At 40.4% G+C, this 140,576-nt stretch overlaps 1 protein-coding gene and 1 non-coding gene across 2 annotated transcripts; both read right to left on the bottom strand.

Annotated features, from left to right (window-relative positions):
* Window positions 1-19,171: 19,171 nt before the first annotated feature.
* Window positions 19,172-122,067, bottom strand: LOC124775337 (sodium-independent sulfate anion transporter-like). Its single transcript, XM_047250169.1, has 11 exons — window positions 121,882-122,067; window positions 116,620-116,815; window positions 112,347-112,567; window positions 110,874-111,051; window positions 110,572-110,748; window positions 95,005-95,166; window positions 82,118-82,258; window positions 77,423-77,568; window positions 75,801-75,965; window positions 71,539-71,692; window positions 19,172-19,299 (listed from the first exon to the last, which is right to left on the bottom strand). The coding sequence occupies exons 1-11, from the start codon at window positions 122,065-122,067 to the stop codon at window positions 19,172-19,174; spliced, it is 1,854 nt and encodes a 617-aa protein (XP_047106125.1).
* Window positions 97,705-97,779, bottom strand: Trnas-cga. The gene has a single exon. It is a non-coding gene; the product is annotated as a tRNA-Ser (tRNA).
* Window positions 122,068-140,576: the final 18,509 nt, after the last annotated feature.

Raw genomic sequence — 140,576 nt, 5'->3', positions numbered from 1 at the left:
CCTGGCGAAACGTTGTTGTGATGCCTCGTGTAAGGAGGAGAGACTTTGATAAAGGTCGGATTGTAGCCTATCACGATTGCGGTTTATCTTATCGCGACATTGCTGCTCGTGTTGGTCGAGATCCAATGACTGTTAGCAGAATATGGGATCGGTGGGTTCAGGAGGGTAATACGGAACGCCGTGCTGGATCCCAACGGCCTAGTACCACTAGCAGTCGAGGTGGCAGGCATCTTATCCGTATGGCTGTAACGAATCGTGCAGCCACGTCTCGACCCCAGAGTCAACAGATGTGGACGTTTGCAAGACAACAACCATCTGCACGAACAGTTCGACGACGTTTGCAGCAGCATGGACTATCAGCTCGGAGACCATGGCTGCGGTTACCATTGACGCTGCATCACAGACAGGAGCGCCTGCGATAGTGTACTCAACAACGAACCTGGGGTCACGAATGGCAACACGTCATTTTTTCGGATGAATCCAGGTTCTGTTTAGATCATCATGATGGTCGCATCCGTGTTTGGCGACATCGCAGTGAACGCACATTGGAAGCGTGTGTTCGTCATCGCCATACTGGCGTATCACCCGGCGTGATGGTATGGGGTGACACGTCTCGGTCACCTCTTGTTCGCATTAATGGGACTTTAAAAAGTGGACGTTACATTTCAGATATGTTACGACCAATGGCTCTACCCTTCATTCGATCCCTGCGAAACCCTACATTTCAGCAGAATAATGCACGACCGCATGTTGCAGGTCCTCTACGGGCCTTTCTGGATACAGAAAATGTTCGACTGCTGCCCTGGCCAGCACATTCTCCAGATCTCTCACCAATTGGAAACGTCTGGTCAATGGTGGCCGAGCAACTGTCCCGTCACAATACGCCAGTCACTACTCCTGATGAACTGTGGTATCGTGTTGAAGCTGCAGGGGCAGCTGTACCTGTACATGCCATCCAAGCTCTGTTTGACTCAATGCCCAGGCGTATCAAGGCCGTTATTATGGCTAGAGTTGGTTGTTCTGGGTACTGATTTCTCAGAATCTGTGCACCCAAATTGCGTGAAAATGTAATGACATGTCAGTTCTAGTATAATATATTTGTCCAATGAATACCCGTTTATCATCTGCATTTCCTCTTGGTGTAACAATTTTAATGGCCGGTAGTGTATTTCCGGAGGTATGTAGCATCAGATGTCTAAGCGCAGGTCACGCAATTTCTGTAAATTACGGACTGGTGGTTTGGTGATTTGTGGGCGTGGCGCTGGCTCCCGCTAGTGACCGAGAACTGTCCCATGCGGTTCAGATTAGGCCAACCAACCTGGTGGTCAACATTTCAATGTGAATTCATTATCGTGTCCTAAAACGACTGTATCACTATTCTGGGTTGTTAGACGCGCATGCATTCTGCTGGAAAATACCATCGGCATCGGGGAGGACATCAAGCATGATGGGGTGAGTGGTTCGCATTAATGTAAACGTACTTCACATCTCTCATGGTGCCTTCAGGTACTACCACAGGTCCCATGGAAGCACTGGTCAGTGTCCTCCATAGCATACTACTACCTCCATTGGCCTGCGGCTGATGTATGGTGCTTGTTTTGACAGTGCGTTCGCCTCGATAACGGCGTATCCGGACATGATCATCAACCTGGTGTAACAAGAAACGAGATTCATCCAAACAGACGACACGTTTCCAATGATTCTCGGTCCATTCTAGGTAATCCCGTAGCCAATGCAATCTTAATCGACGATATAGTTGGGTCAAGAAGGAAGTATGTAGAGGTTGTCTGCTGCGGAGTCCAGTGTTCAACAATGTGCACTATACAGTATGCTAAAAGTCACTTGTACCTGCACCATCATTGTGCTCTGTCGTTCAGTCGGAGCGTGGTGTGTTAGAAATTTGAATGTGGTAGTTCTAATGGAACTGCTCAACGGAAAACATTTTCCGCAAAGTATTGTAGATTACGTTACTATACAGGTTCTGAGGCATCAAGTGATCACTAATTTGGTATTGGAGGGCAGCGTGGAGGGTAAAAATCGTAAAGGGAGACCAAGAGATGAATACACTAAGCGGATTCAGAAGGATTTAGGTTGCAGTAGGTACTGGGAGATGTACCAGCTTGCACAGGATAGAGTAACATGGAGAGCTGCATCAAACCAGTCTCTGGACTGAAGACCACAACAACAACAACAGGTTAAAGTAATGACCCTTTACTAATATAACATTTATTGTACATTAATTGTTTCCTATAATCGTTGCTTTTATGAAATGTTAAACATATTTGTATCTTTTTGGAAATTATTTCGGTCATATTGATACTAAACAAATTTCTTTGGATATAAATAGCGATGTATTTAAATATATGTGACATGCGAGCTATGGTATCTATGTCGTGAATCGGTTGTAGTTGTGTGATGGTGTAGTCGTTTAGACTCTAGAATCTAGTGTTGTACAGCTGTGATGGAATGAGGTACAAACAGTCATGATGAGCTATATTTTTTTGCAAATGTTTTCTTCGAATTGTGCAAAGTGCTTTGACTGATGTCACGAAATGAAAGAATCGATATTAATTAAAGAACTGAAGTGAAATCTTGGTCTATGCTTCATTATTACACTTCACTGCACATATATGAAAGTAACAACCCAGCCTTCTTCTAGGCAGCGAGATCATCGAATTAGACAACCCGCCAAAGAAGAATACTACGTCAACGAAACCAGAGTTAAATAAGTTTTAATGTTTTTAACAGCCGCTCGCTCATATGATATTATTACGCAAGTAGTTGTGTTGTTATTAAATGCTCATATTTGCGATGTTCGTTGATTTTGCGATTATTCACGCCAACAGAGCGAGGTGGTCTGTTAAGCAAGGAAGGTAGAAAATCTGAAAAGGCAAATGTAAAGGCTCAGTCTAGATATAGTCAGCATAAGATAATGATTTCTGGTCAAGCAAATACGGATTAATGCCAAAGATAGCAGTAAAATATGTAACGAGAATAAGATACGTTATGAATAGGACATAGAGCAGAGAGTGAGGTGATATGAACAGTCCGGTGATACGGTTGTTCTAATCAGAAAAGGCAGAAACCAATGGCAGCAAAAATACTTCCGGTATCTGTGCAACAGTCACAAGCATAACATGAAGAGGTAGAGAGGGTATATGAGATATTGGAAGAAAGGTAATTCGCTATGTAAAGCGAGATGATAATCTAATAATCAGGGGGTTAGAACGCGGTAGTACAGAAAAGAGTAGAAGTAAGAGTTACGGAGGAATGTGGGGTTGATAGTGGAAATCAGAGAGAAGTAAGACTAACTGCGTTCTGCGATAAATTTCAGGCGGTATTAGCGAATACTCTGTTCGAGAATTGAAAGAGGAGGAGGTATACTCGGAAACAGTCCGTACACACGGAAAGATTACAGTTAGATTACATCATGGTGAGGCATAGATTACGAAATCAGATAGTGGATTTTAAGGATATCCAAGAGCAGATGCAGGCTCGTATCACAATTTAGTAATGATGAAGTGTAGACTGAATTTTAAGAGAATTTTTCAGAACAGTCGATGTGGAAAGAAGTAGGATTCTGGAGTACTGAGGAATACTGAGATGCGATAAGGAATACCACAGTAAAAAGTTCACTTGAAGTAGAATGGCCACTGCGAAAAAAGCAATACTAGAAGTACAAGAAACGCAACTCTGAAGAAACCTTGAGGAAACAGAAGAAATACTTCAACTGATGTTCAAACTAAGAAAGCATAGAAACGTTAAAAAAAGTTTTTAATGAAATAAATGGGAAGTGTAGAGAAGCCAAGGCAAAATGGCTACAGGGAAAATGTCAAGAAATCGATAAAGAAATGGTCGTCGAAAGAACTGCTTCGACACATAGAAAAGTGAAAACAACCTTCCGTGAAATTAAAATCAAGGACGGCAATGTTAAGAGTACACTAGGAATTTCACTGTTAACGCAGAGGAGGGAGTGGAAAAGTCTGTATACTTTGACAGGAGCTTGATAACAGAAGTGAGACTTAAGAAAAATCGAGACAAGTTCATTGGATTTGGAGGCGTGTACGTACCTGAAGTTATAGGTAAAGAAATGGAAGTCGGTATGTAAGACTTAAGGGATCCAGTATTAGAGTCAAAATATAATAAAGCTTTGGAGGACTTGATATCAAATAAGAAATGATGGATAAATATTCATTTCGAATTTCAAATATCTTTGAGCAAAATCGTAAGCAATCGTCTGCATGTACAATCTACAAGACTGGAGACATATCATTGGCCTTCCGTAAGAATATCTTTCATGCATCCAAGCTATTGACAGTAAAAATATAGAGAAAATGGAAAATAGAACTGAGGATCTGTTTTGGGCAATTCTGACGTTGGGCTCGATAACAGAACTAAGACTTAAGAAAAATCGAGACACGTTCATTGTATTTATTTGATAGTGTAAAAGTATGCAAAAAGTTCAGATTTCTGAGTAAAACACGGCTGCTATAGAGAGAGACGTGTAATATACAATGTGTAATAAGAACAACAGAAATAGTAAGACTGGAAGACCAAGCATTAAATAAAGTGTATGGCAGCGATGCAGTAATTCGCCCCTACTGTTCAATGTGTACATCGATGTGGCAAAGATGCAATTAAAATAATGATTCAGGAATGGTATTACAATTTTGAGTGAAAGGATATAAATGATAAAATTAGCAGATGAAATTGCTATCCTCAGAGAAAATGAAGAAGAGTTACAGTCCTGTTATGGAATGACAGTCTAATGAGAACAGAATATTGGCTGAGAATAGACATTAAAGAGGAGTAGCAGAAATGAGAATGGTGAGAAACTTGGTGATCACGGGTAGGCGATGTTAAGGAATTCTGCTACCTGGGCAACGAAATAATAGTAGTGAATCAAGGCCCATCGAAAAAACGGAAAAGAGTAGAATCGAAGTGTTTGATATGTGGTGCTGTAGTAGGAGGTTGAAAATTAGGTGGACTGATTAAATAAAGTATGGGGTTCTCCGCGGAATCGGTGAAGGAAGGAACAGACGGAAAGCACTGACAATAATAAGGGACAGAATGATAGGACGTCTGTTAAGATATGAAGTATTTCCACGTTTCCAGAGGGAGCAGTAGAGGGTAAAAACTGAAGGGGAAGAAGAGAGTGGAACAAATCGAATGAACAACTGAAGATGTAGACACGAAGTGCTACTCTGATATGAAGAGTTCGGCACAAGAACCTGTGACGGGCCACATGGAGTACGTCTGAAGACTGATGACTAAAAAAAATTCATCGAACAGAATGATGTCCCATTCGCCTCTGCTCCGTTTATATAGTTTCCTTACTGCGTCACATGCCCTCAACGGCACCAGACGGCATTCATTTGTCAAATATTTTGACTCCCCAGTGTCAGTCGGTTATGGGCTGTGGTGCAGTTCTGTGATAATCGTACGTTGTTAATTTACTTTATTCAGTCATTGTATTCGTTTGTTTGTGTTCATAGCATTTTAGATGTAGAAAAAGCTTTTGACAGTGCCGAGTGAGTAAACGTTTTGATATTCTGGAAACTTAATGTAGTTGTAGTAGTCGAAGGATATGAAAGGGAGGCAGTAGTTAGGAAAGAATCGAGACAGGACTGCAGTCTGTCCCACATGCTATTCAATATTTACGCAGATTAAAAAGCAGTGGATACTAAGAAGAAATCTGGAAAAGCAATTAAAAATCGGGGAGATGAAATAAGAGCTTGAAGATTTGCTGAAGACATAGATTTCAGCCAGATACTGAAAAGGACTTAAAAGATCAGTTCAACGGAATAGATAAGATCTTATTTAGCCAGAAGATACTGGAGGAATTAGAAAACAAAATGAGGAACTGAAAGAAGTAGAAGAGTTTTGTTATGTCGAAGTGACGACGATACACTCAAAAAGGATATGAAATGGAAAGTGGAATAAAAAGCGCACTATGGGACTTAACAGCAGAGGTCATCAGTCCCCTAGATCTTAGAACTACTTAAACCTAACTAACCTAAGGACATCACATTCATCCATGCCCGAGGCAGGATTCGAACCTGCGACCGTAGCGGTCGCGCGGTTCCAGACTGAAGGGCCTAGAACCGCTCGGCCACATCGGCCGGCGTAAGTGGAATAACGAGAAAAGTTTTTCTACAGAATTTTATATATTAAAATCTGATATAAATGGATATGTGAGAAAGTTGTTTTGCAAAATATTTACTTTAAACCAGTTCTTGTATGGAAGTGGACGTAGAAGATGAACCGTGCAGACAAGAAGTAAATGGGAAATTTTCAAGCATGGTGTTAAATAACAACGTCGAAGATTAGGTGGGTAGATCGGATAACTAGTGAAAGATACTGAGTCGAATAGGGGAGAAGTGTTTGGTTTATGGTACAACTTGACTAAAAAAAAAAAAGAGGACCATTTGATAGGGCAGCCCCTTGGACATCAAGGAATAACTAATTTGGTAATGGCGGGACCAGTTGGAGGTAAAAATTTTGATGAGAGACCAAGGTTTGAACACAGTAAATAGGTATAAATGGGTGTAGATTGTAGAAGTTATACAGAAAAGAAGAGAGTCGCAAGTGATAAACTAGCGTAGACACTTCCATCAAATCAGTCTTTTGGCTGAAGACTACAGCACCAACAAGAACGACGTATTTAGTATCCTACGTCTGCCTCCTTGGTTTCGTATCTCTTACGTTACATCTGGTGGTCTCCATCCAAGATTCATAAAGCAGAACTTCAAGTGATGATCTGGTTTTATGAATCTTGGATCATAGTCTGCTTTATCTGCTTTTATGAATCTTGGATCTGCTTCGTACGGGTCTGATAAATGGTTGATCTCGAGCGTACCGTCATTTCATGACGAGAAGGTCACATATTAATCATATGACAAAAAGGTTTAATTTGCGACGCTAGAGAAAAGTAATACAAGTACATGAGTTGCTTGGGTATCTCTAATACAAACTGGAACTCGTTGATCGTACGCCACCATACTAAAACAACAGTATTTGCATGCTTGTGAAATGTGCTTTTATAAACAAAGTCAGAATTTTCTTTTACGCACCTGTCGCTTCTATATAGCACAAACTCGAGACTGTTTAGAAACTGAAAACTCTGAAAGCAATTGAAGGAAGGAGGTTCAAATGGCTCTGAGCACTATGGGACTTAACTTCTGAGGTCATCAGTCCCCTAGAACTTAGAGCTACTTAAACGTAACTAACCTAAGGACATCACACACATCCATACCCGAGGCAGGATTCGAACCTGCGACCGTGGCGGTCGCGCGGTGAAGGAAGGAGGATTAGCGTTTAATGTCCCGTCGACATCGAGGTCATTATAGACGGAGCCCGAGCTTGTATGGTTTCAAGGACGGAAAAGGAAATATGCCGTGGCCTTTCAAAGGATCATCCCAGCATACGCCTGGAGCGATTGAAAGGAATTACGGAAAACCTAAAACGATATGGCAGGACGCGAATTTGAACCGTCATCCTCCCGAAACGCAATTCCAATGTGATAGCAAAAGCCCCACCTCGCTCGATAGATTCGTGTTGTTCCAGAACGAATATGAGAAGATGCTGTCGTAGGATTTTTCGGTTAGCTCTGACGAATAGACGGATGGCAACAGCTGCGTTTACAGGCAGAGATGTGCCGTGAAGCACCAGGAAGATAATAGATTAGTGGAGACCACCATACTACAGACAAGAGCCGCGCGGGGTAGCCGCGTGGTCTAGGGCACTTGTCATGGTTCGCACGGCTCTCCCCGTCGGAGGTTCGAGTCCTCCCTCGGGCATGGGTGGTGCACGTGTTTTCCTTAGTGTAAGTTAGTTTATGCTAGATTAAGTAGTGTTTAAGCATTGGGACCGATGATCTCAGAAATTTGGTCCCATAGGAACTTATCGCCGCTAGAGGCAAGAGAGACTTGTGGGTGTAGAACAAGAGTCATGTGGGACACTGAGTTTAGTTGCATTGTTGGTGTAAGATGTTTCCTCCAAGCAGAGTAGAAAACATCTGAAGGTCGGTTATTATGTGAGAAGTCATTCGGGATCACAGCGATTGCGCAGCACCGCACTGTTTCTGTTGAGTAATATTGCTCTGTTGTGTAACACGGACGTCCAGTCGATCTCACGGTGCGCGCTCTGCCTCACGTAGATTATGCGGCCCCGATCGTGCAGGCACGATTAATATGAGGAAAACACGCGGATGTGAGAAACAGAGCCATGTGTGCCCTCGTCGCGTGCTGCTAACTTGTTAGCCTTCATGTGGATTCAAGTGTGCTTCTGCCTCGATAATGTAAACAGTAAGACAAGGCACGAAAGCTGTGAAAAACTGTAGTTGCTTCTAACAGGATGGTCGTGTGAGCAAGGGTTCTAGGTTAATTCAAACAGTCTAAGAAAATACAATATGCCAAATGCAGTGATGGCGAAAGATTGACACGACAGACATTCCTTAGTAATGCACTTTTGCTGTCCAGTATGCCGGCTAACTAAAGACCCTGCTTAGCCATGTATGATCATAAAAGCGAGGAAAATAATGAGATAAGTGTGGAGGTGCAGTGTGTAACATACCATCGACGTTGATGTCTTCAGAAACAGTGCACTAGCTCTTTTGGAGAGTATAAGAATGGTTTGATGATGTCTGGTTGGAAGAATTATGTCAACACTCGCTGAGTGTGCCAGCCCGGGCGTCCACTCTGTCCCAATGCCAGTATCCGGGATATCAAGGACCAGTTACAAAATTTGTGGGCCAATTTGCCTTAGGAGAGAATACAACAAATTTATGACACCCTTCCCAAGCTTCCCATCCAGATCAGTTGGGATGTAACATCATACTGATAAATGGGCTCATACTGCCTAGGTAGTTCTTTGTAGACGTGACTCGCAATTTCATTCACTGGAACGTCATCGAATACTCTCCCAACTCATAAAGTTTTATTTCCACCCTCTTCCTCTTCTGCCTGTTTCATTTTTTTAAATCATGCAGTATTTATCAATAAACGGTTAAAACGGTGGGCGCTTTCAGTTGCAGGTTGCATTTTTAATGGCTTCCAGGGACAACAAAATTTTCATATGCGGTATTTCATACAATTATTGACAAAATTCAGAAATTTAAAATGACGTCATAATCCACTCGTTAAGAGACAAACGAGCTGGGGTTCAAGGTTTAACTCAATAATTCAAGTATTATAGTAAGAAGCCATAAATATGTCTTGATGGGTGTAACTCGCCGCGTGTAAATCATCCACATTATATTCATCCAGTACTTGAGAATAAAAGCACTCAGCGACTTCCAACAAGTTTTATGTGTAATTTTAAACCATTTTAGAAACTTTTTTTTCTGACAACTCCCACAGGACAATGAAAGGAAACAAGTTTATCTTTTACTGTATTTTTACTGCACGTGCAGTAAAACTTCAGCATCAGGCACGACGTTTTAATTTACTACTTCTTTAATACTAAAGCCATGAGCAAAACATTTTGCAGACAGTATACAAGTATAGTACTGAATGAATCTGGGGAATTACGTCATTATATGGGACATAGTTTAGGAGATACGTCGTCATAAACAGTGAGATGTGCGAAAAACTAGATTTCAATTTTACGACTCTGTTTTTACAACTTTTCCTGTGATCAAGGGTAATGTAAAAGGTTCGGCACTATACCCTATTTACCAAATATGTGTTACAAGAACATGTACATGGGTTACCACTTTTTTGTTTACCGGTTTCCGTTTTAACTTTTTCATTGTCTGCACGTGAGTAACTCGAAACTACTGTAAACAGACTAATTGTGGTTTTACATCTCCAAACATAAAGGTTTCACATGAATAACGTCAAATATTTGATATATTTACTCATTTGTAAAGTATTCAAACGTTTCAAGCTATTTTATATATGAGAGTTCGATTCCTTAATCATTCATCGGTGGGTGCTTTACTGGTACATGACTAAAGGTGCAACTCTTAAATTACAAAGTGCGTGACCGCACTCTGCTATGAACGTGCATGATGCCAGAGTCTCTGTACAGTCAGTGCAGCTAAAGACTAAGGTATGTAGGCATGTAAGCTAATACAGTCAAAGCGCGTGAGGTAGCATACAAGACAGTGTATTCCTTATATTATACAAAGACACCTCGACCACTCCAGAGCAGACCGCTGAGGTAATATCACGAGTGTCTCTTATTTGTCTAAGACTTCGTCAGAGACTATAACTGGGAATCGAACAAACAATAGACACGACCGCTCTGAAAAGTGATGTAACCCATGTATCGATAGAATGACTCATCCGATTCTGCTAAATGCTAGGAAAAGCCGGAAGGTAAGGAATACTTTGGCATTTCTTGACAGGCACAGAATAGATTGTGATGTGCAGTGATTTTAAGTAAATAGATTTTATAACAGAGACATAACGTATAACTAGACCCATCAACATTCTCTCTTGTGCGGCGCGGGTGGACGCTTACTCCAGGCTCGGCTAGTGAAGAGTCGACGAACAAAACAGAAACATGACGGCAAATGCCAGTGTCTAGTCGATGTATTAAGGCCCAATCTAAACATTTCAGGGAGTCGGAACAGGATAGATTGACTGGTCTCCAGAAAGTTGATTTGTAGACCATTCTGGACCAAGCAAAGTGACCGCAGCACAGGATGACAGCCATCTTGTCTAGGCGAACGTAACTGACCATGTAGTATTATCTTCAGCGTTAACCTGACGCTTTAGAACTACGGTGGGGGTCGATATGTCTGTGTAGACCGTTCGACGTGTCTGCTGCGGGCTGGACTGGTGTCACGCATGCCAATGAGTCGAATTTCATTGGTCTTAGGCCAAAGACGCCTCAGACCGTCAATAGTTGTTTCCTTGGCGAGCTGGACGGCAATTTTTAGGGTTCCCGGAGAGCACTGTTTCAACAAGATCCATTGTTTAACCAATTAAGTGTTCGCTGTTGCTGCTGCGACAGAAATTTGGCAACCTAATTTGTCGACCGACATAGCTGACGACCGCGATGGGTGATAGTTTTGATAGTCTGGATCAAACATACGACTGCGATTTCCACATCATTTCAGTAGGACGTGCTTGGCCACATGTGTGGAGGAGTGCTCGAGCCATCAGTTGGGCCCGGCTTAGGAATGATTCAGACAGCCTACCAGCATGCGAAAAAACTTTTTGTGCAAGTGGTGCTACTGAGGGATATGTGACCTCGAAAGAAGCCTCGGGACCCGGTCCGCATGCAGCGCCACCACTACAGCTCACTTCCGTCCCACACTATGTTGACCTCTGCTGTTTTCGTCTACAGAGTGCTTTACGATACTGGAAAGGCTCTTACACTAGACGACTTTATTAACGGAAACTTATTTTGGATGAAATTATTTGACAATGTTACAAAGCTATTTACTTTTGATAATCAGGCATTACATGGTCGCGTCCTACGTGGTGTTTTAGTATCACGCCGACTTGCTTCAATAATCAATAGCTCACACACGAGGTTTGTCTTATTTCAAGGAGCATATAATATTTAATGTGTCACTTTTAAAGCTCTAGAGATATTAGTAATCTTGTGTTGTTGTTGTGGTTTACAGTCCGATGACCAGTTTGATGTAGGTCTCCATATCTGCCTATTCTCCGCAATCTTCTTCATCTCTGCATAACTACCGCAGATTATAAATATTTGATCCGACTAAATGTACTGAAGTCTTGTCTCTCTTTTTCAGAAACGTTTTTCTTGCCATTGCCAATCTACATCTTATAACGTCCCTACTTTGGCCATCATCAGTTATTATGCTGCCCAAATAACAAAACTCATCTATTACTTCTAGTGTTCCTTTTCCTAATATCATTCCCTCGGCATCATATGATTTAATTCAACTACATTCCATTACCCTTGTTTTACTTTAGTTGATGTTCATCTTATAGTCCCGTTTCAAGACAATATCCATTCCGGTCAACTTCTCTTCCAGGTCCTCTGCCATCTCAGTCATAATTACAATGGATCAAAAAATATTGAAGTTTTTATTTCTTTTCCCTGAAATTTCTTCTTTCTTTCTTTCACTGCTTACTTAATATAGAGACTGAATAACTTCTGGGATAAGTCACAAACCGGTCTCACTCCCTTCTCCCTCCCCTGCCTCCCTTCAGGCCCGTCGGCTCTTGAAACTCTTGTCTGAAAATTCCTGGCAGATTAAAACTGTGTGCCGGACCGAGACTCGAACTCGGGACCTTTGCCTTTCGCAGGCAAGTGCTCTACCAACTAAGCTACCCAAGCACGACTCACGCCCCATCCTCACAGCTTTACTTCTGCCAGTACCTCGTCTCCTACCTTCCAAACTTAACAGAAGCTTTCCTGCGAACCTTGCAGAACTAGCACTCCTGAAAGAAAGGATATTGCGGAGACATGGCTTAGCCACAGCCTTTCATTCTTTTCCTTCCAGTCCATCTTGTCCTACTACTTTTCCTTCTCTTCCTTTTTCTGCTATCGAATTCCAGTCACCTATCACAAATCTGCGTCTCCCTTAACTATGTGAATTATTTTCTTTATCTCATTATACTTTCTTAGGATCTCTTTATCATCTCCAGAGATAGTTGTCAAATAGACTTCTATTACTGTGGACAGTAAATGCTTCATGTTTATCTTGGCTACAGAAATGCGTTCACTATGCTGTTCAGAGTAGCTTACTGGTACTCCTGTTTTGTTATTCATTATTAGGCCTACTCCTGCATGACCCCTAGCTGATTTTATGTGATAAACTTGTACTTATCCGATCAGAACTCCTGTTCTTCCTGGAACGGCAATCCAATGATTCTTACTACATCTAACTTAACTCTATCCATTTCCATTTTTAAATGTTCTGACCTACCCGATTAAGAGATCTAGTATTGCATGCTCCGACCCATAGAATACCATTTTTATTTTCTCTAGTTGCGACAGCCTCCTGTGTAATCCCCGCCCAGAGATCCGAATGAGGGTCTATTTTACTTGCGGAATATTTTACCCAAGAGGATGCCATCATCATTAAACCGTACAGCTTATCTCCATGCTCTCGAGAAAAAATGAGAGCTGTAGTTTCCCCTTTCGTTCCGTCGGTCGCAGTACCAGCAGAGCAAGGCCATGTTCGCTAGTGTAACAAGGCCAGGTCAGTCAACCATCCAAACTGTTGTCCCTGCAACTCATGAAAAGGCTGCTGGCCCTCTTCAGAAACCACTGGTTAGTCTGGCCGCTCCATGGATACTCCTCCGTTGTGGTTGCACCAACAGTAGGGCTATATCTTTGACACACGTAATCCACCTCACCATGGCAAGGTCCATGGCTCATGGGAGACTGAATACAACTGAAATTGTATAACAGTTGTACACAAACTGTAGTTGTTGTGGTCTTCAGTCCTGAGACTGGTTTGATGCAGATCTCCATGCTACTCTATCCGGTACAAGTTTCTTCATCTCCCAGTACCTACTGCAACCTACATCCTTCTGGATCTGCTTAGTGTATTCATCTCTTGGTCTCCCTCTACGATTTTTACCCTCCACCTGCCCACCAATGCTAAATTTGTGATCCCTTGATGCCTCAGAACATGTCCTACCAACCGATCCCTTCTTCTAGTCAAGTTGTGCCACAAACTCCTCTTCTCCCCAATTCTATTCAATACCTCCTCATTAGTTATGTGATCTACCCATCTAATCTTCAGCATTCTTCTGTAGCACCACATTTCGAAAGCTTCTATTCTCTTCTTGTCTAAACTATTTATCGTCCATGTTTCACTTCCATACATGGCTACACTCCATACAAATACTTTCAGAAACGACTTCCTGACACTTAAATCAATACTCGATGTTAACAAATTTCTCTTCTTCAGAAACGCTTTCCATTGCCAATCTACATTTTATATCCTCTCTACTTCGACCATCATCGGTTATTTTGCTCCCCAAATAGCAAAACTCTTTTACTACTGCAACTGTCTCATTTCCTAATCCAATTCCCCAAGCATCACCTGACTTAATTCGACAACATTCCATTATCCTCGTTTTGCTTTTGTTGATGTTCATCTTATACCCTCCTTTCAAGACACTGTCCATTCCGTTCAACTGCTCTTGCAAGTCCTTTGCTGTCTCTGACAGAATTACAATGTCATCGGCGAACCTCAAAGTTTTTATTTCTTGTCTATGGATTTTAATGCCTACTCCGAACTTTTCTTTTGTTTCCTTTACTGCTTCCTCAATATACAGATTGAATAGCATCGGGGATAGGCTACAACCCTGTCTCACTCCCTTCTCAACCACTGCCTCCCTTTCATGTGCCTCGACTCTTATAACTGCCATCTGGTTTCTGTACAAATTGTAAATAGCCTTTCGCTCCCTGTATTTTACCCCTGCCAACTTCAGAATTTGAAAGAGAGTATTCCAGTCAACATTGTCAAAAGCTTTCTCTAAGTCTACAAATGCTAGAAACGTAGGTTTGCCTTTCCTTAATCTTTCTTCTAAGATAAGTCGTAGGGTCAGTATTGCCTCACGTGTTCCAACATTTCTACGGAATCCAAACTGATCTTCCCCGAGGTCGGCTTCTACCAGTTTTTCCATTCGCCTGTAAAGAATTCGCGTTAGTATTTTGCAGCTGTGGAAACAAATTACATTCCATTAAACACGTGATCGAATAATTTTAAAACTGGTGTTCAGAGTGGCCCGAGCCTATCACATGCACCATATTTTCAGTGATAGTCCACCGCTATAGAGCTTGACAGATTATGTTTCATGTAATAAAACATATGATTGATTCTTGGCTCTGGTCGCAAACCAAGTAATGTAGACGACACTTTCGACACACCAACAGAGACAAAATCCATGGGGCATTCAGTCAGGCTAACAGGTTAGCCACGAAATGTGGGTTCTGCTTTACCTATCCAATATTGCCCAAACCCTACAGTTGGCTGCTTTGCGACATGAACACGGTTACTGACTGTTGGTTCGCCATTTTGGACCATAGGTCGCTGCACTCAACAACTGGTATGTAGTTGCTCCGTTTGTGCAATATGAAGAAACTGATTGGGAATTGATTCTGTTAAGCATCTCAGCAGAATTACGAACCCTAGAAGAAGTGTGCCGGCTATTACAGCTCAACTGTTTGCGGAAGACCTTCGCTGGTGAAATCCGATAGCAACGACATATGGGTTGCCATAGTACAGAACTGATTATGCCGACCGATGAAATTAGCAGCATAGAAGAAGTAGCATTGAAATGTGCGTGAGGCTGGCAGCATCATAATCATTTTTGTGAAGAAACCACTGCACTACTTTATACGAGTAGGAAAATCGGTTTCTCGTAGTGCTTATATCGCCTGGGGGTAGACTGTATTCCTGCAGTAAGCTACAAACGGTTAGATTTCATGTGTCCTTAACACATGCCAAGCCACGCGTACTGGTTCTAAGTGGATTATTAACCCGAGTATCACGGCATCCCCAAAACTTCAGTGCTCTTATTTCATACCTCCCACCGCCTACAGTCTCACGAAGATGACTTTCTCTCTCTGGAAACATTTATCAAGTGCAACTAAGTAGTGACCATGAACGACTCTTATTAGAAAAACCAATGCTTGTAGACACGAACATCGTTTCTATTGCCCCTTGCCTCACCATAACGCTTAGTCACATCAGCTAGCTTTAACAAATCGCAGTTGTCAGAGGACTTACTACTCCTACTGTATTTAGGGATACACAGTGTGCATGTATGTAACTCAACCGATGACGATTTGTATTTGTTTCACTGACGCCGTATGATGTACAACCACTTGAAAACTGGATAGAACTCGGAATCGGTTTTGGTGTTAGAAATAAACATGTGGTGCCGCTGGGATAACGGTGATTCTTTTGCAATTATACGCAGTAGTTGCACATGGACGCCGAAGTTGAAATTGCTTCAGCAACTAGAGGCGTGCACTCAGCCGCAACTGACACTGTTACCACTTCAACACTTGTATCAGATAAAGCTTTGAGAGGACAGTACACAGCTGTTAACCAAGCACCGCCTCTGACTTTCCCTCCGTTCAACGAAGTGAAAGAATAAAGACACGTTACTGCAACGGCTACTACACTACTTGGAAGGTCTCCCAGGTATTGAACAATGACTGTCTTAGATACTCCGTGAACATTTGTTCTGCTACCAAACTTATTATCTGACCCAGTAGTTTCATATTTTAAGAAGAAATGTGAACTTGGTTTGTCTAACTCGTTTCGTGACAGCCCTCATCATAAATACCATCAAAATTAGTGGTAGAATTTCTTCTGATCAGCACTTCCAGTATGGTGCACGCGGATAACCGTCATGTATATAATGTTTCCAAAAGTATTACTGGCGATTTGGGTTGTTGGAAATTTTTTCGTTATTTGAATCTTGGTGAGATTAAGACTTAGTTGTGAAGTAGTTGTGGACCGGTTCACCTACCGTATGTCCTGTGTGGTATAGTTTGGTTTCGGCCCTTGATTAGGGTGCTAAGGCCATTGGAAAATTTATTAGTGTCTCATCTGTCCTTGACAGATGATTTATGTGTGTAAGTAATGTAGGAATCAACAAAAACATTGTGAAACTTCATATTTTATTTCCCCAATTCTGAGCCTGATTTTATCCCTATGGAGTAATTTGACAACGTGACTACCTGCTTCCTGTTATAAATATATAACTCTATTGGCGCAAGGCGGTATCATTAATGCCAAAATATTTTGGTTTTTAAAGTAGAAATTGCGGTATATCCAATCGAAAGCCTTATAAAAGTCATAGAATATATAAATAGTATAGGGTTTGTTGATTAGCACCACCAGAACTTCGTCTGTGAGATCACATATGGTTCTCCCTACACAGAATCCCTTAGAAAAGCCGAACTGATAGGTTGTTTTTTGTACTGTAAAACTGAATCATCAGTCTGTTATAAAACACTGTCTATAGTAAAAGCGGGAGACGTATGGATGTAATGAAATATGTCTGCAATAAGAGATGATTTCTTGATGTCTGTACGTATATGTGGGGTCACTATCGCATATTCAATTTAGTGATAAAGTACCCCTTGACTCACTATTTACGTAGATCAATGGTACTTAAATCCAAGCAGCATCTTTATTTGGTGTTTATTTTCATTTATTACCAGGCGCATTTTGTCTGTCATTATGAGAAGATAATCATTGAAACTGGTGGCTAATCATTACAACGTGTTATCGCTTCCGCCAGGTTACCTCTGGAAACCCACTCTCTTTCGCCAGAGTTTTTCACTTACTTGTTGTCCAGTAGTGCTCGAGATGGTTCTTGCTTTATTCTTAAGAGTTTAACTTTTTTGATTGTGATACATATGTTTTGAATTTCTTGATAACAGATCGGAGAATTTTACGTTAATGTACCAATGGAGCCACCCCCACCGCAGATGAGAGTGTGGTACTCGCTGTTATCACAACTTCCGTTAATGTACAATTTGCAACACAATAAGAAGAGACAACTACCTGCAACTGAAGCACAGAATAAAAACATAAGATATAGTGAAGTTATGCGCTGGCTTAAGTTGGGACACCTGGGCCTGGCACAAAATGGTGCAAATGGCTCTGAGCACTATGGGACTCAACTTCTGAGGTCATCAGTCCCCTAGAACTTACAACTACTTAAACCTAACTAACCTAAGGACACCACTCACATGCATGCCCAACGCAGGATTCGAACCTGCGACCTAGCGGTCGCGTGGTTCCAGACTGTAGCGCCTAGAACCTCTCGGCCACCCCGGCCGGCGGGCCTGGCACACTCTTGACATTGCCATGTTCCTCAGCACCAATTAACTATCCATGTGAAAACACGAATCATTAACTTGGGCTTTCCTAGACTAACATTCGCATTGAACTGGAATTGACCGTGAAATATGAAGTGGCATTTTGATTCAATTCTGGTCACCCACACACATCCTGATGGGGTCGGAACCACATCCCACCTAAAACCGTCACTTAACTACCAGTATGTAAGAGGATACACGATACCTCATCATTAATTTCACAACACACAAACGGGGTCAGATTTCGCTGTTGAACTAACGTAGCTTTGCCTCCGCCTAGGGCAGCGATTGAGCTAATCCCCCGAGTTGCCCCCTTTTGACACCGTCACCTGAATTTATTAGTATCACGGGCACTCGTGCCTCAAGTTCCAGGAGCACCACAGCGAAAGAAACTACCTCGGCTCAAATCTTGAGACCTCTGCGATCCGTTTATCATCAGCCACTTCACTCGTTGCCACGAACCGTGATCGACATACTGTATCTACTGCCCTCGATCTTATAGACAAATTCGCTTAAGCCTTGAAAATTTTGTGGCGAATGGGCAAACGTGATGTATCCATTGGGCTAATATCTTCGACAATGTTTGATAACACTTCTAGCCCAGAGTACGAAACACATAAAGGCCTGGCAGTAGTTTTTAACATATTCACATATTCTTCAAAGGATTCCCTTACACCATGTTCTCGTCCATAGTAGGTGTGCATCAGACATCTCATAGCCGTATCTGGAATCACTTTTATGCACTACTGTCGACGGAAGCTCCATACAGTTGGTCAAGAAATTATTTCTCTGACCGTATGGTGAACCAAACTTCCTCTAGGCTGCGGACACAATTTCTGCAAGATTTCGATGTCCTCTAATCAAATTCTTCCTTCTACTCATCGAGAAATACTAAGTAATAAAAATTGTACCGTATTTGGGATGGAATCCACGGAGAACACTTTCTCCTTCATAATTCCTTGAAGAGGGTGAGGTAACGTTCAGAACTGTTTACTCCATTGTACCACCGGTACACCAGCATCCACTAACTCCTGAATTCGTCAACCATCCTCTTCCCGCACCATGTTTGAATTAGACCTACTACCTGGTACTGAAGTTGTTGATGACATATTTTTTTATGTCAACTTCATTTGTGCAGTCAGTGCCTGAAGCTCTTCCAGCTTGTCATTGCTTACCCTGTCATCAGTTAGGAACGTTGAATCAGGAAATAGATTTAAATAATGCGCTACCCTTACCCGTAACCTCTTCAGCTGAGACCTGGAGAGCACGTCGCCTTCCAATAACTTAATAAATGATTAAGTTTCGATTAAATACTAACGTATTGTAGCAGTTGCGCAATTTATGTCCTGCTGTTGCCCTGATGCTAATTACACCGACTCTCCCATTACTGGAGAAGATGCTGGGTCATCTTAGGCACTGTACCTGCAGGGCCTTGTCCACCAGCAGCAACTACATTCGTTAACTCGTCCTTCTGCAGCCACTTCACACCTGTCACATCTTTAAAAGCCATTCCTGCAACAGCAGAGGGCACAAGGACGCACATATCACACACCTATCTTTCGCACCGCTAATAAGCCCTCGCAACACACAACCATACTCTGCTACCAATTGTGGCACAATGAACAAAGGAAGTGGAAAGTGGCTGGAGGTTACGCGGGTGAAAAATTGAAGGTTTTAAACACATTTATCAACAACAGAATTCAACAAATATGAGTACAGCAATAAACGTAAAACAAAAAGAAATTCATCAGCCCCAAAACCAAAATAAACATTAACGTAATATCAGGATAATAAGTCAAATGGTAAAATTCCTGCTCTTTAGAATAATTTTAGCTCTACCGTAACAAGCAGAATATAAACCAATAGTTAACCAAACCTCTAATAACTGGACCAGCTAGAGTAAATAACAAGAAAAATAAGATAGCCAAGGTTCTAGTTCAAGACACAACATCTCAAAATTAAATAAAACAGAGCTGACACACAATGCCCCAAAACTAATACAAATAAAACTAATGAACAAGAGAAATAGAAAATAGATAATTAAGGCATACTGAATCAGGCTACATAGTGCTGGCCACAGTACAAAATAAATTACACCAGTAACTCAACCAAGTCCAAAGATCTTGATGGTAAAACAGTTAAGCACAATTGACAATAACAGAACGTGCACCCTTGGGATTTAATGCACACAGGAGCTTCTCCCGCCAAAACATACTTCGGATAGCAACATTAGGCCTTGCAGAGTTCCTGCTGTTACGTAAGGGGAAAAAATAACGCAGCCTAAGCCGAAACACGGTCAGGCATCTGCACAATTGAAACTTTCCACTGAGCACAATCGCCACAGTACTCTCCTTGTGGATTGCTGTCCAAGAGCACATAGCACAGCTAATATCTGTTTTAGGTCTCGTCAGAACGAACTACCTTGGAGCCAAGACACAAGGCACCGTCCGCTCACCTTGAACAAGAGCTGATACCCAATGTTGATAATAAGTCGCTGCTAGGCCAGGCCTAGACACCATCAAGCTGCTCCAACTTCTAGCAACGCGAACTTGCTGCACCTTCTTGTCCAGCTGACTCTCGTATTAGTTGCTCCTTGTTGTTGTGCTTCCTCGCTGGCTCTTCCAGCCCCCATACACACAGGGCCTCTATCACCAGCTGCCAGCAGAACTGCGCCAGCCAGTTCCCTGAACTAGCTGCTCCAGGACGTAAACAAGACAGCCTCGTGCGTCATCCCTGGCACGGGACACAAAGTCTCATCCTGCCCACAGCCCCGGTGCTGGGTCCGAGTTATTGCTGTTTTCTTATCCTTCACCAGGCTGCTCTCTGCTGTCACTCAAGTCCATTTATCGCCTTTCCATAGCCCTGCAGTCGGCAGTTTTGTAGTTTTGCGTGCAATCCATTACAGTAAAAATACATCGACAGCAGTGGCGCCAACTGACCGAGTGGGCCAGGACTTAAATTGTCCTGTGGGTCATTGACTCACGATACAGCTCTTGGTAATGACTTGTCAAGGTTTCTACTCCAGGAACAAAATAACTTAGTACCATTTATTATTCATCACTTGCCTCTATACTTTCCTCCTTAGTAAGCTATGCTGCTAATTTTGTAGTCGATATTAAACAAAGACAAAATGCAATCCTATGTTTCTGCAGGTTGCGGCTCATTTATTTTTACATGTATGGTTTCTGTTCTTACCGACGTGTCCAAACTAACATATCATTTTTCATCCTGCAGTCACTATGAATCAAGAAACAAAGTGCCGGCCGAAGTGGCCGTGCGGTTCTAGGCGATGCAGTCTGGAACCGCGAGACCGCTACGGTCGCAGGTTAGAATCCTGCCTCGGGCATGGATCTGTGTGATGTCCTTAGGTTAGTTAGGTTTAACTAGTTCTAAGTTCTAGTGGACTAATGACCTCAGAAGTTGAGTCCCATAGTGCTCAGAGCCATTTTTGAAGAAACAAAGGAACTGAAGACGTTAGCTGCCAGTGGACATTGATTTATACGAGACAAGTTGAAAATTTGTGCCAGACTATGATTAGAACCTGAGTCTCGTTCAAATGGCTCTGAGCACTATGCGACTCAACTTCTGAGGTCATCAGTCGCCTAGAACTTAGAACTAATTAAACCTAACTAACCTAAGGACATCACACACATCCATGCCCGAGGCAGGATTCGAACCTGCGACCGTAGCGGTCACGCGGTTCCAGACTGAAGCGCCTTTAACCGCACGGCCACACCGGCCGGCCCTGAGTCTCGTGCTCACTAGGCAGACGTGCTGACCACTACACCATCCGGACACAGTGGTCACCACATCAGCACGGCCTACTCTAGCACGACGCCCTTCAGAGCCAAATTCTCAACTTATACCACACACTACTGATGTAGTGCCCCTTATCTTTAGCCTCATTACGGGTGGCTACTTTCCGATTCCCGTCCGAAAGAACAAACACCACATCTATAGGTTAGGGCAAATAAAAGTGGCTCGGAGAACAGAGTTCCAGGCTACGAAGAAACAAAGCAGAAGAAAGGGACTACAGTACAAGCTGACTATAGTAGATGTTGAAAGTGACCAACATTTATCTCTTGGAACTTTTGGGCAATGATCAGCAAGTTGCTGAAGGCGGAATTGCTCCAATCTCATCCGAAATGTTCAGCCACAGTTCTTGAAGACTGTGATGGTTGTTGTGACACACTTTAGATTAGAGAGCTCTCCACATAAAGTAATCACACACTGACAGATCAGATGGCCAGCTAGGGCTGCGACCAGATAGACCTCCGCTAACAACTCTGTCAGGTGTTAACACTGGGTAAATGTGCTCCAAGATTCAGCCGGCAGTATGGGCAGTTGCCCTATCCTGTTATAAGTAACTGTAGGTCCTTTGCTCCTCGGTTAATGCTGCCAGTCGTATCCATGTGGCCGATCCTCTTTCATTTGCCCACCTGTATAATTAAAGCGATGACAGCCAATGAGCACTTGACTGCAGATGCACACAAAGCTCCAACTCTTACGGGAATCAGCGAGTGCTGCGAGTACTGTGGCTAAGGAACAGGGACACTAGGGACACTACAACAGTACTGTGCAGTGTAAGTTGAGAATTTGGGTCTGACAGGAGGCATTCTAGGTTAGCCCGGCGGCGGTGGTGACCATTGTGTCTCGATGGTGTAGTGGTTAGCGCCTCTGCCTAGTAAGCAGGAGACCTGGATTCAATTCCCAGTCCAGCACAAATTTTCAGCCTGCCCCATTGACATAAATAAGTGTTCACTGGCAGCTAATATCTTTAATTTTTTTGTCTCCATTTATTATTGATGATAAGCAGCCGTTTAATAGCAGTGAGCCTTAATAAACATGATATATCAGAAATAACAAACAATAAGAATGGTTGAATAGAGGGCTGTTTGACCGTAAATTGGAGAGCTCTGTTAGAGATAAAACAAAAATCTGGGGGTACCTGAGGTAACTGCCATAGGACCGTTAGTCTGTGGGTGTATGTCTGACGCCCGAGGACGACGGATGTATGCAGATCCTACAGGAAGGTCGGTGTATCAGGGAACTGTTCTGAAAAGCAGGAAGACCTGAATGTGATAACAGCTTGATACAGTTGCCCTCTAACCTAAGCATATCGTAACGGTTCTCTGTATTTTAACAGAACACTTTTTTCTCTCGGAAGTTGTCAAGTATAGTGCAATACTGTTGACAGATACAAGGATGGACAGTTTCGAGTCTTTTACGCAACAGGCAAAGGGATAGTGTAGTAAGTGTCAATAAGATCCTACAAGAGAGCTGCCACTGGCGGAAAATCTGAGAGGAAAATTCAGACAGAGACCTTTTCTTATATTTATCCATGAAATTCGTTAATAGTGGTGTAACTGAGATGTTATTATAATTTATTTTGACTACAAGTTTCGGCATTCCACTATGCTATCTTCAGGCCCCTGCATAATAAAAGAGTATAATTGTAGCGTATATCAGGATGTACTAAGCAAGCTGTACAGAAAGTGACGGGTAGTCATAAAAGCACTTAAAGCTACAAGATGAGAGTAGTGGCGTTAAAAGAAATGTCTGTGTACATCCAACACAGTAGAATAAAACATATGTACAGCCATATATGGTGGAAAAATTCACCATATACATATGATCTAAATTCTTAACATAGCAAAGTAGGATGAACGACAACTAATGATAGTATTTCTTTGTGAGGGCGGTCAAAGTGATGGAAGAGACACAAGAGTGGTGTTTAATGACAGAAACAGTGATAAGGTTGCCAGAGCTGGAAGCTCCCCACTGTAAGTGGCCAAGATAACCTATGTGATCAAAAGTATCCGGAAACCACCAAAAACATACGTTTTTCACATTCGGTGCATTGTGGTGCCACCTACTTCCAGGTACTCCATATCAGCGACCTCAGTAGTCATTAGACATCATGAGAGAGCAGAATGGGCCGCTCTGCGAAACTCACGGACTTCGAACGTGGTCAGTTGATTGGATGTCACTTCTGTCATACTTTTGTACGTGAGATTTCCACACTCCTAAACATCCCTAGGTCCACTGCTTCCGATGTGATAATGAAGTGGAAACGTGAAGGGACATGTACAGCACAAAATCGTACAGGCCGACCTCATCTGTTGACTGACAGACGCCGCCGACAGTTGAAGAGGGTCGTAATGTGTAATACACAGACATCTATCCAGACCATCACACAGGAATTCCAAACTGCATCAGGATCCACTGCAAGTACTATGACAGATGGGCAGCTGCTCATAAGCCACACATCACGCAGGTAAATGCCAAACGACGCCTCGCTTGGTGAAACATTGGACGACTGAATAGTGGAAAAACGTTGTGTGTAGTGACGAATCACGGTACACAATGTGGCGATCCGATGACAGGGTGTACGTATGGTGAATTCCCCGTGAACGTCATCTGCCAGCATGTGTAGTGCCAACAGTAAAATTCGGAGGCGGTGGTGTTATGGTGTAGTAGTGTTTTTCATGGAGGGGGTGGCACTCCTTGATGTTTTTCGTGGCACTATCACAGCACAGGCCTCCATTGATGTTTTAAGCACCTTTTTGCTTCCCACTGTTGAAGATCAATTGGGGGATGGCGATTGCATCTTTCAACGCAATTGGGCACCTGTTCATAAAGCACGGCATGTGGCGGAGAGGTTACACGGCAATAACATCCCTGTAATGGACTGACCTGCACAGAGTCCTGACCTGAATCCTATAGAACACCTTAGGCATGTTTTGGAACGCCAACTTCATGTTAGGCCTCACCGAACGACATCGATACCTCTCCTCAGTGTAGCACTCCATGAAGAATGGGCTGCCACTCCCCAAGAAACCTTCCAGCACCTGACTGAACGTACGCCTGCGAGAGTGGAAGCTGTCTTCAAGGCTAAGGGTGGGCCAAGACCATATTGAATTCCAGCATTACCGATGGAGGGCGCCACGAACTTGTAAGTCATTTTCAGCAAGGTGTGCGGATACTTTTGATCACATAGTGTAGCTGTCCTCGCAGCTCGCAGTAGTAGCCAGCAAAAGTTTTTGCCGTGATCCTGTGAGGAAGCGGTTTCATTTGGTCCCATCCGGCGCTACCATCGCGGACGAACATCCTTTGTAGTTTTGAGGTTGCATTCAAAAATACGGACTAATTCAGCTCGAACTCTTAATCTGGAAGGATTAGATGCGTACTAGTCTCGACAGTAAAGATGGCTGCCATTTACTGCACCACGCAACGGAAGGGACTGCCACCATCTTGTAGCTTCAAAAACGTGCTGGTAGGACTTTTAATTAATTGACCTTAACGCTGTAGCGATGGCACAGAATTGCATTTATATAAGCTACCTTGTCTGCTGAAAAAAACATTATTCGGAACAGATATTCGATCTTGGGAGTTATTATCACTTTAAGTCATTGCAAATTACTGACTCTGCCACCACTGTAGACTTTCTTCTGAAGAAATTGGCGGAGAATAACATCAGAGCAAGTAGGGAGCTGCATGGCATCATATCGCCGAAGTGAGTGCTATTGATATGCTGTTGTAAGTAAGAGAGTTTATCGACTACATAAAACTGTGAACAGATAATTTCAAACAATAGACTCAACTGCCTTAATTACCTTTTGTTAATTAACGCTGAAACAATTGTAACTAGTTTTTGGAACACAGGTACTTATTCACTAATTTTTTCTCATTATTACCTCAGTAGTAAAATTAGTAAGGCACTTTATTTTTCACTCTTTATTCTTCATAATATTCATATATATGTTGGCCTCGGCTCCTTCCCCGAAGCTGAGAGTCGCCTTTCAGCGTTACCGGCCTTCACCTCTCAGGTTAATATGTAGGAGCGGTGTGAATGTAGCAAGTTTTGCTTTATGACGACTCAGTTTTATCCGTTATGGCCAAATTGAAAGGAAGGGTGCGAGGGGCCTTGGAGAATGAGAATTATGTTGATTGTGGCACCGACTACTCCCAGGAGCATAGAGTTCTCTATACGGGCCTTTTATGACCACAAGTGTTTCAGGAACGAGGAGCGTCAGCTGACTACGTAGATGTTCAGTTCCATCGTTAATGCTTTTTTTTTTTTTTATTTTCGTCGCGCAGATGTTACATTAATGAATCTGAGTCAATACCGGAACCAAGATTCCGATAACCTAAAAATTGTTGCGGCCTTAATAAAAAGACAGTTTTTGTAACACTTAGCTCTTGATGCACTAGGGGGGTACACTTTAAATATCTTAACGTTAATAAAAGTAATATGGGCATAAACATATGAAAATATGATGTTGTGTCCCCCCTGGTTTCGTGGACGAGAAATGTTTAAAGTGCAACGTAAGAATTACTCTCTTAAAAAGGCAATTTTTTCTTAAATGGAGAGTGAATGGTGTGAAAAAAATCTCTTCTCAAGTATTGAAATAACAGCAGTATTTATGGGAAGGCCAAACGCCCAGAATGAAACAGTCACTTCCTGTAGGAGAATAAATAAACATTAATATGGTCTAAGGGCGAAGGCCTTTAGGAAGAAAACAAACACTGTGGAAATGTCACTCACTAATAAACGAAAATGCACAATCCTAGCCAAAGTACAAGTCCCGACGCACCGCCCAAATTTGGAGTTTTGTACACTTAGACTCAAAACGAGTTAAGGTCCCAGAAGGACAGTCCAGTTTCAAAGTTTCAGTATGAGAAAACACTGTCAAATGGTTCAAATGGCTCTGAGCACTATGGGACTTAACTTCTAAGGTCATCAGCCCCCTAGAACTTAGAACTACTTAAACCTAACGAACCTAACGACAGCACACACATCCATGCCCGAGGCAGAATTCGAACCTGCGACCGTAGCGGTCGCGCGGTTCCAGACTGTAGCGCCTAGAACCGCTCGGCCACCCAATCCGGCAAAACACTGTCAAGTCCAGTGTAGAAACTAAGACAAGAAATCCTACAAGTTCAATAACTGATCACTGGCACAAAATAGGGCGTCGTCGTTACGGTGGTTCTAAAGTGAGTTCCTGATTGAAGGAATGGAACTGTATTCAGCATCTGGTCCAGGACGCCCAGTCTGAGTGCTCTACTCATAGTGGGTCGAGCGCCGGTTTAAATACAGCCTGGGCGACAGAACACTGTAGGCACTACTTTCAGTCACGTGACCCGTGAAGGAGAATAGGTCTCTGGGGATAGCGACCTCTATCGGCACCTGGGATGCCATCTGGTGGCCGGGCGGATCGTGGCCAAGTTGCTTCTGTTTGTGGGAAGGCTGGCTCCTATACGTCATGTGACCACTTCCCTCTGATGTAATGTTGGTTGCTGGGTCGGTAGGCACACGGCCTACCTACAACACACCCAACGTTGTCTGAATGCACAGTCACCTATCAGTCTTCCTGTTTGGTCACAACTGCCAAATAGTGAGTAGCATACTTCTGTAATAATTTACATGCAATGACCACGAAAACTCCTGTTGTCTGAAAAGTAGGAGTCAAAAAGGATTCACTGACAGAGTCCCAAGGAAGTGCAATTAAGTGTAGTAACTGTTGTTTGGGCATCAAACCTAGGGCAGGTTTCATGCAGTTCCTGTTACTTGCCAGCTATACTCTTCATTCGATACCACATCAGTCGTGTATACTTAATGTTAATGTTGTTAACACTTTCCGTCAGTAGACCATCAACAAACAACATGCGAGGCAGCCGTGTGAACAGAGAGCTACATGAGGTAGGGGCTACCGTGGGTGTACACAATCCTTGCTTTGGTGAGAACTTCGTCATGCAGGCACCGAAACCAGAATGCCAGAGTCAGGAATTGTGCGACACATTAATCAGCCTACGTCGAGTGTGTCTTGTTGGTATGTGGCTGTTTTGTAATACATGTAGATGCTCTTCACATATGCATGTAAAGGAACTATCACTGGGAATAATGCTTATCTGAATAGTTTGAACCTGTCTTCTTGGTTGTATATCTCAAGTAAATGGCGTCACAACAGAACTAACTATCTGATAAGGTTATGTACCCAAAATTTTAAAAAAAAGTTAAGTCGTAAGGGATAAATGGCTGGGAGATCCTGAAGCGCAGGTTCAGCATTCTAATGGAAATGGTTTTCCCTTTGCTTCGCTCTCTCAAGCACCTTCCCTTCACGAAGTATGAGAGTTGTGTGTGTAAGTGTATGTGACTGTAATGGCGTGTGTTGTGTAGTGTCATTTTCGTATGGGAGATGATGAGAAAAGGAAGAGGGTGAAACCTGGTGCCGGCATATAGCCCACTCCTCTCGAAGAGCCGGGGACGGCCCAGCTTAACGTCCCCAGTTGGCTGACGTATCACCATCAACATACCCGCATGCACTCATTTCACGAGGAGAGGTTTGGAATTTAATCCAGTACTTTGACGCAGAGATTCGTTGTCAGGGACTTTATGCTACCAATCCCCGTGTTTCCTCCGCCACAGAGGAAAAGGGTACGACTTTCAACAACAGGTGGGTATCTGGATGCTCGCCCATCCAAGTATTGGCCACGGCCGACGGTGCTTAACTTCGTTGGCCTGATGGGAACCGGTGTATCCACCTCAGCACGGCCACTGACCATGTCTAATATTTACGAAGAAGAAAGATGTGTCAACCGCATACTTAGGCGCAGATGTGGCTCCTTAATGTATAAAACATTCCTATAGCTCAGTAATGAAACTTTTCGACGGTCTGTAATCAATTATTAGAGCAAACGCTGAGTGCATCATCGAGAAGATTGTCTTTCTATGCAAAGCAACCAGCTGTCTCAGTAGTTACAGCACTAGACGTTGATACAGAGGACCGAGTCTTAAGTCCCTACCTAGATATCCAAATGTAAGTTTAACATAGTTTCCTTAAACCGAATAATGCAATGGTATGGCCGATTTACACTCCGATATTTACATAATTTACTTTTCTGTGCATCTCTAAAACCTTAACGCTGAACTGATCTTAAACATGTGAATGATCTTGGATGTAAATCACTTTGCCATGAACCTTGATTGCACTTACTTGTATGTTATTATGTACGTGGCTTTCTCAGACTCTAGTATAACAATGTTTTGAATGTATTATGTACACTGGATTTGGCCTGTTAAAACCATATACTTGGTCGTACACCCGTATCAGCAATCTTGCACTTGATGTCCAGATTGTCAAATCGTGAAAACTACAAATTGTTATAATAAAATACAGCCTTGCAGGAAAAGGACTCCATTTAATAAAAGGGGAAGAATTCATAATGAACAAACCAAGCGTCATTAACCTGAATTAAGTTAATCGGCCTGTGGGAGGAGAACGTTAATATCGGCACACTGAGACTATTTTTTAGAGTCAATATAAAGAAATCGCTACAGTTCCACAGACATTGTCTAAAATCAGGAAGCCCCCCAGGGGGCTCACGGTCCTTTCGTGAGTACGTGAGTGGCGAGCACGGAGCCCCGAGCTTTCTCTTCCCCTCCTTTCCTCTCCTTGCTCCTTCGCCTCCGCCCTCCCCTCTCCCTCGCTTGGTTGTTTATGTTGGCCCTGCTATCCTCTTGATTATGTTGGCTTTGCGATTTGGTTTTGTTGAGTAATTTCCTCTTTCTTTTGGCATCGTCTGGCCCCCTCTAGGGTCTGACCTCCATTAATAAATTTCTATTCCGTAGTGTGAGCCATTTGGGGAAGAGCACCTTACCTGGTGTCTTTGGCGTGTGCCCTCCTAGTTCCTTCCATCTTTTCCTTCATGTCGTTGTCTGATGCTAGGCTACATAGCCAGTAAGGTAGCCAGCCTGTGTGATGGGGTCGCTATGTACCCTTTTGGTTGAGCCCCATGGAAACACAGGGATCACACTTCTGATACCTGAGCTGTGACCTCCTCATGTAAGCCTAGGAGTGGTTGCTTGTCATCCTGGAGCATCAGAACTCCTGGCAATGGCCGCTGTGCCTGACAGCCCTTACTGTGGCTGGGTGGCGCCCGTGGGGAGAGCCCCTGATTGGGGTGGGTGGTATCAGGGCGGACGCTATGCAAATGAAATGCACATGGGTCCAGAACTCTGGCCGTTATTCTACAGCCATCTCTTTGAATGGAACTGATTCTTTTAGTGCTGCTTCTTCTGGCCCGCTGGCCGGAGTGGCCGTGCGGTTCTAGGCGCTACAGTCTGGAACCGCGTGACCGCTACGGCCGCAGGTTCGAATCCTGCCTTGGGCATGGATGTGTGTGATGTGCTTAGTTTAGTTAGGTTTAAGTAGTTCCAAGTTCTAGGGGACTGATGACCTCAGATGTTGAGTCCCATAGTGCTCAGAGCCATTTGAACCATTTTTTTTCTTCTGGCCCTTTGGCCTTCCCTTCCATGGCTACCCCGTGGGAGGAGGGTCTGGCTCGACGGCTAGAGGCAAAACGTTTCCCCCTCTGTCTGGTTTGCACCAGGAGTGATAGGAATGCTTTCACAATACCAGACCTATATTTTTTGTGGAACGCATTGAAGACAAGTTTGGAGAAGTGGACTCTCTGAGTAAGATGCGGTCGGGTTCGCTGTTGATCAAAACTGCTTCAGCTGCCCAGTCTGCTGCTGTTCGTGCCTGTGACCATCTAGGCACAATTTTTTGTGTCCATTACCCCCCACTAGTCTTTGAATATTGTTCAATGTGTAATTTTTCTCAGGGACCTCATCCTTCAAACTGCTGAGGAACTTAAGGACAATCTAGGACGGTGGGGTATTCACTTTGTTCGACCTGTGTGGTGGGGTCGATATGTACCCTTTTGGTTGAGCCCCATGGAAACACAGGGATCACACTTCTGATTCCTGAGCTGTGACCTCCTCATGTAAGCCTAGGAGTGGTTGCTTGTCATCCTGGAGCATCAGAACTCCTGGCAATGGCCTCTGTGCCAGACAGCCATTGCTGTGGCTGGGTGGCGCCCATGGGGAGAGCCCCTGATTGGAGAGGGTGGTATCAGGACGGACGCTATGCAAATGAAATGCACATGGGTCCAGAACTCTGGCCGTTATTCTACAGCCATCTCTTTGAATGGGATTCTTTTAGTGCTGCTTCTTCTGGCCCTTTGGCCTTCCCTTCCATGGCTACCCTGTGGGAGGAGGGTCAGGCTCGACGGCTAGGGGAAAAACCTTTCCCCACTATCTGGTTTGCACCAGGACTGATAGGGATGCTTTCACAATACCAGACCTATATTTTTTGTGGAACACATTGAAGACAAATTTGGAGAAGTGGACTCTCTGAGTAAGATGCGGCCAGGTTTGTTGTTGATCAAAACTGCTTCAGTTGCCCAGTCTGCGGCTGTTCGTGCCTGGGACCATCTAGGCACAATTTTTGTGTCCGTAACCCCCCACCAGTCTTTAAATATTGTTCAATGTGTAATTTTTCACAGGGACCTCATCCTTCAAACTGCTGAGGAACTTAAGGACAATCTAGGACGGTGGGGTCTTCACCTTGTTTGGCATGTTCAGAAGGGCCTGAAGGACAATCACCTTGATACTGGTACCTTTATCCTGGCCTTTGAAATGGATACCCTCCCTGAGAAGGTCAAGATTATGGTTTATCCAACCACATATATTTTAAGTGTTTGCGTTTTGGAAACATGTCTTCCCACTGTTCACAGACCCCTCTTTGTGATGACTGTGGATGTTCACTCCATGAGGGGAGTTCCTGTGTTCTCCCTCCTGTGTGCGCTAATTGTCATGGCAATCATTCTCCACATTCATCGGATTGCCCGGCTTATAAAAACGAAAAGAAGGTACAGGAATATAAGTCCCTTGATCGTCTAAACGACACTGAGGCTCGTAAGAAGTATGTACGTCTTCATCCTGTGTCAATGACTTCTAGCTATGCTTTAGTTACATCTTCACCCCTTCCTCCTCCTTCCTTACCCCAGTCCCGAGCCCCTCTCCCCCCCCCCCCACCCCTGTGGTTACCACACCCTCCCCTCCGGGCGCCGCTCCCCCACCCCAGCCGCAGAAGTGTCCCACTTCTTCGGCATCTGCCGGTCAAGGGCGCCCCTCCCGGGACCCCTTTCCTGGCACCTTCCAGGCCAAAGGTCTGCTGCCACACGACGACTGCGAGAACCATGGTCTGTGGGCCTCCAGGTCGCCCGCTCTCTATCTGCTCCAGATCTTGCTGCAGCTGGCTCCCTTTTGCAGCGCAGCCCTCCTCGATCTCAAACAGAAAAGAAGAAGAAACATAAGTCCCAGGACAAGGAGCATCTGGTGTCGCCAGAGGTCCCGTCTCCACCTTCGCAACCTGACTCTGACCTGCTGATCATGGATGTTACCCCCATCTTATCAGTGACGGATGGTGACGTGGTGGCATGACTGGCTTTAGCCTGTTCATCCCCATTTGAATCATCGTTCTGTGGTTATCCAATGGAATTGAAATGGATATTACTGTCGCCTTCCGGAGTTGTGTAGATTGGGGAAGGAATGTGATCTATATGAGTTTGACCGAGGGCGGGTTTTGATGGCCTGGGGGCTCGGCATGAGATTCTGGAAACTGAACGACTTTTGGGTGTGTTCGAAGAGTGCTGTGGTGAGTGTCTTCAGCACGTGCGAAACCAAGGTGAAACTACTTCTAGACTTCGTGCGGTTGGGCAGACCATGCTTCATTACAGACGTCGGACGTCGTAGGCTGGACAGACTGGTAAAAAAGGTCGGGTGGCGAACTGTGGCGGAACTAACATCACACGTTAACGCTGGGCAGAGATAACAAGTGTGTCTGAACACACAGTGCACCGAACACTCCTAACGATGGGCCTCCACAGCCGACGATCCTTACATGTGCCAATGTTAGATCAACACACCGGCAAATACGACAGAAATGGGCACATGACCAGCAGCACTGGACATTGTCGCAGAGGCAGAGCGTTGTGTGGTCTGATGAATCATCATACCTTCTTCATCATGCCAGTGGGAAGGCGCGAATCAATCGTTTTCCAGGCGTAGGACGCAGATAAGTTGGCGAAGGCTCCATTATGCTCTTGGGAACATTCACGTGGTCATCCATGGGTCCAGTGGAGCTCGTGTAAGCCACTATAGCGGCCAGGAACTATAGTACACTGGTTGCAGACCTTGAACACCCCTTCATGATGATCATGTTTCCCGGCAGTGGCATTTTTCAACAAGATAATGTGCCGTGTCACAAGGCCAGGAGTGTGATGGAGTGGTTCGGGAAACGCAGTGTCGAGTTCCAAGTGATGTGCTGGCCCTTAAACTCACCATATCTGAACCTGGTCGAACACATCTGGGATGTGATTGAGCGTGGGATTCCCTCCCAGGAATTTATGGTGATCAGGTGACTTGTGTTTGCACACGTGGTGCCAGCTCCATCCAGCGACCTACCAAGGCTCCCATACTACGTCGCGTGTCAAAGGTGGACATACTGGTTATTAGGAATTAATAAGTTCGGTGGCATGATGAACAGGACGAGGTGAGTACAGGATTACAAATACAAAATCAAATAGGGATACGGCAGGATTAGGTCTGATAATGAATAAGAAATCGGGAATACAAGTACCTTACAGCGAACAGGATAGTGAACATAATATTTTAGCCAAAGCAGACACAAGGCCAACACCTGCTACAGTAGTGGAAATTTATATGCCAACTAGGTCGGAAGATGATGGAGAAACTTAAAGAATGTAAGATGAAATAAAATAAGTTATTCAAGTAGTTAAGAGAGAGGAAAATTTATAGTGACGACGGACTGGAATTCGAAAGTAGGTAAAAGAAGAGAATGGAAAATAGTAAGTGAATATAGACTAGAGGAAAGCGATGAAAGATGAAGCGGTCTGGTAGAATTTTGCACAGAAGATAATTAAATCATAGCTAACACTTCAGTGAAGAAACATAAAATAAGGGTGTAAACGTGGAAGAGACATGGAGACACTGGAATTTTTCAGATTCACTATAAAATGGTTAATTAGATATTCCGAAACCAGATTTTAAGTTTTAAGACATTTCCAGGGGCTCTCGCCACAATTCATTGGTTGCAAACTGCAGATTAAAACCGTATAAATTGCGAAAAGGTAGGGAATTTAGGAGATGAGACCTGGATACAGAAAAATTAAAGGGGCCTTTGGAGCTCAGACGGAAAACCAGTATTAAGCAAGGAAAAGAGAGGTACAACGTAGAAGTAGCGTATAGAGGGGCTATACGAGGTAAATGAACTTGAAGGTACTATTATAGAAAGGGAAGAGGACATGGAGAAGAGTGTGACAGAGGACTGAAAGACCTAAGCCGAAAAAATGACCCGGCAGTAGACGACATTCCGTCACAACTACTGACCGCCTTCCGACAGCCGGCCATGACCAAACATTCCCATCTGTCACGGAAGATGTACGAGACAGGCAAATTACCCTCATGCCTGAAAAAGACTTTAATATAAGAACGAAGTCTTTCGCGATGGCACTGTTGTATGATACATTCTCGGACTTCTTGCCACGTCAATTCAGGGTAAAACCTCGAGCTTTCGACGATTTCCACCAACGTCATCATCAGGAGCAACTTACTATCAGACTCGTTGCTGTGGTGGTTCTATATAACCCAAAGGCGTCTGATCTAGTTGCGCCACCACTCCCGCCGTACCGTAAACATAGCGACGAATGTCTATGGCTCGTTTCTACATTAAGAGCTCACTTCCATGCACCCCTAAGATCATATCCGCCTTCACGGTTGAAGGTTTTCTCACACATTCTTATCTCTACAGCCTCTTTAATTATAGGGTCTCCCCATGTGAAAGCCTGGGACAAAACTTTTGTTTCGTCAAACAGTATTTCATGTTTGTTTGTGTGGTTCTGCTCAGCAACTGCTGACTTCTTCAACTCATGATTTTCAATATGCCGTGCAGAACATTAAAAATGGTGCTGGAAATAGCTAGGATTGTATCTATTATCTTGTCACCTGCGTTTACTACAAGATGACGAATTTAGTTTTTAAATTTTTCTTGTATCCTTTTATCTTGCTCTACAGCAAGGTTTTGCACTTCTCCAGCAAACTGCTCCTGTTGTTTCCTGTGCAGTTTTAATTTTCACGACATGCCAACACAAAGTATGCACAGTCGCAGGCAAATCTTTGTAAGATTTCTTTAGTTCGGTAAATTCCGTCCTAATATCCTGAAAGTCAAGTGCTAAGTGGTTATAATTCTCCTTCAAATCTGTTCATAGCTGTGCGGTCACCTTGATCTGTAATGCAGATACCGCACATTCAAAGTTTGCTTCCAGTTACTTAATCAGGAAACGATCCGGGTAGCGTGTCAGCGGTGTACCGCGTGAGCAGTCTGCAGCAAGAATCATTCGACCAAATAACATCACTTCTCTTGCTCCAAAGTCCATATTTTATGCTTCGGCACCACATTTTCCCATTACGAACATTTGCTCCCCCTGCAGTTTCCTGATTCTGGAGATCCTTTCGTGTTGTTTTGGTGCTGACACGGTTCATGGCTGCGATATCCAGTTCTGCAGTGACTTTTGCAGCTGTCGTGCTCCTATTTTTCGTTAGAATCCTCTTCAGTGACCGCCTGTCACGATAACTCAACATACGCTTCCGTCTCCTTGTGGTTTAGTAAATTATGTTTTTCTGCTTTCTCTGTATGCGGCATAAATTTTCGATGCGGTGCCTCTTGAAACAGCAAACACATCGAATACCATGTTTACGGAAGCATCCTCCATAAGAGCACCATGAATGTGGCCACGATCGAATTGCACTCACAATTACACAGAACACAGTGCAGGTAAGGAATGACTTCATTGCTCATATGACGTGTTTCGAAATTTATCCATTATTAGATACCCAGGAGCGATTACTGCACGTAGATATGGGGTTTCACATATAATTTGAAAGTGCTCCTAGCTGTCTGATAATGGATAAATTCCGGAACGTGTCATATGAGCAATAAAGTGATTCCTTGCCTGATATTTGACTTTTACGATAGCGATCCAGTCAGCCTGGATGGAAAACTGCTGACTGTTTTAACTTCAAGTTTGACGTCGGATAACAAATGACAAAAGAAACATTTTTTTCATTTGATATAATTATAAATTAATAGTTTTCCGCCAGATTTCATGATTCCAGGCCAACGGGATGTACCTTACACGTTTTCCTGAGTGAGTTTTCGTGTATTAAAATATGTGACATAAATGGCGGTATTTTTTGATTGCACTGACTTAAAAGTATCAATTTTCTACACCGCCAAGGGACTATAGACCTCAGTATGTGACAAAAATTTCAACTTGATACGTCTAATCGTTCTTGAGAAAAAGGGTTTTTAATAACGGGACAGACAGACGGACGACAATGCAATCCATTAAGGGTTCCGTTTTTACCGATTGACGCACTGAACCCTAAAAAAGGAACTGAGGACTAATAAACGAAAAGTTAATTGTGTTATCACACTGCAAAAACGTACAGAACCCTCAACTCGCTCATTTTAAATTTATTTCCTGTAAGCATTCATGGGGATACGGAAATCAACTGCAGCTGCTTCTAAACAACGCGGTCCATTTCCCATAGGAGAACTTCGCGACAGAGTGCCATTCGTAATACTGATTGAAATTTGTTGAGCAAATCGCTCGTGTGTGGAGTGTCGAAGCGAGCGACGGATTACAGGCGATACCACATGCTACGGACCGCTGAAATCCGTCGCTCGTGTGAGGGGCTCTTTAGACAGCAGACAGCCTGACACCAGATACAGCGCTTTTTCTCGAAATGACAATCGGTCGCCGACAGAATTACAACTTCCCTCAGAATTCAGATGAAACTGCTTAGCTAAATTCGCTAAAATATGAAACTGGGACAATAGACTCTTCTACAAATGGACGAATTTTGCTGTATCAAAACTGGAATAGATAAAGTAGGAAAATGCAAAAATAAAAAAATATCATGAGGCAGGACGGTTAGCTTCAAAAAGAAACCGCTCATAACATCGTAAAAAATGAACCACATTGCCAGAAAGAAAGACTCATGAAAAGCTGTGTTTGGAGTATAGCTCTGAATAGTTCTGAAACATGGACAATGTGGACGAGAGAAATGAAACGATTGGAAGCCTTCGAAATATGATATTTCAGGGGACTGTAGATAACACGGATTCATCGAGTGAGGAATGAAAAAGTGTTTCGAAAAGTCAACGAAACAAATTGCCTAATAACGAAGACAATCAAAAGGAGAGGTGGAACGGTTGGTCACGTATCACAACATCCATTTCTGTCATTTCTGAAAACTTTAGTTGAAAGGGCGCTGGAAGGAAACGACAAAAAGGGCAGACTTCGGTATGTGTACTTTGTACATAAAGCAGATCATTGATGATGTAGACGCACCAGTTTTACTGAAATGAGAAGAACAACTAACAAGTGGCAGAATCGAAAACTGCATCACACCAAGCTTAGGTCTGGCGACGGAAACAACGAAATTTATGTCTTTATTACAACTTTAAATTTATTATTTTTTATCAAATATTGCAATAATGTGCGACAGCAATTATATGTTACACTATTTAGCTTCATAAATCGAAATTGTGAGTAATTGCCCTAATCCTTTAGCTTGCTTGGCATGGAAATAATGATACCTGAGATCGAAGTAGATATGTTTTCAATAGTTGATATTAGTTTTACTGAAAACGCATGTTTTCCGAGCTGCAGAACAGTAGCTTAGAGGCGGATGTTTTAGTCGACAGAATGCGCGTTTGCCTAGTATTGATCTCAGTTGTAGTTAAGACAGCGCCGATATAATTGGATGACGTAATTCATTAGCTATGGCTGTAGCAGGTCTTTTGGAATTCCTTTCGCAACTTGTGCAGTTGTTAATTATCGTAGTTTGCAATACACAAGGACCTAGCTAATGGAATGTGATACTCAGCGCCATGTTTATGTTTGCTGCAACTACTACACGCAAGTCTTAGCTAAGACGGTATAATTACAAACTGCATTTATACAACCTGACTAACGAATGACTTGTATTTGATATATTTTTCCTCTAGAATGATCTCCCACAGATCGGTGCTGCCGTTTCGTGACAGAGAGCCGTTTTATGGTTATGCTACAGTTTTCCAGCCGAATAAACGCCCAGAGACTTGCATTCTTTCCGTAAATGAATTACGTAACTTATGGCCATTAAAACCAGAAAGTATATAAAGTGGCGAAATATTGCTTAATGTGCTCATACAGTGTAGCAGGAACCAACATAGCTGATTTGTAGGCATACAATGTGCAATATTTAGTACACAGCGCTGCCACCTCAGGGCAACATTGGCTGTGACCCGGCTGGAAATCGAGCCAACTGATGGTTGGATCACAGGTACGAGTAAGTCGTTCCAAATCTTTTGAACTCGATGCTATAATTCATCAATACCGGTCCGGATACCCGTTCGTGTTAAAGCGCTGCTTCCGGAACGGGGAGAGGTGCCGACCCAGGATCGAGTGCATTTGGTGGATTAACGACGACGATCAGTGTACTTGCCAGCCTGGATGTGGCTTTTAGGGGGTTTTCTACACTACCCGAGGTGAATTCTGGGCTGGTGCCTATGTTCCGCCTCGGTTATACATTTTGCAGACATTTAGATAACCTTCGGTCCCTTTGAAATGAATAACGCTACACGTAGACTCCTGGGGTACATATATTGCGACCCGTGAGGTGCCCGGGGTGGCAATAGGAACGGCATTCGTCTGTTCCTTGAAATTAACCACACCAAATCCGTTAGAACCATGCCAACTCTGCGCTGATGGGGGACAAAGGCACAAGAAAAAGAAGAGAATGTTACAGTTCAGAAATGGTACTGACTGACGTGCAAGTCCCTGGGCAGCCCGCGAGCAAATGTTTTCATTGGGTGAGAGATCTGGAAAACGTCTTGGTCAGGAAAACATGGAGGTTGACTAGGACAGCATGTGCAACATGAGGTCTTGTGATATCTTATTGAAAGGTAACATCACAGAGACCTCAAAGATAGGGCGTATTCCCAGGCTACATCACGTACTGTGCAAATTACCATCCACACGACACACGAACCAGAGGTGACTGTGTTGTCTACCTTATGGCAAGGGAAATCACGGCAGTGGTCATCGTGCTGACACCCTACAGTTGTCCGACCAGTCCATGTGCATAAATGTCTTGCTGTAAGAACCCAATTCCGTATCTCAAGCTTCGTGACATCATTGTATGAGCGTGTATGGCAAAGAGAACAGCACAAAAGTCATGGGATAGCAATATGCTCATATACATATTGTAGAAGTGTCACGTGGACAAGGTATAAAAGGAGCTGTCAAATGTATTCGGGTGATTCGCGTGAAAAGGTTTCCAACGTGATTATGGCCACACGACGGGAATTAAACAGACTTTGAACGCCCAATGATGGTTGGAGCTAGACGTATGGGACATTCCATTTCGGAAATCGTTAGGGAATTCAATGTTCCGAGATTCACAGTGTCAAGAGTATACCGAGAATACCGAATTATAGACATTACCTCTCACCACGGACGACGCAGCGGCTGACGGCCTTCTGCTAACGACCGAGAGCAGCGGCGTCTGCGTAAAGTTGTCAGTGCTAGCAGACAAGCAAATAACAGAAGAAATAAATGTGGGCGTACGACAAACGTATCCATTAGCAAAGAGCTGCGAAATTTGAAGTTAATGGGCCACATCAGCAGACGAGAGATGCGGGTGTCTTTGCTGACGGCACGTCATCGCATGCAGCGCCTCTCCTGGGCTCGTGACGCTAGACAACTGTAAAACCGTGCCCTGGTCTGATGAGCCACGATTTCAGTTGGTAAGAGCTGATGGTACATTTCGAGTACGAAGACCCGACGAAGCCATGGATCCAAGTTATCAGCAAGGTCCTGTTGCAAGCTGGTGGTGGCTCCGTAATGGTGTGGCCTGTTCTCAGGTCCAACTGTAACGATCATTGAGTGGAAGTGATTACGTTCAGCTACTTGGAGACTATTTCCAGCCAATCATGGACTTCGTGTTCCCAGACAACGATGTAAGTTTTTGATTGACAATGCACCACGTCACGGGGCCACAACGTTCTGGACTAGTCGAGCGAATGGGACATGTCCATCGAACGTTTATGAGACGTAATGGACACGTCAGTTCGTGCGCAAAATCCTGCACTGGCAACACTTCCGCTATTATGGACGGCTATAGAGGCAGCATGGCTCAATATTTCTGCGACCTGTTGAGTCCATGCTGCGTTATTGTTAGATTATATTACTGCATTACGTCATGTTACATTCTGAAATCAGAACAGTATTCCTAAATAATAATTTACATTTTTTTCCTCGGTTTCTGTAACAGCTTTCGAAAACGTTCTTCTTATTACTCATTACTTGTGAGGACAAATTACTTGTGACTGGCTTTGAAATTGGTAAATTTTAGGTAAGGGGGGGGGGGTTGTGCATTATACGTAGTTCATTTTTAACTCCTTTTTGTGGTATCCACGCAGCCATGCGCCCAGGAAAGAGTACTCGAAAATAGACACTACGTCATTGTTTACTAAACCTACAACTGTTCCAATAAACGTAGCTCCTTCTTGTGGGTAGTGCACATCTGACCTAAGAAGAAAGGTCCTAGAGTTATCCATCTGATAATGAGCGTCTAGGAATCATCACCCAAGATTTCAAAATTGTCGAAGCCTTCCACTCGGTTTCAGACAAGACAGCCACTATAAGTTCTGGGAACGTAGTTGCAAAACGCTAACTCTGCTTCTACACCAAACGTGTCTTCGCTGACTAAGTCAGTAGGCTGTAAGAATCGAGGATGACCTCTGAACCGAGGCAGCAGGTGTCGTTCGTGGCGACAAGAGTGACGATTTCCATACAGGTGCGCCTACTGCACTCAGTTGCGTGGATCCTGCCCTTCCTTTCCGGCAAGTCAACCCACTTAAAACTGGAGATATCATTGGCCAGCAAATCCATCCTCTACTCTTGTCCGAACTTTTCAGGAAGATCGACCTCACTGACAACAGACGAGGTGCTCTGTGCTGGCTCAGATGTACCTTTAACAATGGGCAGTATAATCTGTCGATAAACAGAAGAGACAACAGAAGAATCCCCTCTTCTACGCACAAGTTGTTTCACAATGGTACATCGACCCTCCTTCAGTATGCCTTTTAAATGAGTGACTACACATTTGCCAGACACACCAGAGTATGTTCCTTCTCCACTACATGTTTTAACAATATGTGGAACACTAATATAATTAACACAAGAAACTCACAAAAAAAGAAAATCTATGTATACCACCGCAGGCTATGTTGCAAGATGACAAACTCAGCCTTAGTTACCCTGTACGGTATGTAGTGTGTTGTTCCTCAACAGGCCACAGTAATGTATACAGAATGATTCCCTGATATTGTTAACAGACTTTCAGGGACGATGAAGAGGGGAAACTATATCAATCTGAGGTAGGGGTTCATGGTCTCAAAATGATCAAGTCGAAAGTTGTAAGCGAAAATCGTTTTTCTACCTCTGACAGAGGAATACATGTGCTTAGGATTATCTACATGCATGGAAAATGACGACAGAATTCAACATGGTGGCACCCACGCCACCTTTTACCCATCACGCGGCAAGCCCGTCCTCCTTATCTATCATGTGACACCCACCCTTCCTTCGCCCCTGCCCTCTCCATTCAATCACAGCTTAGTGTTAAAATGAGGCAGTCAAGCAGGATGTAGTTTAAATAAACAAATTAATTAAATAAAATTACAAAAATCCAACGAGCCCAGTTGTGCTTTATACCCATTCCCAGTCTCCCTCTCCAGCCAGTCTCAGTCAAGTATTAAAATTATGTGTAAGAATGTAGTCAAGTTGAAATTAGGTAGCCTTCACTTTAAAATCGAAGATATGTGTAATTTCGATAAAAGTCAAAGAAATTTTTGTACACATACAGATCTTTGTATTTCATCGGCATCATATTAAAATGAGGCGTAAAAAATTTGCCAACTTTCATTATTTCCTTGGAAGTCAAAGCTCGTATTAGCGTACATGTACATACCTCTCTATTCAACCTGCGTAATTTTGAAATGATGCATAAGAATGGTGGTAAATTACTTTCTTTCCGTGAATGTCAATGAACGTTGTCTCTGAATTGCTTGAGGGCGCGCGCGCTCCCGCACACATGCCCACGCACACACGCACATACGTACCTCTCTATTTCATACGTCAAATCCCTTGTACACGCTGTCTTTCTTACAAAGAAAACGAGTAATTGTGTGTATAAAGCTTTATTTCCTTTCTTTTTCTTCATAAAAGCAGACACGCACGCACGCACACACACAAACACACACACACACACACACACACACACACACACACACACACACATTGCGTAACGTTCGACCTCTGTATTTCATCTCTCTCTTGTTTTCATACTTAATTTTTATGTCAGCGGCTCCACGCTAGGGTATTAACTTTATTTTGCAGTACAAAACGTTTGCTATGCTCTATTGATAATGGTAAACAGGCTGTGACACAGTAAAAACCGCTGTCTTTAAACTGGACTGGCTTATGTGGCCGAGCGGTTCTAGGCGCTTCAGTCTGGAACCGCGCGACCGCTACGGCCGCAGGTTCGAATCCTGCCTCGGACATGGATGTGTGTGCTGTCTTTAGGTTGGTTACGTTTAAGTAGTTCTAAGTTCTAGGGGACTGATGACCTCAGATGATAAGTCCCATAGTGCTCAAAGCCATTTGAACCACTTGAATTTGAACTGGATATTTTCCCGAAATTGTATGCGTCAGAGTCGTTCTGAGAACTGTGTACGATTTACTAGCATTTGCTGAGAGGTCTCAGCTACTACTGGGGGTGTCAGCTACTAGAGGTGTCAGCTATTGGGTCTTAATACGTAAACAGTGAACGGTTAAACGGCTCCGTACTTTGTTAGGTTATATGCTGATATACTATCGACAGGAGCGACATAGTGTTTTTAAGCCATAACTGAAGAAGTAACGAAATCATACGGATGTGGTAGTGTTCCCTAGGAATATCTATCGAACGAGATCAGTGTAATGTGCATGACGGCAACACTGAAATAGAATTTTTACGTGAGCTTTTTATAACGTTGTTTGTTGCGCTAAGAGATAAGCTGTAAAATTACGTTGGTAACAGATAATGATGAAAATCGAAATACGAGGCAAGTTCATAAAATAAGTGTAGTAGACTTTAATACGATTTTAGACAAAGAGTTTTTGTAAAAAACTACACGATGTTTTCGACACACTTGTTGAGCATTTCTATACATAACCGCCATCCTATTCAGAGCGTGTGGTGAGCCTTGGCACGAGCTACTTTGTGTCTCCTCGAAGAACTCTCACGAAAGCTCATTCCCCACTTCAGAACCTCTTTTTCCATCCGCTCATCGGCTGAAAACTTAATTCCACTTATCTGTGTCTTCATGGAGGTGAAAAGATGATAATTTGCAGGCTACAAATCAGGGAAATACGGGGAGGGGTTCAAATATCCCAAGCAAATGGGTCGAAGAGTGCCTTGGTGCCTAAGGCTGCGTGAGGTCGGGCGTTGTCGTACGGCAAGCACACTCTTCTCTTCAGCATTCCCCTCCGCTTGTTTTGAATGCATATTTTGAGTTTTTTTACCATCTCACAATATCGTCGTGCATTGATGGTCTCCCAATGAGGCAGAAATTCGACCAAAATTATGCCTTTTCGGTTCCAAACAATGATCCTATGACCTTTTTTGCCCGAAGTTGTGGTTTTCAAATTTTTGACTATGGGGAATTGGTATGATGCCACTATGACGATTGTCTTTTTGTCTCGGGCGTTTATTGAAACACCCACGTTTCATACACAGTCACAACAGAACTCAGAAAATCGTCACCTTCCAGTTCAAGTAGCTCAAGAAATTCTCGGGAGTCACTGACCCGATTTTTCTTGTGCTGCTCTGCGAGTTACGTTGGACCCAGCTCGCGTACTGTTTCCGGTATCCCAGCGTTTCTGTGAGGGTTTCGCATAAGAGTTCTGGACAGATATAGAAGGATAACAGAAATTTCACCCACTATCAATCGATGGTGTTCACGAGCAGTTTTATCGATTTTTGCACCAACTCACCACTCAAAATGGAAGGTTTACTACCCCCCTGTTCGTCTTGAATATTTGTTCTGCCTGCACTAAACTCCCGACATTAATTAAAGACACTCGTTCTGTTCATAACACTTTCGCCGTATACCGTTTTGATTCGCGAAAAATCTTCTGTAGTTGTTATTCCCTGAGCGAGTAGGAAGCGGATCATAGCGTGTGGCTCACACTTGGCGGGATTTCTTACTGACATCTTTCGTGCAACTGGACACTACAACATGGATGTACGTATTACCGTGTCGCTGCAACGCTCGCTCTGGTCAGGGGATCCCCTCTACCACTCAATGTTGCCAACCCTCAGAAAATAATGCCCACAGCGTGTTATGGTCACAGTACACTTACGTTCTGAAAAAGCCTCATACGTCAAAGATAATTTCCATACATAAATACCACAAAGATATAATTATTGTTATCAAAGTAATAAGAGGAGCTTTATGTGTTAGCGAATATTTGGATAAAGGATACTCTAAGATTTCACGAAATTCCACTATAAATCTACATAAACGGATCCTAAGGTGTTTTGAGGAACTCTGAACAGCTACGTGAAGCTTAAAACGATAAATACCAAGCACATGGGTCAAGAAACATCTCTAGAGTAACTGCCTACTTGTAGAATATTATCATAATCCTCGTACACTGCTTTTGATACAGTACTATACAACATTCTGTTTAGCCCTAACCTGTTGGGTTATATGTCGCTGACAATCTTTATCTGCTCCAAAATTTAACTTCGGGACTTTCCATAAACAATGAGCGAGTTTTTTTAATTAGTATAATGTATTTGATTTAGATGTGAATATTTTAAAAATGTGATAGAGCAGTATTTAGGCACTGATATTTATCTACATACACTACAAATAAAACTTGTTGTCTACAGTTTAACATCACATACAATTAGTAACTTCTCATTTCAAAAATTATCAAGTCAACAACCTATGAGTACCTCTCTCTATTTCTCTCGTCCCCACAGAGTCCAGTATTTTTTGGTACTCTACTGAAAATTATTCTGAAGTTACTCGATGACAAAAATATTCTCAAAATAATCAACATTTGTGTAAAAACAGTTAAGCAACATTCACCTTTCATAATCTGCTGACTGCAGTAGGTACTGGGAGATGAAGAAGCTTGCACAGCATTGAGTAGCTTGGAGCTGCATCTCTGGACTGAAGACCACAACAACAACAACAATTTACTGACTGCCAGTATAAAAGCTGTCGTTCAAAGTAGCTCATAGATCACCCTTTTATAAAAAAATGTGTGTGAAATGTTATGGGACTTAACTGCTAAGGTCATCAGTTCCTAAGCTTACACACTACTTAACCTAAATTATGCTAAGGACAAACACACACATCCATGCCCGAGGGAGGACTTGAGCCTCTGCCGGGACCAGCCTCACCCTTTTATATTTTATCATGTGTCACTTAGATAGCGAATGTGAAAATTAATAATATACTGCATCCTGACACAAAATCCGGACATTTTAAGTCGTTACACGAATGGAGAAGAAGGCAGTATAAGAAAAAATTACCGAAAGAATCTTCATGTAGTTCATTCCACTCTGTCCAGTGCCACTCTCTCTAAGAGTGACTGTGTTCGTCCCACACATAGTGTGCGTCGACATCGCCGGAAATCGCGTCAAGTTGCAAGTGATTTTGTACCAGTGTCAGTTCACGTTGCACGAGACAGTCGCTCTTGTCGTCAGCAGGACAATAAACTTTTTGTAGACTTGGACATTAACGGCAAAGTGATACCATTCCAGCTCGATACCGGAGCTGCAGTTTCACTGAGCAATCAAGACACGTACAAACAGCTTGTAATGTCCCCACAGAAAATACCCTCTACCACGCACCAATTAATCGTTTTCAATGAAACCATCCACATTCATTCACTTTGGAAAAGTTATCTGATCTGATTTTCTCGTAATATGTGCGACGACAACTCGACGACGCCAAAGTATTTTCTAGTGCGTTTATTCTTTGAAATAACAGAGATGCATATTATGCATTCTCCATGGTTGTTAGAGTGGTAACTAGGACAGCTTCTGGAATATCTGTTGAGGGATTGACGTGTTTCTGAGAGATACATATTCTGCTTTTCTTCTCGCTAAAGCGAGCCAATTAACAATTGTGCCGCTAGCGGTTTGTTTGAAGAGAAAGAGACTGTAAAAGGAAAATAATTAAGGCGTGGAATCACCGGAGATCTGGACATGTAATGGAGATGGATTTAATACACGATTTCCTCCATAAATAAGGTTTGTGACTTTTTTGTTCTGGAGTGAATGAACGAATGAGTTTTTTCTGAATCATTTGATGATCACGTTGGCCCTGTAATAAGTGGGGAAGTTTCAGCTGTGTCGAAGAGAGCCTGCAATCACTGAATCTGTGTTAAATCGTCCAAAAAGAAAGAGAGAGAGCGCATGAAAATAGAGATAATACTAATAATCCTCCATTAGTCTAACTTTTCGCCTGTCTTATCACGGATCAGCCAAGAAATGGGAGGCCCTTACTGTACTGTATAGATTTATGTGTGAAGGTGAAAGGATCTTAAAGGCAACAGATACACGTCTTTACAGACAAGACAATACACAGAGATAGCGGCTAGCTGCATTCATCATCTATTCTTAGATAAAGAGACGGCAACTTATTATCCGAACATTTAAAAAATGTTCAAATGGCCAATCCGTGACAGGTCACGTTTTTGGACGTTGCTAAAATAATGTTGTTCTCTGTTTCATGTCAACTACGACGAGCTAACCTGACACTTGGAAAAAGAGAGGAAAGACTCGCAGGTGATATAATTGGATCTACAAATAAAGCCGAAAGACAGCACGGTTCACCTGCCCATGTTAGGCAAAATTCTTCTGCCTGACTCTTGTAGAACTATCACCGTCAGAGGGTGGTACGGGACTACAAGTCCCACCGCCACACCTCCAAAGTGAATTGCAGTGACGGAGTCACTGCCCTGTGGAAATTTACTGCCTCACCAACACAGTTATATCACCCGGGACTACAAGCCCATTAAAAAAATTAAAAAAAGATGGGAGCAGAGAAAATGTCAGATCTATGCTTTTATTATTAAAGCTTGTTAGTACAGTTGAAGTATACGCTTTTCTCCGTAGTGTTATTTGATATTTGAACATTGATTAATTGTGTTCATGTTAGATATAGGAAGTGTTTTGATTGACCTGTCCCAGTTGCATTTATCTGTATATGTACGTTAAGGAAGTAGACACAGAAGTACTCTTGTGTGAAGCCGAAAGACAGCACGTTGGGAGCAGAGAAAAGGTCAGATCTATGTTTTTATTATTAAAGCTTGTTAGTACAGTTGAAGTATACGCTTTTCTCTGTAGTGTTATTTGATATTTGAACATTGATTAATTGTGTTCATGTTAGATATAGGAAGTGTTTTGATTGACCTGTCCCAGTTGCATTTATCTGTATATGTACGTTAAGGAAGTAGACGCAGAAGTACTCTTGTGTGAAGGGAGTTACATATAAAACATTTATATGGTTTTAACTAGGGCAATGTTTATAATGAGTCAAGCAGAGCAAAGCAGCATGCATCAGCCTTCAGCTGTTAGCACTGATAATAATGAAGCAGTATGAAGTGTTGTAGGACCGATAGCTACAGATATCGCAACAGAACGCCCTGTAGACACGGCTGGAGGTGTAGCAGCAGGGATTAGATACATTGGTAATTATCATGAGACAGATGCAGATGATAACCGAGAGCATGAATACTTTGAAAACCGACATTAATGCGAAATTTGCCTTAGTTACTGAAAGGCAAAATGATTTGAACGCGAAATTAGCCTCAGTTACTGAAGGACAGGAAACTCTGAAAACCGACATTAAAGCACAATTAGTGACAGTCACTCAAACTCAAGAAGAGATGAAATTAGTCCAGACTGAGATTAAGCAGCAGTTACAAGACAGTTTTTCCGAATTAGAGCAGCGGATAGAGGCGAAGACCAAGGAACTCAAAGATCAGGCCGAAGAGACGGAACGAAAATTAACTGCACAAATAGAATTGGTGAAAGCACAATGTGAGGAATCTACTCACCACGTACGTGTCGAAATGAAGGAGTGTGTGGCTCTTAAGATAGATACTGTACGGGAACAAGTGGAAATGGTTCCGCAATTAGTACAAAAGCAAGACGCCATGTCATGTACAATTGCGCAACTTCCTGAAGTGCCACGTACACAGACTAACCTAAAGGAAAGCGTTGAACATCTGACAGAGCGTCAAGACGTTATAGACCACCAAATTAACGTATTAACGGGTGAATTATCCGAAATCACATTAGAAAACAAAAGGCTATTGAGTGAAAACGTTGAGCAAAATGTTAAGGCAGCATTCCAGAGTTTATCTGGCAAACAGGAAGAGAATTTGTTTGCGAAAGGACTTGAGGAGGTGCGACAGCAGTTAGGTGCTGATTTGGAGCATTGGAAACAAACGACAGAAGAGTCGATGCGCGCTTCACAACAAAGCTCAGAACAAATGAATACAGGGCAGCAGCAGAAGTTGGCAGCGACCATAGAGCCAGTTACTGCCCATTCGCACACAATACCGACTTTTGCAAGTAATTCAAACATTAAATTGCCAAAAGCTGGTTGTTCGCGTGAATTCGTATCTAACGGAGATTACGAAAGCCTTTGCCATGCCGAAGAAAAAATGATAAAGCATCGGCAATTCCAGATTTTTAATCCTGACAAAAGGGGGGTCCATCCAATTGTTTTTATTCGAAGTTTCAGAGGAGTGCTACCCAGAAATTGGTCGGCGTGGCAGAAGATCAGTTTTGTTACAGGATATATACAAGGTTCGGGGGCGATATGGGCCTCGGACATGACTTCCGTTTGCCCGACATATGACGATTTTGAGAAGGCGTTTTTAGCAAAGTTCTGGTCGGAAGGGGTACAGGAACGCCTAAGGCAGGAGGTGCTCTACCAAGAGCCTTTCTCCTTTTCGAAAGGAAGCCTTAGAAGGTATTTCGAAAAATATATAAATAAAACGAGATACTGGGACAGACCTATGCCCTTGCCAGACATAATAAACATACTTAAGGCAAGACTACCAACTAGCATCCGGAATCAATTGATTTACGGCAACAACAAAGAATTGGAGTCGTTCCTCACGACGTTAGACCATATAGATATTATCAAAGAGAACAACCAGAAAGCCCGTAATAACAGATTTCAATACAGGGAGATAGAACCTCCGCCAAACGGTAGGCAAGGTGGAAGTATGTGTTACACCAATGGCGATCAATCGACACTTAAAAGGAATGAACAGAGATCGTTAAATAATGGAGAAACCCCTCAAAATCTCAATAGTAATCCCGGCAATGGTCTTGCGAGGGGCTATTCAAGGAACAACAGGAACGGGAAAAGATACAACCCCGTATGGGGGAACGAAAGAAATTTCAGACCCCAAGCCTGGAATAATAACAATAATAGAAATTGGAATCAACCGGGAGGAATGAATTCAAATAGCCAACATCAGTGGGGACGGACATCTACGAATCAACCGGTAATTACCGAAGTGATGGATGATGTCAACCAGCAGACAAATCAAAATCCAACAAACTTGTAAGGACCCACTTGTGCCCCGGAGGAGCGGTCAACAATTGGTTGAGGGGCAATAGGATATGTGTACCCATGCTAACGTATAATGATGGACGATTACTGGCAGATGAACTGACCGAGGACTTAAAACCACAAGATGAGGATAAGGAACAGGTGGCAGTAGCCGAAGTGCAAGTCATTGTGGAGATCGTACCTATAGTGGCGGTTTTAGACACAGCTGCAACCACAAATGTTATTTCGGAGGCACTATTCAACAGGGTCAGAAATATAAGACGAGTACCAGTATTTCCAGTTCAAAATTACAGAATAATAGGCGCCGTTGGGGCTCGATCGGCTAATGTAAAGGTGCAGTCACTACTTGGTGTGGAATTCGGAAATGTAGCAATATTAAGGACATTCCTTGTTGTGAAAAATTTGGTGGTAGATTGCATTATCGGAGTCGGCAGCCTACGTCAATACGGATGCAGAATAGATTTTAAAACAGGAAAAATTTGGTTGAATGTTAATAAACAAGAAATTGAGTTGGAGTTGTTGAAAAAAAAAAAAAAAAAAAGCCTTACGAGAAAATATAATTGTGGGATCAGTGTGCAAGTAATCAGGACGGTCCAAAATTCTAAACAGCACGTAATTAGTGAGTTCCAAGTCAAAGAAGATTTCGGTCAATTAATGTTTGAAAAGTTAAATGAATCCGACTGCATTATCGAAGATCAGAAGAAGCAGCTCAATGAATTATTATTAACGTATGAAAACGTTTCTGATGAAAGGCCAGGAGTTATTAAGGGATACATATGCCATCTCTACGTTAAGCCACACGAAACGTATTGTAGAACTTTCTATCCTGTTCCCTGGAGGTTAAAGGCTCAAGTTCAAAAGGAAATAGATCGCATGTTGAAATGGGGTTTGATCGAACCCTCTACAAGCCCATACTGCTCCCCATTGTTAGTCGTGCCAAAAGCAAATGGGACTGTTAGACTGGTACTCGACGCCAGAGAAATAAATAAAATCATTCCAGTGAGAACACATCCGGAAAACATAGACGAACTTATACAACTGTTCCAGGATGTCCAATATTTGACGAGCATTGATTTGCGGAGCTCTTATTGGCAAGTCAAGCTGGATGAGTCATCAAGGAAGTATACGGCTTTCATTTATTACGGAAGAAGTTACCAATTTACCGTAGTTCCTTTCGGACTCAACATTAGTGCTAGAATCTTTATAGCAGCTCTAGATTATGCACGGATTCAAAAGGGAGTAAGCACCCATTATGCTCTATATTAGTCCGAGAACCAAAAGAATTAATTTCGTGCGATCTGTGTGGACCGTTACCTACTTCAAGAGGAGGTGTTAGATACGTGTTGGCATTTCTCGATGTGTGTACGAAATACGTAAAGCAACTTATTATCCGAACATTTAAAAAATGTTAAAAGCTGGGCACACCTCCTTTGCGTGCCTCAAATGTTAAGTTAACTAGTTATTCAGGTCAAGATATCTCTGTGTTAGGACAGTGCAGCCTTCTTGCAACATACAAAGGACAAACAAAACTTGTGTCATTTTACGTCCTTCGTTCTTCTTCTGCAGTGAACTTGTTTGGTTTCGATTTATTTCAGTTGTTTAACTTGTCCATAGTAAATCAGGTCCTATCAGTGAACCAGACTGTGCCTGCCAACAGTGTTTCTCGTCTATGTGAAGAATTTGCAGAAATTTTTGCACCGGGCCTTGGTTGCGCTAAGAACTATAAAGCACATTTGGAACTGAAAGTAAACGAGCAACCGAAATTTTTCAGAGCGCGCAGTGTTCCCCACGCATCGCGTGATGAGGTCGCAAAAACATTACACGATTTGGAATCACAAGGTGTAATTGAACGTGTGCAGGCTTCCCTCTGGGCATCACCCTTAGTAATTTTGCCAAAACCTTCGGGAAAATTGAGACTTTGTGTGGACTTCAAGGCAACAGTGAATCCACAACTAGTGATTGCAACTTTTCCTTTACCCCACCTGGAAGATCTTTTTGACAAACTGTGCCCGGGTAAATATTTTTCGAAGTTGGACCTCGCAGATGCGTACTTGCAAATACCGGTGGACGAAGAATCCCAGCGTGTTTTGGTGGTTAACACGCATCTAGGGTTGTATCAATTCAAACGACTGCCATTCAGGTGTGCATCCGCCCCTGCATTGTTTCAGCAATATCTACAAACTGTTTGTGCGTCGGTCCCTACTGCAGCAAATTATCTGGACAATATTGTGATCTCCGGAAAGACGGAAGAAGAACATTTGGCCAATCTCAGAACATTATTTCAGGTCTTGCGACAAAATGGTCTTCGCTTGCGGAAGGACAAATGTGTGTTTTTTGCTCGTGATTTGCCATACCTGGGACATGTACTCAATGCCCAAGGCATACATCCCAGTCCCACGCACCTTCGTGCCATACAAGACTTGCCTTCGCCGCAGAATTTGAATCAGCTACAGAGTGTGCTGGGAAAAATAAATTACTATAACAGATTTGTGCCACATGCCTCTTCCATTTCAGCTCCGCTTCATCGCTTACGCCGTAAAGGTGTTCCGTTCGCCTGGAAGACGGAATGCGAACGCGCCTTTCGCCAGTTGAAATCGGCGTTGCTTTCCAATACTTGCCTTACGCCGTTCGATCCCCCGAAGCCCCTTTTGTTGATAGTGGATGCATCGGATTTCGGGATCGGTGCTGTGCTTGCGCACAAAGATGGATCGCACGATCGCCCGATTGCCTTTACGTCCAAATTGCTCTCGTCTGCGCAAAGAAATTATTCACAGATCGAGAAAGAAGCATTGGCTCTCGTATTTGGTGTTACAAAGTTTCATGATTTCTTGTATGGTCGTCACTTTACCATAATCACAGACCACAAGCCTTTGACATCGCTTTTTCATCCGACCAAGCCTGTACCTGCACGTACAGCGCAGAAATTCATTCGCTGGTCTATTTTCCTCTCGCAGTACCGCTACGATATCTTGTATCGGTCCACTGCTAAGCACGGAAACGCCGATGCGTTGTCCCGCTTGCCTGTTGCTGAGGATTGGGCATTCGATTCCTCCGAACTTGCTTGCATGTTCATTGATGCGGAAACCGATGACGTGGTCGAATCGTTTCCGATTGATTTTCGTCGTGTAGCTACAGCCACAGCTGCCGACCCTGTCCTTGCTACCGTTCTGCGTTTTGTTGCTATGCAATGGCCCTTGTCAAAGTCACAGATCGGGGACCCATTGGTTCGCCGATTTTTTGCTCACAAGGAGAGACTTTTTGTTCGACGTGGTGTTTTGCTGTTGTGTTCTGATAATGATCAGTCCAGGATCGTGGTCCCACGTTCGTTACAGTCCTCTGTTTTACAGCTTCTCCACCAAGGACATTGCGGTATATTGAGAACGAAACAACTCGGTCGTCATCATTGTACTTGGTTCGGAATCGATGCCGCGATTACGAATATGTGCTCTTCTTGCATGGTGTGTGCCGAACAACAATCAGCACCACCGCGGAAATTCTTTGTATGGCCAAAAGCCACTTCCCCTTGGCAACGCTTACACATCGATTTCGCTGGTCCATTCTGGAATGCTCGATGGTTGGTTGTGGTAGATTCATTCAGTAATTTTCCTTTTATGGTCCAGATGTCTTCCACGACGTCATCTGCCACCATCCAAGCGTTATCTGCTATCTTTTGCATTGAAAGTCTTCCACAGACTATTGTTTCCGACAATAGCCCACAATTCATGTCCGCAGAATTTCAGTCATTCTGCAAGGCCAATGGTATTCAACATCTGACGATCGCGCCGTTTTCGCCACAGTCAAACGGTGCCGCTGAACGATTGGTCAGGACTTTCAAGTCACAGATGTTGAAGTTAAAAGAGTCGCATTCACGGGAGGACGCGTTATTGCTCTTTTTGTCCTCGTATCGCTCTCAGCCCCGAGATGGTCGCTCGCCGGCTGAGTTGCTCCATGGTCGCCCTCATCGAACCTTGATGTCTTTGCTACATCCGCCGCATCAGGTTCCTGTGCAGCGGCAGACACCTGCTTTTGCCCCAGGCGACGTTGTCTACTGCCGCCACTACCGAGGTTCACGGCGTTGGCTCGAAGGGCGCATTCTTCGCTGCCTCGGACGCGCTATGTATCTGGTTTTGAGGGCCTCTGGTGAGGTGCGCAGGCATCTCAACCAGCTGCGCCTCTGTCGTCGCACGGGATCTGCCGCTCGCCGTCTGCTTTCAGCGACGGTGCCGTCCGGTCAGCGCTCTGGGGACCCATCTACTGGCTCGCCTCAGCCCCAGGTGTTACCGACGCTGCCTTCCATTTTGCCCCATGGCGACGCGCCGCCGCCACCGCCGCCGCCGCCTGTTCTCCCGCCGGCGACGCCCGCAGTGGACGCGTCGCTGCAACCGCCGGACGCCTCCCAGGGTCACGCGCCGCCGATCGCTTCCCGTGACCAGTTGTCCTCCGACATGGAACTCTTGCCCGCTCCGGACCATATGTCGTCTTCGCCCGTCGGGTGCCCCGGCCCGATGGAGGTCGACCCTTCGGCCCCTCCCGTCTCTCTGCTGGCGCATCACCGCATGTTGGCGTGCACCCTGGAACAGGTTTTCAGGCGTTTCCTAGCTCCCCGCGGTCCGAATGGCAGGGTGCGGGTGGCACAGCCTCGCCTGTTGTTAGGCTCCCCATCTCGTCGCATACGTCAACATGGGGTCCTCCCCACGGCGGGCGGAAGTCTTATGCCACAACCGTACACCGATTTGCGGGGGAGGAATGTGGTGTCACCGCCAGACACCACACTTGCTGGGTGGTAGCCTTCAAATCGGACGCGGTCCGTTAGTATACGTCGGACCCGCGTGTCGCCACTAACAATGATTCCAGACCGAGCGCCACCACACGGCAGGTCTAGAGAGACTTCCTAGCACTTGCCCCAGTTGTACAGCCGACTTTGCTAGCGATGATTCACTGCCTACTTACGTTCTCAAATGCCGAGACGATAGTTTAGCATAGCCTTCAGCTGTTTCATTTGCTACGACCTAGCAAGGCGCCATTATCAGTTACTATTGATATTGTGAATCATGTACCGTCAAGACCGACGTTCATCATTACTGGATTAAAGTTAAGTATTCCACCAGCTACTTCCGTTTCTGTAAATTCTAATTTCCTTGTCATGTTCCAGACCTCACGCCAGCCTGCGTGAGCTAAAACGCGTGCATTTCGGCCTCCTTTAGTAAAACGGTGTTGGCTCTCTTGCCAACCACAACATCTTACATTTCTAACTACTGACTCTTCTTCTTCTTGAAACGTTTCTGCTTAAACAGTTTGTTCAAAAAGCCTCTTCCAGTCTTCTCTTTACTCCTGCAGGCATGTTTCAGACGTTGCCATATCTATGAGTGCAACTACATTGTCTTTCCTAAAGCCTACTTTTTATTTCGTTCAATGTTGTAGAATCTGCAAGCAAAAATACAGCAGCTCGATCATTGAGCAGAGCAGAACATGCAGCGCCTAGTGCTCGACTGGTGTAGAAGAAGAATGTTGCCGACGGAGAAGTCTCTCTGCAGGCTGAATAACAGCGTTGCCAACTTTGAGACTTTGTTGTACTAGCAATAATGTGCGAAACAGCACCAAAATCATTAAATCAGGTCATCTTGAATAGGCTATTGTTGAATCTGCATTTAGAAGGCGAATATCTACAGATGTGATTGGTAATAGGTTTAGGTTTAAGGAGCCTCGACGTTTCTTGGATTCACTTCACGTTTTCTAGAACAGAGTTCGTCTAATTAACCAAGCACTTAAATCAATTATTCGCTTTTTTGGAAGTTTCTCTTGCCCAAGTCACGCAAAGGAAGACAAATGTATCTCAAGACAAACAATGTGTGTTTAATATCATCTGAACTTATTGATGATTGGTACTAAATTAATGTCATAGATAAGCTGCTAAAGAAAGTTTATACTTTTCAAAAGATAGATCCCCGCTGGGTATTGAAGGAAATAGTTATTTTGTGTACTGATTGCATAGCTGTTTATAATTAACCCTCCACGCACCTGTCTCTGCATGATTAAACGTTATTTATAAATGTAATATTTTTGACAGAGTGTTTTATGTTTATATGTAAGTATTGCTGCTAACAAATATCTGTAAGTATTGCTCGTATTTCTTACCATTATTTTCAAACAACCCTTCCACCTGAAAATTTCTGTATCCATGACGTGCATACATCAGGTGCTGAATAACGGTCTTTGACCGAAACCGGCCGCGCAAAAGGGAATACATTGAACAGCAGCTTAAGGTGTTGCATAACGCCGTTTCTACAGTTTATAAAAGCTGTGGTACAGAATCTACATAACGTATTTCCATGCGTAATGTTCACAGTATCTCGCAGCGATATGCCTTTAATGTAAGAGGTTTCAAAATTTTCTTCATTATTTGTCAGCATAGGATAGACTGCTAAACAATTTTTACTACGCATAAATTGCTCCTTTCTATACCAGAGAAAAGCCAAGCTTTAAATAGTGGAGTCATTTTTATTGTTAGTGTTGTATTTATAACTGTTTTCGTTATTTCTAAGTTGGTACCAGCTACTATCGACGAACTTCTCAAGGAAGTAAATGTCTTGCGAGGATGTTGTGAGAACACCTAGTTGTTCAAATAGTTGTTATAAAATTTAGATGATTAGCACAACGTATTGCATTTACTTGTGTAGTTCTTTCATATGACATTAATCACCAAAAAGAAACGTGAATCTTGCCACAGTTTAGTGGCTTGTGTGTCTCAACGATACAGATAGCCGAACAGTGAGTGCAAACCATAACGGAAGGGGAACCGGTGGAGAGGCAAGACGAACCTCGTATACACGGTCCAGTCTCATTAACGTGACGACCACCTATGTTTGACGTCAGAGTGGAGTAACTACTCATAGATGTCACATGGTAGCACTAGCAGTGGAGGGTAAAAGCGTGACGAGAGAGGGGGAAGGGGACGCGAAAACAGTCCAGTCGTTGTCGTAACGCAGAAACGGAGATATTTATCTGGCGTGCAAAAGGGCATGACCATTGGCTGCGGTCCAGTAGTGGAAGCTTTCCCGAAGTGTCTAAATGTGTACACTGTTCTATCCATCGTGGTTAAAGTATACCGTGAATGGCAAAATGGTGCTATCCAAAACCGACACCAAGGTAACTGTGGTACACCACAGACCATAGATGACAAGGGTGTACGACGGTTGCAGAGATATGTATGGGGAATAGACGTGCAACTCTTGAGTAACTGACCACACAGAAGAACCAAGCGTCTACCAACAGTGACTCCTCAACGACCGTTCAGCGAATGTTGTTGCGTACGGGCCTCCACAGAAAGCGCCTTTCTCGTGCACCGTTGCTGGTTGCTGTCCATTGGCGACGAAACCTCGAATTTGCACGCCAGTACCGCAACAGGTGGCCTTTCCAGATGAATCACCTTTTTTGCTACCTCGGACATAAAACTGTTGGTGTGTGTGGCGTGAAACGGCTGAAAGCAAATCCCTGCAGCAATCATCGGAAGGGTAGGAGGCGGGGCAGGGAGCTTTATTGTTTGTGGATTGTTTTCGTGGCATTCCTCAGTGATGTTCTCATTCCGGAAGGCACAATGGATCAACATAAGTGTGCATCTATCCTTGACAACCTTATGCAGACTTTTGACAGATGGTCACATTAATGTGACTGGACAGTGTATTTCCGGAGCTTAGAACGTTTGATCCTTAATAGGGTAGGTAGGTTAGAAAATCTGAAAGAGAAAGGGGTAGGATGAAGTTAGATGTAGTGGGAATTTATAGCGTAACGTCGTAGGAGGAACAGGACTTCTGTTCAGGTGAGCAAAGGGTTATAAATATAACATCAAATAGTCCAATGCTGGACTAGGTCTAATAATGAATAAGAAAATGGGAATACGAGTACGCTTCTTTGAACCGTGGAGTGACTGCTCCATCGTAGCCAAAATAGACACGAATCCAAAACCTACTACAATAGTGAAAGTTTATATGCCAATTAGCTCCACAGGTGATGAAGAGATTGAAAGGATGTACGATGAGACCAAAGAAATTATTCAGGTAGTTAAGAGATGTGAAAATTTAACTGTGATAGGGACTGGAATTAGAAAGTAAGAAGAGGAAGAGAAGCAACAATAAAAAGAAACATGAACTGGGGGAAAGGGATGCATAGAGCACAGTTTAGTCACTGTTGACTAGTAAAAGAAGGTTACGCACGCGAATGAGACATGGAGGCACTGGAAGGGTTCAAAAAGACCATATAATGGTAACACAGAGATTTAGAAACCAGATATTAAACTGCAAAATGTTTCCGTGCTCTGGTGTGAATTCTCGACATAATTTATGTACTATATGGTATCGCAGCAATATTTATGACATAGGCCTATATTTATTCATCATGTCTGGGTAAAAGCGAGCTGAAGTGCAGTACAAGTTCAAGCCTTTCTGTATGTCCCATTCTTCCGCAATGATAAATGCCGCATCTTAAAACAGATCACGTCTCTCAGTACGATGGAACACCTCCTCCAACCTCCCCGTATACAGACACACATGCATTGGGATATGGAGTTTCCCATGTTTTTAAATCAACATCTACCAACTCGTGTGATAGGTCGCACTGGAAGAGATGACACCACATTTTTGTCTTGGCATCCTATAGATGAACTACACTTTCCTAAAATTCTCCCAAAAAAACTTAAGTTGACCATTCTTCTTCTTCTCCTTCCCTCGTAGGTACCGTCCTTAGATGCTTGTTCCGTTTCGTGTCACTTCGCAACGTTGCGCCCAGATATTTAATCGACGTGACTCTGTAAAGCAGTATATCATAGACATCCGGACCTGTCACTAATGCATTTATGAATGAAAACACACACGACACTGTTTTAACATTCCAAAACGGATTTATATGGATGTGGCTATGTGAAACACCTAGTGTATCAGAGAAATTTCAAAACACCAACTGTTAATTTATAATGCGTTAGCGTCGGCGGCTCCACATATGCCTCAGTATACAGTATATGACGTGAAATGGGTCACTTAATCTGAGATCATTCTTATTGATCCCAGAAATCCTGTTGTTTGTTATTAGCCATGGATATGGGACAAGTCACAATTAAAATTTGAACAAATGTTATGATTAACTCATAACATGAAAAAAAAACAGTGGGTGTGGAGCAAGTTAGAGTATTACGGTATTCGTTCATAGTATGAAAAAATAACAAAAAATCAGCTAAAATCTAAGAGTTTTTAAGGAAACCATTAACTTCGCTATTTTCGACACCCTGTCAGAAAAATATCGACACCTGTAGAAGTAATCAGCCATAAATTTATGGTACAGAAGAAAACATTCACCTTGGCCATTTTAGAGTGGCAATCATCCTTCTTTGCTATCCATCCAAAATTAGCCGTGTGCACGAGTTGCTTCCTGTTGTCCTGTCAGCAGGAGAGACCTTTGCTTTAGAATTTCTTCCTCACATGGAAGTGGACAGACAAAGCCCACTTCCATCAGACAGGATATGTCAATAGACAGAATTGTTGAATATCGGCAATGAAAAATCCATATGCAAATCAACCAGTACCACATTATCCTGAAAATATCACTATGTGGTGCAGATTTATGGCATCATTTATCAAGGGGCTCTATTTTTTCAAAGAGACAGGTGCTTCCAGTCTGTTACCTGTACTATCACAGGTAAGCACAATGAGTGTCTTTTGTGCAACCACGTTATTCCAGCTCTCCAGCAGCATGGAGGTGTGGATGGGATCATTTTTATGTAAGATGGGGCACCTGCGCACATTGAAAATCTGGTTAAACAACTGCTGAATTGCCATTATGGAAATGCTAGAAGTATCAGCCACCATTTTCCTACAGCCTGGCCGTCCTGATGACCTGATCTTAATCTGTGTGACTTCTGGCTGTGGGTCTACCTGAAAGATGCTGTGTTCAGTGTTCCGATTTCAAACTTATCTGCACTGAAGGCATGCATTGTGCAACACATTCTAAACATGACCGCAGAAACACTTTGATCAGTTGTCGAACATGCTGTTTCTCAATTTGAACTTGTTGCAGAAAATGGTGGATAGCATACTGAACATATTTTGTGCCAGTCACATGGAAATTAATAATCCAATTTGATTTTGATTGATTCTTTTTATGTGGTTTTTGGACTCAGTTAAAAACCAATATGATTGATGCTTTTTATGCAGTTTTTGGCCTCGGGACAATTAAAAACTGATTTTTCCCATCTAATGTTATATGACCTTGCCGTGTAAGTGATTAAGTAACTAACAGTATCACGCCCATACACCCATGCACATGGAGCATTACAGTTTGTTTAATGTCAAATGTACACCTTAGGCATTGTTTTATGATTCATAAGTCATTTGTAGTTGACCACTATTAAATTATGATGCTTACAGCACCATCTATTGCTACATTTTGTAACTATTTTTCTTCTGCCATATGTTTCCTCACTTCTCTGATAATATTCCATTGCAATTTGACATCATATAATAAGGGAAACTAATAAGCAGAAGAGGGGATGATCATGCACAAAATGTACCTGAAGAAAGCAATATTTCTTTCCTACATTATAATGTAGATTTATTAGGTAATAAGATTGATGTTTTCAACCACTATCTTACAGATATTACACCCCACATACTAGTTGTCAGTGAACACCAAAAATGTGCAGATAACATACACTTGAAACTTCCTGGCAGATTAAAACTGTGTGCCCGACCGAGACTCGAACTCGGGACCTTTGCCTTCCGCGGGCAAGTGCTCTACCAACTGGGCTACCGAAGCACGACTCACGCCCGGTACTCCCAGCTTCACTTCTGCCAGTACCTCGTCTCCTACCTTCCAAACTTTACAGAAGCTCTCCTGCGAACCTTGCAGAACTAGCACTCCTGAAAGAAAGGATATTGCGGAGACATGGCTCAGCCACAGCCTGGGGGATGTTTCCAGAATGAGATTTTCACTCTGCAGCGGAGTGTGCGCTGATATGAAACTTCCTGGCAGATTAAAACTGTGTGCCCGACCGAGACTCGAACTCGTGTCCGAGTTCGAGTCTCGGTCGGGCACACAGTTTTAATCTGCCAGGAAGTTTCATATCAGCGCACACTCTGCTACAGAGTGAAAATCTCATTCTGGAAACATACACTTGTTTAAAATCCAAAATTATTTATAAACTGATTTTTACTGTCATTCTAACCATAAAGGTGGAGGAGTGGCTATCTACCTGAGAACAAATAACTTAGTAGAATCTTACGAAGTTATTGCTTGGGTAAAAAAGTATTTCTCTGATTTGCACTGTGAAATTCTAGCAGTTAAGTTAAAATTCTTGTCTGTTGTATACTTTATCTTAGGACTGTATAGATCACCAAATGGAAATTTTGAATTATTTCTTAATTCCCTTGATACAGTATTATGTAAATTAATGTCCAAGCTAGAACATATGGGTGTTATATTATTACGGGATATTAATGTCAACATGTTACAAGAGTCCCAAGAAAGCAAACGCTTCAAAGACTGTATCCATTCTTATGGGGCAAAAGATCTGGTGGGAGACATACCCACTAGAATCATTCCAACTAGTATAAGCTCTATAGATCATGTTATTACTAATTGTGAAAATATTGGCACAGCTGCTGTTGTAAATGGTCTCATCTCTGACCATCTAGGTCAACTATTAGTGCTAAAGGGAGATCCTTCTATAAAACCAAAGATAATTTATGAATACAAAAGAAATCTCTCTGTTATCAACATTGCCAGACTGAGTGAGAGCCTTGGTCATGAATCTTGCATCTAGTATTTCAAGCCGAAGGAGTGAACAATAAATGGGATGCTTCCTGGGTGCATTACATTTTCATGTAAATAATACCATTTGCATCAGAAAGATAAATATTAATAAGAATAAGGCAAGACAGTCAAGGCCCATTGAATTAGATAATTCTACCAAAGAACTGAAAGAAAAAATGGAAGAAATGAATTTGATACAAAAATAGATAAAAAACAATGAGCACAGGGATAAATACAAACAATATAAGTACCAGTTTCGCAAACAAGTCAAAAGATTGAAGGCTGAAAAGATTAACTCTACAAAAGTCAGGTTGTATCTTGAAGACCTGTTGGTCAATGGTAAATGAAATAAGAGACAATAAAACAAAACTAAAAGGTAACATCAACATACAGATATCTATTAACAATGTCACCTATCCTCAGGAGATCAGTAACATTTTTAATGACTATTTCATAGATATCATAGAATCTGACTTTTCTACCACAGATAAAGTACCTGTTAGAAGTCTTGCTGAAGACAGATCTGAACCTAATCAACTCCATGAACTTGAAATCAAGGATATTTTGTATCTCATCAGAGAATGTAAAAACAAAAAAAATCCGCTGGCTGGGATGAAATTTCTCCATTTTTACTTAAACAGTGTGAAAATAATCTAGCATATTCTTTGGTGCAGCTAGTAAATAGTGTCTTAAAAGAAGGAGTGTTCCCTGACATACTAAACTAACCATTGTTAAACCTCTTTACAAGAAAAATGACAAACAACTAGTAGAAAATTACAGACCACTCGCTTTAACTTCCATTTTTAGCAAGTTAATTGTAATAGTAATTCTGAAATACATGTTACAGCATTAAAATAGGCACAACATCTTGGGAGATTTTCAGCATGGCTTCAGAAGTGGTCATAGCACCATGACTGCAACACTTCAGTTTATACTGAAAATTCTTGACAAAATTGATGAAAGCATGCAAGTAGCTGGAGTTTTACTAGACTTATCAAAGGCTTTTGATAGGGTTGATCATAAGGTACTTCTGTCAAAACTTGCCAGAGATGGCATAAGTGGAAAACTATTGCACCTGATCACATCACATTTAAAAAATAGAGACAGTATACCTCAATCTGACACAATAATGGAATACATTAAAAAGTTATACATCAAGGGTCAGGAATATTAAATTTGGTGTGCCTCAGGGATTGATAATTGGTCTCTTCCTTTTTTATATGTAATGTTAATGACTTCCCAAAGATAGAAAAATATTATACCTTCATTACAATGTATGCAGATGACACTTCAGGCCTTTGTTGGGGAAATGGTATTCTTAATTTTAATACAGAGGTAAAAAGATTTATAGATATTGGAAAGGAAAAGTTTGAAAATGACAATCTAAAAGTCAACTTACAAAAAATAATCCCCTTCAATGTTGCTGATTTGCAAACTTGTATTGATTTTCAAGACAGTAATATTTTAGGGGAAATCTGCAGTAAGTGTAAATTCCTAGGTATATGCATAGATAGCAAACTACTATGGACACAACAAATTGACAATGTATGTGCAAGGCTATCATCTAGCCTACATGTTTTAAGAAGAATAGCTCCATACATCAATACCCAAATAATGAGGATGATGTATTTTGGTTTAATATATCCCTTTCCAGCATATGGTCTTTCATTGTGGGGCGGGGCTTCCAAAACTCATGTAGATTGAGTATTTAAACTCCAGGAAAGGGCCTTGAGAATATTAGGCAAAAAAGGTGCTAGAACTTCAAGTAAGGGATTGTTTACAGATTTTAAAATTCTGACTAACTATTCTATATATATGACTGAAACAATAGCATTAACAGTAGAAGATAAGAAATATACATGTTGTAATGCAGAAATTCATGATCACAATACTAGACAAGTACAAAATTTCCATACGATAAACTGAAGACTAAAAAAACAGCAAACAGTCCATACAATAATGGAGCAAAATACTTCAATGCACTGCCAAATGAATTGAAGGTAATAACTGGAGAGACATCCAAAAAACATCTAAAACTGTAGCTCACTGAGCAGTGCATCTATAGCCTACTGTAGAAACTAAAATCTAAAGTATTATTATGTCAAATAATTTCGACTACTTTCTTAAGTTCCTATTATATAGTAAATTTAGATTGTATACTGTTGTATTGTACTATCAATTCCTATGCATGTAATAGCATGTTTAACACAAATCAATTACAAAAAATTACTAGTGGTGTTAATTGTACAACAGTTTCAAAGTTTAACTTTTATTATAATCGCCCTGTACATAACTCTTGTAATCATTACAAGTGTACAGAGCATATTAATTCTCTTTCCCTCCTGAAGCGGCAATCTTCCTTTTCTCCAGTCCAAGATGATAAGCCACCTTCTTAAAATGAGAAACATTTTACAGAGAGTTGTTTTTAACACTGTAATATGACATTGCAAGAATAATCAATTTGAAATACATTATACACTGTTAGTTGAGAGACAAGCAACTGAAATAATCAACAATGCAGTGTAGTGAAATCATTAGATTATTTATCCAAAACTTTATAGCCCATTCATTATCATAAATTTGAATACCAGTTAATAATAGGACTACATTTCCAGGAGAAAGGGAAAAAATATTCATTTTATGTTTTCTGTAGTAAACCTGGCTACACGGATAAAAACATTATACTTTTATTCTTCAGGCTTTCCTCTCATGTTGAATAATTGGGTTTCTGCTAGTTATTCAAGTCTTTCCTGCACAATATTTCAACTGCGTGACTCGCAGTCTTCTTCAGGTGCCATCTGCTACTGCTGTGAGTAGCAGACAAAACCTGAAGAAGACTGCAAGCCATAAAGTTGAAATATCATGCCGCAAAGACACAATAACTGGCAGAGACCCAAGTATTCAACATGATACTATACTGTTAATAAAATAAGTCACCAGTTCAAGCTAGTTATAATGGAACTTGGAGAGCACATGCAGTTTTAGCCACAAGTTTTGAGAAACATCTAGCATTTGCTTGTATCATTGAGACTTTTGCTCCGTGTACTTTGAGTATTACATCACTGTTTCATTAATACTGAACCAGTCCCAAATTAGCATAAAGTTAGCATAAGGAGTCATAAAAATCTTCAGTGTTGTTTTGACAAATCAGGTCAAAGCAAATGCGTCACAGCTTTCTTTTTCAGAAAATAAGGTGCATAATAAATTTGATTTATCTACTGATTGTATTACTATTGCAATTAAAGACAGTTTTTGTACTTCAGCTTTTCAGAAGAAAGTAAATTTATTGAAAATTTATTGACTGGTTTTCAGCTTTGTACATACTACCACCTAATAACATCTTTTGTCCTTGCTTCAGCTGTGTTGAAAACCAGTTGTCATGTATTGTACTATCAGTAATATAAATATGTCTTCAGTTACAGCACACATTTTGTCAGTCTCTTTTCTCAAAGCATTATACTGATTCATATTTAATCATTTGCACTTGAGGAACCACCATTTTCAAGTTCATGAGGATTCTCATAAGCTTCTCCATGGTAGTCATCCAGTTACAAAACTGAGATCAGAAATACCATTTTGTGCAGCCATGTACTTTTTGTGAGCTGTAAAACAAAACTTAAATTAATTTGCATATTTGAGATTTTTCATACTTGCTGACACAGGAAATATTTCAAACCTCCAATAAATCAATTATAACAATTAAAAACACACAACATGAAAATATTTTTTAGAAAAAAAAAGAACTGGCTCCTGATCAATAAGTACATTAGCCCAGTTTAGGGAACTGTTACACCCATCTCCCAGTGGGAAACCTTTGAAAGTCAACCTTCCAATTACTGGAAAGAAAACCACAGGTAAAGTACAGCAAACTAGAGTAAACATATGCATGTGCTTTACATCCTGTTCAGATGCATGTGTGAAATGTTGTTAATCAGAGGCAGTTACAGAACTGAAAACATTACAAATAGTAATGGAAGTAGATCTTACCTGTGATAAGACTCTCATCATGATAAACAACAAATTCTGTTTGATGTAGTCCTTAGAACATCTTCACTATGCTTGGCTTTAATTTACAGAAGAAAGGTGGCTGTTGTCTTTCACTGAAGTCATGTGTAAGGAATCGCCTGTAAGTAATTAATAACTCAAGTTTCTTTCCTCCTGAGATTAAATCTTCATATTAGGCTACAACAACATATGAGGTCTGTTCAAAAAATTCCCAAACTTTGTCCACAGAATTTTTCTATGCTTACCTTTTACTTATTGTGCATGGCCTGCCTTGAAAAATTCCCCTCCACGAATGATGCACTGCTCCCAACATTATTCCTACTTCCAAAAGTAGTCCTGGTATGTCTCTTGGTGATCAACTGAAGCACCATTGGTGAAGTTTATTTCCATCTCACCTGTCATTGCAAATCTTCATCCTTTCAATTGGGTTTTCAAATTTGGAACTGAAAAACCATCTTCAGGGGCAAGGTCTGGAGTGTATGGAGGATGAGACAGCACAATGATTTCATTTTTTGTGCAATAATCATACACGAACAGGGATGAATGTGCAGGTGCATCATCGTAATGTAAGAGCCATAAACTGTTTAACCACATTTCAGGTCATTTACTTCTCACATTTTTCACAGGCATTACAGCATATCCTGATAGCACAACCAATTAACAGTTCGTCCCTGTGCCATGAATTCATGATGAACTAATACTTCAAAGTGAAAGAAAACTGTTAGCATGGCTTTGACATTTGACCTCACCTGATTTGCTTTGTTTGGTCTCGGAGAACCTTTACTGACCCATTGCGAAGATTGAACCTTGGTCTTGACATCATAACTGTAGACACACATTGTATCATCAGTTATGATTCTCTTAAGGAACATCTTGTTCCCTTTCACACCATCCAAAAGCTCTTCACAGCCTGCAAGGAGAACGTCTTTCTGGTCTTGACTCATGCGCCATGGGACAACCTTGGTGGCAACATGGACGCACTCCAAGATGCTGTGCAAGGATTTCACAGCATGAAACAACTATAATGTTACATTCTTCTGTATTCCCTAGGACAGACAGTGTTCAATTGTCAGGCACGAGTTCGTTGACATTCATGACATGAGTGTCGGAAGTAGTCGTCGAAGGGTGTTCTGAACAAAGATCATCTTTAACTTCTGTGCAGCTAGTTTTTAAACCATTGAACTAGTCATAACACTGAGTATGGCTTAAGCACTCATAACTATAGACTTCCTGCATCCTTTACTGTGTCTCTGTAAAGGTTTTCTTGAATTTCATGCAAAATTTAATGGAGATGATTGCTCCTCTAACTCTGTGACCTCAAAATTCGCAAACTGTGCAACACAGTGCTCTATTCAATACAGCACAGAATAATAACTAACAGACATACAACACTGAAACTTCTGGCAGTTACACATTAAACAAAAGGCATGTGCAGGGTTGCTAGCCATATTTTGCTCCAGCACACCATTGGTGCCAATTTATAAATGTTCCGGAACTTTTTGAACAGATCTTGTACTTATTGCAATCAGCAAAGCAGGCAGCATATAGCACACAATTTCTTGAAAGCAAAGTCCTAACGAAATATAACAGTGGAAAATCCAAGATGGAATGAAACAATATTATGAAAAGGAAAGTTGCTACTCACCATATAGCAGAGATGCTGAGTCACAGATAGGCACAACAAAGAGACTGTCACAAATGAAGCTTTCAGCCAGTAAGGCCTCCACCCAAAACCAATGACAGACACCCACACATACACACGAAAATGCAACTCACACACACATGACTGCAGTTTCAGGCAACTGATGCCACACTGCAAACAGCAGCAGCAGTGCATGAAGGGAGTTGTGACTGGGTGGGGGTAAGGAGGGGGCTGGGGTGGGTAGGAGAAGGGATATTAGGGTAGGGATGGCAGGGGAGCGCACAGGGTTGAGGTGGAGAGAGGATGTAGGGCAGTTATGGGCAGACAGGAGGTTAGACGGAGAGCAGGTAGAGGTGGGCATGGGTGGGGGGAGGATAGCAGAAATGGAGAGATGTAAAAAGACTGGGTGCAATGGTGGAATGAGGGCTGTGAAGTGCTGGAATGGGAACAGGGAAGGGGCTGGATGGGTGACAACAATGGCTAATGATACCACAGTGACCCCATTTCAGAAATCCAGCAGTATCTCCAGTCACTCCTCAAATCATTAGGCCCATCGCAGAACCTCTCCCAAGACTCTGTCTCTCTGTTCACCCCTACCACTCCCCTCACTCCTACCTTCTACATGTCTCCTAACCACCCAGGATGCCCAATTGTGGGCAATTACTGTCCTCTTGTAGACCAACACCTTGAACCTTTACCCAGAATCTTTCCTCTCGAAAAAAAAAAGAGATACTAACAATTTCCTTCATTGACTCTCCACAGTTTCTTTCTCTTTACCACATAGTGCCCTGCTCCACACTGTTGATGCCGCCTCCCTTTACACTAACATCCCTAATGCCCATGGCCTTACCACTACTGAACACTTCCTTTCCCAATGTCTGATAATTTCCAAACCAACAACCTCCTTCCTAGTCACCATGACCAACTATTTACTCACTCACAATTACTTCTCCTTTGAAGGCATTACCTACAAATAAATCCATGGTACAGCAATGGGCACCCACATGGCACCGTCCTATGCCAATCTATTCATGGGCCATCTAGAGGAATCCTTCCTAAACACCCAGAATCCTAACCCCTCATCTGGTTCAGATTCATTGATGACATCTTTGCAATCTGGATTGAGGGTGAGGACACCCTGTCCACATTCCTCCAGAACCTCAACAACTTCTCCCCCATTTGCTTCATCTGGTCCTAGTCAACCCTACATGCCACCTTCCTAGATGTTGACCTCCATCTCAAAGATGGCTATATCAGTACTTCTGTCCATATCGAACCTACTAACTGCCAGCAACACCTCCACTTAAACAGCTGCCACCCATTCCATACCAAGAAGTCCCAGCTGTGGTCATAGCATCTGCAGTGACAAGTGGCTCGTCTCAAAATGTTACCAACTGTCGCACTGAAGCCTTCACAGACCATAGTTATCCTCACAACCTTGTACTAAAACAAATCTGTTGTGCCTTATCTTTCAGACTTCCACCACCTCCCAAAGTCCCAACATCCGGCCACAGAGGAGCTTTCCCCTCGTAACTCAGTGCCACCCAGGACTGGAGTACCTGAATTACATTCTCCACCAGGGTTTCAACTACCCCTTGTCATGCTGTGAAATGAGAAATGCCCTTCCTAAAATCCTTCCCAACCCTCCCACAGTGGTATTCTGCCGTTCACTGAACATAGACAATATACTCATCCATCCGTGCACCACCCCTGCTCCCAACCCCTTACCTCATGCCTCATCCCCTGTAATAAACCTAGATGCAAGACCTGTCCTATACATCTTCCAACCACCACCTACTCCAGTCCAGCCACAAACATCACCTGTCCCATCAAAGGCAGGGTACCTGTGAAACCAGTTGTGTGATCTACAATCTAAGCTGCAACCACTGAGCTGCATTCTTTGTGGGCATGACAACCAACAAGATGTCTGCCTGCATGAATTGCCACTGACAAACTGTGGCCAAGAAACAAGTGGGCCACCCTGTTACTGAGCATGCTACCAAACATGACATTCTTCATTTGAATGACTGCTTCACAGCCTGTGCCATATGGATCCTTCCCACCAACACCAGCTTTTCCGAATTGCGCAGGTGGGAACTTTCCCTGCAATACATCCTACATTCCTGTAACCCTCCTGGCCTCAACCTTTGTTAGTCATTGTCCTCGCCCATTCAGCCTCTTCCTTGTTTCCCATTCCAGCACTACACAGCCCTCATTCCACCATCACACCCAGTCTTTTTACTTATCTCCTTTTCTGCTACCCCCCTCCCCACCCCAGCGTCCTCCTTACCCCCACCCAGTCACCACTCCCATCATGCACTGGTGCTACTGCTCAAAGTGTGGCATCAGTTGCTTGAGACTGCAGTCATGTGTGTGAGAGTTGCATTTGTATGAGAGTGTGACTCAGCGCCTCTACTATATGGTGAGTAGCAACTTTCCTTTTCATAATATTGTAACAAAATATAAATATTTTACCCTTGGTTTCTATTTTACGTGACACATTGTAGGTGAAATGGGGGGGACATATACACATTTGCAATAAAGTGGCACTTCCTGACAGCTTTCTGAAAAATATATACTACTACTACAATCACTGATGAAAAAGTAAACGTAAGAAATTAATATAATGAGGGAAACATATGTGAGCACAGGTGCGAGCACACACTTGTGTGTGTGCATGTGCATGGGGCACATCCACGTGCCTGCAAGTACACGTTGTGCAACTTGAGACTTGACAGATTATCTATAACAAAAAATTAAAGAAAAAATGTGATTATATACATTGTTTTTCCATGTTCACATAGTAAGGAGAGCATCATTTATGTGGAACATGTCAGAATGCAGATCTTTCTAGATAACTTATCTCCTTTTTATTGTGTGGGCTTTACTCAGTCACATAATGCAACATTATTTTTAGAAACTGATAATTAGAACTCTGGTTTTTGTGACAACTTTTTTGAGTGCACAACCACTTTGTATCATATTCACCAACGTTTATATCTCTTTTCTAAATGGACTTCATTACAGTGGATCAGTACCACATTCAGATCTGAAATTAAATGAAATGTTGTGAGGCTAGGGTCTCCCGTTGGGTAGACGGTCACCTGGCGCAAGTCTTTTGAGTTGACGCCATTAGGCGACTTGCGCGTCAGTGGGGATGATATGATGATGATGAGGACAACACAACACCCAGTCCCTGAGTGGAGAAAATCTCTGACCCAGCCAGGAATTGAAACTGGACCCCTTTGCATGGCATTTTGTTGTGATGATCACTCAGCTATCAGGGCAGACTTATATGTTGATATTTCATTCATTTCATAATACATGAACCAAGCCTTGCAGTTAGTAGAATTATAGACAACTTCCAGCAAGAATGCTTGACAAGGTACTGATAAAAACTTATTGTAACATTTTTATAAACTGTTAATTGTTGCAGTTATGACAGCAACAGTTTGATAGTACAGTATCTGTGTATACTGTTTCATTAACTTCATAACATGCAGTTCATTGCTGCCCTTACTTCTGCAAAATTATGCAGATTGCTCTTATAGGTTACCTAAAATTCTAAAACCAGCATTCATTCATCATTTCCAGCACAATGGGTTGATGTTGGTTTGTGAGAGGTTTCAGCATCTTGTAATTGGCTTTCCAAACCAGTCACATTGGAACTCTGACAGCATGTGCAGTTTCAACAAAACAGTTGGGAGAAGCATCTAGCATCTGCTTGTACCATTGAAACTTTTGCTCCATGTACTTTGAGTGTTACACCACTGTTTCACTAATAATGAACCAGTCCCAAATTAACATAAGGAGTCATACAAATCTTTAGTGTTAATTTGGCAAATCAATTCAAAGAAAATACTTTGCATCTTTCTTTTTTGGAAAACTAGGTTCATAACACGTTTGGTTTATCTACTGATTTTGTCACTGTTGTAATTACAGACCATTTTGTACTTAGGCATTACAGAAGAAAGTAAATTTATTGATTGGTTTTCAGCTTCATACATGCTGCCACCAAATAACATCTTTTGCCCTTGCTTCTGTTGTGTTGAACACCAGTTGTTACATATTGTACTGGCACTAATATAAATATGTCTTCAGTTACAGTGCACATTTTGCTAATTTCAGTTCTCAAAGCACTATACTGATTTATCTTTAATCATTTTCACTTGAGGAACCACCATTTTAAAGTTCATGATGATTCTAGTAAGCTTCTTCATGGTAGTCATCCAGTACTAACAAAACTGATTTCAGAAATACTATTTCATGAAGCCGTGTACTTTTTGTGAACTGTGAAACAAGGCATAAACTAATTCTCAGATTTGAGCTTTCTCATAGTTGCTGACACTAAAAATATTTCAGACCTCCAATAAATCAAATACAACAGTTAAAGACACACAACATGAAAATATTAAAAAAAGAAAACTGGCCCCTCAGCAGTTAGGACTTGTGTAGGGAATTGTTGTTCCCCTCACCCAGTGGGAAACCACTGCATGTCAGCCTCCCAAGTACTGGAATGGAAACCATGTTTAAAGTGTAGCAACTAGAGTAAACAATTTTGTGTGCTTAACATCCTGTTCAAATACATGTGTGGAATGCTGTTAATCAGAGACAAACAGTTACTGAACTGAAAATGTTACAAACAGTAATGGAAGTAGATCTTACCTCTGATAAGACTCTCCAGTTCATTCTCATCTTCATAATCGACAAATTCTGTTGGATGTAGTCCTTGGAACATTTTCACTATGCTTGGCTTTAGTTTATAGAAGAAGAGTGGCTGTTGTCTTTTACTGAACTCATGTGTAAGGCGGTCAACCACCTGTAAGTAATTAATAATAATACTTTTTTTTCTTTTGCTTCCTGAGGTTAGGTCACTGGTATACTATGTTATCACATTAGGCTACAACAATGTATTTATAGAGCATGATTACATACAAAAATCATGATTAAATACACTGTTTTTCCATGTTCACATAGTAAGGAGATCCTCATCAATATGGAACACATCAGAATAGATAACTTGTCTCTCTTTTCTTGTGTGGAACAGGTGTTGCCACTGCAGCAAGGCCACTGGCCATGCCTGTGACTTTTGTTAGGTTGGTGTGTTTACTATTGATCCACTGCCACATCCAGATCTGATATTTCATTGTGTTCATAATATCAATTGCTAAAAAATGTTAGCAAGCCTAATTTTCCATTGGAAGGTAGGAATGAAAAGTCAGGGTTGATCATTATTACTAGCATTCATGAGGCTGCTTCACTGGGGATGGCAGGAAACATTGTGTAGCCTCAATCACCAACAAGTACTTTGGTAGTAATACAGTACTTAGTCTCTGTACTCAAATGCTCCACGTCCATCAATACTAGTCCATGACTCTCAGTAAAGCGGAGTTGACCGCACCTCTCACTCCTCCCGTAGAATCAAAAATAGAGTTCATTAACAACCAACACTAGATTTAGCATGAAATGTTAGTAAATGAGATATTTATATTGTACTGGCCCAATACATCGTCATGATGAATGGCACTTGCAACAACAACCAAAACAGTGGTGTGTATAACAACATAGCTAGAGAGGCACACACTCAAACAAGTTTTATTAAAGACTACCTTGTGTATTGTGTATTGTGTATTGAATTGGGCACCTAGAAACAATGGAGAGTCTTCATCCTGCTGTAGCCCTCAGTGGTTCACAACCCCACAACAGGCCACAGCAGTCAACCCAGCCCACCGCCGCCCCACACCGAATCCACGATTATTGTACAGTTCAGCCCCCAGTGGATCCTCCTGGGATCATCTCTTACCAGACGAGTGTAACCCCAAATGTTTGCATGGTAGAGTAATTATGGTGTATGCTTACGTGGAGACAGTGTATGTGCAGAAATTGCCAATATAGTGCAAATGAGACGGAATAAGGGGAACCAGCCAGAATTCACCGAGGCAGATGGAAAACTGCCTTAACAAGTATCCACAGCCTGGCCGGCACACCAGACCTTGACACGAATCCGCTGGGCAGATTTTTGTCGGGGACTGGCACGCCTTCCTGCTCGAGAAGCAGCACATTAGACAGCACGGCTAGCCGGGTGGGCAATGGTTAGCTTAGTACCCGGCATTACCTGGGTATGTATTTATTCCTGTCTCCTATTAATCCACCTCCTTCTTCCACCTCTGTCTGTCCACCTCCTCCACCACCCACTCTCTGTTAATCTCCTCCTACCCCTCTCTCTATCCATCTCCTCCTGCCTCCTCTCTCTGTCAATCTGCTCTCCCCTCCCCCCCCCCCCCCCTCCTCACTGCCCCTTCTGTCCATCTGCTTTTTCACTCTCTATCCACATCCATCTTTCCCATCTTATTCCATCTTCTCTTACTCTCTTTGTCAATCTCTTCCTCCCATCTCTTTGTCAATGTCCTCCTCCCCCTCTCCTTGTTAATCTCCCCCCTTTACATTCCTGTGGCCATCTCCTCCTCTCCCCTCTCTCTGTTCATCTCCTACTCTTCCCTTTCTCTGTTCATTTCCTCCTCCCCTGCGCATGTTCATCTCCTCCTACCACATCTCTCTGCCTGTCTCTTCCTCCCCCCGTGTCTGTCCACCCCCTCCTGTTCTCTTTCTCTGTGCATCTCCTTTCCCCTCTCACTGTCCATTTCTCCCTGTCATATCTCTGTCCATCTCCTTGTCCTCCTATCTGTGCTTTTCTCCTCCTCCCCCCTCACTGTGTGTCTGTCTGCTTGTCCTCCACTCTCTGTCCACATTATCAAACTCACCTGAACAGGAGACTAGTGGTTCTTACCCCTACAGTACTTATTCCCAGACTGTAATTAATATGTATACCACATTTGATTGAAATCGTTCCAGAGGTTTATGATGAGGTTGAGAAGAGGCACCTGAAACCTGAAGTTACTGGATTCTGCCCTGGGGAAGGAACTAACAATTGTGAAAGCTAGGCATTTTTTCAAATTTTAAATGTGCCTGTCGGCAGTACCTGAAATTCTCTGGAATTTTGCCAGCCAATTACTTCTTCCGAGTATTTCACCAGTGCTATGATTCAAATGAGCCACTTCCAAGTTGAATGCTACTGCACACATGTGCCTCAGCAACTACGGCTGTGGAGCTAGGTTTAAAAAAAAAAAAAAAAAAAAAAAAGAAAAGGTCCCCAGTGATTGATGTGGTGGTGAAACTGTAGTAACTCAAGTAATATGGATATGGTTCACAATAGTGAAGTTCATATTTGATCAAATAGCTGTGCACAAGTTATTTCTTGAATGAATCTCTGTGAGACATTACATAAAAATTAGCAGTATTTTGGAAACTAAGATAAATAGTTGACATTATGGCAAAAGTAAAGCGAACTGCAATTTTGTTTAGATTAACAAATCGCTCTAAAAGTAGATTTCCTTTGAGTGTATGGAAAATAGAATGGCTGGGCATCACTAACCTTCAGGGGGCAAAATTTCAGTATTTCTGATAGACACAGTTGCATGGAGAAAAACTGTTACTTAGGCTTTGGATCTGTTATTTCCTGTCTCAGGGAGGAAGGAGGGATAGGCTTTGGAGGTGAGGAAGGTTGGCAGGTTACTCTGATCCCAGTTGGAGAGGAACCCACCTGCTGAGAAGATGGGATGAGACATTGATAAAGGGTGAGGCATCTGAGAGAATAGGAGGTTAATGATGTTCCATGGTAAGCACTGTACCAGCCAACTGAAATTCAGATCTGATAGGACAGAATGAGACTCAGGATGAGAAGTGGATACATAGTGTGATTAAGATCTAAAAGGAAAACGGATGAAGAAAAAACAAAAAGAGGGATGCTAAACAAGTTATAGAATAAATAAGGAGCTACAACAATAAAAAAATAATACTATCAATGGAAATAAAGTTTTCAAAATTGTAATTACTGGGAGAGGGAGGACTGTCAGTAGAGCTACAGCCAAAATGCTTGTGGTATGTGAGAATGTGGTGGGTGCAATTCAACAGTACAGGGAAAGTAGAGCTGAGTGGGAGAATTTAAATGGCCTGTGGTTCCTTGGGGCACTTAGATTCATTAAGTTGCGGCAGTGAGTGTGTTCAGCAACTGAACTGTGAGTACCCCAGGTTGGACAATTCTTCCGTGTCAAAGGCAAAATTTCAGGTGTTACCACCAGACATATTTAAAAATTACAAAAAATAGTACCTAGTTCTCACAACTGTTAGTGCATTTCTTATGCAAAAACCTAGGAACCTAAAGTTCCAGGCACATTCTTCTCAATCTGGGACTTGAGTTGCCTACCATTTTATTCCAACCTTTCCCAACTTGTCCCTCTTTCCTCTGTAATAAAGGAACTAACATTTTTAAAAGTTAAGAACAATTTATTCCATTTTTACATGACAATCACACTAAGAATTTTTCCTCCTGGAGTTAATACATGGCCAGCCACTCTGCCTCCTTGTAAATTTACAAACTGAAATTTAATTTTGAATGCAGGAGATGCCCATTGTGGTTAGCACTTATTCTCACACATCCTTCAGCGCTCCTTTTCAATTACACATTTGTGCTGGGTACTGTCATGTGACCTGCAGAAATTGAGGTGGTTCCCTAATTTGCAACCTCCACATGTATTGTTTTTATGCAAGGATAATACTCTTCAGTAATGTGGATAATTTGTTGTACACAGACTGGTGATAAACAGTACCTAATAATTTACCAGTATCTGGTATGAAGCTAAGTGTGTGACCCACAATTTCTGTCCAAAACTTGATACCAAAGCAAATATAATGCCTCATTTCCATGATTATTTGAGGATTTATGTACATTTGCCCTCAGCTGGTTACTGACTTAATTTAGTATCCCACTCTGTGTGGAGTGCACATCATGCATAATTAAAATGCAAGCCATGAACTCTGTCTCTTTGTTCGCAGAAATTTACTAATGAAAGTATAAAATAATTTATTACCTTAGCTGCAGTGTAGTCTGACACAAATATATGTGAACAATTAATTACAACAGGCATATCATTCCTCATGCTGTGCTTCACCACCAAGTTGCATACATATTCAACAGAAGGAAAAATAAGACACCTATCTGGAGTAAGCTCTAGATACTCAGTACCCTCTGCAGTCTGAAATGAATGAGAAGTTTATCATTAATGAGAATCTAGTTAACCTGTTAATATACTATAAGTAATTATTCATGGAAAAAAGCTACTGTCTTTATAGAAAGTACATGAGTTATTACTTTTTGTGTGTGATATATTAATGTGTTAATTATCAGATAGACAAAAGTTTAGGTGTAAATGCAAATGTAAGATCATGTTAGATTCACCAGAAATAAAATGACGCTGATAGATTTGAATTGGAACTTTGGAGAACAAATGTTATCTACAATAAAATCTTGCTTTGCATCACATACCAGAGCTACATTTACACCATATTTTCTTTCTTTTTCTGTCCTTCCCTTTCATTATAGCATCCCAGAGCCTGAACATCCATCCACTTTATTGTTCCATTAATCTTCAGTTGCCTAAAAGACCTGTGTGCTTGTATTCCTTTTGTGGTGTTTTCTTCTTCCATATCATTCCTCTTCTGCCTCTGTTGTTTCATTTCCTATGACTTCTGGCTGTGTTAAATGTTATTACAACTTTTGTTCTTATCATTACATTATGTTCTTTGTTGATACTTATATTTTCATTCCTAGTTAAAATCTCTAAAGATTTCCTTTTTTTCCCTATTAAAAAAAAAAAATCACTTAACTCCGCCCACACAGGAGATAAAGGCTCAACGGTACTGACTGGCCACCTGGACACCTTGCCATCCTCAGCCCACAGGGATCACCTGATCCCTGATGGAGGGGTATATAGTCTGCTCTCCTGGCCATATATCAGTTTCTGAGACTGGAGTCACTACTTCTCAATCAAGTAGCTCCTCAGTTTCCCTCACATAGGGTGAGTCCACTCCACTTACCAACAGACCGGATGGTCACCTGTCCAAGTGCTAGGCCAGCTTGACAGCACTTAGCTTTGGTGATCTGATGGGAATTGGCGTTACCACTGCGGTAAGGCCGTTGTCCTATATCTTCATGTAATGGAATGGACATGTCGATCAGCTATGTTGGAAATCTTTTCAGTGGGTGCATTTAGTCTGTGCAGTAGTTCACCTGGGTATCCTGTTTTGCAAATTTTATTCATAAATGAATCAGGTCTTGATAATTTTTTTCGGAATTTCACTCCTGAGTCATATACTCAGTGTTCCGACTGTAACGAGACAGAGATTAGCTTTCTCCATATTCTTTTTGAATCCCTCCATTTCAGTTTATTAGCATGTACTTCATTCCAAATTGTACTTGAATACATGTTTTTGACCATTTATTTAGAATAACCTAGAATCTCACCTATCATCTTACATGTCTTTTCCTTTGTGAAATTTTTCGCTGTCAGTGTCAAGGGTGTTGTAATGTATGATATTAATTCTGGAAACTCAAAATTTAATTTTAAGTTTTATGTTAGTCTGAATACGTTTGCTAAGTCAGTTTTATCAAGTGAAATGATGATAAGTCAAATTTCGAACTATAAATACTTACTTTCTTTGTCTCAATCATTATTTTTGGTCGTGCAACATTGTAAAGAATGAACACTACATTCAAACCAATTCCCACAAGGATTCCCAGTTCCAATTGCAGTATCAGACAGGCAAAAAGTGTTGCAAATCCGGGGATCAGATCATTTTCTGGAAAGAAGGAACATTTTCATTTTGCAGATTATGATCAGGCAATGAAAGCAATACAATATAGCATAATTACTTCACAGAGTCTGTTATGTAACCTAGAAACAATCATGTAGCATTATCATCTGGCTAGCCCCAAGGGGTGGACAAGCTGCATATTAAGCAAAGTTTTCTTTCAGGGGAAACATACTGTATATATTTCTTCACACTGTATATTACATCTTAAGGATAACCAAATATCTGCTTAAATTACTATTTGTATTTGTGTTGCTGATTTCTTGAAAGAAGGGAAATAGTAAACACTCCTCCTCTTAAGTAACATAAAGGTGAAAATCTAGCTCAATGTCCCTTCCAACAGACAGACATAGCAGCAAACATGAAAAGAAAAATTCTTATTTTATACAATTTATAATGTCAGGACAATTCTATTTCAGTCTTGGCAGTAGAAATTATGGTTGATGACAATTATGTAGGGTCACAGAGCATGAAGCAAGGTACCAAAATGCTGTACAAAATTGAACAAAAATGTCAAAAATGCTCTACTATAAAGTAGAGCATTTTCATTAAAGTAACATATTATTGTTTTAAATTAGATTTTCACTTTTGTGTTGTTATTATTTAATGATTACATAATTCCAAACTTTGGAAAAACAGAGGCAAACATTAGTGAAAAGACTTTGACTTAAGGGTGGTTTCAGAACAAAAGTTGCCTTTTTTCCATCCAGATGCTACCAGTTCTATTAAATAAATGTCGTGTGGCTAGGGCCTCACGTTGGGTAGACTGTTCGGTGGATGCAAGTCTTTCGATTTGGCACCACTTCGGTGACTTCCACATCAATGGGGATGAAATGGTGATGATTAGGACAACACAACACCCAGTCCCTGAGCAGAGAAAATCTCTGACCCAGCCGGAAACTGAACCCGGGCCTTGAACTTTGACATTCTGTCGCACTGACCACTCAGCTACCGGGGGCGGACACCAGTTCTATTAGAAAGCAGATATCATTGTCTGCTTTATTGATCATAAAAATGTGTTTGACAGTTTTAAACATCACATACTTGTTTACCAGCTTAAACTCAATCAACATAACTGTACTACATCTACGTGACTAATCTGCAGTTCAGACTTAAATGCCTGGCACAGGGTTCTTCAAACCACCATCGGACTATGTCCCTACTGCTCCACTCTATAACAGTGTGTGGGAAAAATGAATACTTGAATCTTCCCAAATGATCTCTGATTTCTTGCATTTTATTATGATGGTCATAAAGAATTTTCACATCCAGCAGAGAAAGTTGGTGATTAATATTTTTTTGTGTAAAGATCTCATGGCAATCAAAAAAACACCTTTGTTTATTGACTTCCACCCCAACTCACTTATTATATCTATTACACTTTCTCCCCTCTTCCTTGATAATACAAAACCAGTTGCCCTTCTTAGGACTATTTGAATGTCCCCCATCAATCCTGTTTGGTAAGGATCTTATACTGCACAACAGTACTATAGCAGAGGATGGGAAAGTGTAGAATCAAACAGCACAGATCAAAGACAGAGATAAAATTTCACATGACATCAGTATGCTGAAAGGTTCCAGGAAAAACATATATCTTCTATGCTCTTAAAATTATGTTCTGAAACTATTTTTTTTTTCAAAAAGTATTAGACAGTTTTGACAAAGTAACCAAAATCAGCGGTGTAGCTCATGCAAAACAAAGTGTCAACAGTGCAGAAGCACATTTATGTTCTGAGCACTGGGCAAATCCATCCTTGTGTTCCAAAAGAGGGGCCACATTAGTTGACTGTACCTGCCAGTCTGCACACTTGAAGAGTTCTCGTTGCTATCTCTTTACTAAATCACATGTCACCACAGTCTTCAGTCACCACAAGTACAGTAAAAGTTCTTCATCATCAGACGTGTGTCACTGTATGATTACATGCAATGCCATTAAATTGTGGTCAGAAGGGGCCCATCAGGTAGCAAAAATATCATTAAAAAGTGTGCTAGAAATGGTTACAGCTCCTGCTAGCTACTCCAGTCATGCAAGAGAATAAAGAGAATAAAAGAGGTGAGGAGAAACATAGTTAGAAGTACTTCTTCAGTTCAGAACAGATGCAAAAGAAGCTGAGGAAAATTTTATATTTTGGTAATATTGACAAACAGATTGTCAGGGGACTGATAGATAATTACCACATGATACATGCTTCCCATCCAACCCAAATTCTCAACCTGTCACACACAAGTAGCACCCCCATGTATTAGCCCCACTGCTCATAGGGTTTGCTAAGTTCCGCAGAAGTTCAGAAGATATGGTGCATCCAGACATGTCCAACAGAACAGACACCGAATATCAGGAAATCAATATATTTATTCTTTGCTTATCATTTATAAGGAACTAAACAATAGTCATAATAACTTACTGAGATACATTGCAGAAACTAATATGTAGCATAGTGAACCACTTATTATTCAGCATTATTTCACAATTATGCATTAGATATAAACCTAGTTTATTAAATGTTGTGGAAAAGACATATACCCGTCAGTAGACATCACAAATTTTTAGTTGTTTAATTGCTTAGCTTCATGTTCCTTGGGTCATTTGCATCATAAATCATAATGATAGGGAATAAGTCATTTTACATTCACATTACAGACTAAATTTGTAATCATGACTATGAGCTGAACAGGGAAACATTCCACGTGGGAAAAATATATATAAAAACAAAGATGCTGTAACTTACCAAACAAAAGCGTTGGTATGTTGATAGAGACAATAACAAAGATTCCCCCTAAGGTAAGTAAAACCCACATCCTTTCGTCTTTCCCTCTCCTTCCCTCTTTCCTGATGAAGCAACCTTGGGTTGTGAAAGCTTGAAATTTGTGTGTGTGTTTGTGTGTTTTTTACTGTGTCTATCAACACACCATCGCTTTCTTGTTTGGTAAGTTACAGCATCTTTGTTATATATATATATATATATATATATATATATATATATATATATACACACACACACACGTGTGTGTGTGTGTGTGTGGTGTGTGTGTGTGTGTGTGTGTGTGTGTGTGTGTGTGTGTGTGTGTGTGTGAGTGAGAGAGAGAGAGAGTTAGTAATTCCTACCTGACACCTTTTACAGAATACAATAATAGAAACTCATCTACAGAATAAAAAGGAGAAACTTTTTCAGTTTTCAAATTTTACTTTGCTTCCTGTCAGGCATTTTATATCACTGCTAAGTTATCAAAAGATTTAGTTGCAGCATTGTGTATCCCCTTTTGTGCTAAGACAGCCTTAAAATGGAGTAATGGGTGTCATTTTTCTTTCTGGCATTTCAGTTATGTAATTCATTGCTCCTTTTGACAGCAGCAGATTATTTACAGTAAACTCCATGAAACAGTACATGTACTGTGAAGCAGTAGTTAGAATGCTCAACACCTTAAACAAATGTCTACAAAATGAACATGAGTGAGCATCATATATAATTCTTACAACACGATTTTGAGCAATGAAGATGTTCTTTCTTAATAATGAGTTAACCCAGAATACCATTCTATTCATTATTCTGATGAAAATATGTCTACTTACTGTCTTTGCTTTGATTCTAAGTGAGAATCTGACTGAACTAAGTTGTTTTAGGAGTTCCAAAATGTGTTTTTTCTAGTTTAAATTCTTGTCAATGTAGACACCTAAGTTTCCGCACCATTTGCTATTTCCTCACCATGTGTTAAACTTATTATTGGTGTATTACCCCAAGATGTCCAGATTTTAATATGCTGTATCTTTTTTACTAACACATGATAATTCTGACTATTATCAAAGCTCCAATGAAAGAAAAATACCTTACTGCAATGTACACTAATTTGAAACACAATTCTGTGAACCTGTAAAACCCTAGGATATTATCAGCATTAGCTGTATTTGGCATATTGAAGAATAAGGATTCACTGGATGTACAATGGTCCTATTATGAGGATATTAATTTTTGGAGCCAATAATACAGTCTCACAGTATGATTTGCTTTTCTTTATAAAAGCTTTCACCCTTGTCTCACAGTGCTTGTTACCTTCTTCTCTGATTTACTAGATAGTCAATATATAAAATCAAACATTTTAAACTAAAAAAATTGTTTGTTAATAGATTTCATATTGAGTTTAAGGTCATACTAAAGCTTGATATGAGGCATACATATTAATGTCAAATACTGCTTCTCTAGCTTGACTAAACACAGGGAAGTTACTGTGTCAACCAAAAGCTGACTCCCTGATGTTGTCAAGAACAATGCAAATTAATGAACATTTAGTCAAAGTGCATATTTTGTTCTCAGTAACTTGATCTTCCAGTCATTACTTCTGGTTTCATCACACATCATCTTTCTAGTTTTGTACTGATAAATTTACGCCACTTCATTCATAACGGCAGATGGATTTAAGCTCTGGATTTCATTTTTAATCAGATAAGTAATTCATGTATTGATGATTATAATTGTAATTGTATGTCTTCCTCTGTGCATTGATAGATAAATTAACCATATGTTAGCATGTGAATACTTACTCTTTGTCTTCCAGATTGGGACAACAACCTTGACTTCAACCATAAATATCACAGCAGCTATGATTATGGCAGCAAGACATGATTTTGGTATAAAGCAGAAACAATCAGCAAAGAAAAGAAGAGATAACATCACCAAAAGTCCTGTGAAGAAGAGAGAAAAAAATTGCAGAAGACTGTCATCTCCATTTCACATTTATAAGTTAGTACTGGAGTATACAACAAACCCACACGTCTTATATAGTTACAAAACACTATTTTTTAGTATTAAGTTATGACAATGATAAATAGAAGATTGTTAGGAACATCTTTTAATTTCCCATAGCAGTTTTCTATTTGTCTAAAATTTTCCATTCTTACACTTGTAAAAATAGTGCAGAACAATATCACATAAGTGAAAATGTCTAATTTTTCAATTCAAATCAAAATAAGCAGCCTACAGAAATGGAAAACTAAGATATTATTCAGTTTCAGTTTTGATTTTTGTACATTGTACCTTGAATGGTATAAGCAAAAATACTCATTGTTTTACTTTGTGGAAATTCTGTCATCATCAGCTATGCAGCAACGACTGCCAGATGATGGTTTCATCCAAATATCTCCATGCACTATGGTATTTAACAATTGGCATCCATGTTGCTCCTCTGTTTTAGTTAACATCACCTACCCACCTTTAGATCATCTTCTCATTTTTTTTTCTTATTGCTTGAATCCACTGAAGAGATTCCAAGTACCATCTACTACTTATATTCTTGGCTACACACCTTGATGTCCCCCCATTATCATCATTATGAAGTCTTCCACTTCAGTTTGTTCTCCCATCCATCAGCTTACTTTCTTTACTCACCTACTTAGTTATTGTCTTCAGTTGCACTAAATGCTAAAATTCATCAACTGACTCTATAAATCTGTGGCAGCTTAATATCTCTGAGTGGAGAATATGTTCTGTAAGCCTGTAACAATTACACAAGTTATTTATATTGTGCTCAGTGTGGTGACTGTGTCTCTGTGGTGTGTCACTATTCTGCTATCTCACCTCCAGTACCCCATCCCTCCCTGTGGTGACCCTGAATTCCCACACTGTGCTGCAATTTTGCTTTTAATCTGAAAATCTGCCACATTGATTAGACCATTGAGAATGCTGCCATCACAAACAGTACAACCTCACTGCTTTTTGGCAATGTTGATATCTCTCAACAAGTGCCTGTGAATTCCATAAACATTCTGTGTGCAAAATTGCTAAATATTTGCAAAGACTTGGATGATACAACAGTGCTGAAAGACATAGCAACAATGCCTTCATTTTTGCACCAGCTCTCATCATCACTGATGTGAAGCAGCAAACTGTGCCATGACGAGTGCCAAATTTACTGAGTGACTTCATAATAAACATTCCACATTTTACATCGAGTGAATCTATTCCTGGTACTTCTGATAAAAGTGCTGCAGAGAATCACAATAAACAATAACCACCTGCCTTAGTCACAAATGTTAATCTAAGTGCCTTCGATCTTTGCACAGGAAAAGTCATCACATGTTCCAACACTAGTGATTACGAGTGTTATGACACTTGCTTCTACAACCTGAACTGTAAGGACACATCCCACAATGCCATTACAGTTGAACAACAATGCCCCACATCATATCACTCCATCATTCTGTTTCATCACCCATCAACCAGCAGACCATGGGATCAAGGTTTACATGATCTTTCAGTACCTGTGCATTCCAATTTTCCAATTCCAGTTGTAGTGGTTCATGTCATGTGAGAGTAAAAGATACGTGGCTGAACAAATATTATTTGAAGTGTACTTGCATGCAACTAACTGCAAGGAAACAGCATTATTGCTGACACTCTTTCTATTCCTTGAACTAAGAGAGCTTTGGTTTGATGTTAACCATTGTGAAAAGATGTAGTCTAGCTTGTAATCTTAATGAGTGTGGATGAACATATTATGGCTTAAGAGAGAAGAGATTGTTGTGAGACCACCATCTTTAATTGAAAGGCATTTTCTGTTCTTAAACCAACTTCTCGGCAGCATAAACAAAGTTTATTCTCCATCTTATGGTTTCACATTTTCAGATATTTAAGCATGCCTACGAGACATTTCTTTGGACTATTTAAGCTTGAACCTGCAAACTCTATATGGTCATTAATTTAAAGACTTTTAAACAAATCTGCTTCAATGGACCGGCTTCCACAGAGAGGAGAATTGGACCGTAGTTAATATAGACTAAGATTCTTATGGATTTAGCTCACAGTTCGATGGCCAGCAAAGACATTGAGAACAGCTTACAGTCAGCATGTGGCAGCAGATCTTTAGTGTACCTTGCACAATCCACTGAACATAAACATCGTCTCATGAGATCTGTTTGGTTATTTATTCATTTCAAAGATCTACACTCTTTTCTTAGAGAGACTGATTACTAAAGAACAAATTCCTTGAATCCATAATAATAATAATAATAATAATAATAATAATAATAATAATAATAATACTTAAATCTAAGCAGTAATTAAATGAATAATAGTAATGCAATGTAACATATACTGTACAGTTAAAAGGAAGTCATGCTTGGTCAAGGTCCATATCACTTTCCATTTTTAACCAGACATAACGTCTGGGAAAGGAAAGGAATAATAATAAAAGCACTTCAGTTTTGTCTCTGAAAGGAACTTTTCAACACAGATCTCCATACAATAACTGGGTTCAGGCTGAAATAACACCTCCTTTCATGAATCATTACATCCCAATAAAATTACAACAATTTACCTTTTGTGTGAGAGGGAGTTACATAGTTCCGACCATTGTGACTAAACGCGAGTTCTATGAGACAGACTATGGTGTCATTCACATACCAGCCGTGCCACTCGTGCTGGGCATCACAACCAACTCGGTTCCAGTCCATCATTGTGCTTTGCATGTGCATCACCCACATACAGCACCAAAACCAAGTATGGACTCCAAGTACGCATTTTTCATGACCTCGCATCGGCAAGGTCAGATACCACTACATCCCAGTTCGAGTGATGTTGCATCTGCATCAGCCACATCGTGTATGACTACATGTCTGCACAACCTCCATGAGACACTGCTTGTGCTGCTGGATAATAAATGGACCATGCCTTACTTCTTTATGGTGCCACAACCTCATGCTCACTCTCACATACATTTTCCACCACCTCAGACATCTGACATTGGGAGAGTCATACCTACCACGCTGGCCTGGGAACATCTCTCACATGCAGAGCCATTCTGTGATCTGCCATCTGAGCTGTACGCATATCACTGTGTGACACTGGTGTCACCTGCACCATAATGTGAACTGCTGCTTCATGTACTTCCCTATGTCAAGCTGCATTTCATGTCCATCTTGCGTATCTATGCTCCTGCAGCTCCCACATTTCCTACACCATGCCATGCCTACCTCATGATGGTGCCTCATGATCAAACCACTGATTGCCATCATACTGTCCACCACCATGTGAAACCACCATTGTTCCATGTGGATTCACTCATGATGTGGTTTGCTCTCAGCGAGAGTTTGATGTCAGCCAGTAACCTCACTGGGGACAACGAGAAGTTTGCCACTATTCTTAACCATCTGAGAGGCTCTGTGGATCTTATTAGCAACTTGCTTCTGAGTGTTCCAGCTTCTCATACGAAACTGCCAAGACACTACTGCTACAGTGACTAACACGCACACCTGAACAATAGCTACATCTAATTGTCAATGAGACTACTTTGGGAAGCAGCATGCTGTCCCACTTCAGCTCCACCTGCAAGTTCTAATTGATCTAACACTACTGCCTGATTGTGTGTTATTGATACTTTGGTTCCTAAAACTGTCAGAGAACATCCAGACAGCAAGGCAGGCACATAAGGAGGCACCTCTGGAGCCACAACATGACATTCTAATCAATAATCAACAGCCCAACACTGCAGTTGATGCCCAGTACAACTGCACCAAAACTGATTTTACACAATCTTAGCCGAGCTGCCCTGACATTCTGCACAACTGCAGACTGCCTGATGACGGCCAGACTGACCTGAACTAGGCTCTGCCCCCCGCCTCTACCAACCCAAGTCCCTTTTACTCGTCGGGCACAAAACAGTTGCTAGCTTGACAGCCGAGGTTGTTGATAAGCCAGCTGTCCACTGCTCTGGCTCTGTGTATACATAAAATCTTTGCTAACCAAGTGCATTGCCTGCTTCCATGCCCAACACATAGCAGCGCTACTGCTGGTTTCACACCAGATTTGGGAAGGATGCACAGCACTGCAGATAACCCTGCACCTGGCCAAACTAGAGCAGTGACCTGGACAGGTGCACCAGGCTGTCTTCATTAACAAAATGGCAATGCATACAATGACAAAAGAGCACCGACACAGTGTTTCAATGGGCAGATGGTTGCCAATTATTCATCCTTTATAGGCACCTGCTAACCTATTTCCTCATTGACACCAGGCTTGACATGAGCACTCTACCACCTGATCTAGGGCCTGACACACTGTCGCTGTCGCCACTGCAACTGTGTGTGGCCAATGACACTGTAATCACATTTGGTGAACTGTGCACATCATGCTCGACCTCAGAACAAATATACAAATGTTTAGGACGCTCCTAATGGCAGAGACAGTTGAACTAGTCCTGGGAACTGATCTCCTCTGGCACTACCAACTACTGCCAGATTTAAATCACACCCTCTTATTAGGACAGGGCAACCAGGAGCCAACATGTGGTATGGTCAGTAAGACAACAACCTGCTGGCACAGCAATGCCCTTGGTCACACTGCTGCACCTCAGTACATCACTTGACCTGAAGCAACAGAGTGAAGCACTTTACAACCAGTTAAGCTTAAAGGCAGCTGAATACTTACCATTACAACATGACAACAAAGTCACACACCTTAACAACAAACAACTACAGACACAAATTTTGGACACCACCGTATCTCTATACGCAGCTTAACAGCACCTTCATGCCCTTCATCACATTGACATGATCACTAATGTGGTGCTGCTACTAAAGACACTTCTCAGCTTAGTGAAGCAACACAATCCTCACTTGAGTACACTCCCAAGACAATGCCGTGTGATGTTAACTGCGACAATGAGTCACATCATGCTCCACCTCCTGGACTCACTCTATATTCCCCCATTAGACCACATACGCTCTGTGCCATGCAGGGTTGTACAGTCTACCACTTTACAACCGCACCAGGTCTCGCTGTCTGTTGTCACCCCCATCATCTAGCTCCCTATAAACTTAACGTGGCTAAAGCTGCAGTGGACATACCTCTGTGAGCTGCCAGAGTCAGACCATTAGACAGTGCTTGGGCCTCCTCAATTAAAATGTTTCCTAAAATGAATGGTACTTGGTGCGTATGTGGCGACTAATGCTATGCCAATGCCCGTACAGTCATTGACAGCAACCCCATTCTGATCTTGGATGATTTTTCCCACATCTTGACTGGGGAAAAAAATTTTCAGTGTCATCGATTGCAAAACAGCATACCTGCAAATTCCAATGGCAGCCAAGGATGTACCGAAAACTGTGATAATCATACCATTCAGTCTGTCTGAGTTGTTCTACATGCCATAAGGAGTAAAAAATGTGGCACAGACATGGAAAAGATTTGTTGACATTGTTCTCTTCAGTTTGCTTTTTTTACACCTATTTAGATGTTACCATAATCTTTTTTGCAAATACAAGCAAGATCACAATGACTACCAGCAAATCATCCTTAATAAGCTGACCTCTCACAGGAATGTGTAAAATATGACAAGAGCCAACTTTGGCAACCCCATGTGACCTTTGTCAGACATCACGTTGATGCGTTCAGTGTGCATTCTACTCCTGAGAAAACTGGACAGATGTGCCTCCTCCCACCTCCCTACAACTATCAAGTTTTTGGGGTCATAACTTTTTACAGGAACCAACTACTACACACTGCTGAGATCTTATTACCACTCACACAAGCATTGAGCAGCCAAAATACATTTGGTAAATGATGCCTCGATTAGACACTACAAAATGCAGATGACCTATGACAAAATAAAAGAACCCCTGTTGCACCAATGATGTTTGCCTACCCATTGCCTGACGTGATGTGCAACTAATTATTGCATCCAGTGCTAGCGATCAAGTGATCAGGACTGCCTTACTGCAAGAGATTAGTGGAATCACTCAGCCATTCAAATTACTTACTGACTCTCAAAAAAGATAGTCCACATTTGACTGCAAACTACTACCCATATATGAAGTAGTTTATCACTTTCAGGGTGATATTGAGGGGAGACCCATTATCATAATACTGTCCATCGTGCATTAACAGACAAATTTCAGAACCCGTCGGGGGATTCCTCACTCATGACATTCCACCACTTACATTTTGTAGCACAGTTCACTACCGCTTTGTGATACATCAAAGGTACTGATAATATTGTGGTGGACTACCTTTCCCATAGTGCAGCTATCTCCGCTCAGATGGACTTTGATAGGATCACAGATGCACAAGTAATAGATGTCGATCATCACAGCATGTTTAGCAAACCAGACACTGTGCTGCAATTGCAACAACACTTGCTACCTGGTGCTATGAAACAAGTTTTGTGTGATGTTTGAGATGAATGGGTCTGATCAGTTATCCCAGAATTGTATCGCAGACAATTTTTGACCTTCTCCACAACCTTGGATACACGAGCATGTGTCCTACAATATGCCTCATCACAGAATGCTTTGTCTGGCCTGACATTAGAAAGGATTGTGCCATGTGGGCCAGGACTTGCATTCCATGCTGGCAAGCAAACCCTGGTCATCACATACAGCCCCCTTTTGGTAAATTCCTGATTCCAAAGGGGTGGTTCCAGCATGTCCATATTGACATCTTAGGGTCACTTCCATTATTTGCATGGTTATCATCATATTCTGCCAATGATATATCGCATGACACTCTAGGTGGAGGTCACGACCATTTCCTAAATATCAACAGGGACAGTAGCAAAAACTTTTGTCAACATTTGGACTGCAAGTTTCAGCTACCCAGCATCCTTAACTTTGGATCCAGGTTGGCAGATCGAATACCAACTGTTTTACACCAACTGTGCAGATGGTACCAGTTCCATACAACTGCCTACCACCCCCAGTCCAATGGCCTCATGAAACTGTGGCATCAAACAACGAAAGTTACTATTCTGCACCACTCAGAATCATGAGAGGAGGTGCTTCCATGGGTTCTCTGGGGCATTTACACAGCACATAAAGATGACACTGACATTTCACTTGCCAGAATACTATACCTTCAGCCCTTCACCCTACCTGCTGAATTTGTAGTGCGTGGAACAATTCTCTCAGACCATGACTTACCAGACTTGAATTGGCAGTTGAAGGGCTTGAAGTGACCGCTATAGCAATCAGACATCTAAAGATACCAGTATTTGAATACTGGCCCTTATTTTGACCAGAACTGAGATGGAATCTTCCTACACCTCAGTCAGGGGCCTGAAGATGGTGTAGTAAATGACCGAAACTGTTGGAAATTTGATGGCTGAAAGTTAACATCCATACCAGACTTAGTTGCATGCGTGTACACACATACATAAAACATCTGTCTGCCGTCCCCCCCCCCCCCCCCCCTATCACATGACACTATGAATTTTTATTCATTAAGACCTGGTGACATGTTCTCATGTGATGCTATATACAGACTTAGTGGAACCCAACCCACTACTGCAATTTACAGGGCCAACGCAAGTGTTGATATGAGATACAAACACTTTGGATATCAAAATTAATGGAAAACAAATAACAGTATCAATGAACCAGCTTAAACTGGTGTGGACTTCAGTGGACTTGTCACAACAGACACTCCACTCCCCACCATCTCCTATGTAACTGTCATTCCATTTTACAGTGCGTATGAATCTCCATGATTTTCTGCCTAAAGACATATCCATCACGTTACACAATACCTACCTCATGATTACCATGACCTACATGGACAGGCTCTTGGGTGCAAGAAGCATCACATGCAATATCATGCACGTCGCTTCTGTCCCACAAGAAGTTGGTATGGCAGGCTTCACCACCCATTATTCAGCAAATGGCACACTCACCAGCAGTGCTGCAGCTTACACTGCCACAGGCCCCGCAACACCTCCTGTGGACACTTCAATGCAAGGAAATGCTGCCAACATGCCTACCTCTTCAAATACCACTATCGAGCCAGTAACAATTAAAACTGCCACCCAGATTACGTCCTAATCTGCTAACACTGCCAGCAGAAACCCATAGAATGCACTGCTGATGTCACACTTGGGGCATGCCCTGCGTCGCCCCCTCCCCCCCCCCTCCCCCTCTCCTCACGGCACACCTTCCTTGCTGACTACAATGTGTCTTAAATCCATTGTTAAATTGAAAAATATTCTTTTTAATGTGTTGATAGTACACTACTTCAGTCATACTATTGCTTCAGTTCTCCCATTTGTTGATGAAGGTTATCTACACTAGAGACAAACAACACAGTGTCATCAGAAAACTGAAGTTAGGCAAGACATGCTGCATTTAATCCACAGACATTCTTTATTTTCACAGCTTAGAAATATGAAAACTTCCTCTAGAGCTCTTGACAATAGAGTGACTGTTCAGAATGTTTCAGAATCTGCCTCTGTTACATGATAATCTAATCCCAAAACAGATATTCTATAGTAATTATAGTAAAAATGTGTATATTTAAGTGTCAAGTTATGATTGTAGAGCTTCTCATGGCCAGACTTCTATGAATCCAAATTTGCTTTTACTGGGATGACATCAAATGTAAGCTGTCAGTATGCCAATATACACTAAATCAGTGCTTTTGTTTTCACTAGCTGTGAGTCCCAATTATGTGGAAATTGAATTGAAAGCTTTCCAAGAGGTAATGAGTCACAGCAAAGTGATAATACATATTCATTTTTCATAACTCCACTGAGAAATTTTTAAAATAAGGTTACCAGTCATACCACTGGCCTACCATTACAGTTCCAATTATACCAAGTATCCATATTCAAGTCACAGTCATGCAGATATTTTTGATCTTTAAGAGTGTTTCAGAATCTGCCTCTGTTTCATGATAATCTAATCCCAAAACACAATATTCTCCAGTAAAACTGTGTGGGTTTAAAAGTGTCAAGACATGATTCCCCTCATCTGTTGACCTCCCATTTGAAGTCTTCTTCTGACTTATCAATAATGGCATAGTGAGATGATCTGTCACAGTTCTACCCAATTAATGAGTGAGTTACTGTATGTTATGAATAAAATGTTGATAATTAGATCAAAGTAGTCATCAGCATAATTGTTGCTCATGTAAGTACTAATGGTAGCTGGATAAATGCGTTAGTCTGCATGAAAAATTATACATCCTTATCATAAACTGAATGCTAGAAGGCATATAGCCATCACTATGATGGTGAGGTGTTTCCACATATTCTTTACTTTACTATGGTGCAGGTAAAAATTTGATAACTAGACTACAGTTAGTAAAGTTAAGTGCAAATTCCATGGCTGAGATAATAGCTTGCACTGAATAATATAAGAATGTATCCATGAATGTGAAGTATTTCACCATGTAAATGAAACAGTGATTCTCTGAAGAAATGCTGTAGCTGCCTTCATATTATTCATACTACTTCTTTTGCCTATATTGTTGGGAAAACATATCTCTCATACTAATATCTTAAATTCATGTTTTTTGTTTTTTATTTTTTGTATTTTGTCAGCTGTGTCTTGAACATAATGTGACTATTTTCTGTCTTAATTTTTACTTGTTTTTGTCTATGATCATTTTTGTATTTTTCATCCTTCATTTACGTAATGGGCCAAAATATCAAGAACAATCGTGTTATGTAACTGAGATGACAGGCTGTTTCATGTGTGATGCCTGGGAAAGCCCACTGCCCACACAGTAGATTTACCAGCTGTTGTTCCCTGTATCTGCTGCAAGATGGTTGCGAGCGCTTCCCCTGAGTGTTTCATGTATGATTCCTGTGCTCAGTCTGGGACCTCCCTGCCCATATTATTGATTGTATGTGTGTTTTCTTTTGAGTTTTTTTGTCAATTTTCATTTGCTATGGTATACACAAAGGGTCTGTGAGTGTTCATTGTCTTGAACCGTGCAAAAACAGAATCTTATGTGAAATGTCAGCTTGCATTCATACGAAAATTTCCCAGTGTATGCATTCCCAGTGGTTTAACGATACATACATTCATGAAGAAATTGAGAGACTGGATCCATGTTAAACAAACAAAGGTCAGGAGAACACAGTGTTTTAGTTGAAAGTACATTAGGTGAGGTAGGAGAGGCCTCAGAAAGAAGTTTGAGAAAATCATTACATTATTTACCACTTCAGACTGGTGTGTCAGTAGCATCTACTCACAGAGCTGTGCGCGAACTCAACATTGGAACCATGTGAAATAACAGTAATGCATCAGCTGGCCAACTCAGATACTGTTTCTTGTCATCATTATTGCTACTGTCTGTTACAGTCAGTACATGATGAGAAGGTCAATCCTGAAATGCTCTTTTTTCTGAGGAAGTGTGGTGATATTTGTCAAGGTACATAGATTAATGGAACAATCAGTGTTGGAGCTCTGAAAATCCTCATCAGTTACAGCAATGGCCTCTGCATGATGTGAAAACAGGAGCATGGTGTGAAGTTAGTTCAAGATGAATTATTTTTCTTTTTCCATAGAACAGTAACTTCTGATAGGTATATGAACAATAGACTGCACCCATTTTTTAGAGTACTAACGCCTAATGAAGAGATGAATGGTTATTTCATGCAAGGCAATGCAAGACCACACACTGCCAGTGCTCTATTACATTAATACATAGTGTTTTGGTGATAAAAGAGTTAGGGTTGCCAACCTTTTTACTGGGAAAATAAGAGATTGAGAAGGAATCCTGCAAAACAATCATTTCAAATAAGATTCTTCTTACAAACAACTGCAGGAATACATTTATAATGTGCATGAATGTTTTATTTTACAATGTTGCTTGTATTTATTAACTACTTAGAGTTCTGCTTTTATAAGCTAGGGGGTTCATTTGTTGCGCAGTTCAATCTATATATGGTTCATCAGGGAAAGAATATTTTTTGTCTTAGCATTTGAACTAGGAGTAATTATTAATAAAAACCAAACTAATTTTAGCAAATTTGGAACCTGAACATTTTTGGCTCGCACGATACAGAAAACATAAAGCCAGCTTCTGTTTCCATTCCCTCCCATGAACAAACTTCAATTCAAAATGTATTCTGCATTACAATGTTCATCATACAAACAATCTCCAATTACATTATCTAACCAAAATGAGTCAATTACTTCTTGGAAATGCTTAAATTTTAGCTTGGACCATAGACATAGAGGCATTCAAGATTGTGCTGCCATTGGTAAAAGATCACCAAATTGGAAATTCTTGGCTAAATATGTTTTCAGTTGGACTTAAAAGTCCTTTGGAAACTTTATTTCCTCCTCTACCTAAATATTTCATTCTTTGCTCAGTTTTACTAATCAGAGTCTTGGCTGCATCAAAAGTTTCCTTTATACTAACATCAGAGTGTTCTAAAAAGCTAGAACATTCTGAAACAACTGCACCAATGTGGGAAAAATGTTGAATAAATGTCTGTGGGTAACCATCTTTCAACGTCATCAAAATCATCTAAAAATAACTTCAGAGCTTTGGGACAACCATCACTACTTCTAATGTGACTTTTAGTGGGTTCCCAATTTGTAACAACTCTGACAACTGCATGTGTTAAAGAAAGCCATCTAGTTGGTAAATGTAGGAAAACATCACTTCATTCTGCACCTAAAAATTCAAAAAAGGACTTTAAACCTTCCGTTCACTTGCAGAAATGGATAAGCTTTAGGAACGGTTTACTTGTTCACCACAGAGGTAGAGATAGTAGGGAAAGCCATGATGTGTCAGGCAAAATAAATTGTTTGAACAACCACTGCAAAAGTTAGAAAAATATGGGATGAATTTAAAATGTTACAGGACATGGGAACTGACCAAAAAAATAGTCAAAATATGGGATTTCCCTGGAAATGCGGGACAGTTGGAACCCTAAGGACAGTTGACTGGCCTCCTCATTCTCTAGATCTAATTCTTTATAACTTTTATTTTTGGGGTATGTTAAGTGATAAGGTACATGCAAACAATCCCTATACACTCAAAGATAGGGTTTGGCTATTCATTTTCCAAATTTCTACAGTTGACATTGACATTCAATGAGTGTTTGGAAATGTGTTCAGAAGGCATCAATCTGCTCTTTCCATAGAGGTACATCATTTTGAGCAACTTCTATAAATAAATATCAGCTTAATTTAATCAGATTGCATCACAATTTACATCCAGGTCAGGGGAAGTGCAAGCAGCCATCTTGCGGTACGTGGAGGAAGCCAACAGCTGGTAAATCTGCCGTGTGAGCTGTGGGCTTCCCCCAGGCATCATGTGTGAAACACCCATTATATAAATTATGACTGAGACACAAAAAATATATAAATAAAATAAAAATTCAAACAGAATAAATATGGTAAGTAAGTAAATTATTGAAATGAAAGATAATAAAATGTAAGAAATTAAATAGCTGTAAAAACTTCACTATGATATCTATGGGTCATTTAGTTGATAAGTGAAGCCACTGGCCCACTAAAATAAAATTCAATCAAATATTCTCTCTGTAACTGAGAAACAAAACTGAGAATTATTGAATACTGTGGAAGAAATATGGTACAACATTTGCAATTTTTCTTTTGTAATTACTACTACTTTCTTTTGTGCTTATAATTCTGCTGAACAGGTTTCAGTGACAATGTATCATTTGAATTTAAAGCACAATCACCTGTGTAAAGCCCTCCAAATGTTGTTCTGACTCCACTTGAATTGTTAACGGCACTGCGAGCTAGGGCTCCAGTTCCTGGGAAGCCCTGGACAAAAGAGTTACCAATATTGGAAATGCCAATGGCAAGTAGTTCTTGTGTGGCATCTGTAGGTTTACCATTAGCTGAAAAATAAAACAGACTGGTCTAACAATGCTATTATTTAAATTCTTTTAATAGTTTATGTTAACACATATGAACAGTAAGTGCTATCTTAGACTAGATGTTTAAAATTTCTTGTTTCAAAAATATTTGAGAATTAATAATGACTGAGGATAAAGAAATTTAAAGAAAAGTGTATTGCTAAATGCTTTCAATAATTTTCACCGAATCACATCAGAAAACAAGTAACAACTGCTTCCTCAAATTTCTGAATATGAAACAAATGCAGGTAGTAATATTCATTGTTGTATAAAGAAAATGTGAGTTGACACAGTGATTGGAGCCAGAATTTTCATTTGGGAGGAGTGGGGTTCTAGTTCCCAACTGGACATCCAGATTTAGGTCTTTTGCATCTTCCTGAATCAAGGCAGAACAAATATGTAGTCATAAGCAGGAATGAACTAATTGTATTAAGTCTGAACTGAAAAACAAACACGATGAACAAGTACATAATTGTAATGAAGAACCAGAAAACTACAGTGCATTTGAATTGAACTTAAGGCTCAGTAGGCTCAAGCAAAGAGATATTCTTGAAACTACACAAAGATTAGTTATACAATTAACACATGAAAAGGGTTATTCTATTTGCTTCCCTACAACTGATTAGATGGATTGTATAATCATTTGTATAGAAAACTTGTGCACTGATATGAATGAGGTTGCTAATTTCCTGAGATAGGCCTGTGGGTGGCTTTCAGGAGATACCAACATTAAGAAAATGTACAAAGACCTTGTTAGGGCTCATGGGAGAGTGTACTTTGACCTAGAACAAACAAATGTGAAGTGCTACATGTATACAATGCAGCCATGAAGTTCTTGCAACTCAATGCTATGGGGAGTAGAACTGTAAATGTGGAACTCCCCAGGCTGACCCAAGACTTTAATGTTGATGTCATGTGTGTTCAAGAACCATACAGTAGAAATGGAAAATTAGTATGTTTCCCACCTCCCCAAACAACTCAGATAACAGGAGATAGATAGGCTATGGTGGCTGTATTGATAATGGACACCAGGTGCCAGACTACAAATATCACACAGTTGTGCAACAGGAATGTTGTAACAGCAGGGGTTACCAAGGGCACCGACATATGGGTACTGGCATCATTATATACCCAGTACTCCTATATAATTCAACCATATACAGTCATGGTTCAACAGATAACAGTTTACTCAAGAGGGAAGATGATCGTTGCAGCTGACTTCAGTGCCAGATCCACCTTGTGGCATTGCAATCAGACTGATGACCGAGGTCAGATCATCAAGGACATCCTAAGAGCGAGTAACCAGTACATGGTGTGTGTATCTGAATTTAATGATAGGTAGTCACAATACAGTTATCATTGGCATGAAGACTATAGCTCATCATACACCACCATCAAACAACAGCAGGGCAAATTGAGTGGGGATTCAAAACTATGTAAGAGATAAACTAATGGGAAACATAAATGAAAGTGTAGACCTAAGGGCATATAACTTCAGCAATTATTACAAACTGTCCAACAAAAATACATACCAACTTTCAATAACCAGTGTAAGACAGATGTTCCCTGGAGCCCCAAGATATCTAGACTAAGACAGGATATGAGATGCAAGAAAAGACTCTACCAGAAGGCAGTTACCACTTAGGATAGATAGATTTTGCTACAAGAATACAGGGACACAAAAACAACATTCAAAACTGTACTAATCATGACTAGAGAAGAATACTGGAAATGCTATGTCACAACACATCTACCACAGAACACATGGGGAATACTATACAAACTTATAACTGAGAAAATTAAGTCCAATCTGGTCCTGGCTACCCTAAGATAGGATAACAGAACTATGAAATGGGGTTGGAGACAAACAGCACAATATCTGCTCTATAAACTCCTCCCCGATGACGATCCTTGAACAGATACACAAGCACACACATGCCTTCAGGAGGCAGAGTTTGGGTATTACACTAAAGAAACTGTGACCTGCCTGTTTGTGCAAGTAGAGGTCTTGCTAGCAATTACTGGCTTGAAAAACAAGAAGGCACTAGAACCACTCGGAAAAATTGTGCCAGGTCTCACCACAGATAACTCAACATTTAACAAATCTAATAAATGATGCTCTGAGGCTTGGACAGGTGCCTCTAGTCTGGAAAAGAACCAAAACAGTAATTATTAAAAAATTTATGGATAAGGATCCAGTGGAACAAAAATCCTATTCACCAATTTCCTTGTTAAATACACTGGCTAAAGTCCATGAGAGGCTTCTATGTAGCTGCCTTCAAGCTCACAGGAAATTCCATGGCCTCAGTCAGCACAAATTTGAGTTTAGACCAGGAAAATATATTGACAATCTGATTAATCAGGCTTTCAAAATTGTAGAACACAAATTACAGAAGTATGCAGTTGTGATTCTTATTGATATTACTGGTTTGGTGGCCAGAAATACTTGCTCTAGAATGAGATTTTCACTCTGCAGTGGAGTGTGCACTGATATGAAACTTCCCAGCAGATTAAAACTGTGTGCCGGGCCGAGACTCGAACTCGGGACCTTTGCCTTTCGCGGGCAAGTGCTCTACCAACTGAGCTACCCAAGCACGACTCACGCCCTGTCATCACAGCTTTACTTCTGCCAGTACCTCGTCTCCTACCTCCCAAACTTTACAGCATCTCTCCTGTGAACGTTGCAGAACTAGCACTCCTGAAAGAAAGGATATTGCGGAGACATGGCTTAGCCACAGCCTGGGGGATGTTTCCAGAATGAGATTTTCATTCTGCAGCAGAGTGTGTGCTGATATGAAACTTCCTGGCAGATTAAAACTGTGTGCCGGGCCGAGACTCGAACTCGGGACCCTTGCCTTTCGCGGGCAAGTGCTCTACCAACTGAGCTACCCATGCACGACTCACGCCCTGTCATCACAGCTTTACTTCTGCCAGTACCTCGTCTCCTACCTTCCAAACTTTACAGAAGCTCTCCTGCAAACCTTGCAGAACTAGCACTCCTGAAATAAAGGATATTGCGGAGACATGGCTTAGCCACAGCCTGGGGGATGTTCCCAGAGTGAGATTTTAACTCTGCAGCAGAGTGTGTGCTGATATGAAACTTCCTGGCAGCTTAAAACCGTGTGCTGGGCTGAGATCGAACTCGGGACCTTTGCCTTTCACGAGCAAGTGCTCTACCATCTGAGCTACCCAAGCACGACTCATGCCTCGTCCTCACAGCTTTACTTCTGCCAGTAAACTTCTGTAAAGCTTGGAAGGTAGGAGACGAGGTACTGGCAGAAGTAAAGCTGTGAGGATGGGGCGTGAGTTGTGCTTGGGTAGCTCAGTTGGTAGAGCACTTTCCCACAAAAGGCAAAGGTCCCAAGTTTGAGTCTCGGCCCGGCACACAGTTTTAATCTGCCAGGAAGTTTCAATATTTGCTCTATTTCGAGAACTGCAAGTACCTGGGTCCCTGTACAACAATCTATGAGACTATTGTAGGAACAGAGCAGTTGAGCGGCAAGAAGGCAACCACAAGGTTGTAAAAAGGATTACCAAATAATGTCCAATCCATGGACTCATCTTCTGGGTTATCACAATTGAACCACTCTTGAATTTAATTGAGGGAGATGGGATTGAGGGAATGTGGAATAGTTGTCGGTAAACAACTAGAATTCTCTCAGATACAGATTTATTCACACTTAGCTTCTACACAGATACAAGTCTGGAGGCTAACTGCCATTAGCGTCCAACATCCTGCCCAAAGCCCTCTCCTCAAAGATAGCACACTTACGCACAGAACAAATATCGATATTTATGGCACTCTATGCCACATAGCCCCCCCGCACAGTATGGAGTACGTCCCTGTGAATGGGGGGGGGGGTCAGAAGTTAGGAAGGTAATGCACAGTTCTTCTGCGTCAGGTGGAAGCGGTCGACTGGTAGGAGACCGGGGGGTGAAACCCGGTACGTCGACGGTGAAGTCAGCAAGCGACGCCGGCCGCTGAAGACGACGTCCTGTCCTGGAGTGGAGGTGTAGCACTTCGTCAGCCGGCAGGCGGAGAATCACCTTGCCAGAAGGCCTAACAATGGCACGCAAATTGCCACAAGCAGCACTTCTGCTCAATTTAAAGCGGCGCACCACACGAGATTCTGCACTTCCTCCCTCAACATTGTCAAACGCGAGTACCACACACACCGTATCGCCATCTACGACAACAGATAATTTATGTATGTCATCAGGGTGCACATGTGTTGTGAGTTCTTGGATGGCACCTGTATGAGCAATGGTAGGGAGGCAGGGAGGTGTGAGAAAGCCATGGCAGGGGGAAGCATCTGCTAAGAGGGGGGTGGCAGGTGCACTGGACTGTGCTGGAGACAACCTCGGGTGATCAGCTGACAGACGAGGGAGCATGACCGAAGGCAACGAGGAGCCAGCGTGGATTGAACTGCGTGACAAACAGCTGTCACATGAAGATGGTAACACAATGGTAGAATCCGAGTGGTTGGCAGTTCGACTGCGAGGGCTGTGAGGAGTGAAGCCCCGAAAAGATTGGCCACTCGAATTAGATGAATGCGGAGAAGGAGTAGTGCTCGGCAGAGAAGCACACTGTGGAGAATCAATACCCAAATGCATGGCGTGGGAAGATGGATGGCCGCTTGAAGCAGGAGTGGGAGAAATAGGGGCAGAATCAGGGAGGTTCACCTGAGGCTCAATGAAAGCTGGTTTCACTCGGTTGAGTGAGACCGTGGTTACAGAGTCTTTTATGAGGAGATCCGTGTTATTCTCAGAGCATTTGACAACCTTGTAAAGACCTGTGTAGGGCGACTGAAGTGGGGCTTTGACTGAGTCTTCTCTGAGAAACACGTACTCACAAGAGTCTAGCGTGCGCGGTATGTACACGCGCGGAGGTGTATGAGCATCCGGAGGTGGCGGCTGAATTTTGCTGCAGTGCAAGCGCACCCGCTCGAGAAGTGAAGGGAGTTCAGAGGGCTGTGGAGGTGGGGTCGGAGTGACTAATTCTCCAGGCAAAGCCAGAGGTTGGCCATACACAAACTCGGCTACGGAACCCTTGAGGTCTTCCTTGAAAGTCACACGAAGGCCAAGAAGCATGAAGGGCAGTGCCTCTGTCCATAGTGAGTCATGGCAATGCAGGGAAGACTTTAACGTGCGATGCCATCACTCGACAAGCCCATTGCTTTGGGGGTGGTATGCAGAAGTATGAATTTTGACAATACCACACATTTTACATAAGTCAGAGAAAACTGAAGACTCGAATTGTCGCCCCTGGTCAGTGGTGAGGTGAACAGGTGAGCCAAATCTAGAGATCCACGAATCTAAGAATGCACGACTTACTGTCTCAGAGGTAATGTTTAGAATAGGCACAACCTCAGCCCACTGAGTCATCCTGTCAATAGCTGTAAACAAGTAACGGAAACCCTCAGAGGGGGGCAAAGGGCCTACGAGGTCGACATGAACATGGTGAAACCGGCCTGGAAGTTGGGCAAAACAGCCAAGGGGTGGAGAAGTGTGCCTGGAAACTTTGTTCTGTTGACACACCATGCATGCCCTTGCCCAAGACTAACAGTCATGGTGCATGTCTCTCCAGACAAACCATTCAGCTACCAGACAGGTGGAAGCTTTGACACCGGGGTCTGCTAATGTGTGTAGTTTGTCAAAGACCTGGTGTTGAAGGGGCTTAGGAATGAATGGCCGCAATGTACCAGTCGATTCATCACACCACACTAAGTCAGATATGCCAAGGAAAGTAGAGCGTACCGGTTGGAGAGAGGAACTGTGGTCTGAAATTAACTGCATGGTATCGGGGTCTGCCGATTGCAACCGAGGTAGGTCCATTAAGTCAATTAAGGTTGTGACAGCACCAACACGTGAGAGAAAATCACCGACCACATTGTCTGCTCCTCGGATGTAGCGAATGTCATTTGTAAATTGCAAGATGTAATCGATGTGACGAAAGCGTCGTGGGGGCGGATCAGCCGCAGGATTTTTTATGGCAGGAACCAACGGCTTGTGATCAGTGAGCACATAGAAATCTCGTCCCTCAACATCAGTTCTGAAGTGTCTTATGGCCTCGTAAACTGCAAGTAATTCTCTGTCGAATGCTGAGTATTTCTTCTGCGCGTTGTTTAGCTTTTTTGAGAAAAACTGCAGGGGGGTCGTAACATCGTTGTATGTCTGACTCAGTACTGCGCCGATAGGATTGTCACTAGCGTCAGTAGTGATAAACATTGTGGCGTCCGCCCGTGGGTGAGCAATAGTGACAGCGGAGGCCAACAGCTGTTTGAGTTCATTAAATGCCTTGTCCATGTCTGGTGTCCATGGTACCTGGCGGGTGCCAGAAGTTTGTGGGTCAGTGAGAGCATCTGTGAGAGGAGCCTGCACTGCAGAAGCGGCTGGCAAATGTTTCTGGTAATAATTAACTGTTCCGATGAACCTGCATAATTCCCTATAGGTCTGAGGGTGTAGCATCTCGAGAACAGGCTTGATCTTGTCCTGTGGTGGTGTCAGACCGTCCGATGACACAACAGAACTTAGGAATGTGACAGATTACTGGTGCAATTGAGTCTTTTTATTGTTCAGTTCAATACCAGCAGCTGGTAAAATATCTGTCACGACTTGAACACGCTCCTCACTCTGTTCCAAAGTAGAAGCAAAAACCAATATGTCATCCATGTATACGAAACAAAAGTCTAGATGGGATAAAGTTTGATTGATGAAACGCTGCCACGTTTGGGGGGCGTTTTTCAACCCAAACGGCATAAATTTGTATTGGAACAGCCCGAAGGGAGCGGTTATGGCAGTCTTTTCAATATCCTCCAGAGCCATAGGAATCTGATGAAATGTGTGCTTACAGTCCAAAACAGAGAAGTACTTTGCACCTGCGAGTGCATGATTGAAGTCTGCGATGTGTGGGCCCAGATATTTATCAATGATGGTGCGGGCATTTAAACGCCTATAGTCTCCGACCATATGCCAAGTACTGTCTTTCTTTTGGTCAAACAGGATAGGACTAGCCCAGCAACCAGAAGAAGGTTCAATTATTCCCTTTTGTAACAGATCGTCCAATTGTTCTTTTCCAATTTTCATAAATTCTGGCTTGAGGCGGCGTGGGCGTTGTGATATGGGCGGCCCATCGGTTAGACGTAACCGATGAACTGTGCCATTAGTGACTACTGCAATACATGGCGTGGCACGACAGTCAGATGTCCGTGAAGTGGAGCAGGCAGTGGCGGACGGGCCAAGCTGTGGCGCTGAGGGCACGGAAGTACAGGTGTGCCACCCGCTCGTAGGCTGCGTAAAGGCCGCACACGCGTTAACATGGGCGAGGTTGGTACACTGGTTCTTGGTAGCGGGCCGTGCCGCTACGAGCGCTGTAGGCACGAGTGGGCGTGGCCGAACAGCAGATGGCTGTAGTTCATTGCCACGAGCTTGGCAAGTTAATTGTCCATTCGGAATGCAAGGAGCATGAGCACTCGGGCATACCCTATCATTACAAAAGGGGGTGCTGACACAGTTTACAGAGTTCACAACATTGTCGTTAACGGGCGCGGGCACGGGAACACCAGATTGGCATGGACTGACCTTGTCTCTAGCTGACGAGTCGTCTGCTTGTAGTGCCACGAGGCATTGTTGTGTGGAGGCCAACTCGTGGTGTATGTCACGGAGATGCAGCAGCATTTCCGTACGTTCCATCCGCAACTTAGAAGACTTGGCGCACTCCACTAGCCACTTGTTTGTCCAAGATTGCAGCTCCAAGGATAGGTTTACACACTTCTTAGCACAGCACACATGTTTGGTGTTAGCCGAACTGTCACTCAGCGAAGCGAAAGGAATATGTTTGTTAAGGGGGTGGGGGGTAAAACACAGTATTTTGCACAAAATCTAGTGACAACTGATAGTGCTTGAGGAAATCAATTCCGAGAATAGGTTCTTCAATTGTTGACACTAGAAACGTCCACTCCAGCTTGCACTCGGGCGAAAGTTTCACTGTATACAAAGTGGAACCCGAACACTGTAGGGTAGACAAGTTCACTGCACGAAGTACTGTTTTGTGTGGTTGCACTCTATTGGTTGCTAGGCGAACCGGCAGCAAAGAGACGTCTGCGCCAGTGTCTACCAGAAAACATACACCTGATCATAAATCGCGAACATAGACTCGACCACACTTACTGTTATTGTCCGAAACAGAATGCAACATGGGATGGTGCCCATTGTTTACATCACAGGAGGTGGCACCGTAGCCTACCTGTGGTTGGAGTTTGGATAAGAACATGGTGACTGGCATTTGTGAGCTTGCTCCCCGAATCTCGCGTGGAAGGAACAGTAAGGTTGGGCGGGCCTGTGGTCCTGTGGTTAGTTGCTAGGTGACGGAGTATGTGCCCCAGAGTCTTCCACAGAGGCTGATGCACTGTCGTTGCAGGGAGTTGAAGGTGTAGGCAGGGTGGCTAGTTTAACAAACTTGTTATTAGCAGCACCAGACAAGAGCGTGGCGTCAGAAAGCGTCTTAGTGTAGTCACGTCCAGAATGCAGTGCACGGAGCTCACATTGCCTGGCGGAGTATGCTCTGTCGGCAGCGCGTAAACGTTCATTTACTGGCCTATCTTCATACGCAGAGATTGCAGTCTGGACAGGCAAAGGCAGCTTTTCAGTCCAGATTTCTGTGAGCGTGTCATCAGGCATAACTTGCTCATCGACGAGAAGACGGATGCACCGCCACAGCTGGGACGGAGACCTGTCGCCGAGACGCTCTTCGTACATGAGCTGTCGCACATTTTCTCTCCTGGTTTTAGAGACGCGCTCCAGTATCGTCTGTTTCGTCAAAGCATACTTCCCTGCTAGGGGGGGTGCTTTGACCAGATCGTAAATTAAATTGACGCGGTCGTGAAGATGGTTCATGAGGCAGGCGAAGCGTGCGTCGTCATCCAAAGCACAGACATTGAATGTTTGCTCAACCAGGTTAAACCAGAACTCCGGGTGAGCGGGTTTGAAGTCTGGTAATTTCGGCAGATTCAGCACTGCAGTCACTGTGGAGGTGCGCCTATTACTTTGGACGGAAGTAGAGCATGCAGGAGATTGTGAATCCGAATTATTGGCGTCCCGTAATGCGGAAATCGCGAAATTCACTTGACGCCGGGGGGGCGGCTGAGAAGCGATGGACGCTCGAAAGGTGTGAGGATCATAGTCAAAATGTGCATTCTCATTGACGTGGTAGCTCGGAGAGAAGCCACAAGTGCTTAAGTACGCCGGTAAATGTCCGTTATGCACACAGTATTCACTTGACCGTGAGTGGTGGGGTTGGTTGTAGATGTCGGAGTAATTACTGTCCAGCACAGAATTGTTGACTTGATTAGAAGCAACACAAGGATCCCACACACGTCCACTAGGATGCACACTCGGTGTGATATTTGCTGTTTGGCGAGCATTGAACACCTGTTGACTAGCCGGCGCAGAAGGATACACACGTGGCGGGAACTGATTCGAGTTTGAATTTACTACTGGATTTTCCAAAGTAGCAAAACCTTACTCGACACCACGAACTGTATTGAATTGTGTGTTCGACACAGGAGTAGCAATGTTCCGACCAACACTCTGTGGAGAACACGTGGGAAGGTCCAGGCTAACAAAGCCAGAGTCCACGACCATTGGCGGTTGGAAGAAACTGGAGGCACACGATGAATTCCACTGCATGTTCTCGCTGAAGGATTCTGAAGATTCTTGCGGCATGTCCACTACAATGGCAGGAGTGCTGGAGAGATGTTGCTGGAATCCGGGCGGTGGTGAATGCTGAAAGGCCATTGTCTGGAGCTGAACAAAGGCCCTCGCAATCGCAGAGAAACCCGACGCGGTAGGCGCGTAAATAACCTTCGGGCGGTAACTTGGACGCATATTACACAAAAACCGGGTCACCAGTGAGGGAATATGGAATAGTTGTAGGTAAACAACTAGAATTCTCTCAGATACAGATTTATTCACACTTAGCTTCTACACAGATACAAGTCCGGAGGCTAACTGCCGTTAGCATCTAACATCCTGCCCAAAGCCCTCTCCTCAAAGATAGCACAGAACAAATATCGATATTTATGGTGCTCTACGCCACAGGATCATTCTGTATGCTGATGACCTGTTAGTTGTGATATCAGCCAAAACAAGAGCAGTGTTGGAAAACAAGGCCAGTGGTGTAACCAAAACAAATTATCCATAGCAGCACAAAAACAGTGTTCATACTGCTTAAAGGTTCACTACAAAGACACCTGGCAATTAAAATAAACAACACAAACATAAAATGTGAAGTAGTAACTAAATATCTTGTGGTACTTATTGAAAAATGACATTGCTTTAACAAACACAAATGACTAATCACAAACAAAGCCAAAAGTCTACTTTACAAATTAGCGACATTAAATTTGACAATATACAGGCTACCACTCACACACATAAGTATGTACCACTGTGCATTTTTTGTCAGTAATGAGCTTTGCAGCTAGTACATGGGCACATAGACTCCTTCTCATCATGAACAAGATCACTGTTAGGAGGTGGCAGAGGAGTGCTGCTTAGACTATCTGAGGCGTTCAGCACCACATCAGTTGATTTACTGTATGTGGTGCTTGGAATATATCAGACTGTAACATACTGGCTAAAGATCAGTAGACTTGAGAGAGTGTTGCAGATCACTGGGCAGCACACAGAAGATAGGTGCCAACTAAAAAATTGGCATGTGAACTCTTGGCAAAAAGGGTGCGACAAGACTGATAAGGGCCATCAAGTCTATTCATTTTTCCCCAATATCAGGGAGTGGTTATGGTTGTGCCATGTCAACCCCAGCCATGACATGGTTATTTTGTGATGGGATATTGCCTTTACTCTACACACTTGTAGCGTATGTTGCTTTCATAAAGTAATCATTGCACTTGTAGGAAAATTGGTTCCACAGAACATTTCCTTTTGAAATGCATTAGATACAGGTGCTTATGTAACAACACAGAAGACATAATGGAAACAACTCTATATATACAATGCACTGTGGAACCCAGATACATGGACACAGCTGAATGAAATCACCAACAACATCTCGAAAGCAGAGCATGACATATACAAACAGACTTATCAATACAGAAGGTGCAGAAGACAAAGACAGGCTGACACAGAGAGCTCAAGTGGCTCCAGTACTGACAATGATATGAGTGACAGTGGCAACACTGACATAACACACACACAAAATATAGGTAACATAAAACACGTAAAACATGCACAACTATTCACATGAACATTAATCAAAAAATGCAATCTATATCTTGTTATGAATTAATGTAATTAAAAGTAGGAGTAATTAGAATAGTTCACACATACATGTTGTTCTAGAATCAATGTTAAAACCCGTACCCAAAATAAATGAACACATCATTCTAAATGTAATAATATGAATGGAATATAACTTTTATATAAAGTAAGCAAGCAAAAGCAAACACTGTAAATACACAATGGAAACAGATCATGCATATTACACAAGTCTACAAAATTAATGGGTCCACTACTTAAAAAAGTTATAGTTTTATTCTACAAAAATGTTTTTGCAAGATTAATAATAGGTTAGTGGTGACTTGTTATTTCTCCTAAAGCTATTTAGGAACAGTATGTGACTTAATTAGATTACATTGAGGCAGGTTATCATTCCAAAGCCATGTGGAGTTTGTTTACTAACTTACCTAGCTGTAGTAGCTGTTACGTAACCTAACAAACATGAACTCACACAGCACTCTAACAAACAACATCAACATAGATTAGATCTGCATGGACTGAACAATTCAAGTTTTCCCAAAGAGGGACTTTCATGTGAAGAATTACTAAAATGGGTAGCTCCACATATGGACACTGGACTTGAAGTTCAATAACAAATAACCTTCCCCAGATGGTGTTGGTGAAGCTACATCTATATCTACTCTTTCCTGCCTTCTGCTTTTCTCTTCTTAAGTTATACCATAAATTTATAATTTCCTACTTCCAAATTCATGTACTTTACTTTTAAAAATAAGTGTAATTGCTGTAAGTAAGTAAAAGATAACAGCAAAGTGAAGACCTCAAAATTCCATGCAGTGCCACCTCCAAGTGGTGCTGATTGGGCAACGGTGCCCGTGGCCTCAACTGCATAGCACAATTATTTTAACTGAATCAACTCTGAGTTCTTGGTGAAACATTATAAAGTGTTTTTTTGCCACATTTCACAAATTTTACTACAAAATCTAGGTTTTGGGTTATCAGCCCATTATCATCTTTGGAATCAGTAATGTTAACCTAGGTTGTGTAGTAACCATAATAAAATTTGTGAAACAAGGCAATAAGCAGTATTTGTGTAGATAATGCATAGCACAATTTTGCTGCATGCTGGTGGCCATGGTTACTGTCTAAGAGATCTGTATGGAACACTATGGCCTGCATATAGCTATAAAATGGCAGGCCCCAGTAGTCATAATGCAGCTTGAAAAAAAAAAATCCTGAATCTATAAGGAAAATGCAGGATGGTTGCTTTTAAATGGTCATGGCCAATTTTCTTTGTTCTATATGACTGTATGCTTCATATCTAATGCTAAAAGCACAGAATTTTCACAGTTTAAGTCTGTGCCTGGACAATGAGATTAACATTTTCAATAGTTTCCATGAATCAATTGAGGCAAGTGCCAGGATGGTTCCTTTGAAAAGGATGTGGGCAGTCTCCTTCACCATCCTCACCCTACTGGGTCATATGTGCAATATTTAATAAAGTCATTTTGAAATTACAGTAATAGCTCACACAACAAACCCTGTTAACGTAAAGATATTTAAATGTCAAACACAGAACAGTAGTTATTCCTACAACTCAAGTATATTAAAGTGTTAATTTTTTAATAGAGCTAGAGGAGAGGAGAAAATGTTTTTCTTGGGATGCTATACCTTCTTTGGTGGGCATTGCAAGCATCAAAGAGCTATTTAACTCATATAACTGAATACCAGTAATCATGTATATAAACTCATGAATGATGATTGTAAAAGACAAATGAGATTACACTCCAAAGTTGTTGGTTGCCTTTCCAAAGAAGAATGTAGGATGAATAAATGGGAATTAATGAGAAAAAATTATCTTACGGCATAATAGGCAGATATACTTTTGTGATTAATGGAGTGTGATTGATTTACTGGAAAAACACTTTAATAATTTTTTTCAATCATCAGGTTTTGCTTTATCTTTTTTCTTTTGCATCTTTTCATCTTCTATAAGCTTTTTCTTCAGTTGGTCTCCATTGCTGTCCATCTTCAGTGCTACTTACAGCCTTAACTCTCCATTTTTTTAACTTACTGCTCACCTTGTCTCTAACTTCTAACTTATTATATACATATGAATATAATAGAGGGAAACATTCCATGTGAGAAAAATATATCTAAAAACAAAGATGATGTGACTTACCAAATGAAAGTGCTGGCAGATCGATAGACACACAAACAAACACAAACATACATACAAAATTCAAGCTTTCGCAACCAACGGTTGCTTCATCAGTAAAGAGGGAAGGAGAGGGAAAGATGGAAGGATGTGGGTTTTAAGGGAGAGCGTAAGGAGTCATTCTAATCCCGGGAGCGGAAAGACTTACCTTAGGGGGAAAAAAGGACAGGTATACACTCACACACACACACACACACACACACACACATATCCATCCGCACATACACAGACACAAGCAGACATTTATATACATATTATGTACATATTTACTATTTGGTCAAAATCTTCAGAAACCAGTCCTGTCATTTGAAAGATACCAGTCATGTAACAAACAGCACACAGAAACTTGTTTCTATGTTATAGTGTTGATTTCTGCTATGACTTTTCCTCAAGTTCTGATTCTTTGGAGGTGATGAGGGGTATTACCATGTTTTGGACAAATAGATATAACACACAGATGACTATTTTATCTTAAATACAACAATAAAAGAATAGATTGCTACTCATCATACAGAGGAAACACTGAGTAGTACACAGGCACAACAAAATGATTGCTCTATTTTAAGTTTTTGGCCAAAAGGCCTTCTTCTAAAGTAGAAAATACAAACACATTAATGCATAAAGAACACACACACACACACACACACACACACACACACACACACACACACACACACACACACACACACACGACCACTGCCTCTGGCCACTGATGCCAGACTGCCATAGCAGGTCAACCTCAGTGGCCAGAGATAGTTGTCGTGTGTGTGTGAGTTGTGTTTATGTGAATGTGCGTGCATTTTACACTTTAGAAAAATGCCTTTTGGCCAAAAGCTTAAATGTATAGCAGTCTTTTTGTTGTACCAGACTTCAACTCAGTACATAGTTGTCGTGTGTGTGTGAGTTGTGTTTATGTGAATGTGCGTGCATTTTACACTTTAGAAAAATGCCTTTTGGCCAAAAGCTTAAATGTATAGCAGTCTTTTTGTTGTACCAGACTTCAACTCAGTACATCCTCTATATGGTAAGCAGAAATGTATCCTTCTCATAATACTGTCATTATTGCATCTTGGATTTTCCATTGTTTGATTTTTATTGTATCCTGAAGGCATTACATGATTTTCGGGTTCAGGTTGGGGTTTGAAATGGGTTATCCAACAAGACAGCCTAATTTTTCTCAACCCCTCAAGCAGATGGTTCTTGCATTGTAGTGTGTAACATTATTGCATTGATACAGAAAACTGGTACTGAACAAAAATAATGGTCCATTCCCAAACAAAGAAGAAGAGTCTCAGACAATAAAACAACAGCCACCAAATTTTGGTGTTACCAAAACACAATGCAGTAAATGTCTTCCACAATATATCTCACTGATAAACACAGAAATGTCTGACAGCCACTTAAGTCTATGATTTATGTTTGAGCTTAGTGCTTCCCTAACATTTACACCTTACAGTATCATGAACAAGGCATTGGATTCATGTACATTATATACAGTCTCCCTGACAGAACTCTGTATTGATTCATTCTGACAGAAAAACAAAATGCAGTGTTGATGCATAGTGTGTGAACTTGGATGCAGAGCCTGCTGTTTGAGAGTAAGCTCAACGGACTGGCTAGAGCTTTCTAACCACATTATACATTACCCATTGGTGACATGTCATTGTGGATGATCCTCTTACTCTGACATGCTGCATCTCTCCTGAGAAAGAATACTACCTCAGACTCTTCCTTCTTTTGTTAGATGAAGGAACCTAATGTGCTGCATGTTAGTGATACAGTTGCTTCTGTGTATGTCTGTTGTCACAACTTAAGCAAAAGCTTTTTCTGTCATGATGTAAATAGAAAGCCTTTCAGTAAAGCCAAAGAAAAGGGTGAAATGAAATAATATTGTGTAAAAAACCTGAACTTACAGAATGCCTTGCAGACAGCAATATTTTCCAATAGTGCTACAAGAGGTACAATAAAAATTCCAGATCCAAGGTGTAAACACATATCACCAAATGAATATGTAACTGTGGAATTTCCTGTTTCTAATGTAACAGTAAATGGCGGTAACTGGAAAGCTGGAAGTCCAGGAGGAATGGGACCTAAAGAAAAAGGATATTCACATATTAGTCAACATCACATACAGGTATTACTAATGCACTAGGATTGAATACTAACTTTTTTATTTCACAAAGTTTCTAAATGATAAATGAATTTAAAAACAAACCTATTAAGTTAAGAGGTGAATCCCCTGAGAGTGATAGCTGATGTCCTATGATGCCACATATAACCACTAGGATAGCATTGCGAGAAGTCCCAGTAAGCCAGATAGCTTTGTTTAGAATCCTGTGGGTGGTCGTCTTCTCTTCATCATCTTTCGGTCCTATTTTAAAATTTGCCAATACCTGTAACAGTCAAATTTGTCTATGAATGATGATTGCTGTAAAACACTAAAAATAAGAATCTAAGAGTTCAAACTACCAACAAGAATTCCCAAAGTTGAAACTGCTTCAATTATTAGAACAGTATTCTTTTTTCAAACAAGAACAACTTGAAAGTGAACTGTGTAACATAAACGCTGATAAGAAAAACACTTATCTCAAGGAATCCTCTTAAAGTACATTGTCATCAGTGATTTAAACTCTGTTTATGAAGAAACTTTGAAGTTCCTTGCGTTTGGTTTTGACCCTACCAGCAACTACAGCAAGCAGTGAATGAAGCATGAGTGCTCTTAAACGAGTGAAGAATTATTCATTATGCCATGACAAGTTGAAAATGCACATCGAGTGAAGAATTATTTAAGGAATTCAATGTCCAACATCCAGCTGTCATTTTTGAGCACGTTAGCCATAGAAAAGACACTACCTGGAGAGCTATCCAGTGATCAGATCTTTGTAGACCACGTTATAGGCTTATTCGTGGAAAGAAAAGACAGGCGCATTGCACTTGTGTACAAGAAAATATAAGTGCTTCTTCTCCTGCTGCTGGGGTTCTAAAAATTTGTCATCGTTTCTTGAACGAGTTAGTTATTATTATTATTATTATTATTATTATTATTATTATTATTATTATTATTAGTGGTGGTGGTGGTAGTGGTAGTGGTAGTAGTAGTAGTAGTGGTAGTAGCTGTTGTTGTTTTATTTGATGCATTTTGTTTAATTTGTTTAAATTATTGTTTATTGTACTATTTTGTCTCCCTATAATAACTGCAGAGTCTCCCCAACCTTGACAACCATGCTACGCCACTGCATCTTAGTAACTCTACAAAGAATTTTGGGATGATATATCACACTTTTTTATTACTGGGCTTTCTGATGTATGTCTCTATGGAAGTCAATTCTGTGTCTAGTTTCATAGTCATGGTAATCATTGCTCATAGCAAAGAAATGGGGGATGGGATTTCAAAAGGCACATATTTTCATAGACATATACTTATGGAAGAGTCATAACTTTCATTTCTTTGAATATTTTCCTAATGGACACCCTAGGTGCAACCTCTTTCATAGTTCTTATTGCTCATTTTTTAATAATAAAGAAATGTTTTGCTAGACTTGAAAACCACCAAATAAGACATTACATAGCAGCAGACTATTTCATCGAGAACCAAAACTGAATCAATTAAAATGATAAACATCTGGACTTTGCCAATTGCAGAATCACACTACAGTTCTTGTTGTCAAATCACAAGGTAACAACTCACCCTCATCAATAGCAGCACCACAATGCAGACAAAACCCAAAACACTATCATAGAGTTTTGTGTTATGCATGTTCTTGAAAAGACTTCCCCATACTTCAATGAAAGTACTGCCCTCTGCTGTGATTCCCAACAAATCCTTCATCTGTGATGTTACAATCATGAGAGCAGCTGCTGATGTGAAACCTGATGACACTGGTCCAGATATGAAGTCAATAATGAAACCTGCAAAAACAAGATGAAAGAATGTTTTAATCCACTGCTGATCAAGAATTCTGTTTTTGTATCTGGGATGCATGAATATTATATATTTACTATAATATTATATATATATTATATATATTATATTTTGTAGTAAGATATCTTTGTAAACAGTGCATCTCATCTGCCTATGAGTGAATAAAAATGTAATTCTGCATGGCATTGTTCACTGGGATATCCCCTTGGGGTTCAGCCACCTAATTCTGAAAAGCTTTCTTTTCAAGCTAACTGGAAACTTTTCTCAGCAAAATGTATAATGAGTTCAAGCTCTTTCCAGTTGGTAGGAATCAATTTGTTATTAAAGTCTACCCAGTCATCTTGGTCTATGATTGAGGACAGGCACAGAGGAGTATGTTACTGGTAGCATGATCTCCATGTTTTCTAAACTTGTGTTGTGACTGCATGCCAGTTTCAAATCCCCATCTGTTCAGATTAGATCAAACAAGAGCAAGAACGTGTTCGTATCTGGCATTAAGTCCCAATAATGAAATTTTATCTGAAATATTTATTTTATTTTTATGTTAACATACTTACTGTTACTAGATGATGAGAAAGGAACATACATTGTAGCCTGAGAGACAGACAGAATATTTTTTGGTAGCTCATGTGATTCATGCATGTTTCACATGCACATTTCCAAGCACACGTATAACACAAGAAATAATCTAAAACATGAAGTTGCATTACATAAAAAAACTGAGGCTTCAATAAAATGTAAATAAATGAATGAAAACTTAAAAAGTGGTCTACATCACACAAAACCGATCGATGTTACACAAATTCTGTGTAGTCATGTAGTGAGCTTGTTCAGAGAAAATGGTTACTTCATTAGAATGACAACTGGTGAAGGTATAATAGACAGGCAAACACAAACTGGGTCGCTTTTGAATAAAGTTTCAAACTATAGGGGTCTGTTACAGGTTATGAATGCTGATGTTCATGTTCAGTGTAAAATTTTTTGTCTGGCATGCCAAGAGAACCCATTTACAAAATGTGGTGTGCTGCAGAGGTTAAATCTGCCACAGTTCAATGTCAAATGTCTCACCTTTAATCAGTCTCTGCTGAACACAATGGTTGATTTAGAAGTTCCTCCTATGAGACTTCAGTAAACACAGGATATTTTAAATATTAATAATAGTTCTTGTGTGTGGCCATTTGCAAGGCATTTGCTACCTCAAGTGAGGCCTACAATTTTCTCACTCACTGTGATGCTCTTTGTAAGAGATGCACGTAGTTTTATCTCTGTTGCTAAGGAAGCTTTTTCTATGACTGGTGGCTGTTACAGTCTCAAATTTGAAGAAGAGGGGACATCACTGGTACATGCAGTTGACAAACACTAATAAACTGAATGTTACATGCTTCTAGGCATTAAATTAAAATTCAATCTATCTCTAAGACATCACTCATTTATACAAAGACAAAAAATCAGATATGGTCTTACATCACAACCTGTCACATCCTTCCTATATTATAAGTAGAACATAAAGCAGGAAACATTGCAGGAACACCTGTCACAGATTTTCAATCCAATGTAATGAAACACTGCACTTTTGGACAGTTTAAAATGAAGTTTGCAGCATTACTACTTGTGCGTTTTCAGCTACCTACTGAGAGACCGCAGGGAGAAATTTGATGAAATTCCCATGTCACTGTTGTAGTACAGTTTGTTACAGAAGAATACATGTAATACAACACCTTTAAGATGAAGATCATTGATTAATGTAACAGAGGTTAGGAGTAATTTTAACCTGAAAAGTATTGTTAAATAGTTGAATTTTGATACCATTAAGGATTTGTAAATTGTTTAGACTTCAATTTTGAATGTGAGTGTTACACTTTTGGAGAGAATGGGGTATGAGACAATCAAAACATTTACAAACTGAGCTTTTTTCATGTAGTTTTTCGCTTAGTGCATCATATATAGATCAAGAGCAGTTTCTTTATTGCAAATGGTATCACCCATTACAAAGAATGTGTGTGCAAGCCATGGTTCAAATTTTCAAAACATTATCTGCTAAACAAACAGATCTGTTTGCAGGGTTGGCACATTAGGAAGCTTTATTCCAAGTGTCTTTCCTGCTCACTATTAAGGTTGTGTTTTTTTGCAGAAAATATAGATGGGTAGCCATTTTTCCCAAAGATGTGCAGGATTCCTTTCCAAGTTGCACGGTGTTAAATGAGGCAGTGGAGCTTATCTGTTCTACACTTTGTTCATCAGTATGAAAGACATAGCATGTTCAGCTGTAAAATGTAACATAACAATCAGATTAATAACAGAAAACTTAAGGTTCAATAACTACAAATTTTGAGCTTTGTAATGTTGCCCACAACTACACAATGTGGAGCTGCAAACAGTACCAGGTCAGAACAAGTCCTGAGCAATAACAGGTGCAGTTTCACAAAGAATACTAGCCCTGAATTTACAGCAAAATACTTGGAACTTATATGTGATGTAATCCATCAGCTACACCATGTGTGTGATAAATAATTACTCAAGTTATTTCAAGCATGATTGGTTTCACATTTCTTGTCTCATTTATTTATTTATTTATTTATTTAGCATCCGTGTCATCATACAAATGATATTGGACTTGTCATACATAGAAATTAACAATATAGAATATACAAAATGAAATTGTCTGCAATTGGATCTGTCATACACAGAAATTAAAATGTAGAATGTACAAAATGAAATTGTCTATAATAAATGACAGCAAACTTACAGTTTCTTTCCACATAAATGGTTTATAGTAATTTGCATCTCAGTAACAATATGTAAGTTGTACTATAAATGGTAAAGTATAATAAAAGCTGAAACAAACAAAGATAGAAAATTTTGGAGGTTAGTTTGTAATGTCATATGCTTGGTCTTCAAGATATTCGTTTATTGAGTAGCAACATTTATCAATTAAAAATTTTCTAAGTTCCAATTTTAAAGTTGTATTGTCCTTTAAATCTCTCTAGGGTTTATTACACATCTCCTGTTTGAATTGTTTCACCAGCAACACTTTATTGCACTACCCTCATTGAGCTTCTCACAGTGCAAGTTATCATACTTTAATGTGAATGGGGGGGGGGGGGGGGATATATCATTTGGATGAATCATAAAAACGTTGTTTACTTTTAATTATTTCATTCCCCTTTACATTTTTCATAGTTTGCTTACAATACATGGACATAATATGCATCAAAATAACTGTTGGAGACTTCTGTCCATTACCTAATATATGTTTTCTGAATTTATCTTGCACTTTTAGTTCTTACGATGAAATATGCCTTAAATACAGGAAAGTGTTTTTAAATGTGACACAAACATAAACATTAGGCAATGTTACAAGTCAGTCTGTTGCTACAATCTTTATTTGGCATTCACATTCATTGGTTTTGCCTACTCTCAACCAAATTATCACCTTTCAATGTAACTTAGACCTCTAGTGATACTACAAACCAGTCTGTCATTGCAGCCAATTTCAGGGTTAAAATATCTCATTTTACCATTCATAGGTACAATATTAAAAAAATAGGCAATGTAACTTATATGATGTATTCTACTAAAGAACGTATTTTTTACTTTTCAATCCAATCTCATGTCAGTGTACATTAACTTTAGTTTGCTAGGCAAACCACTAGCCTCTTTTTGATCATCAGGAATAATCACATTCAAAAGAATTAGAGAATTCCATATATTCTCAGTAACATGTGGGTTTGATGCTTCCAGTGACAGGAATCAGAGATATATAAAGCTCAGCATAGTAATTTATGCTAAACCAAATAAATAAATTTACAGTATGACTTAAAACATCCAATAGAACAAAATAAATAGCATCAGCATGGGTTTCCAGGCAGTAAAACAATATAGAAAGTAGTCATATATAAATGTTTGAATGTTCATACTTCATAATATTTTGAACATTAACCTTCATGACACATAACTGTAAATTCTGTCTTAATCTAATCATTGATGCATTTACATTGAAATGAAACATCAAAAGAAAAAATGAAGCAGATTTGCTTACCGAGACCCAGGATCCCCATAATGACCTGGATGACTCCGGTGAGGAAGCAAAGAAGCACGGCATGTTCAGGACCCATGCCACGAACTGACTGAAATGTTAGCAGAGAGATGACAGCAGAAGGGCCCATGGGTACATCCTTGCAACTGCCAAAAACCATGTACAGGATGCAGCCCATGAAAGAGCCATACAATCCATACTGGAACACACAAAAAGATGGTGGCTTCTCTGCAAGTGCATGTTATTGTGGAGTACAGTGTCCTGATTGATTTCCGATAAGGATTTAAAAAGAAATAACTGTCAAATGGGAATAATTTGCTACAAGGGGGATGCATGTGGCTTCATCTTTAACCAAAAAATATACAATAGCCTCTTGTATACATCATGGTAGGCTCACAACAGATAAAATATACCTTGGTCTTGCCATATTGCAGAGAGAAAATAAGTGATTCAGTTTAAAGTGATACTTTTAGTCTACTGTAACTTGAAATTTATAGACATAAAATGAAATCTGCTGGTGGCATTCTCAGCAAAGAGGTGTAGTAATTCCACTGTAATATCTTCCTGAAAACTGAAACATGTGCAAAATTTCATTTTGTTTCAGCTGCAAATTGCTCCTAGGTAACAGGAAGCTTATTGTAGAGAACAAGTCACAACTTTTTGTGAAATAATGACTACATTATTTTCATATATAACAAAGTGAACCAATGTGTTCCCTTTGTGATGTCAACAGGTCAATTAAATTCACCTAGATGTCAATAATTAGCCTTTTTTTAACAGAATTTATATTGTACAGTTAGTATTGTATACTATGAGTTAATTTTGTAAGGGAATGAAGGCTACAGTTGTAAAATTTTGTTATGTTGCCTTTCTACAAATATAATACAATTTTATAAAATAATGTTGTAACATGAACTGTCTATACTGCGTCTTGTTCTCTACACCCAGGAGGGTGCTTTAACGACATGAGTGAATTTTCTCATATTGAGAACTGTGAAGGAGTTGTCTATGTCTTACTTGGGGGAAAAACTTTCAGTAGCGAGGATTGCAGAAATTAGTCTGTATTGTTGACAAATGGTTTCAACAGGTGTAACTGTAATTTTATGGTCTTTAAAAATTTTTTTTTTCATTTGTGTTCATTTGAGAACTTGTACCTCATACCATGTTATCATTATGGTGGGTAAAATACAGTACATTATACAGGATGTCCATAAAGTCCCTTTACAACTTCAAAATTTTATTACAATAGCAGTTGTTGAAATATTTTAACAAAATTTCTGTGATTGTAATCACTGTTTACTAAAGTTTTTATGTATACTAAAATTTTGTGTTTAAGATACTCTGTTGATGGAAGGAACCGAATCTCTACAAAATGGCAACTCCTCAAGAGAAGGCACAATGTGTGCCCTGGTTTAATGAGACAAAATCGGATGTTCAGACTCAATGAAACTTCAGAACGAAGTTATGAAGCGATCCACCATCATGCCCTTCAATCCATGCATGGCACAAAAAATTTATGGAGACAGGGACTGTGTTGGATAAAGGGAGGAGCAGGTGACCAAGAACATCCAAGGAAAACATCGATTGTGTTTTAAACGTCTTCACTCGTTCACCTACGAAGTCCATCTGCACTACTGCCAGAAAGTTGCAACTACCACATTCAGCTGTGCATAAGGTCCTCCACAAGAACTTATGGTTGTACACTTACAGAGTGCAACTGTTACAGACACTTGAGCCAAACGACAAGCCAAAATGGACAGAATTTGCACTCAACATGATGGAACACCTTTTAGAGGATGAAGCATTTGTCAGATAAGCTTGTTTCAGTGACGAGGCAACTTTTCATGTTTTTGGGACATTAAACAGACACACTGTGAGACTCTGGGGATCTGAACACCCCCATGTGACTAGGGAGCTTCACTGGGATAGCCCAAAAGTGCATGTGCGGTGTGGAATCATGTGCAACCGAATAATTGATCGATTTTTCTTCAATGAGTCAACAATTACTGCAGATGTTTACCTCAATCTTCTGACCAATTATGTAGCACCGCAATTGATTGGCTTATAATCAACTATCATTTTCCAGCAAGATGGTGCACCAACACATTGGGGACTGCATGTTCATTGGTTCTTCAATGAAACATTTCCAGGCAGATGGATTAGGAGGGATGGGCCAATTCATAGCCACCACGTTCACCAGATATCATTCCCTTTGACTTTTTTATATGGGGATATGTAAAAGATATCATGTATCAGACACAGATGTGGGACATTCCTGACTTGAAGCAAAGGATTCATAATGCCATTGCCACCATTGATGATGCTATGCTACAGCGAACTTGGCAAGAGATTGAGTACCATCTAGAAGTGCTTCATGCAACTAAATGTTCTCATATTGAGGTGTATTAAACACTGTCAAAATTTTTTATAAATACTAATTACAATAAAAGATATGTTGTTATAATATTTCAATAACTGCTGTTGTAATAAAATTTTGAAGTTGTAAAGGGACTTTATGGACGCCCTGTACATAGGTTTGTCAAAAATAAAACCATTCTACCTCTGACTTTATGATTTGGGTAAGATGGATTGATGGAATATGTAACATGTCGTACAAAAACCTTTGTGAGTGCTACATATGTGAACATTCCCATGTGCACAAGGTAGTTTTTAACTGTAAATGGTTTTATTTTTGACAAACCTACATATAACATACTGTATTTTATCCTCCATAATGATGACATGACACGAAGTATGAACTCACAATGGAACACATTTTCTAACAAAAATTTTTTGAAGATGACAGTTACAACTGTCAGAACCAGTTGTTAACAATAAAGACTTATTTTGATGACTTGTTCATCATTGTATTTAGTTTGAACAAATCATGTGTGTTACTTCTTTAAAACACCTTGGATTATAATTATAGATGAGCAGTACTTTCTTTTATCATTCATAAACAATTTTAACTTAAATATTTGGCAACAACAGAAGTCACATTTCAAACATAAAATTTTAAAAAAATGTGTACTCTAATTTGGATCATTGTATAATTTCATTGCAAACATGTATTCGTATTTGTGCGTAGGCTTTATATGGAACTCTGCATTTCAATTTGTTACTACTGTGATCCTATCTGGTGGCTGACTGTAATATCTATGATGTTTGGTTGGTTGGTTCCTTTGAGAGAGGGAACCAAACAGTGAGGTCTCTGGCCCCATCAGATTATGGAAGGAAACTGGCCATACCTTTTCAAAGGAACCATCCTGGCACGTGCGGAAAGTGATTTAGGAAAGTCATGGAGAACTTAAATGAGGATGGCCAGACACAGGTCTGAACCATCACCCATCCAAATGTGAGTCCAGTGTGTTAACCACTGCACCACCTCACTCGGTCTCTGCTATGTTTACTATCCAGTGTCAGTGCGTATGTGGCTTTTAAGTGAGCATGAGCATGTATATTCAGTGCACAGTATATGGTATTTTATATAATGATTGTTTTACCTTTGACATACAAATATACTATGCCATGCATGTTCTTGGATTGTTTATTTATTATGTGTTACAAATCATTGTTCACATGGATGAGCTGCTTTGAAGTGTAGTGAATATGGTACGTTATGAATCCATATTATGTTAAAAATGTCATGTAGATATCTCACACCCAGTTTTTGTATTTACTGAGTCTGCCAAAACCGGTAATCTGAATATATGCTCTACTAAAGTGATCATGGGATTTTGAAATGGATACTTTTATTTTCATAAGGGTCTGTGGAAAATATCTTCCAGCTGCTGTACCAGCAGTTCAGACAGTATATGAAATGGCAGATAGCACATACCAGTATGACTCATGGTTTGAAATCATTCCCTCATCCAGGGAAATTAAGTTTACGTCACAGATCCAATGCAGTCATGGTGCATGGAACAACTTCTGTTTCAATGTGTAAGGATAGTTTATAAGAAAGACTTGAAAAACTTGACTGCAAGTCTAACTACATGGACGGGCAGGTAGGAATGTACATAATTAAATTGACGTACCTGACAGTTTTTCAATTTTTGTAGCTCAAAATAGCTAACAGGGAACTTCTGGAAACAGATGTTTCTTTGATGTTCCTTGCAACTCTCCACAACTATTTTAATAGTCTGACTTGCATGAGACATGTGGTACACATCCACATTAAGAGAACTGGATTGTCTTTTACATTACAAAGAAAACTTCCTATTTTTGTTGATGGGAGCGAAAAACTCTAGCTACCTTGTTTCCATAGGAGACTACCGAACTTTTTAGAGATTGGGTATATAAACAATTCTTAGCACCTCGTGTTGTTTATCATTCAAAACATCTTCCTCAGGTTTCATTTATTTTGCCTGCTACACTCATTCAGTTTGTTGATCTGAGCACCCAGAACACTATTTGTAGGTGTTATAATCCTTTATCAAGGCTGTAGTTATCTGAAAGCATTTGAGCTCTATGGGCCAGATACTTTTACTTTGAACTTCTTTGCAATACATGGCCCAAGGCATGGATACATGTTTTCTATGTATGTATTGAGATGCAGGGAATTCTCTAATTGGAACTTTGTCTGAATCTCAGCTTGTCCACTTTATGGGTATATACTGACTCGAAGATAAAACACATGCTGACATTATCATGTCTTGTGGAAATTAAAGTACTAATTCTTAAAAAACTTTCTTTGTAGTAATTATTTAATTTATTAACTAACTTCTAAAGTAAATATCATTTTCATCAATAATATTGGTTCTAGCTGCAACATATTATTGTAGTAATATTTAGGAGATTGAATTCGCATTCAATTTGTCTCTTTGTAACTCAAATAACAAATACCCATTGCTACTGCTAACCATATCCTCCTTCTCATGCTAACAGTGCCCTGCTGCTCATTTTTGTCTCACAGCCCCTTGAGAAATGAAAATCCCACCTCTTCCCCCCCCCCCCCCCCCCCCTCCACACACACACACACACACACACATACCTCCCCCCTACCATCCCTCTTCTCCATTTCTCACCCCATGGGATACTAGAGCTGAGGTTGAGTTGAAATCTACTGTGTCAAAGTGTCACACTTTGATCAGACAGAATTTACATAGTTTGTGCACAAGTGTGGCAACAGTAGGAGGAAAGGGGACGATGGAGGGAAGACAGGCTGGTTTGTATGGAGGGGGTGGGGGAGGATGTAGTAATGTATACATAGAGGAAAGCAGCCAGGAAAATGTGTAGATGAAACAGCTCTGATGGCAGTAGCACCTGAGCTGGAAGACCAACGATGCTGGCGTAGGCGAGCGACTGGGGAATGACAGTGAGTCCAACGGTGATGCCGGCCACCAAATCCCCCACAGCATCCTCTGTAGAGTAGTGTGGCAGCCATGACAGCACGGGCAGCCTCTTGAGCAGTGTCTTCTGTGAGAATGCCCTCTTCAGCCAAATGTGCATCCTCTGGTGCAGGGACTTTTCTGAACAGAGTGAAGCCACTGTACAGTCAAAATGATTACCATGGTAACTGCTGCCATTAAGTGACAAGTGGCAACAGTCTTTATGGAACTGTTTATAGGCACAAAATGTCCAAGATATACCATGTACGTAAAATATATAGAGGAAGCATTGTAATATATAGTGACTACACCTTTTGCTGAAAGCAAGTCACTGATCATTATAAGTACCCATTCTACTGAATAAAGCATTATGATTTTTCAGAATGCAGTTCACATAAAAATACAGGATTCCTAAGTATTGTACATGATTAAAGTAATCATGTTCCCAAATTAAACTCCAGCTAATTTCATAGCACCAAATCCTTTATGGACAGGACAACATTCTTACAGATAACAAATTATTACAGTTAGTGGTGAGTCACCTGTGAAATGTTTTCTATACAAATGCACACACCAATACATCTAAATGTACACACTATGTGTAAATATTTTTTTATTGAGACCAATCTTAGATTTTACGAAATATTTCTCTTTGATCTAAGGAAAATGACAGAAATGTTAATCTTGTCTCGAATATTCCAAATGGATAAGCCCCTTGTCCTACTTGTAGTTGGTATTTGACTAAAAAGAAATTTATAAGGCACATACTGAAACTGTAAACCCTCATTGAAATATCACCCTTTAGACACTTCTTTGGAGATTTCTGGGATTGTCTTGGAAAGTACTGAGACTACGTACAACACATGTGTCCCCATACATAAGTAGGCAGGGAATATACTGTGCACAAAAACTGCCAACTTGGTGAGTCATCTTCAATTCAGTTATTCTCATTTGATTCACAAAGCATCACATACTGATCGATCTATGGTAATAAATTCATCAACCTCCAAGTCTTCATTCAGTCCAATCCGGTGGGGATCGCAAACACTGAAGCAATACTCCAGAAAGGGTCAGACTCAAGTTCTATATGCAGTCTCCTTTATACAGGGTGGTCCATTGATTGTGACTGGGTCAAATATCTCACAAAATAAGCATCAAATGAAAAAAACTACAAAGAAAGAAACTTGTCTAGCTTGATGGGGGAAATCAAATGGCACTAAGGTTGGCCTGCTAGATGGTGCTGCCATAGGTCAAACGGATATCAACTGCATTTTTTTTAAAAATAGGACCCCCCCTTTTTTTATTACATATTCGTGTAGTACGTAAAGAAATATGAATGTTTTAGTTGGGCCACTTTTTTCGTTTCGTGATAGATGTCACTGTAATAGTCACAAACATATAGCTCACAATTTTAGATGAACAGTTGGTAACAGGTAGGTTTTTAAAATTAAAATAGGGAATGTAGGTACGTTTGAACATTTTATTTCGGTTGTTCCAATGCGATACATGTACCTCTGTGAACTTATCATTTCTGAGAATGCATGCTGTTACAGTGTGATTACCTGTAAATACCACATTAATGCAATAAATGCTTAAAATGATGTCCATCACCCTCAATGCATTTGGCAATACGTGTAGCGACATTCTTCTCAACAGGGAGTAGTTCGCCTTCCGTAATGTTCGCACACGCATTGACAATGTGCTGACACATGTTGTCAGGCATTGTCAGTGAATCAAGATAGCAAATATCCTTTCTTTACGTACTACACAAATATGTAATAAAACATGAGGGTTCCTATTTAAAAAAACGCAATTGATATCCATTTGACCTATGGCAGTGCCATCTAGCGGGCCAACCATAGCACCATCTGGTTTCCCCCTTCAAGCTAGATGAGTTTTGTTCTTTGTAGTTCTTTCATTTGCTGCTTATTTCATGAGATATGTGGCCCAGTCACTATCAATGGACCACCCTGTAGATGAACTACAGTTTCCTAAAATTCTCCCAATAAACTGAAGTTGACCATTTGCCTTCCCTACATGCTTGTCCCACTTCATATCACTTAGCCACATTACAACCAGATGTCCGACCCTGGTAGCTGAGTGGTCAGCGCAACAGAATGTCAATCCTAAGGGCCTGGGTTTGATTCCCGGCTGGGTCAGAGATTTTCTCTGGTCAGGGCTGAGTGTTTGTGTCATCCTCATCATTTCATCATCATTCATGAACGTGGTGAGACTGGACTGTGTAAAGATTGGGACTTTGTATAGGTGCTGATAACTGTGTAGTGGAGTGCCCCACAAACCAAACATTAATCATCATGCCAACTAGAAGTTTTGCATAAGTCATCTTGTTATACTCCTACAGTCACTCAGTGATGACACCATTCTGTACACCATAGCCTCATCAGCAAACAGCTGCACACTACTGGTCACCCCATCTGACACATCATTTATGCATATATAGAATAGCTCCTGATGATACCCCTGTCTCTGGTGAACACATGGCATCGAAGACAATGTAGTGTGTTCCATTACATAAAAAGTCTTTGAGCCACTCACATATCTGTACACCTATTCCATATGCACCTACATTCATTAACAGGTTGCTGCGGGGCATTGTATCAAACACTTAGAAATTTAGGTAGCAAGCTGAGTTTCACATGAACATCGCTTTCTAAATCTGTACTAATTGGTAGACAGAAGTATTTATGGCTAAAGAAAATTTATTATATTCAAACTTATCGCTGATAATGTATGTGTATTTTTCCCAGTAGTTACCAGCTACCATTATTGAATGCTCGAGGGTATTTCTGCACTATCAGACTTAGGCTACTTTTCAATATTCTATGACTGGTGTGTCAGATTCTGGTGGTCAGTGGAAATACATGGTTCTTAATATAACTCCACTGACCATGTTATTCTTATCCTCAGTGGTTCACAACTGGATTCAATTTGGTGCTTACTAGACCTAATGCTTCTGCTTGCCTAATAAAAACCCCTACTTGTGGATGTCTAACCTATTTTTGGAATATATATTTGACATGTTGTCAAAAAAATCTCAGATTCCTTCTTTGGGTTTCAACCCATTCTCAGTTTGTAGTAAGATGTTAGGGTAACAGTTTTCTACGAGAGACGTGAGTTCTGGTGTCTTGCTGGAATTCTCCAGCAGAACATCAAATTTGGATTTGTATCCAGTCTGCTGAAATAATTGGTTTATTTGGTGCTAGTTTTCTGCTGAGAGTCTTGCTTAATGTATTCCTGATAATATTACGGACGGCACCAAAAATTGTTGTTCATTCCATCCTTTCAAAGAATCATCCCACCTGTATTCCTTCTTGTGTTGAGGGCTTGTAATAGACATATTCCAAACTTAATAAAATGCCTTTTCCTGATTGCACAGTTATGCTCATGCATGTCTTTATACAGAAATAACAAAAGGGAAATGCCTTTTCTTTGTTCTAAGAAGGGTCACTTCAGTTTATTTATTGAGAGATTATGGGATTTATAGTGAGATGGACAAGTTCTTAACATGACAGTCATGGAGATTTGATTCCTGTCATGCACATAAGATTTCTTAGATAAGATGATCTTCATAAACTTACCAGATTACTAGTGGACTGGGTTACAACATTTCCTGTACAACTTCAGGCTAAGTGCAAGGCTTAACATGTCAGCTGTCAATTGAGGCGCTACCAGTTTAAAAATAGGCAGTTACAGTGCAGTATTATGACTCACATGTCAGCACATTGGTTGCTAGATGTGAGAGTTCACTTACTTTGAATCCTTCAACAATACATTACTTCCACTGTTGTACAGTTTAGTGTTGTGTTAGACGTCATCCCTCCGGATCCTATAATTAATTTTATTATACATCTATTGACTCAAATACATTGAACTCCTTAGAGAAAATAGGTGAAATTTAATCTGTTGTTCAGTTGTGATTTGTAGAAAATTGTATTCATACAATGTGAAGTATTCCAAGAAAAGTTTTATGCTGTTTGTCAAGTAGTTAAATGGAAGCAAGTGTTACATCACTAGATTTTTCTCTCAGAACCATGCCAAAAACCCTCATAATGGTCCAATCAAGGAACTGGGCTGTTTAGGTGAGGTGTTAGAGTCTGCTGGCATATTCAATGAACCACACTTCTGCAAAGACCGGCCTTTATCAGGGAACAAAATCTGTACCCTGGGACTTATTTGATAACTTACACTGTACTTTCTTCTGAAGAAGCTAGATGCTGCGACACATATTCTGGTCCCTAACTAACTATCTGGATTTATGTTCATCACAGATGATTCCATCAGGAAAGCCACAGCAGCTTTGTTCACTCATTATTGTCCAGTGTTAGACTGTATTCTTTGTCTAGTGGTTTCAGTGCCTTTTTTGGTCAATTCAGGTTTGGTGTACCACATTCAAATTAGCCACCAGCATAAGAAACAGTGTCCTAAACAACCAAGACTTGAGATAAGTGTCTTGCCCTGCCAATGACAATTGGTTTCAAACACGATATGAATTGCTGCTGTTACTTAATGCAGGTCTATCTCAAGCAGATTCTGAACAAACATTATGAAGGGAAAGGCGTGTAACTGATATTTGACCTTGCACAGTGCCATTGCACATAAAGCTCCACGTCTTTGATGGTCAAACAACAGAGATATTGCACAGCACCTGATTGGAGCCTTGTGGTGCAGATCAAGGAATCATGATCATAAATCAGTAGCTAAGGTAGAATATTCAAAATTTCTAGGTGTATGCATTGATGAGGGGTTGAACTGGAAAAATCACACTGAGGATCTGCTGAAATGTTTGAGTTCAGCTACTTATGCTATTAGGGTTATTGCAAATTTTGGCAATATACATCTGAGTAAATTAGCTTACCATGCCTATTCACAGTCTCTGTTTTCATGTGGCATCATATTCTGGGGTAATTCATCATTGAGTAAAAGAGTGTTCATTGCACAATAGCGTGTAATCAGTATAATTGCTGGAGCTCATCCAAGATCATCCTGCAGACACCTATTTAAAGAGCTAGAAATCTTCACTGTAGCCTCACAATATGTATATTCACTTATGAAATTTGTTATTAACAATCCGAACGAATTCAAAAGTAATAGCAGTGTACACGGCTACAACACTAGGAGAAAGGATAATCTTCACTACTCAAGGTTAAATCTAACTTTGGCTCAGAAGCGGGTAAATTATGCTGCCACAAATGTCTTTGGTCACTTACCTAATAGCATCAAAAGTCTGACAGATAGCCATATAGCATTTAAAAGGAAATTAAAAGAATTTCTTAACGGCAACTCCTTCTACTCATTAGATGAATTTTTGGATATAGTAAGTGGGTAATTTCCCAATCTCCACAAAAAAAAAAAAAAAAAAAAAAAAAAGAGTGTCATGTAATATTTTGTCTATTGTAATATCTTGTATAGGCACCTTTTATTCATCTGACACGTTCCACATCATTACGAAGTGTCGTATTCATGATCTATGGAACAAGTACTAATCTAATCTTATCTAAACGATTGCCGCTCTTTTCGATTGATGCAAGCCATCACACAATAAGGCATTTAATGAGTATTGTATGAAGGGTGTAATTCGGACCAAAGACAGTGTTGTGATGTTTTAATGGTGTTTCTCTGCCATGACTTTGGCCTACTTTTTGGGTTGCTGTGGACATGAGATTGGATTTTTATTTCTCGGTTACAAAATGTAGCTGTTTCTTCAGAATTTCATGATTAGTGTGCTGTGGACACTCCCATCATCCAAGATGATAACAGCCATATTCACATGTCTGTCCATATGTGTTCAGTGCTAATTGTAGTTCAACTGGCTGGATAGTTCACAAGACCCTAATCTTACCGAAAATGTTTGGAACTACTTGAAGTCTAGCGATCAACATCTCTGCAACAGTAGTAGATCTGTGGGACGTAATCATCACAGAATCGTACAGTGCTAAGCATTTGTCATAGATGTACAAGCATCGTTTAATAAGTAATGCAATACATTTTCTTTCTGAAAGGAGACTGGTTTTATTCAGAGTTCCAATATACCATATTAGTACCCATTCTTACTGGTACAAAACATGAGGTTTCGACACAATTACCATTCAATGCAGTGGCATAATGCCAGCTTCTGGTAGAGCCTGTATCTCGCATGATACTATTCTACTGGTCAAAGTCTCAGCCAATGACTTGCAGGTTCAATATCCTCCCCATCATACATGTAATGCTTCCCACAGAGTTTATCTTCCATTGGGCCAAACAGCTGGAAGTTATAAGAATCAAATTCTGAGCTATAGGGTGGATGAGAAGAACAGTTCAATAAAGCTTTGTAACCTCCTCTCGGGTGTGCTGACTTACATGAGGTGTGGTGTTGTCATGGAGAATGAGAATTTCATTTACATTTTTGTGGCGATGAGCAAGTCGAGGATGTTTCTTCAGATACTGAGGGTAGCACAGTGCACTTCAGAGTTAATTGTTGCACCTAGAGGGAGTAAATCAAACAGAATAACTGCTTCAGAGTCTCACAAGACCGCTACCATGACTTTACTGGCTGAGGGTGTAGCTTTGGACTTTTTCTTTGGAGTAAAGGTGGTGTGGCACCACTCCATGGACTGCCATTTCATTTCTGATTCGAAGTGATTAACCTATGCTTCATCTCCTGTCTTGACATTCAACAAAAAGCTGTCATAAACACTCTACTATTGTGCAAGCATTTTGGCACAGATGGCCATTTGTTGCTGTTTATGGTCTTCTGTTTGGTGGTGAGGAACCTAGTGGGCACACACCTTTGAGTACCCCAGATGGGAGCCAATTGTGTCAGCACCACCAACAAAGATGTCCAGTTGTGCAGTGAGGTGTTTGATTGTGATCTATCAATCACCTCGAATGACAGTGCCTGTAATTTCCAACATTGCGGGAGTCGCAGCAGTATACGGTCAGCTGGCACATGGTAGGCTAGACAGATTCGCTTGATCTTGCGACGATGACAAATGCCTCGCCCAATGACTCATCATACTTTTGTTCAGTGCTAGGTCTCCGTAGACATTCTGCAAACGCCTATGAATATTTGAGGTGCCCTGGTTTTCTGCCAGAAGAAACTCAATGACAGTTATCGGCTTGCAATGCACCTCCATTACAGGTGCCATTTTGGAGGCTATGTGTAGTGCTGCCACCTATCGGAACATCATGAAACCATTCAGGTCGAAATATTCCATGATGTACCTCAACAAATTCTGTATTTTTTCTACCGAGATTAGCCGAGAAAGGAAATGAGTTGCATTACATATAGAATGCCCCTCACACAGTGACTGGATTGGGCTGGATTTGGCGTTACTGAAGATATTGTTGACTCTCTCCCTCATCGATTTGAGGCCATTAACAAGACTAGAGATAGTGTTGCAGGGTGACTGATTTTTGTCCCTTGTGCTTAGCTATGCCATTAGGGGCTGGAAACGGATCTCCAGTCCATTGCACAGCAAGAATATCAGTGTGAAAAGAAGATGGTCACCCAATTCTTAACGAAAAGTGAGTATCTGATCTCAGTTCTTTAGATCCCCAAGGAATAGTTACTTCTAGCAACTGTATGATACGCCGTTCGTGACAAATTCGTAAATGTTGGACTTCGAAATTCTCTTATTCAAAGGTAAGCGACCTTATTTTGCCTCGCAAAGTTGACTACCTGCAACAAGAACATATGCACCTTCTGCCAGGTATAGTGCTCCATAAGTCCTAAGACTGAAGAGAACAATCAAGGCTAGCATTGCTCCTTCGAAGATGAGGCTGGTGAACCCTAAGTTAACTGAATTTCTCAACAGGGGTGAACTGATTCTTTCTGCTGGTGGTTTCAAAGAATGAAAAAGTGCATGTTTGTGGGAACAGTTGCTAACTGACGAGTAAATTCATTCCAATTGACACAGCTAAAGCTTTTCTGCATATGCTTCATGCCTGCTATGATTTTTTAAAAACGTATTGTGCATTTTTATTTCCAAATAATTATTTTCTTTAAATTTACAACACACAACTACGCTCCAATTTACTGCCGAGATCTTTAGACTATAGGGTGACCCAAAAGTCCGTTAGCAATTGAAAACGCAGTAATTCACGAAATTATGTAAGTACAGAGGTAAAAATTGTCACACTTTACTGAAACGAATAACGAGAGCAAAAACTCTCCGGCAGATGGCGCTGGACTGCAACACATCAGTGATGCTTTTATGCGGATTGGCCCACCGCAGCATATTTGCTACACGTATGAAGGATCTCTTGCGCATATCGTTTGGTGAGGATCACGTGCTGAGCTGCAACTTCCGTTATTCTTTGCTTCCCAGGTTCCCGGACCCCAGCCCGTGTGATTATTCGTTGTTGGGTTACTTGAAGTCGCAAATCTACTGCGATCGTCCGACCTCATCAGGGATGCTAAAAGACAATATCCGCTGGCAATTTATCGCCATACCTGAGTACAGTAGTAAATGCAGTTAGAATGTGATATCTGGTAAAAGAGTATTGAAGTCAAGTTTACGCATTGCTGATGGTAATAACACGTATTTGCAAATGTTTTAAGTGCTTAACGATTAAATATGACGTTACAAAAAGTTTCTGACTCCGACCAGTAACATCTCCATTAAGATTTCAAAAATGCTTTGAATTTTTGTGAGACAGTTGCTCAGGAAGGCCAAAAGTAGTATTTGTATGAGAGTTCTGGGACAGAGAGTACCTTTTTTTTTTTTAAATTCCCTGATATAAAACAGTGATTTCAATTTTACTATATCCCCTATTTAAGAAATTTGTCTATATCCATGAAAGATATTCTCATTTATTTAAAAAAAATTAAAAATCTAATAATATTTTTCTTTATAAATAACTTCTACCAATTCGTGTTTATCTATACCCATGAACGAAATTTTCATCTGTTTAAAAAAATTAAAAACTATTAAATCATTTTCATTAGAAATACGTTCTACCAAGTAGTGTTTACCCATACTCATGAACGACATTTTCATTTGTTTAAAAAAATAAAATTATAATTAATTTTCTCTTTGTAAATAAGCTGTATCAGATCGCCTTTATCTATACCAACGAAGGAAATTTTCATTTAAATACTCAAAGATACATTTCAACCATAAACGTTTTATTTTTTAAAATTAATTTTTTATATAAATAAAAAGTAAGAAAGATATTCCAAAGCTGAGTTATTTCAAGACTTAGAAAAGTATTGTACTCATTGAAAAAGTTATTGTGAATAAAAAGGTTATTTAAAAATTACCAGACCAGATCCCTTAGAATTCATTGATTATTTTAACATGAAAGAAATGAGGAAGAGAGAAGTAACATATAAAACCACAAAAGAACTTTGAACAGTTTGTGGAACAAGAATTTTAAAAAAATTATTCTAAACTTAATAAAGAAAAATTAATCCATCTTATTCTAAATTCTGAGGCCAATATTAATAATAACAAAAATGAATAGAATAAATTTTTTTAAAAAAAACTTCATAAAATGTGTAAAATGGGAAGTTTGAAAACTTTGCCTGAACTTAATAAATGACAATTAATCGATCTTACCAAAAGATCTGGAGGTGATATTAATAAGAACAATAATGAATTGAATAACAAATCTTTAAAAGGTATTCGTAAAACCTGTAAAACAAAGAATTTAAAAATTATTCTAAACTTAATAAACAACAATTAATCGATTGTACTCAGAATACCAAGATTAACATTAACTATAACAATAATGAAACGATTGAAAATTTAGATTAAGATCAAGAAATGAAACAAGAACCTCATCAGGAAAAGTTTTGAGTTTATACCTTCCTAGATTATGACTTTTTTAAAACAACTTATGAATTTAATAATACTGAAAATATTGTTAAACGACAAGAACTTTTTAATCAAAATAAGTAAGTAGCAATCAGGAAATTTAAGATAATTTTAATACAAAGACAACCATTTAAAATTAATATGAAGTTTTATTGTAATTTTAAAAGACAAGGCGAAATACAAGAAATTAATTTTAAGACAAGTAATGAAGTTTTGTTAACAATGGATTAAGAACAGTATTTTAAAAAATCACTGAATAAACTATTAACTGATGGAAGAAATGGAAAGGAAAAATCTGATTGGTCTTTACTTTTTATAAATAATTTAGAATTATGTGTTAATAGATGCAAGTCAATTTCCGATTCTTCTTATATCGATTTACCAAAAAAACTCTTTGCTTTATTCCTTTAAAATTTGCTTTGTATTCAGCAGCTCATGTTTGGGAAAGAGGTAGGAAATATAAAAATACTGGGTTAGAAATAGATGATATTTTTGCCAAATAAAAAACTAATTTTCTTTTCCAGTTAACAGGTATCCCAAAATTTGAGTCTAAACCAAATATTTCCATGATGTCTATACTCATGATAAAATTTTTTATTGAATATCTTCTTTACTATAAAAAAAATAAACAAGAAAATTGTTAATCTTCTTTTAATTAAAAAATTTACATTATTGTTGGATAAAAAATTTATGCAAATTAATTAATTCACAAATAACTGAATACACTGGAAAATTTGTCCCTGTGATAGATTTTAAGATATTTTCATTAACAGCAAGAAATAGACGGTTACAAAAATGATTGTAAAAAACATTAAGCAGTAAAAACAAATATGCCTAAAAAGGGTGAAAATATTAAATTTAAAATATATAATGATCCTTCAAGGGTACATTTTGTAATTCATTCTGATTTCGAATGTTTTAAAAGATGTTAACCTTTGTCAACTAAATCTGGGCAAAGCTTGTATAAATATACATCCAAACCACATACCATTTTCATTAAATTATTGTGTGAAATACTCCAACAGCACTTATAAACTTTGGCATATACTGGAAAGAGTCTACAGAAAAATTCTCTGAAATGTTAAAACACACATCTAGAAAAATTTTAAAATAATATATACGAAAGAAATGTACCAATGGTAACGACAAAACAAGATAAAATAAATTTTTAAAGCTCAATAACATATTTTATTAGTGAAGAAGAATTTACAGAAGTAGGAAAAAAGTAAGAGATCATTGTCATTTAACAGGAAAACAATGAGGAATGCTCATGAATATTGGTAATCTTAATTACAAAACCCTTTCTTTTTTCCAGTTTATATTCATAATTTAAAACAAATTACAATCTTCATTTGCTTGTCAAAGATTTGGGAATAGATACTCAAAATATATTTACTTAAGATGGATTAACTTTAAGATTTTTAATACTTTTAAATTTATGGCCTCAAGGTTTGATAAACTTTCTTTGAATATTACAAAAAAACAGTTAAAATAAACAACAAAAGATTTCAAAGATGAACAGTTACAGTTAATAATTAAAAAAAGGCATTGATCCTTATGAAAATATGAATTCTGAATATAACTTAAAAGAAGCAACTCTAACTGTAAAAGTAAGTTTTTATTCAAGACTTAATAAATCTAACATTTCCAATAAAGGTTATAATCATGCAAAATTAATTTGCAAAAAATTTAATATTAAAAATTTTGGATGAATGTACAATCAGATTACATTACATATTTGAATGCAAATAATTTATATGATTGGGCAGTGACTCAAATTTTACCATTTAAAAATTTCGAGTGATAAGATCCAGAACAGTAGGTGAATATGGATTGGGGCTAAGAAATGAAAGAGGAAGCCGCCTGGTAGAATTTTGCACAGAGCACAACTTAGTCATAGCTAACACTTGGTTTAAGAATCATGAAAGAAGGTTGTATACATGGAAGAACCCTGGAGATACTAAAAGGTATCAGATAGATTATATAATGGTAAGAAAGAGATTTAGGAACCAGGTTTTAAATTGTAAGACATTTCCAGGGGCAGATGTGGACTCTGACCACAGTCTATTGGTTATGACCTGTAGATTAAAATTGAAGAAACTGCAAAACGGTGAAAATTTAAGGAGATGGGACCTGGATAAACTGAAAGAACCTGCGGTTGTACAGAGTTTCAGTGAGAGCATAAGGGAACAATTGACAGGAATGGGGGAAAGAAATACAGTAGAAGAAGAATGGGTAGCTTTGAGGGATGAAGTAGCGAAGGCAGCAGAGGATCAAGTAGGTAAAAAGACGAGGGCTAGTAGAAATCCTTGGGTAACAGAAGAAATATTGAATTTAATTGATGAAAGGAGAAAATATAAAAATGCAGTAAATGAAGCAGGCAAAAAGGAATACAAACGTCTCAAAAATGAGATCAACAGAAAGTGCAAAATGGCTATGCAGGGATGGCTAGAGGACAAATGTAAGGATGTAGAGGCCTATCTCACTAGGGGTAAGATAGATACTGCCTACAGGAAAATTAAAGAGACCTTTGGAGATAAGAGAACGACTTGTACGAATATCAAGAGCTCAGATGGAAACCGAGTTCTAAGCAAAGAAGGGAAAGCAGAAAGGTGGAAAGAGTATATAGAGGGTCTATACAAGGGCGATGTACTTGAGGACAATATTATGGAAATGGAAGAGGATGTAGATGAAGATGAAATGGGAGATATGATACTGTGTGAAGAGTTTGACAGAGCACTGAAAGACCTGAGTCGAAACAAGGCCCCCGGAGTAGACAACATTCCATTGGAACTACTGACGGCCTTGGGAGAGCCAGTCCTGACAAAACTCTACCATCTGGTGAGCAAGATGTATGAAACAGGCGAAATACCCTCAGACTTCAAGAAGAATATAATAATTCCAATCCCAAAGAAAGCAGGTGTTGACAGATGTGAAAATTACCGAACTATCAGTTTAATAAGTCACAGCTGCAAAATACTAACACGAATTCTTTACAGACGAATGGAAAAACTAGTAGAAGCCAACCTCGGGGAAGATCAGTTTGGATTCCGTAGAAACACTGGAACACGTGAGGCAATACTGACCTTACGACTTATCTTAGAAGAAAGATTAAGGAAAGGCAAACCTACGTTTCTAGCATTTGTAGACTTACAGAAAGCTTTTGACAATTTTGACTGGAATACTCTCTTTCAAATTCTGAAGTTGGCAGGGGTAAAATACAGGGAGTGAAAGGCTATTTACAATTTGTGCAGAAACCAGATGGCAGTTATAGGAGTCGAGGGACATGAAAGGGAAGCAGTGGTTGGGAAGGGAGTGAGACAGAGTTGTAGCCTCTCCCCGATGTTGTTCAATCTGTATATTGAGCAGGCAGTAAAGGAAACAAAAGAAAAATTCGGAGTAGGTATTAAAATTCATGGAGAAGAAATAAAAACTTTGAGGTTCGCCGATGACATTGCAATTCTGTCAGAGACAGCAAAGGACTTGAAAGAGCAGTTGAATGGAATGGACAGTGTCTTGAAAGGAGGATATAAGATGAACATCAACAAAAGCAAAACAAGGATAATGGAATGTAGTCTAATTAAGTCAGGTGATGCTGAGGGAATTAGATTAGGAAATGAGACACTGAAAGTAATAAAGGAGTTTTGCTATTTGGGGAACAAAATAACTGATGATGGTCGAAGTAGAGAGGATATAAAATGTAGACTGGCAATGGCAAGGAAAGCGTTTCTGAAGAAGAGAAATTTGTTAACATCGAGTATAGATTTAAGTGTTAGGAAGTCATTTCTGAAAGTATTTGTATGGAGTGTAGCCATGTATGGAAGTGAAACATGGACGATAACTAGTTTGAACAAGAAGAGAATAGAAGCTTTCGAAATGTGGTGCTACAGAAGAATGCTGAAGATTAGATGGGTAGATCACATAACTAATGAGGAGGTATTGAATAGGATTGGGGAGAAGAGAAGTTTGTGGCACAACTTGACGAGAAGAAGGGATCGGTTGGTCGGACATGTTCTGAGGCATCAAGGGATCACCAATTTAGTATTGGAGGGCAGCGTGGAGGGTAAAAATCGTAGAGGGAGACCAAGAGATGAATACACTAAACAGATTCAGAAGGATGTAGGTTGCAGTAGGTACTGGGAGATGAAAAAGCTTGCACAGGATAGAGTAGCATGGAGAGCTGCATCAAACCAGTCTCAGAACTGAAGACCACAACAACAACAACAAGATCCAGAAAATTGGAAAACTGCAACATTACTTGAAACAACAGACGATAATAAATATGGTTATATTTTTGTAGTCACTTCGAATATGCAATTGAATTACACGATTTGCGCAAGGATTCACCACTTGCATCCAAAGAAGGAAGTAAACTATTAACAACAGTAAATAATAAAGAAAAAAATGTTTTACATTACAAAAATTTTAAACAGTGGTTCAAACTTGGGATAAAATTAATGAAAAAACCATAAAATTTTGTCATTCCAACAATCACATTGGTTGAAAAAAAGGCACCGATTTTAATAGTAAGAAAAAATGCTGCTAACGATTTTGAAAAAGATTCTTTTCAAACTAATGAATAACTCTGTTATTGGTAAAACTGATGGAAAATATTTGAAACAGACTGAATATTAAAATAATAAGACATTGAAAATGATACACATATTTTATTTCAAAGCCAAAACATGAACACACTACCATATTTTCAGAAAATCTAGTATCATTTCATATGAAAAAACGTATGCTAAAATTCAATAAATCAGTTTACATTGGAATGAGTATTTTAGTTATTTCCAAAATGAAAATGTACAATTTTCATTACAATGTAATAAAATGATAATATGGCGAAAATATTGATTTATGTCAATTGAAAACAGATTTGTTTATTTTCGCTCTTAAAGACTGAAGGTTTTTCAACGACATGAAACCCATGGTAAACAAATTTGGTAGAACCGATTATTCAAAAGATAATGTTTATGAAACTCAACATTTAAACAAGAGAGTTATAGGAAAAATGAAACACAAAAGCTGTTGGAAAATTATGTCAGAACACATTAGATTACGATTGAAAATATATACTTATATGGAAGAATATCAAGAATATAAAAGAACCTACAGGTGTTAAAAAAATCTGTTGTAAAAATGAAATTACCTTTAACAGTTATCAAAGTGGTTTAAATGACAAAATAAAATAACACAGAAAAATGAATTTAATTATCTCTTTCAAACATGAATTATATAGATAGAATTAAATAAAATTGTTTTCAGTACCAACAATGAGAGATGGAGTTTATTACAAGGTGGAATAAATACTTGACCATATGGCCATTGTTGAATTAATGAATTACCATCCAAATAATTAATTTTACTAATAACTTTTAAATACTTTTTCATGACATTGTAATTTTTGTGTGTTTTCAAATATATTTAACAAACAAATTTGCCACAAAAAGATTTGTACTTTTGGTGATACTTATCTTTACGATTTTGATAACCAAAAAATTTTCTTTCTTCTTTTGGTTGATTATAGTCACGATTTTGAGTATATTTATAAAATTTTTAACTTATTTTTTACAAACTCCACAAGAACTTTTTTATTCCTGTTACTGATTAGTTGTTTTTTATTATAATTTATTTTCCCTATATTCATTTTGTTACTTTTTATAAAAACAATTCAACCCGTTTTTGAAGGCGTATTCTGTTCTGTTACTTTTATATCTTAATTAATTTTTTTTCATCTTTACACAATGGACAAATCACTTTACTTGTACTTTCCATTTATAAAGAAAAAATTGATGTAAAATTTTTAAGTAACTTAATAAATTTTATTATATATTTGTGGATGCATTTTTAGATCATAAACATAAGAAACTTATGTCAATATAATTATTGATGAAAAAAATAACCCATGGTTTATTTATTGGAAAGGATTATATTCACCTTACATTACATTCACATTACATGTCTTTGCTATAAGCTACAATGGATTACTGTGTATTCTTGCATTTGATAATATGGTATCAGTCACAGAATTCCTAGCACAACACAGACACACCCTCATCATTTGGTTTGTGAAATAATTTATTGCAACAGTTCTTGTGGGAAAAATAGGTTGCCTGTCTCATCGTCATGTTTCACATTTCATGGTTAGCTTCCATCCAGATCCTGTCTTGCATAGTGGGCATTGCATAGAAGTCCTCCAGTATGTTGTTTTTCTTCTCATTCAGATCTTGCAGAAGCTGTTTGAAGTCAGCCCTAACTGAGAGTATGAGCTCGCATCTTAGACCCTCTATCAGGAATGTCTTCCTGGTTCATATACTAGCCTCGATCTTGAGTTCTGCAGGATTCCTACAATTCTTTTCAGGTATCTAGACTTAACTCGCTCCAGTTCTTCCAGCTGTTTGTATGTGAGGTATTCTTCTACCGATTCCAGGTCATATGTCAGGACAGGTAGTATCTTCAGCCTAAACAGGTCCATAGCTGTCTGTGCTGATCAATAGTTGTGTGATGTTGCTGATTTCATTCATAACTCTAGTGGCTGCCACTGCTCTAGATCCTATATGTAGTCTGAAACTTTTTCCCATTGTTTGGACTGTGATGCCTAGATATTTTAAATAGTTAACTCAGTTAAGTGGTTTTCCATTGTATTTGACATTCTATGCTGCTGTGAGTCTTCCTTCTTTCCTGAACACTACCAACTCTATCTTCTCTGCATTTATCTTGATGTCCTTTCGCTCTGCCCATTCGTTTAGCGTGTTTAGCGTTACTTGTAGTTTGTCAATATCTGCCACTGTGATGACCATATCATCAGCGTATATGTACATGCTTGTTCCTGCCATTCCTTTGCTGAGATCGTGTGTGAGGACGTTAAACAGGATAGGGCTGAGTGGATCGCCTTGTAGGACGCCGTTCATCTGTAGCAGCCAGTCGGATATGTCTACTCCAAAATCTATTTGTATGTGATTTTCTGCCATTATATTCGATTTCAGGGTCGTTGTACTCGCTCTTCCAGTTAGTTCCTCCAGTTTGTCTATTAAATCCTTTCTGTTGATCAGGTCGACGGCTTTTCAGTAGTCAACAAAAACCACATAGAATTTTAGTTTGGGTTTCCTATTTTGTGTTTTATTTGTTTCAGTAGGTTTTTTACTGTCAGTGTCGTGAACCATCCCTTCCTAAAACCGAATTGCTACTCTGGTAGAAGAGGTTAGAGCTTCTCTGCCAGCCTTTTGGCGAGGATCCCCATTAGGAGTTTCAGTGGCATGGATTCCAATGCTATTCCTCTGTACACGTTTGGGTTCTCTGTATCTCCTTTCCCCTCATATAGTAGTTTCATTGTTGAGTTTCTCCATTCGCCCAGAATGTTTTCAAGTTCCATACATTTATTTGGAAGGGAGGCCCATGTTGGCAGGTACTCTTGTGCTGTCTGTTTTAAGTGTTCGTTTCTTATTCCATCTGTTCCTCTTGCTCTGTTGTTCCTCATTTTCTGTATCGCTTTCACAATTTCATCTGTTGCGAGGATCTCATCAGCCTGTGGGATCCTAGATATTTTGATCGTGGTCTTGTTTCTTTTGAACAGATTACTTTTCTTATGTGGTCTTTCCATGTTTCCATGGGGATATCGGGCTGTATTTCTTGCTCTTTCGGTCTCAGTCCTAGGTATGGGTCTTTTCCTGACTCCTCTAGCATTTTCTTTTGTTCTTCTTCGAGGCATTGCTCTTTCTTCAGTCTTATTAGGTCCTCGTATTTCTTCCATTCTTGTTGGTATTCTGTGGTTGTGCTTGCCGTTTGAACTCTAGTTTTATTTTGATATCAAAATATACTCTATTTCTTTTAATAAAACAATACGCATAATAAATATTATTTTCAGTACCAAACATGTACAAATTTTCAACAAAAAGTTGCATTTATACAAAAAATTTATAAGACAATTTTTTATGTATCGATCCAGATATTGTGTGAATTATCAGATAACAACTATATAACATATACTTTATTATTTTTCTTTCTAAAAACATTTTCAAACACCTGGATAATTCGTTTATGGTAGTTCTTGTTCATAAAAATTTCCTTTTACTTCTTATCCACTAAAATATTTTGAACTGTAAGTGACTGGTTTAAAATGAATACGTCTCAAATTTCAAATATTTGCATTGACCAGTTTGCAGTATATCCTTTTGCGAAGATTCCTTTTTATTTACTTATTCTTACTGTATCACTTATTTTATGCTTAGCGTAAGTATCTGGTAAATTCAGTACATAATCGGTTTTCAATAATGTTTTACCATTTTTTGTCTTTACTTCTTCTGGTTCCATTTTTATTGTTGAATGTTTTTGTTATTATATTCATCAACTAGATTTCTAACTAAAACAATTCATTTATACTTTTCTTTTAAGCCAAATTTTTTCTGCGTCTATTATTTCAGAGTGTTATTAAATCTTTCAGTAATTGATGCTTTTAATTCTGCAAAGTTGAATAGTGGTTAATGCTGCATTGTTTATCAATTTTTGAAATTCTTTATTGTAAAATTCTCCACCAAATCTCTTGGAATACGTATTTTGAATATTTTTCGAAAGAATCAACTATGTTCTTAGCTGTTTTATGTTTACCTGGAACAGCCCAAACTAATTTTGAAGGAACATCAATAATAGTTAATAAATATCTATATCCTTTAATTATTTTTGATATTTCTTCCAAATTACCAGAATCCTTTTTGACTAAATGAGCCTACCATAAATCATCAATTCCGAAAGAAAAAACATTTTCCTTATAAAATATTTTCTTACCATTTTATTTATTTCATTAAGACTC

This window comes from Schistocerca piceifrons, chromosome 2 (assembly GCF_021461385.2).
Source record: "Schistocerca piceifrons isolate TAMUIC-IGC-003096 chromosome 2, iqSchPice1.1, whole genome shotgun sequence".
Taxonomy (NCBI): Eukaryota; Metazoa; Arthropoda; class Insecta; order Orthoptera; family Acrididae; genus Schistocerca; species Schistocerca piceifrons.
This window is presented reverse-complemented; position numbering and strand designations above follow the sequence as displayed.

Bases quoted from the DNA above. Each gene is read 5' to 3' on its own strand.
- LOC124775337 (XM_047250169.1), bottom strand. From the start codon at position 122,067: ATGCACATTTGGCTGAAGAGGGCATTCTCACAGAAGACACTGCTCAAG. The intron at 77,569-82,117 runs GTAAGTATTCAC...CCTTCTTTCCAG, and splicing joins CCCAATCTGGAAGACAAAGA to AAAATGATCTGATCCCCGGA. The intron at 19,300-71,538 runs GTAAGATCTACT...CTGCTGTTGCAG, and splicing joins ACTGGAGAGTCTTATCAGAG to GAATGGCTTTTAAAGATGTG.